We start from the raw sequence: 144,179 nt of genomic DNA on the forward strand, positions 1-144,179 counted from the left end.
TACTGGAAGGCTGCTATGAGGTCTCCACGCAGCCTTCTTGTCTCCAGGCTGAACAGCCCCAACTTTCTCAGTCTATCTTTATACGGGAGGTGCTCCAGTCCCCTGATCATTCTCGTGGCCCTCCTCTGGACTTGTTCCAACAGTTCCATGTCCTTTTTATGTTGAGGAACTATACACAATACTCCAGGTGAGGTCTCACAAGAGCAGAATAGAGGGGCAGGAATCATCTCCTTTGACCCCACGCTTCTTTTGATGCAGCCCACAGTACAGTTGGCTTTTCTGAGCCACACTGCAGCCGGCTCATGTTCAGTTTCTCATCAGCCAACACCCCCAAGTCCTCCGCAGGGCTGCTCTGAATCTCTTCTCTGCCCAACCTGTAGCTGTGCCTGGGATTGCTCCCACCCAGGTGTAGGACCTTGCACTTCTCATGGTTAAACTTCATGAGGTTGGCATCAGCCCACCTCACAAGCATGTCAAGGTCCCTCTGGAGGGCATTCCTTCCCTCCACCATATCAACTGAACTACACAGCTTGGTGTCATTGGCAAACTTGCTGAGGGCGCACTCAATCCCACTGTCCCTGTCACTGGCAAAGAAGTTGAACAAGATCGGTCCCAACACAGATCCCTGAAGGACACTACTCATTACTGGTCTCCAGCTGGACACTGAGCCATTGACCACAAATCTTTGCGTGCGGCCCTCCATCCAGTTCTTTATCTACCGAGTGGTCCATTTATCAACTTGATGTCTCTTCAATTTAGAGACAAGGGTGTCATGCAGGACATTGTCAAAAGCTTTGCACAAGTCCAGGTAGATGACATCATCTGCTCTACCCCTGTCCTTCAGTTCTGCAGCCCCATCATAGAAGGCCACCAAATAGATCAGGCAGGATTTCCCCTTAGTGAAGCCATGCTGGCTGTCACCAAGTATCTTGTTGTTTTTCATGTGCCTTAGCATGCCTTCAAGGAGAATCTACTCCAAGATTTGCCAGGCACAGAGATGAGACTGACTGTTCTGTAGTTCCCTGGGTCATGCATTTTCCCCTTCTTGAAAATGGGGGTTATATTTCCCTCTTTCCAGTCATTGGGAACTTCACCTGACTGCCATGATTTTTCAAATATGATGGCCAGTAGCTTAACAACTTCATTTGCCAGCTCCTTCAGGACCCATGGATGGATTTCATCAGGTCCCATGGACTTGTGCACATTCAGGTTCTTAAGATGGTCTCGAACCAGATCCTTTCTTACAGTAGGACTAAGGTCTTCATTCTCACAGTCCCTGTGTTTGCCTTCCAAGACTTGGGTGGTCTGCTCAGAGCATTTGCCAGTGGGGACTGAGGCAAAGAAGAAATTATCTACATTCAAGTTTATCATATAGAATACAAGCCTAAATTAAATATATTCTGTCAAGCACAAGCTATATGGGTGCTTTTTAAAACTGATCATAAATTTTGCTCTGGACATTCACATACCAGTATAAAGTAAACTGTATAACACATGAAAAAGGTCTGTATGATCCTTCTAAGACACACACAGAGCAATAGAAGTGTCACAACTTCCCCTCTTGTTTTCCCAATAAAATCACCTTTCGCATAGAATACCCAAGATACGGAAAATAACTTCACGCATTAAAAAACATTTTTTTTCAAACTTTATCCTGAATTAACCATTTTACCTTCCCAGATATGAAGTCTTCCACTGGATCTGTGGTAGCATCCTGCATATTTACCTACTAAATCTCCTGGCATGACATGTATACGACTGTGCTGGCTTGCCTTAACTGTACACTTGTTTTCATGGACCTCTAGGTTTTTCACTGTGTTCTCATGCCACGTCTGGTACAGCATGTTGAACTGATTAGCACCACTAAAATGTTGGTCATAGTGGTCCCATCACCCCTTCTGCAAATAAGGGCACATCAGTTCAAGATATACATGCTTTATTTAAATGTTTAAGTGAAAATACGTCTTCAACCTTGTAAATAAATATCATATCGATTAATATCTTACCTCATGTATCTTCTCTCCAGTGAGCACTACTAGTAAACTGGGGAGAACAGGCCTACTCAGTTTTCTAAGCAGAGCAAACATTTGAATTATAATTCCTTTAAAATATCTACACTGCATATAATTAACTTAAGAATATGGAAATGCACAACAGGAAAGGAGTAAGAGAAGCCAAACAACCACCAGCAAGAGCACTTTGAAAACTGCAGAACATTCATCTGAATGGCAATTTTCACACCTCCTTTTTAGCTGTTAAACTTGGCACAAATGACAATCTGAAATTATTTCCAATAAAAGCAACACTTTCATATCTGCTCTACAGTTCTATTAAATTGAGGCCACTTTCATTGATGGGACTGCATGATATTTTTTTATTATTTATTTTCCTTAATTCCTTAACCGATTACAGCTAAAAGACAAGCTCTTTTCTGCACACCTTGTGTGTCATGCTTCTGCAGCAAGCTGTGCATCCTGCTGCTCACACCACTGCTCTAAAAACAGTCTTGTTGCAAGAGATGGTTCTTCCCCAGAATTCTGTAGGATTCACACTGCTTTTGCATACCTTGTTGCTCCCTAATTATCTAGTTCTTGTACTGTATCAGGGAAAAGCATCTCCTTTTACTTTTAAGGATTAACTTAAACAAAACAATCAGAAATGCAAATGCGACTTTTTCACCACTGCAACAAGCTGGAAGTTGTTGATTCTGATTATGTAGACCACACATGTTCGTGGTTGTCTGGTACTGACAGCAGACAATTTTTCTCTATTAGAATTGATCAGAAAGTAAGACAGCAATGAACTGTGAATAACAATGTGTTATATACAATGCATTAATACTCAGGAGAAAGTGATATATTTGGATCTAATAAAAATGTCAGAATGTCATTTTAACAGCTATGGTTACTATTTAACCTACCTCTCTCCCAGTACACACATCTGCACCTGACCTTGAAAGATCATAAAAATATCAAGGACACAAAAATGCTCTCTGTGAGTTCACAGGTACATGTCTAAATCAACTCTACAGTTACAACTACTTCTGAATCATAAAGACTGACGTGTCTTTACATGAACTGTCACCATTTTTATTTTCTAGATCAGCTTAAATACGATTTAATATCTAGGACTCAATACTACCTGTAAGCCTGTGCAAATGTCTATGTGTCATACATTGCTCATTTCCCACAGGGATTTTCTGTTTCATTTGTGCAAAGCAGACCAAGAACGTGTTTTTGTTCCAAATGACTCTGCAGAGGAGCAGAATACAGTGAGGAGAGCTTCAGTACACGGGGAAAAAGAGCAATTCACTCCTCCATCATAAATCATAATGAAACTATGTAGATATACACAACAAGCTTGGGCAAATTCCAAAATCTCTAAGAAACTGAAAGGTATCAAAAAGAAAGTTTCCAGAGACCTGCAGTAAAAAAAAAAAATTCAAATCAACCAATGAGGACAATTACACTTTTAAAAAAAAAAATGAGTGAAATATGTGATTCTCATCAGATGGAATTGCAGAATTATTCAGGCATAATTTCATTCGAAAAGCCTAATAACACTTCTTTATTTGAATTTTATACACCATTCTGCTTTCATTTTGCAATTACTGGAAATACCATAGTAAGAAAATACTACACACCATTTCAGTATTTCAGGTTCCTGCCTGACCAATTTGGTGGCCTTTTATGAGCGGGCTACAGAATTGATGGACAGGGGTAGAGCAGTTGATGTCATCTACCTGGACTTGTGCAAAGCATTTGACACTGTCCCATACAACATCCTTGTCTGTAAACTGGAGAGACATCAATTTGATAGGTGGACCACTCAGTGGATAAAGAACCAGCTGCATTGCCGCACACAAAGAGTTGTGGTCAATGGCTCAGTGTCCGGCTGGAGACCTGTAACGAGTGGTGTCCCTCAGGGATCGGTGTTGGGATCAGTCTTGTTTAACATCTTCGCTGCTGACATGGACAGTGGAATTGAGAGCTCCCTCATCAAGTTTGCCGATGACACCAAGCTGTGTAGTTCAGTTGATACGCTGGCGGGAAAGAATGCCAACCAGAGGGACCTTGACACGCTTGTGAGGTGGGCTGATGCCAACCTCATGAAGTTTAACCATGCCAAGTGCAAGGTCCTACACCTGGGTGGGAGCAATCCCAGGCACAGCTACAGGTTGGGCAGAGAAGAGATTCAGAGCCGCCCTGAAGAGAAGGACCTGGAGATGTTGGCTGATGAGAAACTGAACATGAGCCGGCTGCAGTGTGGCTCAGAAAAGCCAACTGTACTGTGGGCTTCATCAAAAGAAGCGTGGGGTCAAAGGAGATGATTCCTGCCCCTCTACTCTGCTCTTGTGAGACCTCACCTGGAGTATTGTGTATAGTTCCTCAACATAAAAAGGACATGGAACTGTTGGAACAAGTCCAGAGGAGGGCCACGAGGATGATCAGCGGACTAGAGCACCTCCTGTATAAAGATAGACTGAGAAAGTTGGGGCTGTTCAGCCTGGAGACGAGAAGGCTGCGTGGAGACCTCATAGCAGCCTTCCAGTATCTGAAGGAGGCCTATGGGGATGCAGGGGAGGGTCTCTTCATTAGGGACTGTAGTGATAGGACAAGAGGTAATGGGTTAAAACTTAAACAGGGGAAGTTTAGATTGGATATAAGGAGGAAATTCTTTCTTGTTAGGGTGGTGAGGCACTGGAATAGGTTGCCCAAGGAGGTTGTGAAGCTCCATCCCTGGCAGTGTTCAAGGCCAGGTTGGACGAGGCCTTGGGTGACATGGTTTAGTGTGAGGTGTCCCTGCCCATGGCAGGCGGGTTGGAACTTGATGATCTTAAGATCCTTTCCAACCCTAACTATACTATGATTCTATGATTCTATATTTTTGGTTTATGGCTTCTTTATCCCAACAAATTGCCATATATGTAAAAAAAAATCAATCTGTTCAATTTCCAAACTGTTTAAGTATTTATGTTCCTCTTCTATTATAAGCATTTGTCAGATCAAAAGTCAGATAGAAAAGTTTCTAGCCTTTACAGTCAAATAAAAATATCTCTTGAGTATTTTTGACCCTGCAATATGAAAGTCTGAAAGCCCGAAATATCTCTTCACATTTTCTTTTCTGGTGCTTAATATCTTTTCTGTTGTCCATTTGTGATAAAAGTTCCTGTGGAGGAATAATGAGGAAAAACTAACATTTGTTCCACACAGATTCTTTCTTCCATTAATAACACTGCCAGGTATACAGATGTTGAAGGCAGATTCTGTGTTCGACAAAAACATTATATGAAACTGTAGATGCATTCTTAGTTCAATTTATCACCAGATGTTACATTTAGAGATTAACATGTTCATGAAGTAAAACAGAAATAAGAATCATGGCCACACCTGCAGAAAGAAAATAAAAAGCAAGATGTAAAACTATCATCTCTGGAAGCTTGACAGCTTGGCTTAACACACAGTTTTCAGGAAAATATAGGCACATGATATATATTTGATTTTTAGGTCAACTTCAGTGATTAGCTGGTTTGCTAATGTCTTGGGCTCAGCTGTATCAGTCATTTTTCTCCTTCTTATTAGTTGGGGCAGTGCTGTGTTTTCAACTTTAGCTTGATAACAACACCAATAAAACACCGATGTTCTTAGTTACTGCTAAGTAATGTTTTCTTCGATTAAGGACTTTTTTCAGTCTCATACTCTGCCAGTGAGGAGGTGCATGGGAAGCCAGGAGGAAGCAGAGGTGAGACACCTGACTCAAAGTAGCCAAAGGGGTATTCCACACCACAGCATGTCATGCCCAGTATATAAACCGGTGGGAGCTGCCTGGAAGGCCAAGATTGCTGCTGAGTTCAGGCTGGGTATCAGTCAGCAGGTGATGAGCAATTGTATTCTCTCCCCTTGTTATTTCCCTTATTATTATTGCTGATGATAGTAGTAGTTTTGTATTATACCTTAGTTACTGGACTGTTCTTATCTCAACCCATGGGATTTACATTCTTTCAATTCTCCTCCCCATCCCTCCAGGAGTGGAGGAGGAAGAAGAGAGAGGAGTGAATAAGCAGCTACATGTTACCAGCTGGACTTAATCCGTAACAGCTAAATACATAGAACTTCTGATCTTAGTGTAGGCCAGGAATCTGGAAAGATGGTGAGCCACTACCACAAAACAGCTTAGTCCACTTTTCATCCTTAAAAGTTAAGAAAATTCAAGACTGTTTGTCTGCCCTTTCAGCTTCCCTTTCAGCAATGTAACAATTTATTAAAATCTTGAGTCAAAATAATAACCAAGAAAAAAAACCACAAAAAAAAACAAACAACAAAAAAAAAACCCCAGAGTCATACTGCCAACATTTTCAAAAATGGCTCAGATTTTAATTTCATTTAGCTTGTGAACAATTCTAGGGTTTATCACCCTTTGCTCTTTCCCCCTTGGCCAACAAAAAAATATCTTTTACCCCCAGACTTTCCACTACAGAGGATTGCAACGGATGTGATCCCACTTTGAGAACAAGGTTGGAAAGTCACCTCCTATTCTTGAAAATCATTGGGAAAAGTAAATGATGCAGGCACAATTTCTAAATCTACTAGTCAGGGGGGTATTGAGGGTACTGTCTACACAATCGGGAAGGAGGACTGTCCCCCAAATGCAAGTGGATGAAAGAATATGGAAGAGTTGTTTTTCCATAAGATATTTCCCTGTTTTTTTCTATCAGCACTGAGACTCTATACAAGTTCTTGATCATCATAAATAAGAATTGGGCAGAGAAATCAGAAACTTCAGAGCAGTGCATGAGAGGAGTATTTCACCAAGATTATGTTTCAAATTGCTTTAAACTTAGTGCATTCTGGTAAGATTAAAAAATAAGATGAAGACTTGGAAAAGGACTTTGCAATCCTGGAGGATCTACTGTTTGACAGGAATAACTTCGTAATGTAGGGAAAGGAGATAAAGAAGTGGAAGAGTGAATAAGTTATACCAACACTTTGTTCTCCAGTTTTTGACAGCAGAATTCTTAAAGGACATCAGAAAAGCTGAAATCCATAGTAATTCTGAGAGTCTGCAAGTCTATGCCAACAACCAACAATTCCATTCTCCAGTATTATGGGGAAAAAATTGTCTTTTGAAGATCCATACCTTAGTAGGATTTAAAACAACTATGTTGCATCTGAACTCATGGATGAAGTGAGATACTCCCAGGTTAAAACATTCTCACTGAAAATCCTCTGTTTCTGTAAAACAATATGATTTGTAATACTTCCTCCCCCTTCACCTTGGGGACTGTATTCAACATGTGCATACCCACCCCACAATTTTTGCACATTCAAAGATTATGGCACAAATATGCTGGGGAAGGAGACAAGGACATGATTCCACCACTGAATTAGCTGGCAAGTTTTTGCTTACATGCAGGGGGAAGAATTCCAGTGGGTTCCCTTATTAACAAAACTGTGAAATCTTCATGTTTTGTTACCTGCTTTCTGTCTCTGCCGCCACTGTCCATTCATACTTTCAGCACTTACATTTAACAACCTAAATTTCAGCACTTACATTTAACTCTCAACATTTAACAACCATGATTTGATGACGATTCTAAAAAATGTCAAGATTTTAGAGGTTAAATCTAACCTAATATAAATTAAAGTAAACATACAAATAGAGCTAGGCAAAAAGTAGAGCTTGTCTCTTTATCCTACTTATATATTTCTGATATTTTCTTGTGCTGTTTCCATTACTTTTCCTTTTTAAAATGGCAAGAGAAGCCAGTCACAAGATTGTAATATAATTGCAAAATTTAAAGGTTACTCTACAAGTATATTTTCATTTATCCTGTTTAGCTCTGAAATAGACCACTAAGCTGGTAATATCTAATAATCCATTCATAGAAGATGAATGTTATCTGTAAAAAAATGTTGTTTACATTCACAACGTCATATAGTAAATATAAATGTTCATTCATTAGTTAAATGTATGTCGCTCTGCAGCACATTTACATCATTGCAAATTTTAAGGTTTTCCTCCTATTTGGCTAACCAACTCCATAGAAACCTTAGCACCATCTTTTGGTTAATTTGTTTTCTGACTATACTTACATCTTTTTCTTACAAAATCTCTTACAAACAGGATTGTTGTAAGGGGGCAGTGGGAAGCATGGAACATGCATTCCAATTCATAGTGAAGCCATAAACATTCAGCGAGAGCTGTGGAAATCTTTGGAAGCAAAGAGTTGTACGGTCGATTAACTGCTCTCTCCACAAATGGAAGATTTAAACTGGGACTGAGGTGGGGGACAGCCAACCAGCATACCTAGAAAAACCGCTTCTGATAGTTCTGTTGGGAATGTCTTCCTAGCATGAAGAGCAGCCAAAATGGGTATTGACGCTTGGGCTCTGTCTGAAAACCCAACTTGGAGAACCCTATTAGTTCCAGTTTACACTGAGGTGCCTTTGCATAGTTGCAGCCCTAAACCTAATTTTTTAAAATTACTTTGTAAACCTAGAATTACTATAAAAGTGATTGCATATAAAGGCAGATTAGGTCTATTAACTATTAATCAGCTATGGATGCTTGTTTGCATCATATCATTTTCATAAAACATCTGATGTGGGCCTACTCTAGGGATTTGCTGCTACTTTACCTTCTACTTTCTGTTCCTTGTGTAAAAAACTCTAAATTCAGACTAAGGATGATGTGTAAAAAGTATTTTTCCCTCCTTACTCTTTATGTTGCATTTTTTAAGGCGTTTATTGAAATTAGTTGAAAAGGAGGATGAAATGCTGCTTCTTATTCAGGCAGAAATCTCCACTCACTTCTGTATTAGCATTATCCTTTTGTCAAATGATATTACATGAGGGAAAAAAAATCTGACATATCCATTTACTAATGGACCCTCAACAGGATCATGTAAGAACAAGTACGGCTACTTGTGCAGTGACCAGGATGGAGGAATATATTCCAAATAAAGCATAAATCCAGGACTTAAGAAGATTGTCCAAGCTGGGGTGCTGGAATTTGCTGGAATTTTGGGAATATTCCAAAAGAGAAAAAAATCTCAAAAAAATTTCGGTTTTCTGGATCTGGATAAGCATTTATTTTTCTCATTTCAAACATTAGAACTTGTAGAGCACAAAGGACCTCACAAAAGGTAGAATTGTCTTGCTGTCACAGAAGCAGAGGGCCCTCTGGGTCCCGTCTTAGTGAAATGTCACATTCTGCGTTTACCGAGATCTCTGGAGGTCTCAGTGAAAACACACATAAGCTAACCTGAACTTGCAAGGCCACTAGGATGACTAAGGTCCTTAATTACTTAGTTTGCCTTTAATAGACGTTTGTTCTCTTACTGTGTAGATCAGAGGATATCCATCTTAGTTCACCAACACATATATGCAATACGGTTGACCACCATTTGTACAAAAGGAAGTACCATCTTAGAGCAAGATGAAAACAGCAAACTGCAAACACAGGTGATTCCTCACTAAATAAGGACAGAATTTGGCGTACCTTGCTGTTGAGTTTATGTCATCTGCAGAGTTATTAATCCCACCAGAATCCCTTCTACCTTATTTGTTAAAAAGAAAAAAAAAACAACAACAAACATTCTTACAGGGTAAAACAACATAAAGTATTGTGACTTTTTAGTATGATGCTTTATATTCCAGCTACAGCAATATGTAATCAGTTTGGCATTCTGCTTTACAAAGCAGTCATCATTCATTGCTACCCTTATCTGTGAGTGTAGATGCATCATGATTTGCCCATGGGATCGAGTATTGCAGCTTGACTAATCTATAGGAGAAATATAATTTACTGCATGACAGCAGCAAATACTAGTGCAAAACTTAACATAAAAGAGAATCAATAGCACTTAAAAAAAATAATGGGCTATGTGTATACTTAATATGAGCATATTAGAAATATGTATTTGCTAGTAACAATTCCTGGAGTGGGATCAGATTTTAGCAGCAGTACTGCTTTGCATTAGTACCTTAGGCCACAAAACTAGACTTTTTAAGATGGACTTATGTCAAATTATTGTTATGAAACTGTTCTTTATCACTACTTGCAAGTTAGGCTGTAGTCTGGTGGTCTGGTATTTATGCCATGGTTTGCAGTACTATATTTACAGTGAAGTGTCATCTTGAATAAAACTGGCTGAACCTTACCAGTCGAAAAGCACTTCTATTTTCTTCAAGTTCTTCCTTTGGAGTTGTTTAGAGATAATAAGCAAACTGGTAATAATTAGCTAAAATATAACTTATGAGTAAAGCCATGCATTTCAAAAATCTCCTTTACCCATTTGCTAGGTTTATATAGATTCTTGGAGACAGAGGTGCAAGGCAGCTGCTGTAACTGAGCACAACAGGACAGGCAAGAAGCCTATGAAAAGGGTTTGTGGTCTGAAGAAAGTAAAGTGAATTTAAATAAAGGCACTAATAAAAACTGTTAACATTGCCATACGCAGATGCTTAGTAAGATGTGAATAACAAGTACTTAGAAAGGTATTATATGTGTAATATGACATATATCTATATAATTGCATCTATATAATATTTGTATATCTATACCAAACTACATTATTTTGTCTCTGGTTGTGCAATTTGAATCTTAAGGGCTGAGAAATACAGAAATGCTGAAGTAAGAATTTATGTGTGAGCAAGAATGTTTTAAGGCCATGCAGAACCATATCTGGAAATAGAAAGGTGACGATCACGCCTTAGAGGAATATTTATATATATATGAAGAAAATTACACCAAAATTAGATAGTCAAAAGAGAAACAGGCTACTTAAGAAAAGAGACAGTGATGGATACAAATCTTATGGTCATGGTCTCTAAGGAAAAAGGAACTTTCTGTTGCAAACCAATTAACCTTGAGTAGGGAATCACATAATTCATCCATGCATAGAAGCTGACTATACAAACCACAAAGGTGGAGCTACCTCTAGACTGGGTATCTAAAGCTATAATAAAGTGCAGTTAGCTGTTTCTTCAGAACTGGAGGGGCAGAATGGGCCAAACTGCTGTCTCACATATGTACCACTACTACATAGGTAAGTACTGTCTTGCTACCATTAAATGGAAGAGTACCTTAGTATTTGGTCTACACCTGTAGAGTTTTTGATTGTTCTATTCACTTAAACTCTTCTGGGTGTGGTGATTAAATCTGGATGCAATTAGGAAACACATGGTCCCAAACCTGTTTCTTGTGCTGGTCTTCTGATATTCAAGAAGCTATCTGAATTACTGTGTTGGTGGATGTGACGTTAGAATTAAAGCAGAAAGCAGACAAAAAAAACAGGGAAGTACAATAGCTGACCTCATTGTAGCTAGCAACAGCTACATTAACCATGAATTGTACAGTACAGTAACTGGAGATTTATAGGATGAAAAAACCCATAGCTTGAAACTTCAGAAAGGCAGGGGAGAATTCTTTTCTTATTATTCAGTAATTAAGGGGAAAAGTGGTTACAGAGCTACATTGTTGTCGTGGTTTAAAACCAGTCAGGTAGCTCGTTCACTCACTCCCCCCCCCCTTCTTTCTCTCCCCCTACTCCCGGAGGGACGGAGAGGAGATTCGAAAAGAATGCAACTCCCACGGGTTGAGGTAAGAACAGTTTAGTAACTAAGGTATAAAACAAATCACTACTGCTACCACCAATAAAAATAACAAGAGAAATAACAAGGGAAGAGAATACAACACCCCACCACCTGCCAACCGATAACTCCCCCCCCCAGCCCGACCAAGCTCCACCCAATACCTTGTCCAACCCTGCAGTCCACAGCCCTTCCAGGTAACTCCCAGTTACATCCTGGGCATGATGTGCTGTGGTATGGAATACCTCTTTGTCAGTTTGGGTCAGGTGTCCTGTCTCTGCTTCCTTCTGGCTTTCCCTCCTCCCTGGCAGAGCATGAGGCTCACAAAGTCCTTAGCCAGACTAAAACATTTGAGCGGTAACTAAAAACATTGGTGTTATCAGCACTGTTCCCAGGCCGAAAGTCAAAAACACACTGCTGCACCAGCTACTAAGAAGGAGAAAAAATGACTGCTACTGCTGAACCTAGGACAATTGCTTATATGCAGTGTATTGGTCATATTTTTCCAGCAAACGAAAATCTGCAAAGAACTAGTAGGTTTCTGCTTGCTGTCTAAAAAGCCAGGATATTGTAACATTGGACCATTGACTGAAAGTACAGTATTTTAAAATGATCACCAAGAGACCTAACCTGGCTGAATTTCATTCTAGTTGCTTCCAACCACATCTAGTGGAAAAGTTGTCTCCACAACATACACAACTAGAATCTACTACAGCAAAATTTAATATAGTAAAACAGAAGAAGAAAGGACAAAAAGGAAGGAAAAGTATCATTATATGGACAAGACAGAGGCAAAAACTGGAATTCTCTAAAGAAAGTTAAAAATGCTAGAACTGAAAAACTAGAAAAACAATGTTTGTCTTTGACATTCAAAAGCCTAAAAAGTCTCATGACATTCCTATTTACACATGAGAATTTAAATTCAAGGAGAAATAAAATGAGATACCAAAACCTGCAAGTTCCTTTAAGGTAGTACCCTTACTGTTGCAATTAGTTTAAATTGATCAAGAAATAATTTAAACTACACCAGCAAGGTGTTTCAAAATGGAAATATGCTGAAATCATGGAAAGGGAGGTATTGTGAAGTTTCAGGAGGGAGGTTTTTTTCCTGTTGCACAGACTTATTGGGTATTTTTTTAAACTTCTGTAAGGCTTCTAAATCTATAGTTCATCCTTCCTAATTTTTTAAGACTGAAAGCTTTGAATTTTCAGCCAGAAGAATACAAATCATACTGGGATTTTTCACCTTCTCAGTTAACATTTGATAATTGACTATGAAAGCACTTATTTGAATAGAATCCAGACAATCTCAAGTACTTTGGGTACTTACCGTTAAAATCAGTATTGTTATGAAACTTTACAAACAGCAATTTTCCCATGCCAACCACAAATTATTTTTAATAGTCATTTGGCACAGTGTGTGTCTGCTGTATCATTATCACAGTAAATGTTTTGTTTATTGAAAACCCACTCTCTCTGAGCCAACTAACATTCGGTATTAAATAGCACTCTTCATATTGGTCCCTGAGCAAATGCTGTTGCACTAATATGTGCAACTACATTTTTTGCAAGCAGCAGAATATTAGGTACTGTTGAATACCTAAATATTCTTTTTTAAACCAGCTATGAACATCCTAAGAAAACTGGCTTGTTTGAGAGATTCCATGTCAGTGTTAGAGGAGCTGAGATGATGGCACTGGCTTTGCCTCCTTGTGCACAGTGAAGCAAGGCACAGGGAAATGTGAAGCAAAGACTGAGACTTGGGATGTCCCAGTTACCAAAGGGTCCAGAGCTGGGTCAGCTAAGAGGGACAGACCTTGCCATGATTATCCCCACCATCCTTCTAAGAAGCATCAGCAGGTGAGAAGGATGGGAAAGAGCTGTCAGGGGAAACAAGGTTTTGTCTCTCTATTCTATTTCCCTTCAAAAAAAAACCCCAAACAAATAAAACCCCACAAACAGACAAAAAGAAAGGCAAAACACTGTATCACACAAACACACACCAAAAAAAATGGGAACCATACTGGAAGATTTTTTTAAAAACAAAGGACAACAAACCACATAGGAGTTGTCATCATTGTCATCATTGTCATCTTGTCATCCATCCCCTTTTATAAACCTGAACAATGTTTCCATTTTGGCAGGAAAGGAGCATTTTAAACATCCCTAGCAGACACGCTTCACTGTTCAACACAGGTTTTCTTACAATATAAAACCATCTATCACAAGTCAGTGAAAACCCAGGAAGAGATTAAATACTAAACAGGCTGAGCTCTCCCTGGCTTTTAAAAATCAACCTAAACATGAAGAAAGATGTCAAACTTTTTGTAATCACTACATTTCACAGGATAGACCATAAATGTATTCAACCAAGTCAGCCTTTGAAACTTTTCATTTATCTGCATGATGATAAACAGTAGATCAGTATCTTCATTAAAAAGAAAAGTCATGGCTCATTCCTTTCTGTAATTGAAGAGGAAGTAGCAACATCTTTCAAAACTCAGGAGAAAAACATGCTTGCAATAAAAAATAAAATTGCAGTTGTTGTTCCATTTAATGTTTCAGTATGTGATTATAATGACTTTCTGATGGGAAAGAATCCCCATGCTAAAAACCCTATGTAATAATAGCTATAATGACTTTCTGATGGGAAAGAATCCCCATGCTAAAAACCCTATGTAATAATAGCTAAAGTGTACCAAAACAGAAATGGAAAGGCTCACAGGACTAGCCAGAGGTTGCTTCTCTAGACAAGGTGTAGGGAAGGAAATTTAAATGCTCTTCATATGTTCTTTCTTTAGTTATTATTGTGCTGCTGAAGAAACTTACATCCCACAGTTTCTGTGTTCTCTCTCTCCAACCTATATAATTTTGCAAGGACCTGGAAAAAATGACTTAAATAAGTTACAGTAGATTTTGGTTGAGGCAGATCAGAAAGTCCTTACACAGGCAGTTGTAGAGGAGGAACAATATTTAACAATTAGAACTGTCTGAGATGATGAACTCTAGCTGGCACAACAATACCGAAAGTAGGTTCTTCCCTTTGATGGCAACAACAGCCGAAGACTAGACATGAGTAAGTCATCATCCATAAAGAAAACCACTGTAATGAAAAAGGATGCAGTGTCCTTCTGTTGGGCAGACAGACCCTGCAGACTGTTCTGTAGGCCAATTGCACGTGTTTAAAGGCTGCTAACACATGGACCAAAGACAAATATAGAGCAAAGCAAAGAGAAAGATTTCTGGCAAATTGTCTTCCTTCACTGCGAATCTTTTGAGATCAGAACTTTTCACTGGAGGGAACAAGTTTCAAGGAAGGATTTGTCATGTAATATTTCTTCATGATGAAATGACTGGTGATTCGGAGAAAATTCCAGGAACAAACTTGCCAACAAAGTTTTCAAGCTGACAAGCAGGTATTCTTTATTGCGGCACCGGGAGACACGGGGGATAGCTCTGCTTAACGTGTGTCCCCGTGTTGCTATACAAGCCATCCTTATATAGACCCTGGGCATACATACATATTCATGAGGCTACGTATGGATTACATCATTTTCCAGAGAGCTCCCCGCATGCGTACAGAATTGTGGTAGTGGTCTCTGAGGGTCGTTTACTTCTTCCAACACTGGTTCAAATAAAATGCTGATGGAGAAAATGAGGGAAAAGGAAGGAGAGAGCCTCAAGAAGCAGTAGCTGACCTTCACAACATTATGAGCAGTGTATCTAGTTCTTATTGTGACCTAAAACCATAATAAATATGTAACATGAAAAGCAAGAGATACAGCAGATCTGTCATACAGGCAACACACAACTCCTCTGGAGTCCACAGCAGGATGATATTAATGGGGATGTTGCCAACATACCAGGCAAACTTATCCAGACTGGCCTCAGCCTCCCCTCAAATCTTCCAGCCTTCAGGAGTGCAACATGCATGCCATTTCCATTACTCTCTTCCCAACAAACCCCTCTGTTAGTAATCTGACAGAACTGACTATGGGAGGTGCATTCGAGCTGCAGGCTATAACGGTCGAAGTTCGTGCTTCACTTGTTTAGACTGTAGCATGGATTTGCATACCTAGGGCCACCAGGGAATCTGCACAGGAGTTTCCGCTTGTGTAGCATGTTATACCAGCAAAACTAGTCAGAAGAGCCTGAAAACGAACATAAGTATCAGGTTTGGCTTTAGATCCCTGGAAGAGGTAGAAGCAATAGAAATAGGACAAGTATTAAACCAATGACTGGAAATAAACTGCCTACATGTTAAATCCATGTTTCAGAAAGTAGGTCTTCTGGGAATTTGTGAAAACATTCAAATCATGAAGAAAATCTTACAACTGAATATCAATGATTGGATGTTCCACATGGTCAGAAGGAAGGCAAAGACCTCCAAAATCTTTTTCTTGAGAAGCAGTAAAAGACACTGATTACTCAACTAGAATTGCTGAACAATCTCAAGACAAAAATAAGTTTCCGAAGTATACAATTTTCTAAATTCTACTGAAGGCTTCTTGCCCAATTGGTGTGTAAATGCCAGTCAAGAGCAGAAAACACTAGTAATTAGAGAAAGATGAAGAATTCAAGCCCAGTGTTGCAAATTAAAGACCTGACAGAGTTTTGGATGTTTATGCAGGATTGTCCTCCAACTCATCAATACCATAATGTAGTTTACTAGTAACTTAACATAAATATGTAACTGTACATTAAAAATATGTAGAAAGACACTCAAAAAAATTCAGAAAACCTAGAAACAAGGAATTGAAAACCTGTGGTGTTGATCATTACTATTTTCTTTGTGTTAACTTTAAAATAGTAATGATTTACTTTTATCTTAAATACATGAACAATGAAGTAAGACAATGTCAAGTCAGAAGAGAAAATCCTAAGTCACTTAAAGTAAATGAGATCTGATGCATGCTGTACAGTTCTGCTTTCAACAGATTAAAGTACTCTCAGATCTATTTTTTGTACTAGTCAAAGGCAGACTCTGCATAAAACATCAGGGAGTTTTCTTTGATCAGATGCATATCTTTACATTTCTTGCTAAACAGCTATAAAAATAAAAAAAAACTTTATAAAAGGTAAACTCAGAGGATATTTTTACTTTCTAAATGAGAGCTCAACTGGGGCCTTGAGTTCAGTACCGCTTTTGAGGTGCAAAAATAATTATTTGTACAGTAAGTTTTTGAGTTGCATCTGTAAAGGAGATAAAGAAATAATCTGCAGCTCTGTGCAAAACAAGTCCCACTTTGAAAGGGCTGTTACCTTCATTTAAATAAACCTCTGCTTAATATCACTGAATTGGGATATAAAGAGTTTCTGAGAATTAATAGTGCCTTTTTGTGGCCTCTGGAAGTCCACAGGAATGATAAAACTGTCTTAGTTAAATCTAAATCTAAAGATTTTCTCAGCATAAGAAATTATCCCTCTGAGATACAGCCAGAGAAGCTCTTTGACTTCAAAAATTAGTTCAGATCTTAGGTATTGTCACAGAATCAATAAATTGAGGAAAATGAAGTTTATTGTTCAAACTCAATTAAAGCTCCACCAACATCAGCTACAGGTTCAGGATATCACATAGATTTGTCACTACACTGTTGATTAATAAAGTTTATGGTCAATGATCCGAAATGCAGTCACTCACGTAATAAAGGGAGGACTCTCAACCTCTGGAAGTTCTCTTCAGTGGGATCCTGACCCAAAAGGAGAGTGCCCAACTGCAGGCCTGCTGCTCTGAGGAGGATTGACTCTAAACAGCTGCCCAGCTGGGCTCCTTTTATACCCTGGTCATATCTGAGCTGTGGTCAAACACGGTTGTGCAGCCCCCATGGGCTCAGGACCCAGCTTCCATGCTCCTGTATCCACCAGCCACCACCATGTGGGTGGCACAAGAGCTGCACATGTGAAGAGTTTTCCTGGACTCTTGTCTGTGGTGAGAAGATTTTATGGGCTTTTGTCAGGGCAGGTGTACCTGCCACAGGTATGAATGGCAAAACCCAGAACAGGAGTTTGTAAAAATAAGGAATGGTACAAGGACAGGGTGGTGGTCAGCCTCAATCTATAGCCTCTTTCATCGTGGTTTTTTAGGTTTTTCCCAAAGTAAAATTGAATTTGAGCTATCAAGTTTTTATATTGATTTTCTTCTCTGTCATAAAAAAAGGTTAACCAACTGCAAAGAAATTGTAAAGAGATTAACCATAGAAAAGAATTTGTAATACAAAGGAAAATGGGGCTGTTAAGAAGTTCATACTTCGGGTGAGATAAGATCTACACTGGTGAAGAAGGTTGGTTTTTGTCCTTTTTTTATCTTGCAGCTCTGCAGATTTTAGCACCTAGCAAAATAAATCTAAGCACATACTGAACGGCTGCTTTTCCTTGGAGCACATTTGTTTGTCAGATCACCAAGTCACACTGAGGACCACAGATGCATGCTAACAGTTTTCCTTTCCTGTGTTACCTAGGCAACTTAGTTTTAACAGTCTGAGCAAAAGAGAAGAAATTCTTCTTAAAGTATCAAGACATAAAGAAGTTTTATCATTGTTTATCTAAACTGCTCATCAGTATACTTAAATTCAAAGAGATGAAGGTCAGCTGTTCTGTGTTTTCTTGAGTCACATCTGAAACCATGACAGGGCAACCATTTTGAACAGTGCATTCTCAGTGTCTGCTTGCCAATCCCACTCCTTGTCTCAGAAATTATACCTTGCATCATCAGAGACACTTACAGATCTTTCAGGAGGGCCCTGCATAGTGCTTTCAAAATGTTTTATTTTCTTGTAACAGCAATATGTCAAGTGCCAGGTAGCATATTTCAAGTCTTGGTCTTTCAAAAAAAAAAGACCAAGTTACTGATTATGCAAATAAAGGCCAGCTCAACAGCTTTTGTTTTGAGTTAATCAACACAGAGCAATGGGTTTCTACAATCTTTTCAGACTGTAGAAAGCAATTTCATCCTGATTTGCAAGGACATAGCTAAGATCTATGTAGCTCCATTTCTTCAGTGGTCCACCCTCTGCACATCTGTTTTACAATATATTTAAAGGAATGGTTTAAGACCTATGTAGTAGTCAAATGCCAACTCCATATGTGTGAAAAATACATACATGTACATATGCTGTATACCTGCCTCAGTATTGTTTATTCTCCTCCCAAAACATGGAATAGACTGTGAAATATTGAGTTTTAGACCAGCACCTCTATATGCACATCGCAGTATCTATGTAGTGCAATTAAAACAAGGCTGGCATTTTTTGTGTTTCCTCAAATCAAGTACAACTTCTTTAGCTAAGGTAGGTTTTCCATTAAACTGATGTAAGAGGTGAGGAATTGTTCTGAGTTAGTTATACTATAAAATTATCTTCCATTTCTTTATAGGATTTCTTTTGGACTACCAAAATTTTTGTAAATAATTTATAGTAATAAATATTTTTGTCTACAGCTTTGGTAATCTCAGATAATACTGTTAGGAAGTGTTAGTTAGAAAGATGATCAATTCATGTCAACCCTTTCAGGGTTTTTTTTTATTTCTATGAGGTTAGGATATCCACTAGGAAATACACTGAGACTTTTGATTCATCTTTCACATGCATAGTGAGCACTTAAGGATAAACAACCTCCTGGTTAACAAATAACCTTTGTTAGTACAGCTTGGGGAAAATAGCTCCATCATCACAACTTCCAATATTAGACATTCTCTTCTGTCCACATTTCTGCAAAATAAATTTGCAAATCCCAGATACAACAGGATAGCGGTGAATGATGAGAAAAACTCTTTTTTGCATTCATAGGTCTCAATGTATTCTTTTAAAGTAGTTCAACATGGCTATGTGTTAAAATGCTAATGCCAACCATTTGCATAGTCTCCTCTGAAAAATAAATTGCGGAGACTCACTGAATAAGAATCTCAAAGTGAATTCCATGTCTACACAGACACACCACTGACCTTACAGTCTCCTTTACCAGTTTCAGGACATTTTCTTGTTTCAGTTTTCTGGGAAATGTCAAGGGATATTTTGCTTTTATTTTAATATTTATAAACACTGTGATTTCTCCTTTGTTGCACTGATATCCACTGCATGTGCTTCTCCACTAGTTAGAAAATCTCTCTCCACCTTTAGTTATTTGGTTTTCACATTGTCTTTGACATTTTTGTCCCATATTTGCAATAAAATCCCATATTCCAAGTAGCAATAACTTTCCAAAGAAGCATTTTTATCTGTAGTATCAAGTGAGCTCTGGAAGGCACTGGGAAGAAACAAACCTCCATCTTACAGAACTGCATTAATCCATGGGTAACAAATGGGAGCATGTTGGCAAAGTAACATTTGCTACTGGATACAATAGCAATTTAACAAACCCTTGTCTTCATCAGCTGCTTTTTGGGGCTTTTTGTCTATGAAAAGACAAAAATACATAATGAAGAACTAAATACATATTTATTTATTATTATGTATTATTGAATACATAATTATGTATTCAATTCTTTATTACAATCATGCAAAACATCTACACAGAAAACTAAGTTTCTCTCTGACTCTAATTTTGATATAAGAGAATTTTTCCAATTCAAAAAAGTAATATGTGGCCATGGTGGAGACAGTAAAACTAACTTCATTCTGGGGAGGAAGAGGGCAATGATAAAAGAATAATCTCTAGGACAATTCAGAACCTATAGTTCTCTATCTCTTTCAAATTAACCAAATGAAGCAATACAAAACAAGCACACAATCAAAGCAGTTTACAAATCATTTTCTTTTACCTGAAGTTTCTGCTGGGACCCAGACTCCAGACCTGCACCATATACATATATTTAGCTCTGCCCATATGAGTAGCCTGGCTACTGCACGAGCATGGTGGAGGTGTTTTCTCGTAGGACAATGGCTGGAGGACACTTCATTTTGCAAGATGAAGCTCCTAAAGTTGAGAGCCAGGTTTTGTTAACATATTTAAAGTAAGTGTTAGAATATTATACCTCAGCGAGGTGCAGATTTAGGTCTGAACAGGAAGGACCTCAGAGCTGCGACCACATCACATAACCCAAAACTAATTTAATTGCACTAATTTGAGATAATTAAACAGTTCAGCTGTAAACCTCTTAGACAAATTTACACACACACAGTACCTCCAGTAAGTCTTTGCAAAAAAGCTGAAACCTGGCCATAAAGTCAACAGAATACATTTCATAAATATGAGCAAGCCAGGACATTGTCTTGGATCTTTGAGTCTTTGCATAAAAAAAACAAACAAACAAAACCCCCCAATGAACAAACAAACAAACAAAAACCTAAAATAAACACCACAAACCACCAAAAACAAAAAACAAAACAAACAAAAAAACCCTAAAATAAACAAAACATTGCAAACTAAAATCTGTGTATCTGTATTGTATGTCAATATTGTAGGAAGTGCTGCTGGTCTATAGGTTTTGTGGAGAGCTATTTTCTAAAACAGCTTATGTGCATCAGCAAAGTCAGAGGATTATATGACCTCTAACCCACAGTCATCAGCTTTCATTCCTCTAATTACTTATAGAGAGTATGAGAGAGCACAAATAAGAGCTGAACATACTTATATAGAAACATTACAGAACTAAAGAATAGGTACACTAGACTTCAGAATCACAGAATGACTGAAGTTAGCAGGGACCTCTGGAGGTTATCTGGTCTAACTCCTCTGCTCAAGCAAGCTAGCCAACTGCCCAGAACTATTTCCAGACAGCTTTTGAGTACCTTCAAGAATGGAAACTCCATAATGTCTCTGGGCAACCTGTGCCAGTGCCCACAGTAAAACCTCACAGTAAAAAAAAAAATTGTTTCCCAATGTTCAGGGGGAAATTCCAGTGTCTCTTGTGTTGTTTGCCACCGAAAAGAGGCTGGCTCTGCCTCCTCTGCACCCTCTCGTCAGGCATTTATATACACTGATGAGTTGCCCTCTGAGCCTTCTCTTGTCCAGGCTGAACAGTCCCAACTCTCTCAGCCTTTCCTCACAGGAGAGGTGCTCCAGTCCCATCATCATCTTGTCTTGCACATCTTGAGAGTATCCCTTGTCTGCACTCTTTGCAGCATGCCTATGCCTCTTTTGTACTGGATGCAGTTTCAGTTAATAAGTAGGAGGATCTTGGTTTTGACAGGGAAATAAGACTGAAAGCAAAAGTACAGAGTTTCTGTTCTCTTCCAGGCACAGACTTCCCATTCAATTCAAACAACTTAACCTTAGCTTCCTCTGCTCTGCAACTGACCTAGCAATATCCATGCACTCCATACAAGCGCTGGAAAATGCAGGTGTCTAACTGAAGTATCCATGTGTTTCCTTGTCAGAAAGTTTTAATTAAGTATAGAGGATGGTTTGATAAAAGTAGCCAGTACTACAAAAAATTCATCATGACAGCTGCTATGTAGCTACCTGGAGGCTCTTGAAATACTACTGTAAATCAGAAAGGACACAGAATAAAATAGAAATGGTTTTACTGGGATTCAACAAGGATTAATTGCTGAGTTTCGTGGGTTTATTAGTGATACGAGGAAGGAAAACTTTCCATCATTTGCTCACTAAAATTTGCGGGGACAAAAGGAATGGGGCAGTTGAAAACATGAAAGAGTAGTGTTTTCTGATGAAGACTTACATTAATCTTTAAGACCAGGTAAAGCAAGCAGCACTCCTCTAAATACAGTGAAACATAACACTGTAAGTCGGTAGGTATATGGCAAAGATAACAAGCAGCAAACCCCATCTTGTCTTGATGCACAGGGTTCAAAAAACCTACTGATAAATCAGAGATTTTGGAATTTTACCTCACATGGAGAGTCCAAGACTTCAGTCTTCCTAGTTTAAACAAAAGAGAAGTCAAAAGAAGATTTAATCATTACTTACAAACACCATCATGAGGAATTTATCTGTGGCATTGGGCTCTTTAATTTTAGCCAATAAACTTATTACAAGACTTAAAGTTACAATAACAGCCATCAAACAGATTAAGGCAGAATATTAAATTCATGTATTTTAACATCTCCAGTGGTGGCACTTTCAAATGATCCCAGAAATATTTATATCTAAATATTTTAAAAAAACTTAATGGATACATTCTATCCCCTCTTTTTATTAAAACTTAAACTAAATGCCCAGAATGTTTCCCCATAGATTTCAACATCATTTATTAAAAAAACACATAATTTTATACCAGAGTAAGGAAGAATTTTCAACGTAGGTGATCTTCTAAGCAAAACACAGTGTTCAGAAACTTTCCATTATTATCACAGAGGTTAACTGTAAGTAAACATTACATGCCATGAGGTGAACCTTGTGAGAAATTCTGTCCTTCTGTACCAAAAGTGTGGTATAGCTAACCTGAAGTGTGCTAATCTGTGGGGAGTGAAGGCAATAAGATTTGCATGAAAAAGAGTTTGGAAATGAGCTCTGAGGCCTTGGTGCTTGATAAGCCCTGGAGTTGCAACTTTGAAGGACAGCAAAGGTAAACAAGTAAGCCTTGGGAGGATGGGCCAGGATGTAGTTGTGAGGGGAACCTCAGTTGGAGGCCAGAGGATGTGAGGGTTGTGAGAGGGTCTGCAATACTGTAATTGGAATACTTACCTGGAGATTTTCACAGTGGCAAATGAGATTAAACATTGTATGCATGTGCAGGTTGGGAAAGTATCGAACAAGGGGATAGAAAGGGCTTGGTGGTCATAAACGAGGATTTGAGTCTTTGCATCAAGTCCGTGTCATGAAATGCCACACTAATCTACCACCTTTACCATCTAAAATAAACTCCAGTGAGGATCAAGACTGATGCCAGCTCCTTTACCTATAAAATCTTCAAAAAGGGTTACATAATTACTTGAACCAATTTAGTCATAAGTCAGTAATGTGATGGTTTCCTGGAAGCTTTGAGTTGCTCTACCTTACCTTAGCAATATGCAGATATGTTTCCTGTGCAAAGTCAAGGGAATTTAATTATTCTCAAACTTTCCTTTTAATTCATGAGGGAGGAGGGAACAGCAAGCTAGCTAAGACCATCAAGATACTTCATGGCCTCTAAATAATAGAGCAAAGAGTTGCTGAAATTTGCAATGAAGGTTTTAAGTTAGGATGATCTTAAGCATAGGCACCAGTAAAGCCCCATATGTTCATTTCAGGTGAAAATTGAGCTGTTATAAAAGGAAAGACAAAGAAAGAAAAGTTAATAAACTATCTGACTGATATTCAGATTGAACCTTAGTTTAAGTATATGCAGAGATATTACCTTTCAGGGAAAATAAAAGGTATTGCTGACATTGACACACCAGAGGCAAACTGCGCAAGTCCCAGAACTGATAGGATGCTTGATATCACCCAAATGAGGGAACAAGAATAGCAACTAGACAATATCTGCATTACTAATTTAGATTCTCCACTTTTAAACCTATGGGCATAATTGGAAATCTCTATTCCATTTGTACTAAACCAAAGATTTTTGACAAGGTACAATTTGTAGCAATGAAATTCTTATCTAATTCCAACTCCTGACACAAACCAAATTAAAATTATACCTGCAAAACAGCTACATGAAAGTACACAACTTCAAAATATCAGAGTTCTTACTTATTATATCATATTTACACCTTGTATAAAATGCCTTCTGGAGTGATTTCAAACTGGCACATCCAGTAAAAACTCAGTAAAAACAAAAGAACAACAATCTGAACAAGGCTCTCAGGTCTTTACCTGCAAGGCAGGTCTCCAAAATCACTCAATTTGCTCTTTTGAGGGAAATTGAGACTGTAGGGTCAGTTCAGCAACTGCAGGTGTGATAGTCTCAGTTTGTACAGACCACATGCACTGTTTAACCAGGCACAGGTGAGACAAGCAGTTAGGAGGTTAAAAGGGAATTGTTTCAGATATAAAAGAGCATCTCTGAATTACTATATTTTCTTTCTTTTATTTCATGATCTTCTGAAGGAAGTCACTGGTGATGGGAAGAGTTCCAGTAGTTTTGTATATTTGTTTCCCAACAGTATTCAGAAAAGAATTGCATTCTCAGCCAGGAAACAAAAATAGGAATTAATATCTTACAAGGGAAGAAACTGATGGGTTTTCAACACTTCATATTTTAAGCTGGGACAAGGCACACCACAAAGTGTTTCATAAACACAACATGTAAGTAGAGAAACTTGTCCACGTTCTTGTTTCACGCTTGCTGAGTTGTGGAGAGGAAGGGAAGGTGTTGTAACAGGCTCTTGAGTTCATGTCAGAGACATTGTGCATTTCTTTATTTTAGGGTGGAACCAGAAAGAGCTCTAACCAGTTGGGTCATGCTTAGCACTTCTCTCACCTCAGTAAATATTAATTCATTTTGGGCTGGTAGCCCAACAGAACTGTTTGGCATGTGTATTTTCTTCTGTCCTTTTGAAAAAAATTTAAGAAATTGAGTGCCTTTGATACCACGGTGGTGGTGACTGTCATCTAATACTGACATTAAGGTTACCCTCAAGGGAAGTTAAGTTTCCAGGCAGCACAAAAGAAAACCAACCTAGTGATGAAAGCACGTTTCTTGGATGTGTGAGTTGAAAAACTTTCAGATAGAAAAGAATGCTGCACCAAGGTGTCCTTCACCATGGGTAATAATGAGCCCTACCTGTTTTCCCTGGATGGCTTTCATGGGAGAGAGATCCCATAGACGTTTAATTTTAAAAGACACTTCACCGTGGTCCTGCTGTGACCCTTCTCTGCCAATCATAGAAAATCTCAGGCAGAGCCAGCACAGCCTGGGCTGGGGCAGGCAAGCATTCCAAGGCTGCTCTGTTTGTCCACCTCTGTCCCAGCCTCCACAGCCAAGGAACAATCTGCCAAATCACATCTGCCTGTGACTTCTGTCCTAATGCTACCAGGCATTAAATAGCTTCTTTAAGAGATATGGTTGGTTTGGTCAAGCCAATTTATGGAGCTGCTACTACAGGCAGTTGCAATTTGTGAACAACTGTGGATTAATTAGACTGCATATCAACATTTTAAAGTAGCACATACAGAAATAACTAGAATAATTAGCAACTAAAGCTGCCATGATTTACTTTGAGACATTTGCATTTTCCCTTTGAAATCATGTACATGTAAATACTATAGGCTTTACACAATACATATGTAGTCATGGCTACTGAGGGAAATATTTTTTGGCTGTTGTCTAAAGTCACTTACCAGCTTTGAAACAATCTCCATCCTTGGAGGAGCTAGATGAAGGGTTTGGTGTACATGCCTTTTCTGGCCTTTGAAAAGACCATTCAAAATTGCACGCAACCAGCTCTTCCACAGCATATCTATCATTGATTAACATTTGTGCCACACTTAGCTGAGCCTACAAGCCCTTTTCCCTGGTCACTGCACACACTGATAACAAAGGAAATACTGGCTATTAAAAACTAAGATTGGAGAGGAAAAGCAAGACTGAGGACACCTAGCAAGTGCCTGAAATAGGAGCACAATCTGTGTTTTAAACAGCTTAAGCCTGCTAAGGCCAGTATCTCTTTGCACATTGAATCCGGGAACAACCTGAAAAGCTGTTGCTGTTCCCCAATGCTTTAGCTGCAGAGATAGCTATTGATTTGTGATTTAAGAATTGCCAATGCAACATCACCTTCCTGAACCTGAAAAAATTTTGGGGGAATTTACCGGGGTATATTGATGGTTTACTCTCCCTAAACTCCCCAGTGTGATAGTAGATTGAAAGCCTACTAGGGACTTTCTGCACTAGCATATTTTACTGAAGGTGTCCTAATCAGATGGAAAGAAACAGAGTAGAAGTCAAGCTTGTAAAATAAAATACAGGAGTCTTACAATGAATTAGATCTGAGCCTATCTAGCAGGTCAACAGTGCCAAAAGCAATAGGCTCATTCCTTCCCAAAGCTGCTTCTTACTGTCCACAGCCAGTGGAGAGCAAACCCCCCAGAAAGGTGGAAGATGAAATCCTGATCCCAACTCCTAGTGTTTGTCTACCACAAAGCTCACTTCATCAGCAGAAAGGTTTTCTGGGTTTTTTTTTAGATTTGCAAGGGATTTTCTGGATTGTTGTTGTTGTTGTTATTGTTGGATTAATCACAGCATGAGTAAAGTGCTAAAGCTGGTGCAGTTGGAAGCCATGACCATGTGTGACAGGATGGAATTAAGCACATAGGCTTGCATTAGCACTCCTCATTTGGCTATATCCTAAATGAGGGGAAAGAGGGAGAACAAACATGACAGAAGAGATGCGAAACACATTTATCTTTAAAAATAAACAAATTTTCCTAAGTGCTAATGTAACAAAGTAACACAAAAATGAAAACATGAGAACTCAAAATTTAAATTCATGACAAACTTCATAATATATTGCTTTAATTTCCATGCCAATAATGGAGAACTTACTTACAGAAAAATAGAAACTTTTTGTAAGATTGAAGTCAAATTCACAGAAGAGTTAAAAAGGATAGCCTTACTTTCTGCTGGTTTGCTCTTTAAAGTGTTGCCATGCAACACGCATTTAATGTGCTTAGAAAAAGGGCAAGAGAGGTCTCCACAACTTGGAGATTTAGAAGGAAATTGTCACTTTCTACTCTTAAGTGACAATTTTGTAAATTCCAAACATGACAGTAACAATCGAAAAAGTAGGAGGTAAGGGGAAGGTTGGTCGCTGGTGATGGGTTAGGCTTTGACACAGAAAGGTGTCCACACACTCAGTTGCAAAGATTTGTTAGGGAATTTAGCATAGCTGCTATAATTCACTTCTACAGAGCAATAGTAGCACCTAGTGGATATAGGAGAAACTTCCACAGCAGGACCTTGCGGCTCTGCATTCTCCATGAAGACTGGAGAGAGACTTCAGGAGAAAATAAGGGTATGTCCTTACTCCCCTCCCCCTTTTAAAAAATATATGCATACACCAACTCAAACAGCCCTAGTCAAATCTCACTGCCATCTTGCCAAATTTAAATAGGATACTTTGCCATTTCTGCTGATGAGAGGGGCAAATTAACTACACCCACACCAAGAAACTTCCACAAACTCCCTAGGAGGTGAGGAGAGGAGGATGGATTGCTGGTAGGAAATGCTAAAATCAGCTTCCACACCAAAGTAATATAATAAGTAGCTCCCGGAATTTACAGAGTGCCAGTCGATTATTGCCCATGCTGCAAGTGTATAGGAACCTCAATGCAGCATTCTCTAAGGCAAGCACTGTGCTTTAACATTATTTACTGCTGTATTATTTGTTATGAAATAAGATTATTATAACTGACACAATGCACAGCTATGCAAGCAGAATTACCCAGCGTTTCGCTAAGCTGTTGTGGCTGTGTGATGCTAGACAAAGATCTCCCTCCTCAAAACCCATAGGAAAAGGGAATAAGCACACAGGTTGTAGAGGGAGCAGTTGCTGCAAATTGCAAAAGACTTCATAAAAGGGCTAAAAGAAATGCAGACTTCTGCCTTACTCTAACATACAGATTGGTGGAATGCTGGGCAGTTTGTGTCCCAAAGACTATGTCTACATTAGGAAAGGAGTGTGGCACATCACGAGGAGCTCCATCAAGCACGACAATCAGTGTATCTAGTCCAAGAATTATACAGTGAGTCCCATTGCAATAAGAACATTTATAATCCAAACCATCCAATTATAACAGCTCTTTTGCAATGATGATATAATTAAAATCCATACATGCGAAACTCTCACAGCTACCCCTTTTTCTGGTGTTACACCCACCCTTCACTGAATGTCTTTACATCAGCAGCAGCATCCCACACACCTCACCAGAAGGATTATAACACTGATGATGGGTTTTCTTCACTCTTGAATCTACACAGCTTATTTTTATTACTTCCCTAATGGTTTGCTTATTTACTTTCTCCTCATTGCTGCATAAATTACATGTTATATAAAGTTTTACTATATATAGTAGAATTGCTGTATGTTGAATACTTGTTCTTTTTTCCCTTTGTTATGCCTAAAATCAGCTTTATCTAGTACCCACGCTTATATCCTTTAAGCATCAGTAACGACTGGCACATGTTTACGAGTAGTTACCGTTCTGTGCCCCAGGCTCTCAAGGCCTCTAGCATCTTATGCTTGTATTTTGGGGACCCCCTGCTATAATCTTCTATTTTTGTGTGCAAATAACATATCAGCACAGGCTACATGTACATATAATCTTGATCCAGGGTCACTGAATTGCGCACCCTAAGAACAGCGATCCATTAGAAGGTAGACATACACATAGACCAGTGAAGGAACACTGCTCTGGTAACCATATCTTAATAACATAATAACTACACCAGTTTCAAGGGTATACCATCAAGACCTCTATGCGACATATTGGACTCCCACATTAGAGAGTTCATAGCAGGAAGCTTCCTTCCTACTGGCAATTCCGGGTGAAGAACTAGAAGGAAAGACACAAGCTTTAGAGGAAATACTACATTTCTCTTACTCACACGTGAAACCAAACATCTCTAATTTACTGTACGGATACCAGGAAATAAAGGGTTAACATTGTGCCTGCTTGCACTTCGCAACTCGTTAGAGTTGTAAAGTAGGTATGCTTTATTCAGCTTGAGGCACATGGGGGTTTCTCCTCCAAAAGCATGTGTGCTTCTCTTTCCCATTTAGGTTGTTTATATTATATATATAATGATTATCTAAATATGAGATTGTTTCATGCCTAATACATATGCAAAACCTATTTCCGTCTAGTATTAGAATTAGTTTTCTGGCATTCGTCCCATTGGTGCACCTGCGCAGTGACTCCTCGTGGTGGTTGTCAGGGGGTTGTGAGGATGAAGGCTTGTAGTTCCTCTTCATCACCGTGAGTATCCTCTTGTCTTCAAGCAGACTCAATAGGGTTTCAGCTCCTGTCCAAACTTCAGGTTCGGTACAAGCCGGTTTTATGTATCTTAAAGTAGAATCTTGTCAAGTTTGTAAATTTCGTTACTCTGGCTATTTTTTGTTCTTTTTCTTTCTAAAGATACTCTTTGAACAAGAACCTCTTAAATATTATTAATCTTATCTACTACAATTCTGCCTAGCAATACTACTGGTAGCTCTTGGTATTTCTGGCAGTTTAAGACATACTTTCTACTCATTTCAGATCATGCTTCACACCTCCCTGCCAACTGTAATTAATGGTTACCTGAAATTTTATTTAAAGATCTACAGAACTAAATTTAAATAACTCAGCTCACCCTCTCTGAGGTAAATTTTATAGGACCATGAGATTTGGGTTCATTTATTCTTCTTCCCAAATGTCTGTTATTCTTCACTCTGGCTTTTGCTCTAGCTCCTTCTGCAGTTTCCTGCTGTGCTAAAGGAAGCCTCCATAAGGACTGGTATCCATTCCATATGTGTTTAAACATGATTAACAGCTTCTAGCAGCTTCTCCTGAAAATTGGATTCCACCTATGTTGTCTTACGCTAACTCTTAAATACATCAGAATTGTGAGTGATTTTGCCAGGAATCAAATCAATGGTGGGATTTGTTCCTTCTTTATAGTTTTTTGTTACTGGAGAACTCAGATCCCCACAGTTCAATTTTCCCCATGATCTCATAACACATTAGGTGGCATCTCCTTCGCTCTGCTTTCTTCCTGTCATACCTAGAAATATATTAAACTGGCTTTTAATGAATTATTTTTTTTCTTTTAATTTCCCAGAGGGAAAAAATACCTTGCTAAATTTGCCACAAATAAATTAATGTCAGAAATAAATTGGAAGTAGCATTCAGAAACAACAACCATCTATGCCAGCCAGCAGGGCCCCATGAGACAGACCATCTCTCATCTCAGTATAATATATCTGCTCAAGGAGGGGTGTCTGGCAACCTGTTGCATGAACATGTTGCGCCTGGGGAATTCCTGAGGAACAAGCTACTGGAAGAAAGAGGTTGGTAACAGCACTGAAGTTAAAGACTACTAGAGACACCACGAAGAGCCTGTACATTTTTTAACTTCTAGAAAAAAGAATAAAATTGCATTCTACAGTATGCTAACGAAGCAAATTGCAAGTAAATATATTCCTGCTGAGCATTTCTTCACTACTCCATCCACTGGGAAAGCAATAAAGCTTTATATCACCTTGGAGGCAGCCTCAGGTATTTCATGCAAACCAGGGCCTGACTAATAATACAACCTTGAAAGCAAAATCCTCAAACACACCATTTTAGGACCATCCAACTTAATAGTCAGGGTTCTTCAGCTGAAATGCTTTGCAGCCCTGAGGGACAACTGTGTGTCACATTTTACTCCTCTAGCTTTAAAGGTAGATATGATACCTGGAAAAGGAAAAATTCTCTTTTACTATAAGAGCAATTTATCAACATAAATGTGCAAATGAGAATTTATCCAACAGCATCTATATCCCAGTATTCAGTGCAGGTTTGCTAGACCCCAAAGTGACACATTAGCATCATTCTCATCTTGATCTGACTCCCTCCACTCAAAGAAATGAAAATACAATTTTGATCAAGATCTTATGAGCTGACATTATCAATAAAATAAACAAATAAGACTGATTCAGTTTATTACTGCTTACTTGGACTACAGATTGCCTCTTTATATATCTTTTCTCATTTATTGTCTGTATTAAAATTATGACCCATTGTCAAAACTGAGTTCAAAATTAGAAAGGGAAATCCATAGCATTATCAGAGTGTTTTGTGCATACAAATGCATACATATTGACTTCTTGGGATACTTCTTTCAAAATTCAACTTTGCAAGATCAGATCAAAGCACTAATCAGTTAAACCACCCTTTAATCCACTTTCAGTTTTTCATGATTAACCACTTACAGAAATAACTGACTGGAATAAAATTACAGTCTGTATTTATCCCAAAATATACACTCAAACTTTCAAAATCCCACACTTGCTAATTGCCACAGCCAGGGCCTTGTCTCTCATTTGCTCAAGACAGAAATTCACTGAATTTACCTGAAATTTCTATTTCAAATGAAATTTTGGCGCTCAGGCAGCTTTTTAATCTCCATATTAAACAATTATAATTAGTGATTTTAAGTCAGCTTGTTTCCAGGTTCCTATGAAATAGAAGATGGAAATCACTTATTTTTAGCAAACAATTTCTACCTTTTTTTTTTCATTTTTTTTCTCTTGACCTTTTTCTGCACAGCTTCCCCCAGGAAAACCTGGTCATTTTTCCAGGTAATGAGAAAACTAAAGAGATTTGATGGAATAATTCCAGTTTTACTGCTTACCACGCAGAAGCTAGAGGGGGATAAAGAAAATACTCAGCAAAAAGATCCTGCAGTGTTAGAAGCCTTTTAAGCATCTGGGTAGGTAGACAGAATACCTCCGAGCATCCCAACTTTTGCGTGTACCAGCCAATCTTGGAGAACCCAGGTCCCGAAATACCATATGGAAAATTGGCTAAGCCACATGCCTAAGGCCATCCTAAGGGGTAGCCTATAGGGTAACATGGCTGAGCAGGCTGGTTCATCATGAATGTCTTACAGTTACATAAACTCTCTGCAATCCTTAGTACCCAGCTCAGATTAAAATATTACTCTACTCAAGCTGAGCAACGATCCCTGCAAGCTCTGTTCTGTTGATGAAAAGTAGTCTGCAACTCATGCCTCAAAATTCAACTCCAAGCATAATCCATTTGCCACAATTTTACTTTTCTGGAACAAAGCTGATACCTTGAATTATCAGTCATAGTAAGAGCTCTGACAGTCATCCTTATGCACTTGAAATAAAGCCCTTGATTTGGTCAGGGAAGGGACAAGGGGGAGACAGATCATCCAATTTTCATTTTAGGGGAAAAAAAAAAAACAAAAACAAAACCAAAACAAACAAACAAAAAACCTAAACCAAACCAAACAAAAATACACACAAAAAAAACCCAACCAACCAAACAAACAAAAAAAGCCCCACAAAAACAACACAAACAACAGCAACAACAAAAACTAGCATTTTTTCCTGTGTTTTGCTCCTGCTTTGCTGGTATTGCTGTCCAGGTTAATTTAAGCTGGAATGACTGTAAATGGTCACCTAGTCAGAGGTGTACTGATTTCCAGGTCCTTTCCTTCTTAATGATTGGACTGAATCTGGGCATAACTGAGCAAAATTCTGCTAAATGTCTTCCGAAAGGGGGAAAAAAACAAACACAAAAATGCTGTCACGACAAGCTGTGCCAAGAGGAAAGCATCAGCTTACCAAGTTCTTCAGAGCATTTCACTGGTGGTCTGCTGCCCGTGACCAAAACTGCCAGGACAAACACAGCCCATCTGAAAGCCTCAGCAAATGAAACCTTGGAGTTTTTGCTGCCAACCTTCAGGCCATACAGGGAGCAGTGCTTGACCTCTCATATTGCAAGGTGTAGGTACCCTATGATGAAAGACAGCCACAGCTTTTCTAGGCCTGAAAGCAATCCCACTTCTGGTTGTAAAATCCAGGGCTGTTCTCAGACATGATGGATGTTCAAGTCATACCTGTGAGAAGAATAAAAACTGTACTGGAGGTTAATGAGGGGAACATTTTCACTATACTTTAACTGGTGCAGCTTAATCCCATTACTTTTTGCTTTGCCTTCATTACCTGGACGTTCTAGCCTAAAATATATTCGTAGGCCTCTCTCCATTCCTTTAAAATTGTCTATGGCTTCTTTTAATGATTCCTTAATACCTGATCAAGATAGACCTATATGAAGGAATATCCTTGTGCTTTTCCAAACCATCCCACAGTTCTATAAATTCATGTTGTTATTAGTTGTACTCTTCTCTCTCTACCTTTTGGCAATTAATGTTGTCTCCCCCAGCTAGAGCTAAACTGCAAATAAAGAGGAACATAAAAATGTCAAAGTCCCCATCCATTACAAAACCCAGAGGTTGGCACCCCTTGTTGCTGGAATTTACAGACTGCTTTTTATTTTTATCATTCTATCTCCCTTTAATGGCAAAATAAGTTAATCCTGGGTGGCATCATAAAACTTGTGAACTATAAGGCAGACTATGAATCAGCAAGTCATTCCAAGAGCTTTGTGGCCCAAATTCCTGTTGTAAAAAGCAGCAACAGTTAACTCCTTCCATTTCTGCTCTTCTTTCAAGGACTTGAGAAAGGCTATAAAGCTGTTATTTATCTAATTAGCACCACTAATAGTGCTGCAATTCCTCCTCTTTAAATGGAGAAATTTGCTCGAAGGCGCAAGTCCCTTAATTAGTCTGTGAAGTACATTTAGTTTTAGAATAGGGAGGTAAACCTGTTTGATGAAAAGCCTCAGGGGATGATGACACTGAAAGGCTCAGATACTATGATGGCTTACATACTGCAAGCACAAGGCAGAAAGGTTCATTTTAAGCTAAAACCCACCCGGGGTTATACAGACCTCCTTCATTTGCAATTCCTCAGATAATGCCCCAAGATTCATTCAAGCACTCAACATTAAGGAACTAACGAATAAGATTTTCGTCCAAATGTTAATGCAAGATCCCAAGGGAAAGCCGTCACCATCTGCTCAGACTTCTCTCTACATGCCACCAGGGGCTCATAGACCATCATGTAAAACCCTCCAACACATGACATGCTGGAAAAGTTTGCTTTCCTGAGAACAATAACAAAAGAACTGAAATGCATTGCCTTCATCGATTCTTGAATCTTTCATCAGTTATGCAAGAGTTTGGATGAATGAGAAGAAAGGCATCAGAGGACTGCACCTGTGCTTCTGTGAGTTAATAAAAAGGATGCTGAATCTCATCCTTTGATGTTTTCACATTAGACTACTTTCTCCTTAGAGGTTATAGTGGGTTACTTTGAAAGATCTGGCACATGCTATTCTTACAGACTAAAAAACCCACAAAAAAATCAAATAATAATAATAATAATAAACTCAATAAGCAAGCAAGCAAACAAACAAAATAAACCAAACAGTAAACACACACACACACAAAAACAAACCTGAAGAAACAAAAAATGAGACTAGACAAATATCATCTGATCAAAAACATTAGAGACTATTTCTGCTCACAAATGTAGGGTTTACAGAGGCAGTTCTGGCAAGGGTTTCAGAGTTGCAGATTTTCCCCATTTACTTGGTATGATGTTACTAAACTTCTAGCTGATGCTGCAGGGATGTTTCTAATGAGCTGCTGCCACTCACATTCATGGCGTTCCTCACAAACCAGCAGAACTCCAGAGCAGAGCCCATCCATCAGCCTCATGTTCAATACCAAATGGAGGAGACCTGACCACATGCCCCAGATCTCAGCATCATATAGGGAAGCTTAAGAGCAGGTATGGGAAATGCACTGAAATCGTACAATTGTGACCTAGCTCTCAGCAGCACCTGTAAGTTTTGCTGCCAGTCCTCAGAGGAGATAACCTACTGGAGGACGACATTGTAAAGCACTGTTGCAACATTACTCTGCTTTTAACCAAGTCTTGAACCAATTCTGAGAGTCTCACTTGCATTTATTTTAATATTGTTCTATTGAAAGCCCAGCCAGAAATTAATAGATCGTGACAATAGTAAGTTTCACAAGCCCAGCGGGAGTGACCCATCCCCAGTGGGACCAGGAGGTGGCGCCCAAAAACCAGTAGATGTTGCCTGTGGAACTGATTTGAAGTGGGGCATCTGCCCAGCAGAACGCAGGTTGTGTCAGGATTATCAAGACAGGTTGTAAAGCAAATAGCAGAAGCCGGCAGGGGTGCTTTGTGCTTTGGGGTTGTTGTTTTTTTCTTTAACTGTACGAAGAGAGGAAAGGAACAGCCCTTTCCACTCTTGAATTGGCAGCTTTCCTGAATCCTAAGCTTCCAAGCACCTACATGTTGCGTTACTGCAGCCTTGAATAGCCCAAATAAGCAATCTGCTCCTTTTCCACATTTTTGATGATTGATTTACTTAAAAGAGGCTTTTGACTTCCTCTACTCACTCCAGCTTCAGTTTTATACACCTTAGAAGAGCACACAATAATTGCAAAATTCCATATTAAATATTCCTATAGGCATTTTCAGTCTCTTTTTCATTGTCATTAAGCTGAAATTTTTCAGGTTTAAAGTTAGCAGTGAATATCCAGAATATCCATGAATATTTTAAGCAGAAACTACTGAAGTTCAGAGTTTGACTATTACTGTACTCAAGCTTTGAATGCTGTGATGTCTTGATCAGACTTGCATTTCTATACCAGGGCATTGCAATATGGACATGGTTGGATAAAATATATTTACATACAGCCCACTTCAGAGACTAATAGCCAAAAAAAGCATTCAAGGGTAAAACAAACATAGATGCATAAAACACATTGGCAAAAAGACAGATCAAGGTAAATATCAGAAAATAGAGTTCAACATTAGTAATAGGGTGGAAGACTTAAATTTGTGGTCTCTGCTGCCAGACCACCATGGGGAAATCTCCATCACCAAATGTCTCAGTTTTCCTGAATAGGGGAGATAAAGGGACAGGTAACTGGCCTGACTTGCAGCTTCAGTGTATTCCCAGATGGAGAAAAATAAGCCTTTCAGTGTAGAAATTAGTAAAGTTAAACAAAGCAAATCTTTTGTTTCTTGATCTCTCATGCTATGAACACAAGCTGATTACGAACAATAGATTGAAAGAGGGGGAAAAAAAATGGGGGAAAGGTCTGGTTAAAATTTGTCTGTGAAATTCACTATCAAGACATTTCACTGAAGCCAAGACATCATAAACATTTAAAAATAGATTTATACAAATAAACAAATACTTTCAGGATTTAAAGAGACTGATAAACCAGTACTTCAGAGCTAAATCACTAATCTATAACTATTATATTTTACTATAGCTACTTGTACCAAAGGTTTTCTGAACTCAAATGAAGGACATACCAAGCTTAACACCAATTAGCAGAAAAGAAAACATCCCATAAAATCACCCCATTATTTTATCAAGAGAGAGGAGCTGAAGTTGAAGAAATCTTTTAACAGCTTTATTTATAGGGTATTTGTCTAGATTCATAGCAGTCTTCCTCTAGTTATCACTTGCCTAAAAAGAAAAATAAAAAAACCAAACAAGGTATAGGGGGATGGTGGAACTGCCAATATTTAAACATATTTTTGAGAAAACTCCAGGATTTCATTCTGCACTGAACCCAATGGACCCTGTTGTGTCTCTTGAAGAGGGAAAAATTACTCTGGAGGTTTCACACTGTAGACTTCATGCTGTATACACCTGCTTGAAAGCCATGTTCCATCTGGAGTGCTGTAAGTGCTTTAATTAAACTATTTTCATGGCATAATAGCACAACAACAGAGCATTAACGTTATGCACAGCCACGTGGTCTTCTTTTCTTTATACATAATTTCTGCAAAGCCTATGAGTTTCTTTTCATCCTGTGGCTTAGGCTTTTTCTCTGCCTGCATGGCATACAATTTCTTTTCCTATTTTTCTTTTACAATTGCTCTCCACCTAACAGCAGGATGACAACAGATTCAAAAGCCATTAACACAATAGGCAATCTTCATGCGACCACAGTAAAAACCAACACAGATGTAAGTAGCTAGTTTGCCAGCAAGGTTCTGATGTAACTGGAAATTCTGCAAATGGAAGAATATATTTATTCTCCCCATGAAGCTTAACAATACAGTTGAATTATTTCACTTAAAAAGGGAGACTTTCATGCATTTATTAATATGGCAAAAGCTTATTACATTCTTCCATTCCTTATAGAATACTTCTTTTGACTTATGTCTAAAGTCACCTCCAGCTGCTTTTGTAATTTGCTTGATCTTCTTACTAGCAAGCAATCAGTGGAGAACTACCACTTTTTGCACCTTCAGTGTTTTTCTCCTAAGCATAAATTACTTCAGAAGAGCACTCTGTCTTCACTATAAGATTTTTCAAGCACAAGGAAATTAATTTCTTATCCAACATAATGTATGCTCTGTATTTATTTACAGCATTTACTGTGAGTTACAAGCAGTGTAACAAATAAACAGATTTCTTGAAACTACTCAAAAATGACATTTGAATTTAAACACTTCACCTAACAGAATGAAAAGTCTTTACAGTGCTTGAAAAGACATATTTCCTTCCTTCTCCATATACTGGGTCTGCCTTATCTTTTTTATCATTCTGATTTATATGACAACATACAGAGGACAGCTGAATACTTTTGGAAGGGTCAACTGGACGGACCTTCAAGCCACTAAAGTAGTATGGCTGAATCATTTTGTTTAAGAGGGCAAGGAGCAAAACTTGAGCATCGCTGCAAGCATAGGATCTAACAGATTTCTTATACCTGAGGATCACAAGCTCTTGGGCTCCATGGAAAGCATCCTTAATAGCCTGCCAGCTCTGTTCTACTCCCTTGTCCCTAAAGGCAGTTTCTAAGGGGTCCTATTGACTAACTCCTTAAAGAGCGGAAGTCGGCTTTCCTAGAATTCAGGGTCCTCTTTGCCTGTCCAACCTCCCTCAGGACTGCAACTCCACAAGTGCATGATCACTGCAGCCAAGACTGACACTTATCTTGATGTCACCAATTAGCTCATTTGCATTGGTGACCATCAGGTCCAGTATCACACCCTCCAGGTAGGGCTTAAGAAGTTACCCTTAATGCACTCCAGGCATCTCTTGGATTGCCTATAGCTCTCCATGCTACTTTTACAGCAGATGTCAGGGTGATTGAAGACCCAAGCAGGACAAGAGCCTGCAAGCGCGATGCCTCCTTTAGCTGGAGTAAGAAGACTTCATCAAAAGTCCTGCCCTGGCTGGGTAGCCTGTACTAGACTCCAATCACAAGGCTTGCTTTGTTGCCTCGGTCTCTGATTCTTACCCATAAGCTTTCAACTTCCTCATGGCTACTCCTCAGAGATAACTCTTTGCACTCCGTACATCTTCTAATGTAGAAGGCAACCCCTCCATGCTTCCTTCTTTGCTTATCCCTTCTAAATAGCCTGTAGCCATCGACAGCCAGACTCCAGTCATGGGAGTCATCCCACCAAGTTTCAGTAATGGTCATGAGGTCATAGCTTTCAAGCTTCACAGTGGCTTCCAGCTTCTCCTGTTTGTTGCCCATGTTGTGTGCATCGGTGTAGAGGCATTTCAGCTGAGCTGTCGGTCTCACCACCCTCTTAGGGGAACACCTACCTGTGTTTCCCTGTTGTGTCCTATTACCTCAGGTGCCCTCCTACCAGCCAAGGGTCCTCACTAGCACTCTGGCATCTCATCCCACAGCTTGTCACAGGTAAGCTTGATACCAGCCCCCTCCCTCATGACATCTATTTTAAAGTTCTTTCAATGAGCTCCACTAGCTCATGAGCAAACAACCTTTTCCCCTGTTAAGAAACGTGAATCCCATCCAAAGCCAGAAAACCTGGTGCCGTGCAGGCCATCCCATTACCAAAAACCCTGAATTGTGGCAACAATACTAGCCACAGAGCAAAATATTAGGGACTAGGTCTGTCTATTTCTTCTAATGTCACTGCATGCAACTGGAAGGAGAGAGAAGAAAATAATCTGCACCCCTGATCCTATCACCAGCCCTACCCGGGCTCTCTTGGATTGCTCCTTGGCTACAGGTCATGGCACACACTAGTCGCTCACGCTCCCAAGGCTGCCTTTTATAGGTTCAGAGGGTGGTCTCCATTGCTCTGGCAAGGCCCAGATCTCATCAGCAGCTCTGTACTGCAAATGGCATTTCCCTGCCTCAGGAAAACCCATCAGAGCACTGGGATCTACCATACGTTCACTGCTCTAATAACAGTAGCCCATGAGGGTGAACTAGCCTCATCTTCAAGTCAAAGTACTAACTCAGGAAAAAGTTCACTAATTCCCATGGTAGAGGGAATAACATCATTTCTTCCATCGCTGTGGTTGTTTGCAGGATCTTAACCACATGGGCTTTCAGCACCAAACCTTACCCTCAACTGCCTGAGCAGTTCGAACTCTAACCAACATGAAATTAAGAAACACAATTTGAAATTAAGGTATTTGAAGTAGCAAAACATTTATCTGGACTCCTTTTTCTTTTTACATCTAACAAAAATATCCCGTATTAATACAAAACCAAGAAACTGTTGAAGTACCTGTTTAAATTTCTCACCCTTACAAAATTCATTGCCTTTGGAGACATTTCTAGCCATTTTTTCTCAATTCTGAAAGTTTCCTTAAATTCTGATACAACTCTCATTATGGACTTATTTTGTGAATTCCAAAACAAATTTAGCTATTACTTGGACAAGGATTGTTTTGGATAAAAATACAGGTCCTGGTGTGACTGTCTCTAAGCAGAAATCCAGATAAATATGAGTGACAGTTTGATACAATATTTTCCTTGTCTTCCAGCTCAGGATTTTGTAATTCTTTGATGGGAAGAGAAAATAAACCAGGTAACTATTACAAGACAAGCTGTGAAATAACCACAGCCTTTTTTGCACAGGCAAATATTAACTAAGAAGGAACTAAAAGTTTGTTTAGTTCTGGGTTGGAGGCTTAAAACAATGCTGTACATACCTGGGAAAAACAGGACAGCTAATTACTATTCCTGTTTGGTTGAATAATGGAGTAGTTTGAAAATGTTACTAGGTAGCAACTAGAAAAAAATAAAAAGCGGGAGCAGGATGACTTCCATTGTTTTTTGATGGCTGTCCAGATGTTAGAGATACCCATGGCTGGATGGGGAAGATGTGCTAAAATTTATTCTCATTTCCTTGGTTGGCCTCCATTCCTCTTGCTCTTTCTGCATCCCTGCACCTGTGTGACTCCTCCCACTTTCAAATTCTGATGAGGTATATATTTAATCGGAGATTTTCACCTACTGCTTACAAAATATAAAAAGTCCCAGAGGCTTCCAGGTGATATATTCGATTATCATAACCTTCAGAAGCAGGGAAAAATAAATACGAGAGAGAAGAGCAAGCAAGTTTAGGAAATAGTAGCAGGAATTTTTAGTACTGGTGAAAAACCAGTTGGAAATCAAACATCCCATCATATTATCAGTGCATGTAAATAATCTACCTTTGAATCAACCTCTTTTAAACAGCTGTAAACAGAAACCCCATGAGACACACCTGGCCTTCAGTGGCTCGCGTGAAGATATGGCAGGAACCTAAGACATGTGTATACTGCTGGCCCCAACAGAGAGATGTGTGAGGATCACCCGCTGTGGTTATCAACAAATGGCCAAGGCCACTTCCATACAAGAACACTGACTCCTTGGAATTCTTACTAGATAAAAGGCCAGCAGCTCTTCCTTGATTTGTTGTTGTCACAGACCATCAAAAATCTGATTTTGCCTACTTTTAGAAGTGGAAGTTTATTTTCTTTTTATTTTTACATACAGTTGTCCTTGTTATAACATGAGTCACAGGCTGGCAAGGATTTTATAGCCACAGATGGCTATGAAGCAGGTGGACTGATATGTAAGTTACTTAGCAAATAACCATACTCTAACTAACAAGACTAACAATCTTGAACAGTGGACTAGGGTAAACTCAGCAGCTCAGTGCATGGAGGCACTCACAATGTCTTCTCCATATTTTCCTTAAATTTTACAGAACCCACAAAATGCAAGGCTGTTCAACAATTTATTCATTAATGTCTTGTATCCATATGCAGAATTATACTGAAAAAAAAATAATAGACTTGTGATTGTTATAATACCACTGAAAGTAGAATATGTTTTGGGATAAGGTTGCTGAAAAAAATCTTATAACAAATTGGCAGACGTGCCCTATCATAAAGGAAGACTGAAACATGCTCATTTTTATGCTGAAATAATTCTTATTCCAAGGTTAATTAACTTTTCTGCAGCTTGATAGGCTGATTGTGTGCTGGCCTGTCCTTGAGTCACAGGAGGGACTCATCCAGTTTCAGCAGGTGATATCCTCCTCACCTGATGGGTGACCAGATTGCTCAGAGGCACTTAGTGTTAATGCTCTGCAAAAAGTGTGTTCATGCACCCAGGAGAAATCCCATGAATCATTAAATCCCCATTCATTAAGCTCATATATCACTGCATTTAGCACCTTGTTCTATCTTGAAGAAGGACTCTGCAGGATGAGCGAGGTTTGGAGCTTGCACAGGCTTTCCAAGGAGCAGAACATTGCTCTGTGGGACTGTTCTTGAAGCACTGGATTACATCAATCTGCTAAAAATCAGCCCACAGCAGTGAGGAGGGGGAATGTTGGTGGTGATGTAGACACTGAAGGAGCCAAAGTTGGCGTTAGGGACGCTCCTGAGAACTGTTTCCTCCTTCTGCTGGGAGATGAAGGCCAGGTTTAAAATTATTTATTTTTTTTTCTAAACAACTTGTGTTTACTTAGAAGCCTAAAGGCCATCACTTGGTATTACCTATAGATTCAGTATTACCTATAGATTCAGTATTACCTATAGATTCAGTATTACCTATAGATTCATAAGGCAAAGTTTTGTGTTTTACAAGAGATTTCTGCAAGAGTGCTCTGCCACAGAGGGAACTAGGAAAATATTAGCAAAAGCTGTTTTCCACTGTGATAATTTGCCATTAGAAAATTGTGATTCAGTTGCATCCGTTAAGATGCTAAGTGCATCTTAAAACATCATGGACAATTATAAAAAAAGACATTTCAATGAAGCTGAATTTTTTAATCTGACATTAATTACATTACACAACACGGGAGAAAAGTTGGCTTTCATCACACTGTAGAACATAAATATTGGAATTCTACATTGGAGTGAAATGTTAGAACTTTACCACAGTGAGCTGTTTACAAGCGGTTCAGCTACAGGACTCCAACTGCCCATTCTGCGCCAGGGCTGCAGCATCCAGAGGGTCCGGATCGGGGCAGGGGGTGACATAGCTCCAGCAGCTTATGAGGGGAGCTCGAAACAGCAAAAAAAAAAAAAAAGGAGAATGGCTGCTTCCAGGGTGGCTGCAGGGCCAGTGTTCCCGCCAGATGCTTTCCCTTTTGTTTGGAATTTTCCATGCTGAAAGCAAGTTGCAAAACATTAAAACTGTTGGTGAACCAGAAATATTTTTTTTTTTTTTTTTTTCATCTTGTTTTGTTTTGTTTTGGGTTTTTTGCCATGACCACATCCGGAGCCTGTCAGCCACCGGGCAAGCTGCCTGGTACTCCATCACACCACCCCACACCCTGCTGCTGGATCTTCTGGTCTTCTGGCTATCCGAGCTCACAGCTGTGTTACAGAGCTTTTTGCAACTAAATCAGAAAAAGGCAAAACTCCCCTGGCCCTTCTGCTGCTTTGGAGAAGAGGATCTCAGCAGACTCTAACTGCCCACTTGCTTTCACACAGGACATCTACACAGACAGTGGCAGCAGGAAGATGAGCCTGCTGAGTTCACCAGGGAAGCTGAATTTTAAGCAATTGTTCTGTGGAATGAAGAAAAATTAGCTGTGACCTTTTGCTATTTCTATTGCTCACATTTGATATTGTGACCCATGGTTTCCACTATCTCCTTTACTGCATGTTGTACGTTACACATTAGCGACTTAATGAAGCCTACCAATTACAAGCATCTCACTAATTTAGGCATTTCCATATCCTCTTTCTGAAATGTCATGGAAGAGTGACAAGGAAAAGAGAGCACAGATGCTCCTCCTGGGGAGTGAAGAACATACAACAGTGGTGAACAGCTTCTGCACCTCACTGCCGAAGGCCATGGACACACAGTCCTCACGCAACAATGTGCTGTTGGCAAGCCATCACTCCTAGGGTCACCACCCACTTGCTGGCAAACAGACATGGAGTTGCTCGGCATAGCACATCAGCCTAAGGAAGAAATGGTTGGGGCTCAAAAAGAAAATAAAAGCAGAAAAGGAAGCAACCAACAGAGACACAGTGAGGATTTCAGATGAAAAACAGTTATCTCATTTATTTTCAAGGCAAGCCCTTCCTTGTTCCACACTGCCTGAAAAATCAGAAAGACACACAGGCATGTAATAACAGAAAAAGGTCTGTAGTCCAGTGGGTTATTGAAACTTGATGTAAACCTGTTTGAAAGAAATTTCTCCACTCAAAAAGGAATGGTGGGAAGGAGAGAGGGAGGAGGCAGTGGCAGGGTATGTGGCTTTAAACAAGATGCTAAAAGAGACCTGAAGCTGAGGGAGGAAGAGCAAATGACAGTTAATCAGCACTATTAAATTCTGAAACTTCTGCAAGGTCAAAAAAAAACACCAATTCAAAACCGGAAGAGGTTACTGGAGTCTAAACTACTTAATTGGTTTTTCAGCAGCTTTATTAGGTGAAGGGGAAAATGCTAAACACTGTGCAGGCTGTCAGGCTGTTGGTTCCTCCCAGCCTTAATTGTCAGCTGCAGATGCTGCAACAGGATGGCAAAACCAAACTTTGGAGACTGCCCACAGCATGAGTCCCACTTCAGCACCAACAAGGCTTTTTGCCCACTGAGTCAGTCCTCATTTCCACCTCTGGTCTGGTCACATTTGCTCATCCTGCCCCGAGATCCACAGGTAAGCAAGGTCACAGCTCCTCTGCAGCCATCATCCTACCCATCCTGGCATCCTGGCTAAAAGCAAGAGACCTGGGGCTGTGGACAAACAGACAGACTTTCACATCTGCATTCACCAACACGCAGACACCATCATCTCAGCTGTTCAGGCTGTGTGTATTTCCATTGACAGCTAGCAAGGCTTAGTGTCATAAGCAGTGTTAGAACATAATACAAAAATCTCCTGCAGCAAATCCCTGCCGTTTAGCAAAACAGGACCAGGAGGAAGGATTTGTATTAATTCCACAGCTGCAAAGTATCAGTGTTTCTACTTCCCAATTACACTGGCAAAACACTTGCCTGAATTTCGTTGAGTATCATCACATGAATTCCATTTCATATTTTCCAGAACACACCCTAAACAATGTGTTGGCAACAAAATGTCTATAGCGTGTTCAGCACAAGCTGGATGTGGAATGTGCCTCCTACATTAACTTCCTCATTGTAATCACTTAATGATCTGCTTTACAGAAGAGGCAAGTTTCCATATCCTGTGAAGACCAAGTGCTGGCCCCAGCCATCCATCTCTGTGATCCCATTCAGAAAGTTGGGTGAGGAAGCTAAATTAGAAAATGGTAACAAAGAAATTGTATAACTTTGCCTATGTAGCTTTTTCTATAATAGCAGAAGTTATAGTTTCACACCTGAATGAGAATGGAGCTGCTTATTTTTCCCTGCTCACTTTTCACTTGCCTAAAAAATTATATCTGGCTGAGAATTAGATTGAAATACAAAGGCCAAAACCATTCCAAAGCACTCGGGTTTCTGCTTCTAGCTTGGCCACAGGTTTCAAGGAGGACATGCTGGAAAATCATTGTTCTGATTAAAGGCAAAATAAATTTAAATATAAAGTTGGGTCAATGTTAAATTCTCTATGCTTTTTCTGCAAGTCTGGAGAAGAGCCCACAAACAGGGCAGATGACTCCAGGAGCAGAGCCAAGGAGAAACCCAGAGTTATGTCAGGATGATGCCCCTCTGCAGACATCAGACATTCCTTCTACTCCAGTCCTTGCATCAGCATATACCTGGTGGCCTTGTCACTGGTTTCCCTCCCAGTGGTCCATTTGCTTCCACCCATTCCTCAGGCCTGGCTGTACTTGTGACATCCCTGGGGTCCAGGTCACTCTTCGCATACTGGGGTCTGCCCTAGCTCATGGCTGCCAGCTTTGGGTCTTCTCTTCCCATACATATATCCTCAGAAGACCTGAAGAGAACAGAAGTCTTTTGGCTTGGCCTTTGGTCCCTAATTTCTGCTGGAACCAAATTTGCATGGCTCGGCACTCAAGGGTTAAATGGTCACACAGGGAATTCCTGTTCCTATTGTATCAAATATTGTACTTTTTGGTTAGTCTAACGGTTAACAAGGCACTCTGGCAACTTCATTGCTGCACTGCCAGTTCTTTGCATGCAAAACAGTCTCATGTTTTTGTTGTCATGGGGAATTCCTTGCCTGTGAACTATGACGGTCTTTTTACCTAGCGTGAGAAGGGCCAGTATATATAACTTAATTGGCTGAGTCACATCAGTACACAAATCTAGGCCGTATGTGAAGTGCAAAAGCAGTAAGAGTGATGGGTGAATTTACAGCTTCAGGAAACATCTACATGCCTTTGCTTTGAGTGAGATCAGAGCAAAGATGTGTTATGTAAATGCATGGGGTTGCAAAACTCGCTCCCCAGTGTTACTGATCTCACATCCGTTCGTGTGTCTAGAGCAGCTGAACAGCTCTCCTCAAAACTGAACTTACTGGTGCTGTAAAAGCAGAGATCTGTGGGTGATCTGAGCTGTGTTAGAGAGGACACCACAAACCATTCACATTGACTTCTCAAGGTTCAACCCAGTGACAAAATATGCCGGGTCAAACCAAAAAGCACATTTGTTGCAGCCCTGTTTCCCTGCCAAAACGAATTTTCTTCTCACTGATGCAAATACTCTTGAGGTCAGTGCTCTCGTGCTTTCTGGGTCAATAGGATTTTATTCCGAGTATTCACTTCTGCTATTAAAGGAAACAGGCAATTAGAGTTTCAGATGCCTATCCAGCAGGACTGCCCAAATGTCTTACAGACAAAAAATGCAATCTCAGGGCCAGGTTTGGTGCCAGGTTTCCCTGGAGTGGGACAGACACATTGTCCACATCTGCTTTTCAGGAGCAGCACTTACCTGCAATGCTGAGCTCTTTGCAGTCACTTCGGGCTAGCACGATGGCACTTCCATTTCCTGAAGGCATCACCTAAAATAATTTCTGGCATCTGAAATAATTCATTCTCTAAACTCACCTTTTGCTGCCTTCTAGGTATAATACATTCAGTTGCAGGAATAAACAAGAGGAACCAGGGATTGAAGAAAGGGAAAATATGAAACAAAGGACCAACTTTTTTGATTCTGTAAGAGGTATGCTTGCCCTGACAGACAGACACTGCCTCAAAACAAGAAAGCTCATACCAGCACCTGCAGCACTGCAAGGTCCCAGCAGTGTTGGCTCAAGAGTTTGGTGCATACTGGGACACTTGTTACTTTGTCCACAGATGCTTTAGACAGCAAGCTATTGATGCTTTTAATACTTTAGTCTTAGACCTATGGGTCATAGAATCATAGATTGGTTTGGGTTGGAAGGGGCCTTAAAACTCATCCAGTTCCAACCCTCTGCCACAGGCAAGGACACCTTCCACTAGACCAGATTGCTTCAAGCCCCACCCAACCTGGCCTTGAACACTGCCAGGGATGGGGCAGCCACAGCTTCTATGGGCAACCTGTGCCAGTGTCTCACCACTCTCACAGTAAAGAATTTCTTCCTAACATCTAATGTAAATCTCCCTTCTGTCAGCTTAAAGCCATTCCCTCTTGTCCCTTTGTAAAAAGTGTCCCTGCAGAGTTCTTGTAAGTAATACTGAAACCTACTGAAGCTTTGCATCTTACAGCACCTATTCAGAAAATACGGTTTGATTAAATTAAATTGATGATGGTTTGCAATGTATTAAATTAAAAAATACATATTTTTCTGTATATTAGCAACCCTTAACCAGGAGGGGAAAAAAATCAGGACAAGATCCAAGAGACTGTCAATCCTGACTCATAGCCATATTCACCATACAGTAATGGGAGAAGAATATTTACACATTATTTATAGAGAACGATGCCTTTACATCTTGAAATACCTGCAAATGATAGACTGTTGCTATCTTTCAGCAAAGAGAAGCAACTATTTGATCCAAGTGGTTTTGGGGAAACTTCCCTTATTGATCTACTTTTTAATCTGGGCAGCAAAGACCCAACATCCATACTGTAATTTGCTGTAGTCACTCTTAACAGAACAGCACAAAATACTGGCAGAGTATTGATAACAAAATATGTCAGTTGGAATAAAAACAGCTGGAGGTGCTGTCCCCTACACAGTTGTAGCTTTAAATCAAAGTAACATGCAAAACCTTGAATTTCCTGCTTGTGAGCTGTCCTACCATGTTCCACACACCATCGAGCTGTTCTACATCTCTTCACAATAAAAGTGAAAATACCATGCAAAAGATTAAACTGTCTGAAAATAGTAAGTGCCAAATATAGTTGTTTTATTTCTTATTGTCTGATAACACTGCGATAACATAAACTGTATAAAGCATGATTAAGCACTTCCATAAGAGTAGGTACATATTATAAAATAAAAAATATAATAACAAAAGGAAAATGAAAACATAACAAATAAAATATTACAACAAAATAACAGTACCAGTTTCTTCCTGTATTCCAAAATTTATTGAAAATGTTTAAATTATGCAGCACTAAGATAAGTTACTTTTATTTTCTCTCTTGATTTTATATGTATACTAACTGAAACAGAAATAAAACCTATTGATCAACACAGAAAATGTTATTAATCATGAAACACCGCATGTAGATTTAAGGAGGGATGATGCAGTGGCTATTAAAAGGAATGCATTATAATTACTCCTCACAAGCTTACAGATTTTAGAAATTAAAAATAGCTCAATAATTCACAATAAAAGGACCAGCCACCAAATTAGCTGATAAATCAGCAGTTATTGTAAAAGTTGCCAGAAAACTAGCAACCACAAGATCAGCTACACTTCAAATAGACTGCACAAAGTGATGGCATTCCCTGATACCATGATCTTTGCACTTGCTAGGACCCTGACAGCCCTATCTGCAAGATAAGAGGGGGAAATCTTAAGCCTATTAATGTCAACAGAAATTTTGAGACCAAAATTCCAGTTCAGCGCTTGAAGAGAAATATGTATGCCTTCTGACCATAAGACTGCAAACAATCGTACTGAAAACATGCTTTGTTTCCACCATGATGATAATCCTAGTGGAAGGAGTGCTTTTCACTCTGCCTGCTGTGGAGCATGGGACAAGCAGTCCTCAGGGCAACTGTGGATGTGTTCTTCCCCTCCCACCTCTGTGCACACCTTTTTATGATTCTTTTGCATTAGAGCCAGCAATCTCACCTACAGCTGAACTATTCAGCCCCTACTAGCTTCTTCAAACTTCAGAAGAAAGCAGCTATGGAACCAGTGCTGGGACTGCCAGGCCCATTTGCTGACAGTTAATCCCACAGACTTTAAAAAACAAGCCTGCCAAGTGCTTCCAGTGACCACATCAGTTCCTTTTGCTCTTTCCCAAGTTACACAGTTGCTGATTACATTATTTCAAAGGAGTCTGGAAGTTCTCAGAGGTGCAACACCAGCGGAGTTACCTCAACACTTCTTGAGATGCTACCACAATAAAATATGTCTTTGCACAGTCTTTTGTTGTTCAGTGTACTAAAAATAGATTTTTTAAAATAGCCCTTAATACTTGAACTACCTCACATTCTTACCTAGGAACATTTTATCTATCCCCAAGTAAAAACTGTCACTGTCCCTTTGCAGAAATGTGATGGCTTTAATCATGATTAAAAGTAAAATCACTTTTAATTTATCCATCAACATTTTGGTCAGAAATACATGAATTAACAATAACACACAGGCGTTACTAGCTCAAGAATTCAAGCAGTCTAATTTTGTGGAACAAGAGAAAGAAAACGTAAGATGTTGGATTTTCTGTTGAGTGGATATATACATTCTTAAACAGTAGTAAAGTGGACTTCAATTTTTGTGAAAATACTTGAGATTAAAAGATTCAAGAGCAGATCCTTCTTAGCATCAGTTACAAAAGCTCTACTAGCATTAATAACCAACCAAGGATCCTATTTATAATATTGAAGATGTATAAACCCTACTTCTTTGATACCTGCTTGCTATCAGCAGTTTGGTAATTCTTTAAAGAGACACCATTCATGCAAGAAAAGTGAAATTTAATACATAGCTTGATAATGGAGTCTTGGTAAGGCCAATATAGACAATGGATATTAGTGAGCAAAACCCCTTCCAGTATGAGAAATCAACTTTAACAGAGCTAGTAGGCATCTAAGCAACTTCATATACTAGGGAGCTGCTGCTGCCTAGCAGCAGTCAGTAATTACTGACTTTTCAAACCAAAGTCAGAGGAAACCTCATTGATAGAAAGCAATCTGGAATCTGGGCCCAAGCTCAGGTATATATATTGCCTCTGTTACTAAAATTTTATTCTATTGTGTTTCTAATTCCATTTTATGTTTCACAATATGCCCAGTTTACATCAATTAAACATCAGACAATTGCCCCACAAGAAAGAAGTGTTTACTATTTTGTAAGAAAAAAAAACAACACTGAACCCAATAAACATAGTCAAAATAAACTAATTCCATAGTTTTAAAAATAAGGATATCAACATACTGAAATGTTTTCAATGTTTTTAGCAAAAAAAAAAAAAAAAGTACAAAATTATACTGAAACTTGAAAATCTACAAGAAAATGTTTTCAGGAGTTTTGCACAGCCCTGTTCAGCAGCAGTGATGCTTTGATAATGTCTTTTTCACTCCAATTATAAAGGTAGAACCAGTTTCTTGAAGGAGAAGGACCTATGACTTATCCTCTATGTGTGGTTGTTGTTAAGATTGTTCTTATTAAAGAATCGTCTTGCTTCAACACTGCTGAGGGACACGGAGCAGCGAGATGGATTCTCTTTCCTGTATTCAATACTTTCCACCATAGCTTGCTTGATCACCTGAAAACAGTGAACAATATGTCAGCCAGGGAAATAACTAACACTTTGATGATTTATTAACTGATAGAAAAGACTCCTTCAGATGTTAGCAACTATTTCTCCTACTTTTAACATAGCTCCATCATTGAACAAAGTGATTGCTGAGTAGTATTATGAATACTTTTTCTTGATTATACAAAACACTGATTTTAATGTAGTTAATAAAGATATAACTTCATGCCACCAAGGTCAAAGAAGTCAGAAAAGTATATACACCACCTAACCAAGTCCTAGTGAAATTCTGAAGGGTAAATCAAACTGGAGAACATCCATACTTAAAGGATATAGAAAATAATTACTATATTGAGAAAGATTAAATCACGTTTGCTTCCTTTATCCTGAAGTAACAAGATTTCTTTATTATATTAAGAAAAAAAAAGTATTTCTTTGTCTGGGCTGATCATTTACGCATGTGAATAAGGCGAGTCACTCTAGATGCTGGGATAATGGTGTTGAGTTACAGCTTGCATCCATTTAAAAAAATTATTACTCAGTTGATAAATTTCCACAGAACTTTATAGAAAATCTCCAATTGTCCTTTTTTTCTTTTTTTTTAAGTTATAAAACCATCATATATAAAAACTTAGTATAAAATCCTGAACATAATGTCTGCATCCTACAGAGTCATCCTTGCTCAGTTACCCTGCAGGGATTTCATGGTAAAATGAAAAAAAACAACACAGGAACCAAATTAGAAAAGGATGTGAATTGGAATGGATCCTCACAAGCACAGGCTCAAACACTGTGAAAAGTACACATACTATACTCCAGTAGTTTTTCCATTTGGAAGATGACCACAGTATTGTATCAATCTTAGCCCCAGAAATACTGTTTAGACTTCTTTTTTTCATTTTTTCCCCCACTGGAAAGCACCTCTGGCTTTTTCAGCAGCATATTTGCTTAGTGGTTTATTATTGACAGAGGATATACAGTAATACTTCCTTCAACACTGATATTTCAGTACTTCAGAAATAGAGGTCAAGTGAAGAGACCAAATTCTCCTCACCTGATTCTCACTGTGTATCTCATCCAGCTCTCTTCAGGTATCTCCAGCCACTATGTTACCTAGAGCGACTGGACTCTTCTTTCCTTCCAAGGCTGGAAGGATACAAGTTAACCATGCCAGAGTTTGTGCATGCTTGTACACAGCTCATAAAGAACTTACCTTGGTTATCTCTATGCCTCATTAAAATCAAGCAGGTTCCCTTCCACTTTCTACAATGGGCTTTAATCCAACCTAAACTTCAAGAATAGCAAGGGGCATAACCAAATGCAAGAAGCACTGTACAGTTTGGATTGTGAATTTAGGGCTCTACTCACATCATCTATTTCCCATTTAACAACCTAAAGCCTTTAAGCCCCTTCCACACTGTCATACATACATCTATGTTATTGAGGGTGTTGAACTCCATTAGATCGTGAAGCCTCTTGAAAGCCTCATTGGGATACTGGAAGTTGAAGGTAGAAAATGGTGTATTTGTATCATCAAAAATGTCAAAGTCTGCAAAATCCTTCTCTTCCTGTGTTTCTCTTGGAATACCTGCATAGAGAACAAATACAAAAATACAATCTACATGTTAGGTTTGAGGACTTATCATCTTATTTTTTAATGCCTCTTTTGAACTCCTAACTGCTACAGACAGACTTTAGAGTTATTTCAGAGACAAACCATTTCTAGTATGTAATCACCGTGTCATTACAAAGCTTCAAAGGAACAGCTAGATCGAGCATTAAAAACTGTGTGTTCACCTGGAGCTTTGTACTTCCGGAAATTGATGTTGGCCAAAACAAAATGGATTATAGTCGGACAATCTTTCTCCGAAGAGGTATCCTTTGGTTTGAAAACATAGCACTCCTTCATGCCCTCGCGATCAAATACATTTGGGTCTATTTTGGGAAAAGGAAGCTTGTTCATTCTGGCCCATTTTTCAGCAAGCAAAATTTCCTGAAAAGATAACAAGTGCATGTAAGCATCCACTGCAAAGGGAGATTTTATGTAGAGAGACACAGGTCAAATTGGTTACTGGAAAAAGCTTTATTAACGCACCCTTCTTTACACAGAAGGACTGATTAGGCCAATCTTTGTATAGACTACCCAGTATGGTGAACTGAGCACCTAATTCAGTCTGCCCAATTTTGAGTGCCTCAGATGATTCACAGGAAGAAAAGAGCTGGTCTGTCACATAAATCTTTGGTGAATTTACAGAGCTGACAGCTAGAAAAAACCATCTGTAATTTTACTTGCAAACTGAGTACCAGTGCTATGGAAACCAATGAGAGTTAACAAACATCAGTCCACGTGTTGTTATGTTCAGATACACATCATAGCACAAAACAGCTTCTGAAAGCATGCTAAGTGAAAAAGGAAGTCTGGAAAACAGGCTTTTTCAAACTCATGACAACTCAGTAAACAATATAATTGGTAAATAATGACTCAAAAGCATGTAATGAGGGTGTGTGAGAGGGAGGAGAGGGAAGGTCAACATCTTTAATGCTGGTTTTGAATGAAACAGGACCCTTCTTTGGGCAACTGTTTTGGATACAGAAGAGATTAAAACATAGTGGGTGTAAAATGATAAAATAAAAGCAGAGTCATAGACTTCAGCTGGCTGATTTCCCTTTATGTTGGAGTAATAAAAGTACATTAGAGTGCTACTATAGATACTGGCAAACTTTTGAACTTGCATTTACTCTTTGTAATGCAAGCAAAAGCAATGGGATTGCACAGCCAGTAAACAAAACTGGTTTCTGTCCTTCAGGATGTTAGCATACAGCCTATACTTGTGGACTGTACCTGTGTATTAGCTGCAGCTACGTCACTCTTTTTAATACACACTTTTGCATTTCAGAAATAATGAACAATTCCCTTCAACAGTGGCTTCATTAAAACCTATGGCACTATTTAATTTTCCTACCACTTTTTCATGCGCAAAAGGATTTCTCCTGTTTAAAATTACAGCTTGCAGAAAACAATTCAGGATGCCACTTGACTTCCTATCAATCTCTCCATGTTATGGTATGTTACCCAAAATGACACAGAAAATTGCAGCTGATGGTGACCGAAACTTCAATGCATAGGCTAAGAATAACAGAGATGATACACTGCCTTTTGCACAGACTTCATGTGCAGAACATTAACAAAGGGAGGAAAAAGAAAATGCTTCAGAGATGGCAATGCAGTGTCAGTAAATTTAGCTGGTGGGGAAAATATTCAGTTGTGACAAAAAAGGGCACAAATTCTTCAACAGAAATACACTGTGGGATTCAGTCAATTAAGGAAAACGAAGGATCTCAGCACGAATAATAGTTTTCTCAGTTCTGTATTCTTCAAAGTAGTTCCCAAGAGATCTAGAGATTACGGAAGTCATTTTACTCCTTTTTATTCTCCTGAACTTGTTTTAAATTGCATTCGACAACAATGATCTAGAGTTCATTTTGCTACTGCTGTTATTTTCTAATGTTGGTTGGTAGGGTTATCCCTTGATAGCAAGAGGAAGGAAAAAAAATTGTTCTAATTGAAATTTGTCTGTAAAGCAACAACGAATGCCAGCTGTTTCTCAAATAGGCAAGTTTTCTTGGTTTTCTTAAAAACAATTTTAAAAAATCCACTTGAGTTTCAAATAAATATTGCCTCTTTTTGAGAACCTCAAATAGTCTCATAGGTAGCTTTTTTTTTTGTGTCAGCTACCAAAATGATCCAGCATTAAGTCTTTCTGATCAGTTGGAGCTGTCTGGATGCAGAGGTTGTACCCATTTTAGAGACTGACAGCTGTGCTTTACACATCTGCTACTGAAAAAAACCCATGCCATTTAATTCGTATTTTCATGTTGTTGTTTTGGCCTGTCCTAAATGGATTCAGGAATCCTATTTAAACCAGTACTGGGATTATCCTAGTGAGATGTAAATGAACAGTTAGCTCCAATTCCAAAATGTTATGTATTTAGCAATACCAGAGTGACTAAGACACATTTCTGATGATGACAGAAAACCGTTCATTTACATCACAGCATCACAGAGAACAGCTGCACAGAGGTAGAGAATTAGCACAATGGTAAAAGAGTTGATGGTTTAATACTGACATAAAATAAAATTCTGCAATTCAGTGTGAATGCAAGATTTCCATAAAAACAACAGAGCAAATACTTCAAATAAGTCATATTAGCCCTTTTTGTGTCAGTCATCTCATGTGAGTCATGTAAACAGGAACTGAGGCAAAGCGCAATATTCTGCCTTGACGTAGAAACAAATTCCTCTGATGCTGTCGATAAAGTAGCACTAAGGCCTTCTGGAACCATGAAATGTGCAACCCACCTGACTGGAAGAATGCAATTGAGACAACTTAAATTTATGAACACAAAGAAAGGTATGGCTTATCTCACTTACTTTGAAAGGAGGACTGGAATCGCTTGGCCTCGCTGAAAAATCAAATGAGATGATGAGATCCACACCTCTTTGAGGTCTTAAAATAAGTGGGTACGGAAGGTTAAATGTAAGCCCGCTGTCCACTATATGAATCTTTTTGCTCTTCACATCTAGTGGCTCATATATCCTCTCAAACTCATCAGGATCTGTGCAGAACAAATGAAACCAAAACAAACCAAGAACACTTGTGTTAAGAACTTCTTGAAATTTTCATTTCAAAATGGCACAGGGCTTTCCAATGTTTCCCCAAGTACTGAAGATTCCACAGACTTTAAAAAGTACAGTATCCCAGCTAAACATACCATGAACTCATGTGTAACCTTAACACTTATCTTAACAACTAGAGAATGAGGGGAAAAAAACAGAGCTGGAAGGGACCTCAGCAGATAATGTCCCAAGGCAGAAGCAGAGGTAGCTCGAGGCAAAACCAAAAGGGACAAATGCCCAGGTTTGACCCTAACCTTCCCATCTTTACTCTGTCATCCCTAACAACCAATACACAAAAGAAAGTGTTCATGGGATGGTAAGAGACAGATTTATAGTGTACATCCCCTCAGTGTCCTACAACCCTGCCTAAATATCTTCCTTGGGTTCCCTCCCAAACCCTTGTTCCTCCCAGCTCCTCTTCCTCAAATAACTGAAATTTGCCTAAAAAGCCTTGACGTGGTTTAGCTCCTGCATGACGCTTGTCTATGTCACTCCACCTGCAATAACGCATCCAGCACTTGGGCCCCCAACACAAGAGGGACATGGATCTGCTTGAGTGAGTCTAGAGGAGAGCCATGAGGATGCTCTGAGGGCTGGATCACCTCTCCTATAAAGCCAGGCTGAGAAAGCTGGGCTTGTGTAGCTTGGAGAAGAGAAAGCTCCAGGGAAACCTTAGAGCAGCTTCCAATGCCTAAAGGAGGCCTAGAAGGAAGCAAGAGAGAGACTTTTTACAACAGCACATAGTGAGAGGACAACAGGGAATGGCTTTAGAGAGGAGGTTTAGATTACCCATTAGGAAGAAGTTCTTCCCTGTGAGGGTGGTGAAGCGCTGACACAGGTTGCCCACAGAAGCTGTGGCTGTCCTATCCCTGGCAGTGTTCAAGGCCAGGTTGGATGGGGCTTGGAGCAACCTGGTCTAGCGGGAAGTGTCCCTGCCCATGGCAGTGGGGCTGGAACTAGATGAGCTTTCAAGTCCCTTCCAACCCAAATCATTCTATGATGCTATGATTCTATATCTGCTTCTATCCATTAAAATTAGGGCTATTAAGTCTTGGTTTTCAACTTACACCAAATCTCACTACTTTATATTCGCTAATATAGTAGGAATGTAAAGAAAATATAACCCCTATCCATATGTGAAATTTAAATACTGGGCAGAATTACATGTAAGCCACTTACTGATAGCACTGTCATGGTATAATATAAAATAGCCTCCTATCTCTAACACCCAAACTGAGGGCTGAAGATGATTTTTTCCTTTTAAGCCAAATATTCCCCGGGTGCAGCTGAGCACTTAACCAAGTCTCTGGACACTACTAAATGATCCCTGCAGTACTTCAGACTTTTCTCCTGACAGTCTTTTCTTGCTCTAGAGCTTAAAAGTATTTCCAGTGTATGTTTTTGCCTTTCGAATAAAAACTAATGCTCATACCTGTAGAGGGCAGTGTAATCTAAGGAATGATGAGTAGCATGCTATGACTATTGTGTAATTAAATTTCCTAGCACCTACTTATTGGCAATAGCAATAATAATTCAAACTATAGTTCCTATAATTTCAGGATGCATGAAGAAAAATTATTGTTATGAGCAGCAAAAATAAATTCAGAAAAGGTATTTTGACTTCTTATTTCTGGCACTGTTTATTAGAGGGTGCTTTGCTAAGAAATGAGACACTAGTTTCCTAATATTTGCTTTGATTTCTAAGGGAGAAAACACTTTCAAATCATTGACTACTGCCTTTTTTAAATCATTTCCTTTAAAAAGGACATTTTAAATGTAATTTAACCCTTGCTCTCAGCAGAATTCATAAAACTTGCAGCAGCATTTTTGTTCAAGTTTTGTATTGTCTTATTATACAAAATTTGAATTTAAAAGTCAACAGTGATAATTTAAACAAATATAGTAACACCTATAACAATGTTTATGATAGGGGTGTTACTGTATATACAAACCTCCTACCAAAAAGGCACTGAAGAACAAGACAGTTCCTATTGCTTACAGACTTCATGACTCCATAACCAAATTTATCATAATAATTTTATTACATTTTCAATAATAAAATGTCAAAAATGCCATCAATAAATATATAATGATGACACAGATTGCTTTTATTAGTTGTGGTCTTCTGTGATTACAGTAGAAATTCAACTTAGAAGTTTTTCTTTTTACCATAATTAATTTTAGAAGTGCATTTCTAATTTGAACTGAGAAAAAAAGTTCCAAAATGTAACCCGTGTCCATTCTGTGGGGTCAGGATTCAAAAAGCAATTAATATAATACAGTGTTATTTTAATGACATGACTTTAAAGGCAGGCTCAGCATGAAATTTGATTTATCCAGGATCTGGAGTCAGAGGCCAGAAGCAGCATGCAATACCCTGGTGAGACAAGGCAAGCAGGCAGACTGACCTGTGGGTCAGGACACTACAGGTGAGCCTGCAATTGCTCCTGGCAGAGTTGTAATGTACAATAAGTACCCCTGGTGATAAAAGCAGCATTACATACTCTATAACCTGTGCTGTAGTTATTCTAAAGGACTGCATAAGAAGCTTTGTTCTTTTTATACTTTATAACGCATGAATCCAGGACAATCATTCTATATACTCTAACAGCTCTGGTAAGTGGATCCATCATTATTCATCAAACAGCATGGAGACTGAATGGAGTATTTATGTCTGAGAGCCTCGGACATTAATTTCCAGCCCATGCGGAATGCTTCTATGAAGTATTACAAGAAGCTTTCAGTCCATCAGACTGCAAACTGGAAGAAGCACAAGATGTTTCCAAGTACAGCTCTGTGTCAAATCAGCACAGCACACCTATCTGATCTGCAGCAATCAGATACACAAATAGAAATTAAGAATTGTTTGGAAATAAAAAAGCGAACATGTTCTAGAGACCAAACTTTGTCACAGACGGCAGCTTCAATGGAAGTACGGGAGATGAAAAGCACATTTGTTACTGACGTGTGTCTACTATAGCAGTTTCCATAAATACTGAAATAAGGAAACAGAGATTATGAGTTATTTTTTCCCTATTGTTATTCACTTGGCATTTTCTCAAGTGATTTTGCTGTGTTGTAACATCAGGGTACAGAAACTGAACAACTCTGAGTTCACAATGAAATCATTCACGGGGTATAAAATTTTAAGGCATATTTGAGACCAATTAAGAAAATGCTCAGCACAAATAGAATTGATAGTAAAGCCAAGCATATTCCTCTCAGATCTTTCTGGGATCTCTGCTGTATGCACTGCAAACCCTAAATTCAACCCTTTGTAATGACTGTAAGACTGGCCTAGGCCTGTCACAGCTCATCCTCTGCAGTGCAACTTAGTGGGTCTACAACAGGTTTGAGACAACTGCAGATGTGAAATATTTATATCCTTTTTGATCCATTTATTTCTACTTTGGAGCATTTTGCAAGAAAAAGAGAGTTAAGTTATAAAGCAATTCAGACTTCTCTCTATACTGAAGTTGATAGGTAAACTGGTGGTAGGAATAAATACGCAGTTTAAATGCATCCTGTGCCTTGGTAATATACAGTGTTTCAAATTTACACTAAAGTTTCCTTTCTATCTACTCTTCTCATCAACTAGGCTGTTACATACAGTTGCAAAATTCACAGCATTAAAATGTGGATACACTTCTAACACTACTGAATGATTAAATTTTATATTATCTACTGAAATTTCAAGGGTTTTTTTTTTTAGCTATTCTTGACCATAACACTGCAAATACACATAGCTGTTAGATTCGAATTGTTAGCTCCAGTTTATGAGTGTGGGCTTAAGCTAACATTAAAAAAAAAAATTGCAGTTATATCAAATTTTTTTCCAGACATTTTACCCAAAGAAATTTCAGGTACTCAAAAGTAATTTTCTCACAGGGACAGGCTCATTCTGTCAAACCAGCGCTTAATTTCAATTGAAATTGAACCCCAGGAAGTTGATAGTTGATTCTGGAGATTACCCACATGTCTTAATTATGCAAAATTCTCATCAACTGTCATTTTTTCCAACCATAAATTTACTCCCCGCTTTCCTGCCTCTTTTACAACTATTATAAATATTAAGATTATCCAGTTGTAAACACCTCTAAGATGATAAAAATATTTAGAAAGTGGAGTACAGATGGAAATTACTATACAACCACTCAAAGGGATTTGCTACATTAACAAACACACATTAGAGAGTGTCTGCTACCTAAGCTTTTAAATGACATCTGGTATTTACTATTGCATAATAATCAGCTAGGACAATCTCTTTCCTCTGAATAGAAAATAACAGCTGAAGTGATTACCATTACTGTGACGGGTGGTTGGCAGTGCTCTGCCATTACACAAGAACATGGAAGGAGCACAATATCCTCTTGCTGAGCTTCATGAGGTTCTTGTTATCCCACTCTTCCAGCCTATCCAGCTCATCCTGCAGGGTGGTTCTCCCTCCCAAACAGTCCAATACCCCACTCAGTTTGCTATCATTGGCAAATTTTATCAGGGTACATTTGATCCATCCAGATTACTTATGAACAGCACTGAACCCTATATTGATCCCTGGGGGACCCTGCTAATGACCAGGTCACCAGGTGGAAAAGGAGCTATACACCACCATCCTCTGGGTGCAGATGGTCAGCCAATTCCCTAACCACCACACTGACAACTTCTCAAGAGTCTAACACATCAGTTTCTCTAGGAGGAGGCTGTGGGAAACCATATTGAAAGACTTTATAGAAATCAAGGTAGACAATGTCTACTGCTCGCACTTCATCAAGTGACAAGCATGTCCTGCCTTTGGAGGAGTACATGCTGTTGTGATCCTCACTGAGAATAGCTGTATCTGGTTTTACTAATGAATATGCAGCAATGTAGACTTTCTGTGAACTAACCTGCAACAGCAGCATCTAATTCATCTTCCTCCACGGACTCCTGAGTAAGGAGGTCTGCCAGTGGAGACAGTGGGTAACAACTGTTGAGGTTCAATCCCAGCATGAAGTTGTGCACTTTCCCAGCACGCCCTTCCCTGGTATTGAAAAGGGCGCTATCGCCCACCAAAGCCATCAGCATTCGCTGCACCCAGCTTTCCTGGCTGCTGTCCTGATATTCTTGATGTGCCTCAGCATTTTCAGTGCCTGAGGAGGAAAATTAAAATAACCAATGGTAAGACAGTTAATATATAAAGTATAAACCCAAGATTTCTGGGTCTACTAAAATAAAGGACTACTAAAATAAAAGAAACTGGCTATAGCACTTTCATCTTTGCTTGTATTTTTAAAAATATAACCAATTTCTTCATGTGAAAATCACTGTTGTTCCCAAACGTACCATCAACTACAAAGCATTATTAGAATAAGACAGAAATCCTGACTAAAATCACAGAAATCCTGATGTGGCTTAGGCACCTAAAGATAATTTTCAATAGGATATTTTCTTCCCACTGCCCAGTGCTCCCCTTGTGGTTGTACCTCTTCGGAGATTTAGGCATTGTTTAAAACATTGTTCCAAACAGTAGGAATTTCCTGTATCAGATGCCATCTGTAAAGGTGCTGAAAGACATGTATGAATGCTAGAAACACAGATTAAACTATTCTCAGGAAAATATTTCCTCAAGGAACCCTTGAAAACAATGGATAGCATTAGTTTACTTGGCTGGTAATTTGAACATGCCCCTGAGCTCAGCAGTTTGATGGGAACAGACTTCTGGATATCACTGGCTCAGCAAGACTCATTTGGGGGTGTATGTGATATTGCAGACCTCTGTGAAGCCCTGCTGGGCTGACACCAAGACTGAAGATATGTGAGAGAATCATTTGATCATCACCTTGAGTGGGAGTCATGAAGTCAAGCCAAAGGACCTCCTGAGGTCTCTTTTTCAAGGCTTCTCTCTTTTGCTGAGCCACTGGCTCCTTTAGAATCCTTGCGCTAGGCAATTAAGTTTACCATTGATATAAATGAAAGCAGATTCTCAGTTATAAGAGACTCAGGAAAACTGGCTACAGCTGATTTCCAGCATCCACAAACTTGACCATAATACACGAAAGCTGATGAAAAAAGTAAATTATGAAATAAAGTGTGAAGATTTCCTTACCTTTTGGGTGCTGTGATTCATCCTCACTGTCTGAACTGTCATTACTTACAAGGTGCTTTAGCCTAATATTTTCTGTTGAAAGAAATAGAAAATTACTTTAAACTGCTAGGGTTTAATTGCCAGAACAGCTAAGAATTTCAAAACAATTTGAGTCATAAAATTATCATAGTCTTCATAAAAGAAAATAGAGCTGAATAAATTTGATTTGCTGTGGACATCTCTATATTCAGTATCTGATCAGAATGTATTTGCTTTAGCTTGCAATTATTGCAAAGCTTCTGCCCTAAGCAGATTAGTGAAAGAGCTGAGAAAACAAAACGTAACACTAAAGCAGTACCTACCACTCACCTCTGCACCACATATCTGACACATTTCATTCACCTTGATTAAAATTTAGATACATAGCTTCTGTCTTCTCAGTAACTCCTAGTAAACTATGAAGACTACTACGTTAATTTCTGTTAATTACCTGCTAATTTTTCTCTTTTTTTTAAATAGGAGCTCTTTACTTCATTCATACATTTATGAGTGGGTACCCTTAAAAATAGTGTGGGGAAAAAAAAGCCAAGATAGTTATGAAAGTTCTACTGGAGTATGTGTGAAAAATAAAGGCCAATACAGTTACATGGGTAGAAAAGACAATGGTTTTCATCTCATAACACTGAATGAGAGAAATAAAACCAGAAATGAGTGAACTTCTCTGTCAAAAACCTGCATTTTGTTAGGGTAACTGCTTTGTTTCCAAAACAATCACTAAATCATTGTCAGTCAATCATTACTAACTTAAAACATTTCAAAGTCGACATGAATACTGAAAAAGCAACATATTCCACTCCTAAGTTAAGGTTTGTAGTGGAGGTAAAATCATGTGAGAATGGATTACATGCTAACTATATTATTTTTGCTAATTATGGGGGGAAGCTTTTCTTGAAATACTGTGGATTTCCAGTGTTTTATGAGCAGTCTCATCTTGGAAGCTTATATCCTACAAAGACTAGAGATGGGCACTGAATTTCAGTGATGCAAATGTACCCGAGAGACTTTTGAAAACTAAACGCCTTTATTCCCTAGTAAAATGTATGCTAAGAATCATCTCTAATTAAAATTTGAAGCCAGTTAAAATAAACTGAATGAGGAGTTTTCCTAGTGAACTTGGACATATTATCAACTAACTTTTTTTATCATTAACAAAATGAAAATAAAATAACATCTTCTTTTTCTAATAGAATGATAATGTAGCTGTTGGTCCCTGGTGGCACACCCTGCATTGGACTGTGATTTTCAACAAATGCTGTAATTTCTATACATGCAGTATCAAAACAACAGCAATTACACTTCACACTTTTTTGTTTAAGTCGAAATTTAATTCCTGTAAGCAGGCCTGGCTGAATAAGAAGATTGAAGAGATTCACCATGGTGTAAAGTGACATAGGACACAGGTCAAAATCAAAATTAGTGACCAAAAAGGAGATAGAGGCAGCTAAGGAGCTTGGTTTTTGTTTATTGTGGGGGTTTTTTTGTGTGCGCGGGGGGGGGGGAGGGGGGGTGTGTGTTTTAAATCAACTCAATCTGCATTTTCCATCTATCCTCTTCAGAAAAATTTGGTGTCTAGTACAACGTATTTGTTGGTTATCTATTTCCCTGAAATGCTGTCTTCTGAATTCATAGGAATTATGAAGTATCTGTCAACTTCTGATCTCTGGAAACTAGCATAATGACATAAAAAAGGGAGTTGGATTCTACTAACTTCATGAAAGTAGTTGGATATATGCATGTGACTTTCAGTACTTCTGATACTGATCAGAAACAAAAGTGAAAGAAAATTACTAACTCTCTTTCTCTGACCTCAACAGCATCTAGCAGTGTCAGCAATTACAGTTGCTTGAATTCCAACTTCTTAAAATGACTATTAGCAGAGTGTCATCCTTCCACAGATGGAGTATGCACTGATTCTTGCTAGTAACTCTCTTGCATAGTAGAAGGATTATTTACTAATATTACCTAATTCTTCTTCCATGGTGGGACCTTTATTCTGAGAATTGGAGACACCAAGCACTCTGTTAAATAATATAGAAAATGCACTGCCCCAGACACCTGAAAAGGAAAAAGTAAACAATGAATGGAGGCTGGTAGAAGGAAAACAAGCCCCCTAAAATGCACTATTTAAGCAGTTGCTTGCTTTCTGAACACACCCCTGATTTTGGAACACATTAACCTGTAAGCTCAGAGGTACATACCAGAAACCAAAAAATAGGGAACGCCAGTCCATGTCTGAAATCTTACAAATGGATGTCTTCCAACAGACTGAGAACTCTACTTCTCATCTCATTCTTTCTGTGACTGCATTTAAAAACCCTTGTCCATGAGCTACTGAAATTTGGTGTATTTTAAAATAAACCACATACTCTGCCACATACTCACCCATCAAGAAATGCAAAGGATTTTCACTATACTTCTTCACCACTGTCCCCATAAAAAATTTGCTTCCAAACAAATCAGGAGACATGAAAGTGCCATACTTTGCCATACCAATCTCATATGGACTGAATTCCACCCAGTCTGCAAAATAAGAAACAAAATTGTACTTGGTGAGCAATCTCAACCTGAATAGAAACAGAGGGTGAAAATACATAAATTAATGAAATCTCTGTCCAAGCAAAAATATTCTAGGTAAATGGGAAGTTAAATACTCAACAGAAATATCTCTTAGGTTAGTCAAAATTTTGGTGTCAAATGAAGGACAGCCTAATGTCTCAGCAGAGAAGAATTCTCATTCTCTCTTATAAACTTTGCTGAAAAAATACGAGGTTGTAAAACCAGAAGTATAAAATTAGCGATCACAAGTGAGAAAAACAAAATGACATCTGGTTTTCATCTCATGCTTTAATATGATTCCCTGTCATGTGAAATGCAACATGGGTCAGAAAGTTCTGAGTTTCTTTTCTTTCACAATGATCCTACCAAAATGTAAAGGGCAGTGGGAGAAGTGGCAGAAAACTTATTTAATATCACAAAATGAAATATTCTACAAGAGGCATTTGGATTGCACCAAAACCTAAAGTTTCTAATGAAATCCCAGATGAAAAAGGTAAAGCTGAGAGTCAGCTGAGAGACTTATCAATATCAAACAATGCCAAACATATTTTTTTAAGTATATGCCATTTCGCTGAATAGAGAGCTCAATAAAATATTTAAATACATTTTCTAATCTTAGCAGAAAAATTTCAGAAGTGATTTACACTCTATGATGCATATGTTTTTAGAAATTGAATTTTAGCTGATTTTGAAATATTTTCTTTGATACTTGTGGAGCTGCTTACATCAGAGAATTCATTTCAGAAAGGGAGCAACAGCAAACAAAAAAAAACCCCTATGTTTATAGTATTTCACCCATTCATGTATTTTATCTTCTGTATTTTATTGGCGATATATTTGACTACTTCTTTAAACAAATTAGAAATAATTCTGAAATAGAATGGCAAAAGAAACATAACTGAAAAATCCCCACAAGTCACAGGATGCTGTCTGCTACTCAAGATGTTGTGTTTCTGTTGAAATGTTAAGCATAGGGTTATTATTTGTCCCGAAAGGAAAGTTTTAACCATGACTGCTGAGAGTTTTATTTCATGGGGCAATGCTTATCTATGCTAAGTCAAATGCAACATCTTATCTTCCAAACACTTCCCATTTATTGGAGAAGCATATTCCTTTGAAAACCCAGTCCAGGAATTTAATGGTATTTCCATTGAGATATATAAACAGGAACTGGCAGACAACTGTTCAGAACCATGTTGACAGAAAAACTGAATTTAGAATTAGAATTAATTTAATCTGTAACAGTCCACTTTCATTTTATATTTGCGCTGAAGAGGATGATTTCTCAAATCACATATCCTGCTTAGGGAAATAAGGTCTCTGCCTTAAAATTAAAGGGCTTCAGCATTATTTTCTGCCATTCCAGAAGCTCCTTGAGACAGTGGCCGTTTAAATGAGCAGGACTTGAACGTCCCAAGAGACAAGAACTCTATACCAACAGAAATACTTAAGTGTTTATATCACAGCAAACCAGGCTATTTTCCTGGGTCTGGCTTAATCCAAGATATACTAAAGTAACACCTCTCATATGTGTTCACTGCATTTTTGGACGTGGACCTGATTTAACTTAGATCACAACTCTACACTGCTTCATACCAGCTAAAGGTGCAACAGATTTTTCCCATTCTCAGGAGGGAAGACAGAGATGCAATCTTTTGCTAACATTAAGCATTTGGTAGGTTCAGGATTGAGCATATAAATGCATAGCCTGTACTCACAGACTGAGACCAAATTCCAGCCTTGCTGCATGCAGGCAGATTAAAACCACATGCGTGATCTGGTATGTGTGATGATCATGGCTAGCCAAGCACTAATTGAGGGATCCCAGTGCTATGAATCCATATTTCAAGGCAGCTCTCCTTCCAAATAAATTCTGCAGAACTTATTGGTACAAAGCAAGACACACACTCACCCTCTTGCAGACATAAGCTTATTATAGTGACTTTCAAGAGCAAAACTGCCAAATCTAAATTTTTACTGGTATGTCATTGCAACAGCAACAAAGATGGTGAACGAGGCTGTTAAGAGATGGGAGCACGAAATACCAAAGCTAAACATTAAATTCCACTCCCCTCCTTAACACTGCATATCCGTATCTTCAGGTAATTTCTTAACATTAAAGAAGCTATCATAATAAAAAAAATAAATCTGTCTTTAAATCACAGTAATTATGCTCAGGCAAAATGATTACTGCAGGTTTGGGTATGCTGGCACCACCTGGGTCGCAAATGCTATTGGTAGGAAACACATGCAGAGCCTGGGGCATTAAAACTATTAGCAGCTGCATGAAATCTTGCACCATCGCAGAAGGAATGTTATCTGATATAATTAATATATTTCAACTTGAAACAACATGAAAGTGCTCACCTGTATCTATAACCCTTTAAATAAGAAAGTATAAATATTTCTATTCAAAATCTGCTAAATATTTCAGATCAAGAATAGCTGTTCAGCTCTAAAAGAAAAAAAAACAAAAACAAAACCCAACAAAAACTTACAATAAAAATTATCAAGATCTAGCACCCTATATAATGATACAGGTGATACTCTTCAAAAAGCAAAACCAAGATCCCTTGGTAGAGTCAATACCTTTTTTTAGGCCTACTGCTAAAGCTACAGAAATTAGACCAGCCTTCTGCTCTTGCTTACAGAAGGCTAGTATTAACTAAAGATAATTTTGCCTTTAAAATGGTAAATAAGTAACCCAAATAAAATTTATCAGTGAACAGAAGCCCATCAAAGAACAAAATACTTCTCAAACAAAAAGGTTTCAGTTTCCTAAGGCAGAAAGTTTCATATTCTCCTGTGAAAAAAAATAACATTTTTCTACCTCATTTTTCATTACATACAAAGTTTTGACAACAAATTCTCCAAATAATCTTTTTAGGAAATGTGGATACATCTGACTTACAAACCGTGGGCAAGCCACTTGGTGTTTCTGTTCTCAGTCTTATACGTAACTATGTACATTACATATCCTTTGTACAGCATTTAGCACAGCTAGACCAACTCTCAACTGATGCTACTAGATGGGATTAAAACCTATGGAATAAATAAAAGCAAAAGCCCACAGGACTTCACACTGTGTGAGAAGTAAAAAAGAAATAATACATTCAATTTGTTTGTTCATTTCTCATTTCACTCAGAGTAATTATCCTGTACGGCTGAAGACATATCCCTTTACCTATTTGATATACTAGTGTTAAGCAGCTTTCTGTTGTTGAAGAGACACCTTGACTCTTACAGAATACTAAGATACTTCAAGAATAAGCAATATTCTTGTCAATTGGTAGGAAATAATTTGTTTTGCAACATATAGGGAATAAAACTTGGCTATCACAGAAACCTAAAAAGGCTGCTATGGTGTTAGACTTAATTTCAAATTAAAAAATAAATAAATATAAATTTAATAAATATACATTTAAAATAGATATTTATAATATAAATATAAATTTAAGCTTCAAAATGGTCTGAGAATAAGTCTCCAAACCCAGGAATGACGGAGAAACAAAAGACATTGACTTAAAATACAGTCTGTCTGCCTTTCCATGGAGAGGAAAAAATGCATCTTAAAAGCCAGTAAATGTCTCAGTTCCATGATATGCCATGAGGAATACAACCATTTGATGCTGCTCTCCACAGCCCTGTAATCTTGGTGCAAATACTGTACTGATTGAATAAGTATCCACCTACTTAAGTATGTGATCACTTATCCCTGAGTCAGTTCTTATTAACAGACTCTACTGTCAGAAGCCACTGAACACAAATGCATCCATTTTCCAATCATCTTTTAAAACCCACCAGAACAGTCCTTATGATGTGCCTGTCAGTATATCCTTCAACATCACAACTTACTATTCTTTTTGCAAATTAAAATCTTCCTGTACTTAATTTACAACAATGTAAATTTTGTTAAGCCCTGAAGAATGTTCTATATCATGGCAAATTCCTTCCTTCCTAAACCTTGCCACAAGACTAATAATTTCTAAGTGTACCAAGTTGCAGGATACAATTATTCTCAGAAGTATTAAAAAAATAGGCTGTTCTGTTAGTCACACACTTCACTCTTCACAAGTGACTCAATACACAGATTGAAAACATACCTGCAAACATTAGCTCCGAGACATCTGGTTTGACATGGAGACATGTAAAGAGTGGGAGAGCACATTGCGCATTATTGACTTTCTCTTTCATATTGCTCAAAGTGGTGTCCATTCTCTGAATAAAAAGAAAGACACTGTGTCTAAATGGATCCTATGAAGTCCTGCTGATATTTGGGAGACAACTACTTTTCTGAAAAGGCAGCAAAGATAACTATGAAAAGCAAACGGACTCTTAAGAGGCTTACACTTGTTAAACAAGGATCTGCATTTCCCTGCAGAAAATATTCTGGAGTCTGCAATCAAGAAAGACTGAGAGTCATCATGACATTACAGTACTAAGATGTCTTATCAGTGAGTATCCAAGAGCCTTATTTCCATTTTCCACCCATTGTTCAGGTATAAGCTAAACATCCGTGCATTTGTTTAACCTCTTAGTAACTGGGACTTCTAACCAACCTCACACAATCATTAATATCCCTTCATTGTCAGAAACTTACTCGATATACCAGTTACTAAAAGCTGTGCTGCCCTTTTAGAATGTTTAAAACCAATGGCAATGTATGCTCATGGAAGATACAAATGTATAAAACATCTGTGAATCTGTTAATACATTTCAATCTTACCATCAGATCAAATACAAATTCTGCTCTCCTAATGCATTTGAACTTGCAGTCTTTGTGCTTGATTCAGTCAATGCAATTATTCAATAATAAAACACAACAGTACGAAGCTCTCCTATGGTCTTGTTTCTCAAAAACAAGTAATAATAGAGATGTGGATCTTTCACCTTGAAATTAGTATTTTGTTAAGCAAATGCTGCCTCTCTTACAGCAAAATGTGCATAAAGAAGTTGCATCACTGTCATGGTTTAACCCAAGAATGGCAACTAACCAACATGCAGCTGCTTGATCCCTCCCTCCCCTGCAGTGGGATGGGGAGGAGAATCAGAAAAAAGACAAAACCCATGGGTTGAGATAAGAACAGTTTAATAATTAAAATAAAGTACAATATAATGTTACTGCTACTACTACTAATAATAATAATAATGAAAAGGGAAATTACAAAGAGAGAAAACTATAAAAAAACCCCAACAAACATCCGTGACGCACAATACAATTGCTCACCAGTCACTGACTGATACCCAGCCTGACCTGAGCAGTGATAAGTCCCTTTCAAGTGACCCCTAAATTTATACACTGGGCATGACGTGCTGAGGTATGGAATACCCCTTTGGCTAGTTTGGGTCAGGTGTCTTGCCTCTGCTCCCTCCCAGCTTCTTGTGCCCCTCCTCACTGGGAGAGAATGACTGGAAAGTCCTTGATCAGGGTAAGTGCTACTGAGCAACAATTAAAACACTGGTGTGTTATCAGCATTATTCTCAGACTAAATCCAAAACACAGCATTGCGCCAGCTACAAGTAAGAAAATTAACTCTATCTCAGCCAAAATCAGGACAACCACTTTGTAATCTTTTGTTGAAATTGCTTGAGCAGTAGTTTTACTGGCTGATACACAATGTTAAGGGCTTGCTGCAAGTACCCACTAACTGAGCTCATTTCTGTTGCATGAAACATGCATGATGTTTTCCTAGGGCTTAAAGAAATAAGAACCATTCAAAAACATGCCCCAGAGCAAGGAAAGCATTTTACAAGTTTTTTATCCAGTATCTGCTCACTTGTAACTTCAGGTATTCCTACTACTGAACATGGTTTGTTAAATGTTACCAAGGTTATTTAAAAAAGATAGTGGTTTGGTGTGCAATAGTTTCACAATTGTCATAATCATAAAAAATAAACTTACATTATGGATAAGTGTTTCACCTATTAGCATTCCAAAGATATCTGTGAAGGTGACAGGCTGCCCTGAGCTTTTCTTATTCCACAGTGCTTCAATGTAGCGTTTGACTTTCTGAGGAGTGAGCAGCAGAAGTGGGTTGTGACTGACAGAGTTCATCAATTCTTGATTAATCTCCTTTGGCCCTTTTTCTGGAAAATCCGGATGTGAATACAAAGTTGACATGTACCTGCAATGGAAAATAGGATCTGTAAGTATCAAAGCCTGGTTCAATGTCAGCTGCCTGAAATGTACAATAAGCTCATAAATAATTTGATACAATTACTGACTAAATCAGACTAATTTACTCAACATTCATATCGTAAACTGCCGTTTCCTTTTTCTCAAGGCATAGAAAGCTAAACAATTTGTTCTAAATGTAAGCATACAATCAAACACTCAACATAAATTTCCAGAATGTGTATGATGCTCCTCATTTATCTGTTTAAGGGATAATGGACAGAATCATCATAAGCTGAAAAAAGAGACTCTCAACTTTGTCAGAGAGTACCTAGACTGAGCAGACTGGAGGTCCTATAAGCATACATGCAGTTATTTCACTCTAGAATGGACCTCTGTCACTCTCCAGTTCATTATCACTATTCAAAAATTCCTAAGTACATCAGTATCCGGTATGCTTTCCAGGATCTAGGTGCTTTCATAATAAGTTGAAGCACTATAATTAAAACCCATGCAGAGATTTAATTGACTGTGAGGATTCAGAAGAGGCCTATCAGGCAAATCTTGTTTTTGTCACTCAGTAGTAACTCTGGAAACTGAAGCTTTGTTTACCCAAAACAAAAGTTAGACACACATCCAGACAAATGTGGTCTGCACTTGACCTGGCTTATTCACTATTGGTGAAGACTCAAGATAGGCTGTCCTAATCTACTAGATGCCCATTTAACTATTATTTATTCATTCAATTAACTGGCTCACGTATACATTCCATACTGCAGGTATAACTTTGCACAGCAGTGAGATATACACTCTGTAAGCTTGGCCCTGAGATCACTGCCTGGCAATTTACTTGACAGCGTGATGAACCTTATCACATGCATGGTGTAAGAACTTGAATCATTAGTCCTTGTGCAGTCTCTAAAGCTTAGCATGCCCGTCAGCTCGTGGATGGAACAAACACAGCAGCAAGCTTCCATGTGAGCAGAGAAAGGGAAATGCAGGATGAGGAATTCAGTACAAGGTTGAAGCAAGATGACAAAGGCAATCGAGGTAAATGCATTGCTCCAAGGTTAGACATGCATCTGGGGGAACAAGTCAAAACCTGCCTCTCCCACCAGGAAAGGAATTCTCCACCCTTCAGGAAAAGAAAAAAAAAAAGGCATTATTCCCAAGTAATAGACTGCATGGAAAAAAACGGAGAAGAAAAGGAGTGCCAAAGTGTCAATTTATTTATTCATCAGGCAAGGAAAGTCTGAATAGGTGACATCACCAAAGCAGCAAACCCAAATTTGTTTAAATACAGTTGTTCCCAATATGTTTCTGACTGACCCAGTTCAGATAATCTTGCTCTTTTAATACAGATTTTATAGGTTTACATTAGATCAGCTATGTATTCACACTTCGGTTTTCCGAAAAAAGGACTCATGGCCAGCTGTTTTCAGAATGTAGTCTACATGTCATTCACTAGAAACACAGTGAAAATTTTTCACACTACATTACACTATCCAATTGCTCTTCATCCAGACAAATGACATCTACTTTTCACAAATTTGACATAATTACACCCATGTCTCTCAACAGACAGTGATAAATCTGCCCCCCCAACTACTAGTGATAGAAAACCAAGGTTCCAGAAATGCCAGTGTTCTGTAGTCCATTCTGAATGAGGAACTTACTCTGTATCATAGATACCTTCTGGCATTTCAAAACCTTCTAGCGTTTTGAAAGCTTTCTGCCTAGTCTGCAAGGGGAGAAGCAAGCTTCACACAAGTGAAAAATAACTGAAAAAAAAAAAAACCCACAAGGAATAGAACAGTACATTATCTGTTCAGAAGAGGCAACAGCTTTAGAGTTAGAGTATTTCCTTAGAAACATAGAACCAACATTCATGTGGCTCCTTAGAGCTAAACCAGGGGATAAAACTCATCCTAGGCATATTCCCTGCTCATTTATATTTAGCTATTCGAACAAAAGTCTTTTTCCCTTACTCTTGAAGAAATAAGACATTCATATAATCTTATAATTTAGACTTAAAGGAACCTCAAGATTTCTATTCCAACCTCCTGCTCAATGCAGATCCAAATTAAAAGTCAGATCAGGTTGCTCAGGGCTTTGTTCAGTCAAGTTCTGCTTTCACATGAAGTATTCACTGAGTCAGATAGACAGAGGATGACTTTACCCAGCCTAGTCAAGTAAGGATGGGGCAATACATTCCACTGCTTGACCACTCTCACTGCAAAATAACTTTCCTAATAGCTAATTACATTTCTTTTGCTGCAACTTATGGTCATTGCATGTTGTCCTTTCTCTCTTTTTAAAGAGTTTTCTTTACATCCACTCGGTAGCTAAAGATAACATGGAGACCTCCCCTACCACTATCTCTGCCTATTCCTCAAGGCTAAACAAATACAGCTACCTCACTTTCTCATGTGCTCTAATTTCCTAATTGCCTAGGCGGTACTCTGATAGAATTAAAACAGTTTGTCAACACTTTTATTGTACTAGGTGGCCCTAAACTGGATTCAGATCCTCTGATATTCAAACTGGTACAGTTATGATAAAATCGTGTTTTGTAACATTTGAGATACTCCCTTGAAAAGTTCAATATTTTCTTAAGATGTAACATCCCTGACTGAAACCCTATCCCCCTGACATGAAAATCAAGTTTTAAAGTTAGACACAAAAAAGCCTGTAATTTTTCACTTAATGAAAAAAATGTAGTGTTAAGGAGTCCAAACAGTTAAGAAATTCAAACTGAATTTGTCAGATGTCTTTGGCTGATGAAAATTATACAGCTTTTAAATATGTTACATCATTTCATTTAAGAAACATCAAAACTAATAGTTGCAACATTTGTAATAAGTGTCATCTAGGACAATATTTGTAAAAGCCAGTCAGGTGAACTTCCCCACGACTGGAAAAAGGGACATATAACCCCCATTTTCAAGAAGGGGAAAATGCATGACCCGGGGAATTACAGACCAGTCAGTCTCACCTCTGTGCCTGGCAAAATCTTGGAGCAGATTCTCCTGGAAGGCATGCTAAGGCACATGAAAAACAACAAGGTGCTTGGTGACAGCCAGCATGACTCCACTAAGGGGAAATCCTGCCTGACCAATTTGGTGGCCTTCTATGATGGGGCTACAGAACTGATGGACGGGGTAAAGCAGTTGATGTCATCTACCTGGACTTGTGCAAAGCGTTTGACACTGTCCCACACAACATCCTTGTCTCTAAATTGGAGAGACATCAATTTGATAGGTGGACCACTCAGTGAATAAAGAACTGGCTGCACAGCTGCATGCAAAGAGTTGGGGTCAATGGCTCAGTGTCCAGCTGGAGACCAGTAATGAGAGGTGTCCCTCAGGGATCGGTGTTGGGACCGGTCTTGTTTAACATCTTTGTCGCTGACATGGGCAGTGGGATTGAGTGCGCCCTCAGCAAGTTTGCCGATGACACCAAGCTGTGCGGTTCGGTTGATACGCTGGAGGGAAGGAATGCCACCCAGAGGGACCTTGACATGCTTGTGAGGTGGGCTGATGCCAACCCCATGAAGTTTAACCATGCCAAGTGCAAGGTCCTGCACCTGGGTTGGAGCAATCCCAGGCACAGCTACAGGCTGGGCAGAGAAGAGATTCAGAGCAGCCCGGCAGAGAAGGACTTGGAGGTGCTGGTCGATGAGAAACTGAACATGAGCCAGCAGTGTGCACTCAGAAAAGCCAACCATATCCTGGGCTGCATCAAAAGGAGCATGAGCAGCAGGTCGAAGGAGGTGATCCTGCCCCTCTACTCTGCTCTCGTGAGACCTCACTTGGAATACTGTGTGTAGTTCTGGTGTCCTCAACACAAAAAGGACATGGAACTGTTGGAACAAGTCCAGAGGAGGGCCACAAGGATGGTCAGGGGACTCAAGCACCTCCCATATGAAGACAGGCTGAGGAAGTTTGGGCTGTTCAGCCTGGAGAAGAGAAGGCTGCGGGGAGACCTCATAGCAGCCTTCTAGTATCTGAAGGAGGCCTATAATGATGCTGGGGAAGGATTCTTCATTAGGGACTGTAGTGACAGGACAAGGGGTAATGAGTTAAACCTTAAACAGGGGAAGTTTTGATTGGATATAAGGAGAAAGTTCTTTACTGTGGGGGTGGTGAGGCAGTGGAATAGGTTGCCCAAGGAAGTTGTGAATGCTCCATGCGGTGTTGAAGGCCAGGTTGGACAGAGCCTTGGGTGACATGGTTTAGTGTGAGGTGTCCCTGCCCATGGCAGGGGGGTTGCAACTAGATGATCTTAAGGTCCTTTCTAACCCTAACTATTCTATGAGTCTGTGATTCTAAGACAAAAGGATGCAGGTTCATAGCACTGGGGAGGGGGAAGAGAAACCTCCCCAGTCAGAAACCCTGTGTTTGAGCCAGATGTAATACTGGGGTTCAAAGAGTTCTAAAAAATCCTACGCTCATAACACCCAGAGAGATCCTTTCATACAGTGACATCACTGATTTCCTGCTGTTGATGTTCCTGTTAATGGCCTGAGGTATTCACTGAGTCAGAAAGAAGGATAGGGCATTCTAATTGAGACATCTTTGAAGATCTTTGCTCCCATTTGACTTACAAACTACTTTAAAAAAAAAAGATGTAATTTACAAATTAAACAGTGACAGTAGGATTCGTATAAGGCAATCCACAGCAGGATGCCCTGCAGCATGGCAGGCAGTCAGTATTTTTTCCTAAAAGCTGGACTGCATCTGCTCAAATCTCCTTACATTAGGAAAGATCAATGACCAGGTTCAGGACATCCCCAGTAAATCTATTGAGAAAAGGACTAGAGCGTCTATGACAAAAGATTTTTCAGTGATTTTGAGAATCTCTGAAAAGTTGCCCAAGAGTATAAAATTTTCAGCTGAATGAGTCATCATCTTCAAATAGCAAAGACTTCTTTTTTTTCCTTTTTTTTTTTTTTTTTTTAGGAAAATAACACAAGAAAGTATTTTGGATTTGTATCAACAGCTTGAATACTTAATTTTTGGTTACCAAGATGAAAAAATCAGTTACACAATCCTAATAAATACAGTACTGGCGGTTGATACAGAAATGTTGGCTCGTACATGTAACACCTCTTTTCATCCATTCCTGCTCTCCAAGATCCTAGGAATATCACCTGGAGATACAGCTGCTCTCCCACTTTGAAACATTCCAAAACACCTCCACCAGCATACTTGCTCCAGTGACCTGCTATGCTGCAAGATAGCTGCCTCCTTCCGTCTTCCTCATACTAAGAGTGTATGCCTAAAATTTGCTGTGAATTATAACCTTAGAAATAAGCCAAGTCTAATGAAAATTCATTCTTGAACCTACCGAAAAAAAACTGTAGAAAAACAAAAGAAAATCCCTTACCATGTGGATCCTGACAGACCAGCAATGTAAGTTGCACAGTCTAAAATTCCTGATTCATAAAGTGCTTTCATCACTCCAGCAAACCCTACCATGGCACGAAATCCACCTCCTGAACCCAATATCGCTATCACTGGTACCTGCATAAATGAGAAGAACAGCATATCACCACATCAATTTTGATAAAAACTTAAAAGTAGTAAGTGAACATTATTCATCCATCACTGGCCAAACGTACCTGCCTTGAGCAATTAATAGGTCACCATCCAGAGATCCTCACCACAGTGAAAAAAACTGTGCTTTTCTAAACCTCTGCACAAGAGTTCTAACAAGCCAAGAAGAAGCTATTCTGCACATTTTCAGCAGTATGTGTGTAAAAGAATGACAAAATACTTTAATAAAACACTTTTGAGATATGACTTTTAAACACTGTACATAGAACAGAACAGTATTGTAATCCTACCCATGAGGTTACCAGTCCCCCCAGGTTGTCTAGGCCCAAGAGTGATGTACAATATTTGTATGCCATACTCAGTACCCTTCTGCCATCCAGAGGTGGATGGCAGGAGTACTTCTGGACTGTGGCAAGGGAGGAGAGCACTGCTGAATACAGTTAACAGAAGCCTGAAACCAGCCAGCACCATGAGAGGTTTTGCCAAGGTGGAACACTCACAGAAGGGCAGAGCAGACTTTCTTCCAGCTTTCTATTTATCCTGTAGCCTGGGACCATTAGCAACCAGGAGGTGCAGATGGCATATAACAAAGCACCTGGCATACGTGGATATAAAGGGAATTTTAATGAATTTAAATTCATACAGGCAAGAAGGAAGATATGACTGAGGCAACACAAGGGCAGGAAGACAGCATGAATTCCCAGGAGAGGGAGAGCTGAAAGCTTGCTACAGCTTACAGGCAGTAAAAGAAGTCTTCCCTTTCACCTACAGCTTTTAGCCTCAGTTCAGAGCCCTGGTGACAGAGAAGGAACAAATGCTGTCAGGGAGCATTTTGAAGAAGCCTTGCTTGCTGATGAAGATGGTCCATGGGAAAACAAGGAATCCACCTGACAAACAGAGTGGGAAACACCTTCATGGATGGACTTGCTAACCTAATAGGGAAGACTTGAGACTCATCTGCAGGTTCCTGCTCAGAAAGAAGAGTGTTCAAGACTTATGTCAAATATCTCAATATTAATGCACAGAGACATCAAAGAAGAAAAACTGGAAGTTCAAGTGCAGTCACAGGTCTGTGACATAATCAGAATGCCACAACTTGGTGGGAGAGCACACATCTAGCACACTGCCATGGAGGGGTGCAGGCTGGGAAGACAGGCAAGAGAAAAGGGTGTAAGGGGGTTCTGCTCTACAGGAAAGCATGCCCTTGATTGCACAGAATATCAGGATGCAACCAGAGACATGTCTTTTGGGAGCTCCTGGAACATGATCAGAAAGAAAGCAATGCTAGGGATGTTGTGGCAGTCAGATTCAGACTGCTGACCAATGGAATGATGTGGGTAAGGCTTTCTCTAAAAAAAAACACCAGAAGTCTCCTAATCTGGCTGTGGTCTTCACGGGGGAATTTTAATCCCCTTCTGAAAGGTCAGCATTGTGCAAGCCATCCAGGAAGTTTGTAGGCAGCCTTGGTGACAATTTCCTTATGTTGGAGGGGCTGACTAATGCTGCACCTCACCTGCTGCTCACAAATAGTAAAACAACAGGGGCAAATGCGGCCACTGGGAGCTGCTTGGCCTGCAGTCCTCACAAAGTGACTGAGTTCAGGATCAGGCCAAGATTGGGAAATGAGCATCGGAGTTACAACTCTGGAATTCACTCAACTCTGGATTGTTCTGGGACTTGCTAAGCAGAATCCCAACAGTTTTCTCTGTCAGCCTTGAACTGAGTGTTGTCAATAGAGAAGTGGGAGTAGCTGACCTCCAGAGATCCCTTCTAAACAGTACTTCTACAACTTTGCTATATCATACTCTTTATTCACTACTACTTGCTAATAGAGCACAATCACTGCACATAATCCTCCACTTCAGGTTCCTTACGGGAACAGAAAGTTAATGCCTGATATTTTTTTAATTCTTTAGGTTAAGTAGTAAAAAAAATATATATAGTGAAAGTAAAATACTACCATTATGCCCCTCCCTAACTTCCTGTCTACTGAAGTAATGTATAGAATTTCAAGTTCAGTTCATTTGCACAGATATCTGGCACTGCTTCAGACCTTAAAATGCAACCAATAGGTCTACAAATTGTGTGAATAAACCATCAGATCTCAGCATTAGTAAGTTGTTGCCCCCATGACAACCTGTTACTTAAAACACTAATTGCCTGGTATTTGAAGAATTAGTATTTATTTAAAGAAGTCACCACTTGTAGCAAGCTATATAAGTAAAAATATACTAAGAATTTCCTTAGAATGTCTGTCCTTCTTATCCACAACCCAAAATAGAGAAGATATTAAATTTAGTTATTAAAGAAACTATTCAGTTACAAGACCACAGAAATTTTAAAAGCAATCCAAACACCAGCTTTAATCCAAACTGTATCTTTGTGACAGAGCCAAAAGCAGTAAAAGTTACTAATCAGAAACAGAAGAGAGAAAAATAATATTTTGATTAGGAGTTTAAAGACACATTTTATAATAAAACCATCTGATACTACTACGTAGCATGAAAACAGTCTTAAATTTACAACTAGCTTGCAAAACCTACAGGAGAGATAAGGAGAATGTATGTGTACCTGCACACCTATTCAGCTACCAAGAGACAGTAAAGTCAGCAAAACCAAACCTAGTTACATACTGAAAATGTATCTACAGGGGTTTTATTTTAGACTTATTTCCTTCTTACTTCCCAGCCCTGACTTCAAAGCTGTTCCTTTCCTCTGCATATTTTCCCCAAGTATCTAGAAATAAAATCAGTGAAATAAAATGAAACAAAAATTCACTTTCTACCATCCTCAAGTGTTTTAAACTAAGCAAAGTACCATCTGGTTCCTTTTCCAAAACCTAGAAGAATGTTCCACTGTTCAGTGGTGATAAGGTAACAACTCCTTGGTTGTTACTAAGTATAAAAAGAATTACACAGTTGTGCAGAAAGCCCCTATCTGATCAAACTGGTAATCAATCAGTCAAAATTTTCACTAAAAGGCAATTTAAGGTGCCAATGGATTGCATTAGTTACAAGAAAAGAAACCATGTTACTACTGAGTTCAGTTTCTTCAGATTCCACACTCCAAGCCATGAAACATCCTTGTGGACTGAAAACACAATCACATGGAAATAAACATGCACAATGACGAGTTAAGTTGAGACATTTCTTGAGGCTTCCAGTTCACAAAAACTGCTGATTCTTGATGCAGTAAGATTATTTTATTATCTTCTTCATAAATGTTAAGCTTTAGTAATAGAAACCACAGGTATTTACTGGCATTAGTATTCGTCAGGCACATCCAGAGATAGCTATCTATCAAAAAAATGACAAAACAAAGGTAAAGATTTAGCACATGCCTGTTTTGTTAAGCCAACACCCCAGTAACGGAGCAGTTGCTTTGAACAGAAGAGCCATATTACTAATCACAAATTTAATAATGTACGTTAGGCTTTGAAAGCTCTTTACAAACACCACCTAATTAACCTACACAGACAAATCCCAACAGGATGAAGACGGTGGTTTACAAGCCTGGAAAAAGTATGTGAAAACACTTCCAAAGCACCACTATTCAACAAATCTATTCATCAGTGAAGTGGCATGAGCACAAGGGGAAAATCTGAGTTTTCTTCAGGATGCAGAAAAATCCATGCGAAGGATCAACAAAGAATGTCGAGGAGTCACTAGCATCCTTACTACAAATGCTTCCTGTATACTTAATCCACAGCCGTTTTAGAAATCATAGATTCCTATACTGGGGAAGCATGAGTATACGGAGAGTTAGGTGGATATACAGTACTTCTTCATTTCCACTACATACCAAAGCTAAGTACAAAGAGCTGCAATCACTGCTTTCAGTTCCAGAAATTAATTCAACTAAAGAGCTCTAAAGCAGAGGCTGCAGCTTAAGTAAGCTACCCATGGTAAATAAAGCTGTTAAGTTGTGAAAAAATAACTCAAGAGAAGCATCTCTTGCACATTTATATTCATTTATTTCAGTCAACTGAATACAAGTTGTCAGGGGGTGAAGTTTAAGAGCCCTTTCCAGCTTTGTAGAGGAAGGTAGAGCGCATTTCCAAGCAGGTAGGTTGTTAAACTAGCTTTCCATCTGCAATTCAGTTTCCAAATTTTCTTGTCATATTTAAGGGCAAGAAATAGTAAAATCTGAAGCTACACACACCCATCTGACAGGTTCCCAAGAGGATGAATAGGGCAGAGACAGAGGGGAAACAGCTGCAGATAGAGTAGATAGGGAAAAGAACCAAGAAGCGATCTCACGATTGAGAAGCAATGGAGAAAAGACAGGATACCAAGGTGTGCACACTTCTCCATGTACACATGCTGGGGCTAACACATTCCACTCTTTGAGGTACTCTGAACCCCAAGTCCTCTGAATCCCAGTAAAAGTGGGGTAGAGGTACTAAACCCATTCAAGCAGATTTACAAACTTAGAACAAAGGGTAAGTGACTCACAAGAAAGTGATGCAGTGAGTCAATCGCAAAAATGTGAATTGAACTCAAAAGTCTTGGAGACAAAAGCCCAGTGCTCTAATCCCTGTCCAAGCTGCCACACTCAGTTCTGTATGGTTGTGCCCAATTCTGAACAGTCAAAAGGCTGTGTTAGCATGACTTCCTTCTTCCTATGGTTTGTCTGCACATCATAATACTGAGGGACTCAGCTTAGATATCATATGAACAAACTCCATTGAACAGGATTTAACAATGAAGTGTTTTGCCAAAAAAACTGTACTGTTTCTACAATCCATGGGGCAGTGTACAAGCTTGGCTCCACACAGTTGCACTTCAATCAATGAACTCCTCATCTCAGCAAGGGCTGATTGCTTCATCATCAAACTAGGCATGCAAATGAAAAGGATTTGGGAAACAAGACATGTTTCAAGAAAAGCTAGCTCTGAAAAATGCATCAGTCATATTTTCCAGTAATCTGGGGAAAAAAATAAAAAAGCTAAAATATATTAAATCTTGGTTTGGAAATGAGTGGTACAGATGGTTCTATCCAAATGCCCTGGAAACAGTGCATAAAATCTGGGCAAAAGTACCTGTGGTAGAAAAAAATGTTGCCACAGGGTACACAGATGATTATTTGAAAATTGTTCTTCAAATCCAGCCTTATAGAATTGTATGTTTTCTTTCACTGATGACAATATTTTTAGAAAATTGTTTAAAGCAACAGAAATTAGAAAAATAAACTGAGCAATGACACAGGTACAAGAAATCTCATCCCGTGTTTTCAGAATATATCTTGACAGTAAGCATGAAAATCTGGAAGCACTCACTTCCCCTTCCAGGGACGTATAATTATTTCACAGGCATTAAAGTCTCATAGCATCCCTGCAAGGCATGCATGTTGCTGTTCACAGATGAAGAAACTTAGATGAACTTTGAGTAAGTGACTTGTTTAAGATTAAACAATGACTCATAGCCAGCTAAGAATACTCATAATCTCTCCTGACTTCTGATGCCATGTTAAGAATAAAAACATCCTATAAATCCTCCTGCTATCTTCCATCTGCAGCAATAAAAGTAAAAATTACAGGCTAGAAAGACTAAACTATATTTTAATTTGAACAAAAAGTGTTTTTTTTTTTCGTCCCTAGAAGCAGCTAAAAATTCTGACAAGTCAGCTTAGAAATACACACCTGACATGAAAAACAAGAGAATCACATTACCTCAGTCCTTCCTAGGGTTGGTAAGCTTACAATTAGACATTACTGTCTGGTCTTGAAAGATTCATTTTAACTAATAATATTTCAGTACTTGAGACAGTGAGGGATAGCAAGGGAAGATTATGGCAAAAAGAATACGACATTTTACCTAGTATTTACAATAATTCATGCACACATGCCACCTGCATAGAACTGATATTTCAGGCACCAAGTGCACTCCAGTTCTAACTGGATCTTGGCAGAATACCTGCATTCTTTCAGTGAAAGATATTATTCTGCTGTAGAAGATCAAACCAGTGTCATATTCACAGATATCTACTCTGAGAGATTTGCATTTGCTAAGATTAGAACATCCAAATTGAAAATTAAAAAAACCTTAAAAACTTTCCTTTACAATGTGTACAATTTTTAACAGTACAAATAAACCAGGTATTATCAAATTCTTTCATCTTCCTCAGAAAGCTCACACAAGCACATCTTACTAGGCAAGAGTTCAAAAGCATACAACAATAACACAACTTTTTCAAGGGCATGTAGGGATAGGACAAGGGGCAATGGCTTTAAACTGAGAAAGGGGAGATTTAGATTAGCCATTAGGAAGAAGTTACTTACTGTGAGGGTGGTAAGGCACTGCCACAGCTTGGCCAGAGAAGCTGTGGCTGCCCCATCCCTGGCAGTGTTCAAGACAAGGTTGGATGGGGCTTTGAGCAACCTTGTCTAGTGGAAGGTGTCCTGGCCCATGACAAGGGGCTTGAAATGAAAAGATCATTAAGGTCCCTTCCAACTTAAAGCACTCTATGAACACATCTACCACCTGCTCAAAACTTCATAGAAATTTAAAAGAAATTCCTTCAGTATTGGTTCCACCTTCTGCAAAAGTCTGTCACATGCTGCTTATATTAAAGATGTACAAAACAAATCAATATCCATGAATTAATCAACCCAGATTAATTCACTGACTCTGTTCATTGCTCGACACCCCTGACATTACACACAAGTCTTCCTGTCACAATTTTGGGAGCAGAACAAGAAACGGAACAAGCAGGGAAGAAAGAGGATGGAAAAGCTACTACAAAACAAGCGATCTGTACCAAGTGTATCCTTAATAAACTCATAATAATGCAGCGTTTTATGAACTCATTGAAAAGACCAGCAGGGTTTGACACCCTTCCTCACTTTGATGTGACCCAAACCACCATCAGTACATCTGGATCTGTTGTCTTAACTTTCTGTTGGCTTGGTACAGAGCATGAGCAACTTAATGAAAGCTGCAGTTTCTCACATTCACTAAGAAATAAACTTCATCATCCTAATCATGTAAAATGGGATAAAGGGAAACAAAAAAAGAATTAAAAAAATTACTTAACATTGAAACAGCTCATTTCCTGAATAATCTTTTAGACACAAAGGCCATACAGCAGGGCCATCTTAAAAGGCCAGGCTGGATATCAAACATGCAAGGGCAGATTCTGCTGCTGGGGATGTGCCCAGAGCCACCACATGCTTCTTGTGCAGCAGGTATTTTGCACACCCTTTAGGCATTTTTCAGATGACAATCTCAGCTCAGAACAACACCTTAACAAAGTATGGAACACAGAGCAAAATGAAAACCATGGACTAATCTCCTTTGCCCAATTTTAACCTAGACGCAGCCTGACAGTAGATAAACAATAAAGAACCAGAGAAAAGATACAGCAGTTTATTTAAGATGCCAGTGCAAATGAAAAACTGTGATTTTGATCTTACGATGGCATTTACACATACTGTCCTTTTGTCCATAATGGGCATATCTTATTATATAAGTGCAGCTTCATTTTGGCACAGGATTTTGTCTCCGTAAATTTTAAGCTATAAATTTACAGCCCAAGAAAAATTATTCTCCAGCCCAAAATGTTGTATGCACTAAAGAAAAAAGAAATTTTTGGGTTCTGCCATCTGTGTTTACAATGAACCTTTTTACCTAATGTGTCTTACTCATCCCTTTAAGAGACAAATGCAGGACTCCAAAGTTTCCTGACGGGAATTCTCCAGACTTACATCACGGGAAGTGGTCAAGTTCTTGCTTTTTTCCTCTCCTAGAAATGATTTCATACTGTGCATGATATTATCTTTTCGCTGGTGCCGAAATTTCTTCTCTTCATCACACAGAGCCATGCTGAACCGGAGATCAGTTGAAGAGCTATTTTGCAAAAAAGACAAGCTTTAACAAAAGGCATAATTAAAAAGAGAATTCAAAATATCACCTAGGGAAATAAGTGGAAGTAAGAGTAAATCCTAATAAACTTACATAAGCTGAAACAGATAAAAATAAAAAATACAATAAAATGAAATAAAAGAAATGAAATAAAATAAAATAATGGTTATTGATTTGACACAATTGTATCAGCTAATTCTATAGAGTGATGGACATGAACAATGGCACACTGCATCTTTACATCTTTAAGATATTTTATACATTTATCAGACATTTTATGCATTTTATATAGAAAACGCATTGCTCTCATACTAGTGAAAACCAAATGCAAGATATGCAGCTTCTAGTGCTATATAATGTGGTCTTTACTAAAGTTAACTAAATTAAAATGTAGCAAATGAGTTCACCACTCATCCAATTATGAATCTGCAGTGTAGAAATTTGAATACCCTGCACAGAACTATAACAAAAAATTTTCATACATTCCTACTAAAATATACTCTTTGTAAGTTTGAGGCTCATGTTTAGGGAGGAGAGCACAATTTTAACTCTGTATTCATTCAGTCCTACAATCAAAAACTATGGATCTCAACTGGCTGACCACAGGAAAAACTAAGGATTTTTATCTAGCTTTCTCTCCATATTGTGTGATCAAAAATGTACATAGGGCTGTATAAAGACCTCAATACTGTACTTAGAAGCTACAACTTCAGTTCCCATTTCTTATTTCAGGCATCATGGCAGGATAAATACTTTGAATTGCCACCTCATTTAGACTCACTGAGCCTCTATGCCATTCGAAGGGTTGGAACTAAAACAGCTCCCAGCAGCACTGCCTCCAGAAGACCACAGTGAGGAGTGTACAAATTCACCCTGCTATCCATCCACCTCATTGACATTCCCATATTCACAAAGAGGGGGTAAAAATGTTTGTGGATACTTTGACATGTTAGTTACAAGGCAGCAGTTTTAAGAGTCCTTTATGAAAACAGTGAAATGGATCTATTTAGGCACAGAAAATAACTCTTCAGATTAAAAAAATAAATAAATAAAATTATGTAATGAAATAATAGGATTAAGAAAAGGGAGGGAAAAAACTGCCTAGAAGCAATGTTCCATAAATGTGCATATGATAACTCTATATAAGAGGTCCATTCAGATTCCAAAATCTGTGCAGCCATCCAAGAGTAATAGAGCAGAACTTGATCAGACCCTTTAGTTTAACATATTTCAAAGCCTACTGCCTAAGAACAGCAAAACATAGCCAAGCATCTTCTGTTTATTTAATGTCAGAGATATGAAATACCTGTAATATACAAACCCAGCAAGGTTTAGGGGTGGTCTCAAGGACCACCCACATATGCATCTTTGCTAGCACGAAATAATGAGGAGAAATTACCCCTGAGGGATGTTTGTCAGTCACCAGAATCATTATGAAAGACTTCTACATATACAGTTACAGTGCTCAGCACTGCTATTTACAGTTACAGACAATAAAAGGACTCTTTAAATGCCTTGTTCTCAGCAATTTTTAGACTTTAAGTCTAAAGTTATTTTTTTTATTATGCCTCAAGGTGATTTTGGTCTTTCACCTAGATAGGCTAAGAAAGAGGGAGAAAGACAGCTAGAGAGGAAAAAAAAAGGTAGGCATCTGCTTAGCTTTACACAGGGTGAAATCCTGCTCCTACTGAGATCTTCACCATTGACTTCAGTACTGAATGGTCTTAACGTTCAAATACATTTCAGGGGCAGCTTTATAATGAGTATCCGTATGTGCTAAAAGTTAATGTGAGATGCAAAGTTACCACAGAAGGTAAAACAATGAGGATAACAGCTAAACCATGACTTTATTAGAGAAAAGGCCCTTGAAAGGCCCCCACGGGTCCTGAAGGAGATGGCGAATGAAATTGCTAAGCCGCTGGCCGTCATATTTGAAAAATCATGGCAGTCAGGTGAAGCTCCCGATGACTGGAAAAAGGGAAATATAACCCCCATTTTCAAGAAGGGGAAAATGGATGACCCGGGGAATTACAGACCAGTCAGTCTCACCTCTGTGACTGGCAAAATCTTGGAGCACATTCTCCTGGAAGGCATGCTAAGGCACATGAAAAACATCAACGTGCTTGGTGACAGCCAGCATGGCTTCACTAAGGGGAGATGCTGCCGAACCAATCTGGTGGCCTTTTATGATGGGGCTACAGAACTGATGGACAGCGGTAAAGCAGTTGATGTCATCTACCTGGACTTGTGTAAAGCATTCGACACTGTCCCACATGACATTCTTGTCTCTAAATTGGAGAGACATCAATTTGATGAATGGACCACTCGGTGGATAAAGAACTGGCTGGAGGGCCGCACACAAAGAGTTGTGGTCAATGGCTTAATGTCCAGCTGGAGACCAATAACGAACGAGTGGTGTCCCTCAGGGATTGGTGTTGGGACCGGTCTTGTTTAACAAATTTGTCGCTGACATGGACAGTGGGATTGAGTGCGCCCTCAGCAAGTTTGCCGATGACACCAAGCTGTCTGGTTCAGTTGATACGTTGGAGGGAAGGAATGCCATCGAGAGGGACCTTGACACACTTGTGAGGTGGGCTGATGCCAACCTCATGAAGTTTAACCATGCCAAGTGCAAGGTCCTACACCTGGGTGGGAGCAGTCCGAGGCAAAGCTAAAGGCTGAGCAGAGAAGAGATTCAGAGCAGCCCTGTGGAGATGGACTTGGGGGTGCTGGTCGATGAGAAAATGAACATGAGCCGGCAGTGTGCGCTTGCAGCCCAGAAAGCCAACCATATCCTGGGCTGCATCAAAAGGAGCGTGACCAGCAGGTCAAAGGAGGTGATCCTGCCCCTTTTATTCTGCTCTCATGAGACCTCACTTGGAGTACTGTGTACAGTTCTGGTGTCCTCAACATAAAAAGGACATGGATCTGTTGGAGCAAGTCCAGAGGAGTGCCACAAGAATGATCAGGGGACTGGAGCACCTCCCGTATGAAGATCGGCTGAGAAAGTTTGGGCTGTTCGGCCTGGAGAAGAGAAGGCTGCATGGAGACCTCATAGCAGCCTTCCAGTATCTGAAGGGGGCCTATAGGGATGCTGGGGAGGGAGTCTTCATTAGGGACTGTAGTGGTAGGATAAGGGGTAATGGGTTAAAACTTAAACAGGGGAAGTTTAGATTGGATATAAGGAGGAAATTCTTTCCTGTTAGTGTGGTGAGACACTCGAATAGGTTGTCCAGGGAGGTTGTGAATGCTTCATCCCTGGCAATGTTCAAGGCTAGGGTGGACGAGGCCTTGGGTAATATGGTTTAGAGCGAAGTGTCCCTGCCCATGGCAGGGGGGTTGGAACTTGATGATCTTAAGGTCCTTTCCAACCCTAACTATTCTATGATTCTAAAATGAAAGCACTTAACAAACCAGGACAAGAAATTCATATATGATGGCCTTGTTCCTGCAAGTATTTGGAAAGGACACAGTTGTTAGTACAAGTAATGGTATTTAAGTCAACGATAGAATTAAAATGTGAAAACAACCTTCAATTTTAAAATCTCCTGATTACAGTACATGGTATTTCTGTGTTAAAACAAGAAGCTTTGTAGTCTACCTGACACAATTTTAAGAAAATTCTAATGGAGTAAAATAAGAAAATACTTCTGCTGCTAACATATTTTTCGCCCCCTCTTTTGTTTTTAATTAATGAGACACTTACCATACTTCAAGAGACAATTCCAAAGTCATTTCTGTGACCTAAACAAGAAATATTTAAATATGGTTACACCACTTACAGAAGGAATAACACCAACGCACCAGGAATAGAAACTACTAATGTTAGGATTTTTATTTAGACCATTTTTCCAAAAAGGAGGACATTTCTGAAATAGGTAAATAAATTTCTATTTATCTATTTTTTTTTACAGCACACAATGTGATTCCAAAATCCACCACTAACACTGAATACAGTCGAAAACGCTGCTAGGTCCTGACTTTCATTCATCAAATCCCATTGTTTTGGCTTTCTTCCACTGACAGTCAGTTTTTGACAGTGCTATTCATCTTTGGCCTGAAGGGATCTAATTGTCTTCACACACTTACGATCCTTTGCTTCTACCACCAGCCACAGTCTTTCTGCTACTTGCTTCCCAGTTCATTGGGTAAACTTCATATTCAACTTCTATCCGACACAAAGTCTTGTAAGGGAATGAATTCACTGTGTTCCATATGAGCCACCAAGTGTCTTTCCACAGTTTAATATAATAAATTATCAATCAGGAAGAGTGATTTCTGTCAGGTTTCTGAAAGATGCAAGTAAACTAATAAATGCCACTACAAAATGATTTCACTTGCAGACCACGCAGATCCACCTAACCCATAAGCTATGGGTTGATCTCCTCTGCCTTTCATAGAGCATTTTAAGGGGCTGCCTGCAGGCAAAGGTTAAAAAAAATATGGTTAAACCACCAAGTACATCTAGGAAAAACCCAAGAGTAGGAGGCTGCTAGACATTTTCATCTCCCAAAGCTCTCTCACATGCAATGGCCATCTACACATTGGTACAGCCTTCTGGGAGCGTAACAGACTCACACACAGTGTCTTGTTTTACTGCCTGTAGCTATAAGCAGAATATCCTCCTTGTTTGTGGTATGTGATCACTAGGAATGGAGCTAGAACACCTCAGGCTGAACGTTTGCTTGACACAAACAGAATAGTTAAGGACATAGAATTACAAAGCTGCCTCTGGCCTCCCACATCTCACAAACCTGTCAACAGGCCAGGTAAACCTGGCACTCTGCTACTGCTCTCTGGAATGGAAATGGTAAATGAGGTAGTGAATTAACAGGGTGGTGGAAAAAGGAAAAGGCAGAGAAATAACAAAAGGAAAACATGAAGAAACAGAGTGAAGAGTCATTTATGGGAATACTTCAAAGACAGGGTGGCAATTACATTATTCTAGCATCTGATATTACTAATTTAGAAAGCACTTCAGAAATCATCCAGTGATCCAATGGTTGAAAAAAAAATGTACACACAGAGTATTAAATAAGCCCTTCAAGTGAAACATTCCAATAGGGAACCAGCATGCTATTTTCTACACTTTATACAGACTGCCACAGAAATCTCAGGAATACATGTTGTGTATACAAATTGCCTACATTGGGCTCAACCTGACTTAGTGTTCCCTCACTATTTGCTTATAAATTTCAGTGTATTTGGCTTTTTTTACTGAATTTTTATCCCATTCTACATTCTCTACCAAGCTTTGCTTAGTGTTGATGCGAAGTTAAAGCATATCTGTAATGTGGCAATGCCTCATGTTATTGGCATGAGCTTTGTAAACTGAGCTCTCAAAATGTATTCCTCAGCTCTATCTCTCTACCTCACCCTGTCCCTGGCAGAACCAGGCAACTGCAGTCAGCCTATACTGTGGCAAAATTCCAACTTCCCTAATTAATTGTTATATCTTACATATCACAGAATCAAGGAATGGTTGAGGTTGGAAGGGACCACTAGGTGTCATCTAGTCAAATCTCCCTGCTCAAGCAGGGTCATTGAAAAGAGCACACTGCTCAGGATTGTGTCAGACAGCTCTTGAATATCTCCAGGGAAGGTGACCTACTCTAAGGCTCAGTCAGGAAACAATGTGATTTCCAATAAAAAGGTCTTATCCAGTTATTTGCTGTAACCACACTTTTAAAGTTATATCACACGGAAAACAGCAGAGCAGTCACAAGTCACAACTTCTGATCATATAACAAACTATATCCCATAACAGAAATGCAGACAGTATTCATACACAGTTCTGGTGTCCCCAACATAAGAAGGATATGAAGCTGTTGGAGTAAGTCCACAGGAGGGCCACGAGGATGATCAGGGGACTGGAGCACCTCCCATATGAAGACAGGCTAAGAAAATTGGGGCTGTTCAGCCTGGAGAAGAGAAGGCTGCGGGGAGACCTCATAGCAGCCTTCCAGTGTCTGAAGGGGGCCTATAGGGATGCTGGGAAGGGACTCTTCATTAGGGACTGTAGTGGTAGGAGAAGGGGTAACGGGTTAAAACTTAAACAGGGGAAGTTTAGATTGGATATAAGGAAGTTCTTTACTGTGGGGGTGGTGAGGCAGTGGAATGGGTTGCCCAGAGAAGTAGTAAATGCTCCATGCCTGGAGGTGTCCAAGGCCAGGTTGGACAGAGCCTTGGCTGACATGGTTTAGTGTGAGGTGTCCCTGCCAAGGCAAGGGGGCTGGAACTAGATGATCTTAAGATCCTTTCCAAACCAAATCGTTCCACAATTCTACATATTATGTACATACAATACATATACGTGTATCACAGAATTATAGATTGGTTTGCGTTGGAAGTGACCTTAAGATCATCTAGTCCCCAACACCCCTGCCACGGGCAGGAACACCTTCCATCAGACAAGGTGTGAGGGGTATGTTCAGAATGGCCTGTGATATGTTACTCCAATAAATGATGATATGCTAATATGAGCAGAACAAGCTCAATTACACATAGCTTTAACAACAATTTCCAGGAGTCACATGCAGGCAAACAAATACCATTAAACTGAGTCCATCTGTTTTGTATACATGTTAAAAAAGAATAATCCAATAAATGTATTATTGCATCTTAACTAGGGCTGTGTTACAACAAACCATTTATTGAAAGGGAAACGTGTAATAATAAAATAATTTCTGCTAGGTTTCCAACCAACAGACATCAGTAGTACAGGCAACATACTGACCAGCAAACCTGTGTAACTCCTCAAAGGTCAGTCAAAGACTGTTAAACTAAATTGAATCAAATAGTGCAGAAACTGGTTTAACAAGCAAAAGTCTGAAACTAGACTTTTCTAGAGGATTCTCTCAACAGGGACACTAAGGCATTCAGTGACACTTTTTTTTCTTAATTCTCCTCTCAGCAGGACCATAAGAACATAAATACAGTAAAGCTTCAGAACAGGGTGTGCAGAGAACAATCCTCACCTGAGATACTCCCTCCCGTGCCCCCAGATATTCAGCTATTTCCTGACTGAAAGGCCACCAACCTTATCCCTGCTATGATATCCTCCAATCCCTTCCTGAATTCAAAACTCAGCTCTATATTAAGAAAATAGGTAGTCTGATGGGATCAGAAATAGTCTTGGATTTCCTTTTATCTAGGAACATGTACTTCTGACAAGCATCAAGAGTAGGCCAAATGCTTTTCTTATGATTCAACAAAATGACAACAGGAATACTTGAGCAAGATCAGACAGTGAGAGTCATGAGGACGCATCACTATGACTTTATAAGCACCATCCTCTAGTGATTTGTGAACAGGCTTTACCTAACAAGAATGTGGCACAGATAAAATGCAGACACCCGATAAAAGACTAAAATGTGACACATCCTGTGGTACATCCTGGTTTACACAACAGTTTAGGTCTCTCAGTTCAGGTGTTTTTTCAAGATATGTCCATCATGTTCAAAACTGCACCAATACAGGCAAATCTATGAATGTTGCAACTTACATCATTGAAAGTTAACTGGACCTGCTTCTTCTCTCCCAGTTTCAAGGAAGATATAGGAAATGTGGATGTGCCAAGAGTCTCATCCATAACATAGTTGGCATCCATTAAAGTAACCTAGAAAAGATACATGGGTATTCAATTTTACTTTGATAAATTCCTTTTAAGTTCCATAGTCTATGTTGAAAGTAATACGAAAAAAAATATGGAAAGGAACAGGCCTAACCCAACCCAGTCAACACCCAGTGCCAATCGATGTGTTCTTTTAAAACGGGATATGCTCATGTATACTGTAGGTAGCACCTTCAAGGCATTCAATTGCATGAGTATGACAATACCATCTATGAAAGGTTTTTTATTTGAGCATCTTCCTGTCAGTAAATCTCACTATCTTTCTAAGCAGACATAATAACTTCAAAACTGACATATAAAATATACAATTACCTCAAATTTCCACTTATCAGAACTTCTCTATGGAGAAAATTACAGTTTTAACTGTGACATGCCAAAAAACATACAGCAACTTTTCTGTGGAGATGGAATCCATACATCTTAGACTTAGATCTTTTTAGCAATGATTTGGAAAAATTCACAGCATTCCAAATTACACAAAGATTTTCTCTGTATCCAGCCAGATCTTCAAGTCTCTTCTCATATTCCCCATGTCAGAGCATATACCTTTTCAAAACGCAATACTATCCAAAGATGTATGTGGATACCGCAGAACATTGTTCACTGCTTTTCTTTAAATTCATGTGGATCTACATATAGCAGGTTTTTTCTCAGTGACATCCTTCCAAGTTTTCAAGTAAAATATTCAGAAAGAATTTCAAGTTACTGTTTAGATGGTTTGTGTCAAGTAAGTTCTGCAAACTCATTTGGCTTACAATTTATATTTCACTTGGTAGAACTGTGTCTTCTAAAATACCACATTTGTGGTGTGGGCCATATCTTTTGCAGAAAACAAATAGAATAAAGATACAATCATTTGAATAACTAATTCCTACATCTGGGTTCAGCCTCTTCTCAGCTGTAAAGAATCTTCTTCATCCTGTGCCACAAGCAATCCTTTGAAACAATGAACTGTATTTTAGCACAGAACTCATTATTTTCATAGGATCATAAAATAGTTTGGGTTGGAAGGTGCCTTCCACTAGAGCAAGTTACTCAAAGCCCCATTCAACCTGGCCTCGAACACTTCCAGGGACAGGGCAGCCACAACTTTTCTGGACAATGTTAATAGCATCTTCATTCTTATTTTTCTTTGTAGAACCTTATGCCCATGCTGCAGTCTATAAGCACTGTCTTTTAAAACCAATAGCAAAAACTTCTTAATGGGATTTTGAGGAGCATCTGACAGTTCAGAGTTAAAACTGTACTTAGGATGGAGTTAAAGATTTAGATTAAAATAATCTGAGGAGTTGAGGATTGTGGACTCTGTCTGAGCTTGGGAATTCGCAAAGAGATTTTGGGTGGGGACGTGAGCCTTGCAGAACCTGGCAGCATGCTGTGGCCATACTGCACTGGAAATCAGTAGCATGCCAGCTCATAAAAGTTTCATAATGACTGCATAAAACCATGATAAAACCTGAGAAATACTTCACAAAATGTTAGCTAAATTACAAGAGATGTTTTAGTAGCTGGGGTTTCTCATCCTGGTGGGAAATGAGCTAGTCACATTGTTACCACAGAAGGAACCAAATGAGTCAGGTCTCCACGTGGTCAAAAATATCTGAGATCACGTAGCAGTAAGAAATTGATGGCTTGCCAGCACCTTGGCTTCTTCACATCAGAATACATAGAGATAAGAGTATAAGAGGTAGTAGTGTTCCCAAGAAGGCACCAGATAAGCCAGTGGCCACTGCTGTTTGTGATTTTAATAATTTATCCTTTAAAAATCCTTGAACCAAAATTTGTTGAGTACAAATTCATCCATTACTAGTGAAGCTGCTAAATTGTAACTGCAAGCAGACTCAGACCCAGTATATATAGTGCCAGGAAACCCAAGGGACTGTATTTTAAGTATTATTTGCTATTCCTCAGTTCACCATTCTGCTCATCTTTTGAGGTTCATGAGAGCTACCATAGATCACATCAACTGTTTAGCCAGCTGCTCCTGCAGATCTTCCAAAGAAGCACAAGATCTGCAAATAGGTAAAACAGTCTTCCCCAGGACTTCTGTTAGAATTCACAAAGGTTTTGATCAGACAAAGTTGAAACAATTTAAGTAAGAGTACATAAAACATCACTGGGTAAGCTACTCAGCCCTTGGCTCCAGGCATAGAGGAGGCAGCAGAACCATCCTTCTGCTTTCTGTCTCCTTAGGGAGAAGCAGGGAATGAGCAGAGACTTGACTTTACCCCCACCTATTTGCTGTCCTTAATAGTTGAATCAGTGTAGGAAGCAGGGAGAAAATAATTTATGGCTGATGTAAAGAATACTAAACCACTAGCCCTCAGGAGCTGTCCAAGAGATGACTCAGAGGCACATCTTATAAGGACTCTCAAGGCTACTCCTTGAATAATGTATACAACACCTCTTTCTTACACCATGCCTAAAGGCAAAAATCAGCCTTTAATGTTTTAAAAAGGTTGTAATCTTGAGACAACAAATGCCATGCACTACAAGCTACCGTTATGTTGATCTTCCAGACTTTGTTCAATTTCCATTTTCAAACATGCAGCTCAGCCATGTCATTTACCTCAAGAACATTCTCTTGGTTAGGATCCAAAATGAACTCAAAGGTCTCATTCCACATGGGATTCACATCATTATTGAAATGTTTTGTTCTCTTCCTGCAATCAGGGGCGGATGGGATGAACAGTTCCACATAAGGATCTGGAGTGTCAACTACAGAGCAAACACATGTTCAAGTTAGGTATAACTCAAGTTTGGGTTGCAACAATGAATGCAACCATGCAAAACTATAGATCACCTCATGGTCTATGACATAAAATATTCAACTATAAATATAACAAATACAATGACATGAATGATAAAATTACATTAACAATCTCCCCAAAAGAAAGAGACATCATGGCTCTAAAGGGCAGGAAAAAAGCCCTTAACAAACAGAATGGCACTGGACCAATTCAAGTTTATTGAAATATATATGCTTCTACCCATTAGTGGATATTATTTTTAATAACTCGTTTCAGCTGGGAGAAAGAGCAAAAGAGCAAACCAAAAAAGTCTGACCTTTCAAATAGGAATCAACTGTATTTTGGAAAAGAAACAACAAAAATGGAGGTTTGAAACCACTCAGGAGGTTCTGCATGTGTATCAGGGCAGAATGGAAGCAAAATTTGGCCTCCCAGAAATTCTAGTGGGGAACATCAGACAGACCTAATGTGCCTTCTGATGCCATCACCAAGCATAAAAGATACTGAACTTGCTCACAAGGTACTTCAAATATCTCTGGAGATGCAGAATAACAAGCAAGGGCTTTGAATTAAGTATTCTTTTAGCTAGGGAAGCTTTAGGGACATTAAACAAGTCTCCTAGACTTGGGCTCCCTCAATTAAAATTTTGTATTTATGACTTTATGATTCAAAGATTTCAGTGTGTGAGAATTTCCTTGCACTGCTATAACACTCCACAGAATTTCTTAGGGAGTTCTAGACTTTGCTCCATTATCTGTGGGGCTTAGGTAACTGCTACAATTTGGCAGGTCACACTGTTACCTGCATAATTAACAAGTAGGTATTTGAAGTTGGGAATCAGTGTGGAAAGCCTTTAAAAAGCAATCTTTATTAGCTACTAAGAATTTATGTCTGATCTTGTCTCTTATTTAAAGCCAGTGGAATAGGGAGATCAACCCCCAAGTGCTGTTTAAATCTGTTTCCCACTTGCAGATATAACTAATTGCCAATTTTTTACCGAATACATTAACTCCCTTGAATTACTACACAAAATTGTGCCAGAATGAAGGGAATCAAGCCCCTTGAAACTAAACAGAATATCTTCTGAAATCAGAATTGACAAGATCTCATCTGTTAAGTCTGGATATTGAGCGCTACTTTGGCAAACAGCACTACAGACTTGCTCCACCAACAGACTGAACATGCCTACAAAAGCTTGGGTTTTACCCAAAATACTGGTGCTGAACAGTGCTCTGGTCAAAACGTCACGACTTCCCTTTCCATTCAATTGTTTATGTGATTATGTGATCAACCCTAAATATAAGTTACAAAACTCTTTTTTTTTTTTCCCTTTTAAACACAAAAAGCAAATGGTTTCCTATCTGTACTCAAAATCCTGAAGCACATGGAAACCCCGTACCACTGCACAGCTGGCATACAGATGCCATTACTAACTTCCTATCTGACAGACTCCAAGTAAGTGTTCAAACAGAAATTAAACCCAAGGCATGGAATAACTAAACTTAGAAAAATCACTCTTCGTAACTTCCTATTGCCAAGCTGCCCACTCCCTTTCTGCATTCATTATGTTTTTAACCTGAGGCAAAGAATTAATCTGTCTTTTCACGTTTGAAAGTTTATTTTGTGCCATTTTCAATTATGAAAGTGAAAAATCTATTCGTTTAAAACTTCCTTCTTCAGCTGAAGAGGAAAAATACTGGAAGACTGTGCTTTGATTAAGATATTGCTATAAGCTATATTAATCAAAATTTTTTTCATTATTATTGGTTAGGGACCAAAAGCTGGCTACCAGCAATCTGACAAGTGATACAAAAGTGTTCACTTAACGTACTTGAAAATATTAAAGTTCTCAAAGGCAGATAAAACAGGCAGAGTATGTATCCTTTTGCATGAATGCATTTATTCCTGTTTGGACTTTTGCTAGTTGATTTGCCAGGTACGTTTTTCAAAAGAATTTATCTGAAAATGTAAGAGAAAAGCAGCTTAATCACTGCTGTTATCTGTATTTTGATTTTAAAAGGAAGCATCTTTATGAAATGTTTTTGTGGTTGTGGAACTGCTCTTTTATTTTAGCAGCCTACTTGAAATACCAACCACAGACTCAAAAAGAAGCAGCTTATAAGATTTGGTACTTCTTCCTCAGGACACTTCTGAAGTAAATGGAGTTTTGATACAGCTCAGCTAGGCTCTGGATTATTCTTTGCACAAGCATTCTTGCATTACTCCTCCATAATTTGTGGGCTAGCTATCTGCAGGGCATCTCAACTTTATAACATAGGTAAAATCTGGAAGGTTTGCAAGCGGAAAACTTGGAAGATTTAAAAATGAACACATGCACTACCATAAGACAATGACTGTATGATATGATTCCATATTCCTGTCTTCAGAGCATTCTTTGACTGTTTAAAGTGCCTCAATATGTGCATGCAACTGAAATGTTACACTTCTACTATCAAAGAGCTTCCTACATAAGGTCATAGATAATGTGGAATAGAGGGGTCAGACTCCATAAGTGTTTCTCAAGAAAAAAATTAATATGAACAAGTGCATCTGAAACCTCACCATTACAGTAAAAAATAAAATTAAGAATTTTGACATTGATGCCAATGGAAGTAAGAGTCCTGTAATTAGCACTATATACCTCAATGAATTATAAAGGTCATTAACAAGATGTTCATAATAACCCTTTTATAAGATTTATAGCATCCACAAGATCTCCAGGGGTTGAACACAGGTATCCAATAACAAAAGCAGAGTCAGCTTCGAAACTGTTATTTTTAAACACACTGGATTAAGAAATGGCTGAGAGGTAGGAAGTAAGTATTCAGTGACTTTTCCTTAACGTATCTCCTGGTTAAGTAATTATTACAGAAATATATCTCTAAATTACATTATGAATCATTAAGTGAAACAAAGAGTGGACAATAATAAGAATAAATAATTTTCACATTAAAAATAATGCTTTAAGCAATCTCTATATTAAAGAAACATGTAAAATTTTCTGTAATGGAAACCATTTGATCTTATGTTACTAATTTGTTGAGATGAATGTCGTTAGGCCCCCATAGTAATGTAATTAATATTTCAGACACATAATTTATATTTCCGTCATTTCAATTTCAAGTACTTCAATAGCATAAAAGACATAAAGAAACAACAGAAAGCATATTCAAATATAAAATACCAAGGATGAAGCTGCTATCATCATACATTAAAATTTACCTCATTTGTCCATCAAGATTTGAAAGAAATACAAAGTTCTTGAAGTATTCGAAAATCTGGTTTGCTGCAAAAAAAAATCTGTACCATAAGACTTTTTCTTCCTTTTTTTTTTTATGAGCACGCCATAAACACTTGAGATCATAATAGATATTAAAGAAAACTTTATTTACTTTAAATTCAGTTAATATACACATCACCATTATAGAAAGTAAATCTGGATCCAGATTTTCTGGATTTATGATCTCCAGGTACCATGCTTATACAATTAAATCTATATTCCAGCAAATACATGGCAGAACTTCCTTAAAGAGCTATGTTACTTTTATTCATTGGAGTTTTTTGCTTTCTGGTTAACCAACATCCTCCACCATGAAGTACAACCCCATTCATAAAAGCTTCCTAGATCCCAAACAACCACCTTTACCTACTTTCCACCATTTTTCTTTAGCTTACTGTCCTGGGTTCAGCAGTGCCAATCATTTTTCTCCTCCTTAGTAGCTGGTGCAGTGCTGTGGTTTTGACTTTCGGCCTGGGAACAGAGCTGATAGCACTGATGTTTTTAGTTACTGCTCAAATATTTGGTCTGACCAAGGACTTTCTGAGCCTCATGCTCTGCCAGGGAGGAGGGGAAGCTGGGAGGAAGCAGAGACAGGACATCTGACCCGAACTGACCAAAGAGGTATTCCATACCATGGCACATCATGCCCAGGATGTAAACTGGGAGTTACCCAGAAGGACTAGTTCTCTGCAGGGCTGCATGAGGTATCGGTCAGTGCTCCGTCGGGGTGGGGGCGAGTTATCAGTCAGCGGGTGGTGTTGTGTTGTATTCTCTTCCCTTTTTATTTATCTTATTATTATTATTGGTGGTAGCAGTAGTGATTTGTGTTATACCTTAGTTACTAAACTGTTCTTATTTCAACCCATGGGAGTTGCATTCTTTTTGATTCTCCTCTCCATCCCTCTGGGAGTGGGGGGGAAAAAAGAGCGGGGAGAGAGTGAGAGAGAGACTGCATGGTTCTGTTTTACAGCCTGGGCTTAAACCATGACACTTACTGCACTACACACTTACTACACAGTTACACTACTTACTGTATAACTGGTTTAGCACAAGGTTACATGCAGCTGAGAGGCTTGACTGAGGCTAAGCTAATAACGGGAACTGCTGAACTACCACACTCTCCTCTGAGGGGAAGGAAGCTAAAGAATGCCAGCTATGCTTTACTCAGAAGCAGTTCTGGCTGGGGAAGGGGACTCAAGCTGGCTGTGCAGCACAGGGCTCCTCTGTATTTTAAAGAGGTTATCAAACCTACTGTTTCTCTACAGAAACCCAAAGCAGGGAACACAAAGGCGTTTCCAGTGGGTTGAACATTAACCAGTATCAATCCCAGGAAACCAGTATAGCACAAGCCATGTGAATCTCTTCCTAGGCAAGAAATGTAGTTCTGATGTGTTTTTAAAAATAATAAATAATTCTTGTTAGTTAAATAATAAATTTTATTCAAATAGTGAATTTTATAGGACTCACTGGACAATATGCTTCACAGCATGGCATGGAAATATAGTCTCTCTGCCATAGCTAGGTGAAAAAGTAATAGATTTTAAAATCATGGGTTTTCCCAGATCAATGTAATTTTCAATTTTTTAAAAAAGGAATTATTATAAACAGTACTTACAGATAATTTTATTTCAATTATTAAACTGTTCTTATCTCAAGCCACTGGATTTTACTTTTTTTTCGATTCTCCTCCCCATCCCACTAGGGAGTAGTGGCTGTGAGGTGCATAGTTTCTGTCTAGGCTTAAACCACAACATAAATCAAGGGCCTAAAAAATGCTGTCCCCTATGTTCAGGGGAAAATACAGGTACCAGTAATTGATTAATTAATTCAGTATCAGACGAGCAAGGATGAATGGAAAAAAAGGCAGAGCTGCAAGGTTCTCCATACAGCAGCCAGCAGTGCTACCTGGCTATAAGATGGGATGGTAAAAGTTCAATTAGGCTTCTCAGCATAGGACATCAGCTTGGCGTACCCTCCCTGCCAATTCACAGACAACAAACAAGTATATAGAGTCTTTGCTGCGGAGGCTGGTGGTGTGATTTTGGACACTAAGCTGCTCTCCAGCCTGAAGAGGCGGAGCCTGGGAATGTCAGGAGCAGAACTGGCTGTGTCAGGCTGCCACATACAAAAGCATCCCGTCACACCCTTAGATAATTTTTACATTAAAAACTGACGCAGCTGCACAATCACAAGCCCTCAATTCAATACCATAAGACACTGCAGCAACACGGCCAAACTTTCAGTCTGTCTTTTTAGATTTGTTCTGAATTTCCATTTTCACAGAGGTGAGTCCAATATCAATTCTGGCCTCCCATGCCAGAAAGCCACAGGGAACCTAATATACCCAGGAGTACACACAAAGATCACCGGTAGGGGGTCCTAAGGGAGAAGTGACAGGTTATTTGTTGCCTGTGGTTAACATACTACAGGGAATGCCAGGGCTTTTGGCCTTCAAGAGGGATTTTGCAAATAGGATGATGCAATGTGAGATATCAAGAGTGGAAGGCGATTACAAGTAAAGTAAGGCAGCTCCCAAAGCAGCAGCTATGCTATGAGAAATCCTGTGATTACATAATATATTTATTTGAGGTTATTAGTGCCTTTTGTTATGCTGCTTTTCATCTCCTGTGTTACTTAAGCAAAGGAAAAAAAATGACCTCCCAGCAATGGCACTGCAACCCTCCTGCTTACTGGGGTGGGACACTACTAGCAGTTTCACTGATCCAGACTTGAAAGGAAATAAAAACCCAAACAAATAAGTCAGCTGAACCCTTCATTAGTTCCAAATAAATCTGTAGAAGTGCCAAGATGAAAAAAATTATTCATTTCTGTAGGTTATCTATACAGTCCCTTTCCAGACAGACAGCAGTGAAAAGTGACTGAAACATTAGTTTGCAATAGCCCAGAGAAAAATCTGCTTTTTCTAGTAGCATGCCAGAATCTTAGGGGTTTGGATTTTGGACTGGTTTTGTTTGGTTGGTTTTAATTAATTTAAATGCCGAGTTCTTAAAAGTTTTGGTATTTTACTTGTGAAATGTCTCACTGCACCAACAAAGACACAAGCAGGAGAGAAGGAAGAAGTGGAGTGGCTGCTCAGTTCAGCTATGACTGTGGGTCCACAGTAACGCCCAGATCTGGGCAGTGCTAAATTGATCTAGAGTAGGTTTAGGTGTATCATCACATTTCTGGTAAATTAGTCAAAACCCACAATATGACTTTTATTCCAGATTTATGGTATTTGATGGAGTATGAAACTGATGTGGCCTATTGTGTACAGGGGGGGTCTATTCCGCTATCAGAGTATAGACTATTCCTAGTCTGGCATAAAGTCTGCTAATACAAATTTAAACTGGCAATGTTTCCTGAAGCCACAGAACAAGTTTATACTGGAGCTGTTTGGTATCATGAGGTTTCAGAGGTTTTAGTCCTCTAGCAGCAGCCCTAGAGCTTCATTTACTATTCTGCTGAAATAGAGCTTACAAGCCTTTGAGTGAGAAGAGGTCCTTCCCTTGACTTTTTAATTCAGGCAATCATCAGAAACATTTTTAAAACCTGAAGCTGTCCTAACTGGGCAGAACAGCAGATAAGTACAGGCTTAGGTTCACTATGTAAACATCACATCTTATTAAAACTATCATCATTGCTACTGCAAGCAATTACAGGAAACCAAACCATAAAGTGACACCTGGGAATTATTTCTATCCCAGCCTCACTGCTCAGTCAGGTTATTACAGGTATTTCATTTACAGGCCTGAAGAATGGATTGTGAAGCACTGAGTCAGAACAGCGTATTGATATCAGTGTTCATAAAGGGAAAGGGATGGTTATGCATGTGAGTTAATCTGTCCTAATAAGCACAGCACAACCTAGCATTAAGCAGACATTCTCTGTATTTCAACTGTCCTGTAACACTGTCAGCTGGGCGATTTGATAGAGCATAGTTTTCTACTACCAGACTTCACAAAAAGTGTTCCTTTCTACAGTAAGGATGAAGAAGACTGATGCTTTTTCTTTTCCTCTTCACTTTCAGAACACATTCAGGTAGAAATACATAAATGAAAGCATTTATTTATTTGTAAGAATTTTCCTTTGATACAGACTAATATGTGGGACTGTTAGCATCCTGCAAATGCAAGGCAGTAACCAGAAGATGCTTCAAATCACACTTAAAGAAAAACAAAACAATTTCAAAACAAATTTAAGAAGTCATCTCCATGCAGTAGACAGCAATCTGCATAACTTCTTGTTGTCAAAGGAGAAGATTTATGTGGATTCATGTAAAAGCAGTGAAGTTAATGCAAGAAAACCTCAGTGAGGGCTACTAGTTACATCACAAGCACATCCAGCTCAGGGAGTTCCTTACTGAAGACAGATGAGTGCTTGGAGACTATCAGAGGAAAATATCACATGCTCCCAATAGTTTTTCTTTGCATCTGACTACCTATGACTGATGTTGCTCCTGATTCTCCCTTATGACCAGGCACTGGCCCAACCCTATGACAACTTCAAAGCCTTCCCTGGGAAGGGGGATGAGAGGGAAAAGAAACAGGATGAAATCAAACTGTTACAGAGGACAAATGGAATAAAAGGAGGGAGGCCCATCCTAAATGGAGGCAGAGAAAGGCTCAAACTAGAGAAACTGGTGTCCATAACTCTCTGGAGAAGAGCCCTACCACAAAGTTCTACCTGGAGACATGACAGCACATGAAACAAAACCAGATTCCAGTCACCATCAAGCACCATTCTCCTGAGGCTACAGTTGGTCACTGCGTGGCAAAAGTCTCAAGCAGAGAGACAAGAAGGTCCTTCAGAGTATCGGGCAACACGGATCCTTGGTCTAAGCCTGTACAATTGATTTAATGTTATTGCAGTGTAACAGAATAACAGGAGAGCCTTCCTCTAGGATGAAAACAAGTTTGCACTAATGTTTTACAGACAGCCCCTGCCTCAATAACTCCATAGTAAGTATTCAGAGACAGAATTTTGTTCTTATTGAAAAGATATTTTTACAACTGGAAAGAGCAGCATTTTCTGGACCAGTTGTTTCACTGTGGAATGCATAAGTTAGTTTCCCACAAAACTTTCACCTCCCAGCACTGCTTCATTACAAGCCTATGGCTCTACAGCCATAGCCAGCTGCTATGTTTGGTGATGGACCACTACAGGACATGACCAACAGCAGGGCTGGTACAAGGGCTGTCAGGCAGAGTCAAATCAAAATGGGTTGCTGAGGCCCACAGAGCTTGGCCAACCTGGGACTCTGATGCCCATCCAGGCCGCCCTAGCACAGACTGGATCAGCATGGGTCCAAATGGGAACATTTCTCTGTGAAGCGTACAGTACATCTTGCAGCTCCTGGCCACATGAAGATCTGCATGTGCAGCCTGCAGGACTTGAAAGATTGGCTACCTCTGACCTACTTTTTTCCAGCCTGTTAAACTGGCAAAGGGGAGGAGTGTGGCTTGCTTTCATCCAGGGCCTTGCAGGAAGAGCATTATCTGATAACACATCAACAGTTCAGTTCAGTACAGTTCAGGTATACTGTAGCTAAGTCAGGGTACAAGACTGGCCAGCTGTGGTACAGAGAACAGCTGGATTAATCCTGAATGAGCTGTTATAACACAAACTTGTATCCCTGCTCCAGTAGAAACAGGCAAATCTCCAATTCCTTCCCTTTCAGCTACCTCATATGTATGCCTAAACTGCACTTAGGCTACTGCGAGTATGCCTTAAAATAAGCCAGCACCAACATTAAGACCTATGGCTCATGATGAACACAACTCCAGGGCAAAGGCCAATGGAGGGACTGGAATTGCACTGGACATCACCTCCTCCCTTCCTCCACAATGCTAAAGCAGATCCTACAGCCAGGGCCAAGCTGGCGCTGCAGGCAGGGAAGCATGCATACCTGTCCTATGCAATGCCACAATTCCTAGTTTCCTTTGGATAAGGCAGAAGGCAAACAGGAAGCATGTCAGCAACACTGCCCCAGCAGAAGGATGACTTCCTTGACTTTGGAGGGGACATCTATTGCTGGTTGCAGCAGTAAGGGCTAAATGTGCCAAAAGCCACTTACAGGAGCTGTTTTCCATCTCTGTTAGCAATTTTTGCAGTCTGGGTTGAGCTTTGTTGACTGTACTGCTCCCAGTACTGTAACTTGTTTATCTGAGCAGCCTAACTAAGGAAACGTATCCTTAATTCCAACTGGGTGGAAAGAAACTGGGATAGCAGCTGGGTACTAGTGCCATTAGCTATCCAAAGTTTAAAAGTTTTTATTTTTAAGAAAATACTTTTTTCCTTAAAGTGCCCAGACTGTTTATCATTGTAGCATCAAAAGTAGATGAAGCAAATGAAAGCTGCAAGTCCAAAGCAGGATTAAACAAGATTAGCAATCACTAAGAGTAGAGTCATACAACTGGTTTCCTTTGTAGATGTCAGCAATTGCTTTGAAAGCCAGTATACTGGGAGAAAAATAGATCTTTAAAGATCTATGACAAATATTAGGATGCTTCCTTTGGCCTCATTTTCCAACAAGCCCCCTCAAAATGCAGGGAAAGAGAGGCTTCAGGGGAAAAAAAAAAAAAGAAAAACAAACAAAAAAAAAACCTCAAAAAACCCCCCACAGCCTGCAAGTCTTTCTCTTCCAGAATGTTGCAGTTTGGGATTCTGGTCTTTTCCTATATGTTCTTATACTGATATGCAACTACGGAAATGCTCTACAGTATGGCATGGTATTGGAGTAGATCCAAAACTAAACATCCACTATACAAGAAGTCACTGGACTGGAAGCAGTAAGAGTGTGAGGAGTCCCTGCCCATGGCAGGGGGTTGGAACTAGATGATCTTAAGATCCTTTCCAACCCTAACTATTCTAATAATGAAGTCTAGATTATTATTCTAATAAGTAAGTTCTTTTCCAAAACCTCCAGTCAGAGAAGTGATTTTAAAATATCTATTGACCCCTGCAGCCACAGGAAAGCTAATCAATGAGATAATTAAATCCTCACCAAAATCATACAAATTTTGAGATGTTCCACCCTGTATTGCATTTATGTGGTAGGTTTTCAGCAGCAGCAGGGCTACAAGCGTGGCTGCTGTAAGAAAATGCCAGAAGCTGCCCCGTGTCATATCAAGCCGGCTTTAGCTGTCTCCAAGACAGACCAACTGCTAGCCAAGGCTGAGCACAGCAGCAGCAAGAAAGCATTAAAAAACACCAAAAAAGCCACACATCACAGCAGATGTGAGGAAAAAGTAGAAAATGTGAAAGAAACAACTATGTAGATCACAAGTCAGTAAAGAAGGAGGGAGAAGAGATGCTCCAAGTGCCAGCACAGAAATTCCCCCATAGTGACACAGCTTGTCTCCCTGCAAGCCCATGGAGCACCACGGGTGGAGTGGAGATTCACACTGAAGCCTGTGGAAGATCCCACATGAGAGCAGTTAGATGAGCTCTGAGGGAAGTCACAGCCTGTGTACAGCCCATGCAGCAGCACACTCCCTTTAGGAGCTGCAGCCAATGGAGAGGATTTTCTGGAGGAACTCTGGCATATGGTGGACCCATGCTGGAGCTGTCTGGTCCTGAAGGACTGTAACCCATGGAAAGGCCCCACGCTGGAACAGCTCTTGAAGGACAACAGCCCATGGGAGGAACCCATGCTGGAGAAGGTCATGAAGGACGTTCTCCTGTGGGAGGCACTGCATGCTGGAGCAGGGGAAAAACGTGAGGAAGGAGTGGCAGAGACATGTTAAGAAATTACCTCAACCCTCACTCCCCATGCCCCTCCATCACTTGGGGAGGGATACAAGTCAGGAGTGAAACTGAGTCTGGGAAGAAGGGAGGTATAATGGGGAAGGTGGTTTTAGTTTAATTTTTAACTATTCTACTTTGCTACAATTTGTTAGTAATAAATTTCCTCAAGTTGAGTCTGTTTTGCCTGTGATGGTGAATGGTAAAGTGATCTCCCTGTCCTCATCTTGACTCGTGCAACCTTATCATGTTTTCCCCCCCACTCCTGCTGATGGAAGGGAAGTGATAAGAGCCGGTTGGTGGGTGCCTGGCAGCCAGCCAAGGTCAACCCACCATACATCTGCTGCAATTCCTCATCTCAAATCTTCCAGCCTGTAAAAGAAGTTACTGTTAGGACAGTACGTAGAGTGTAAGAGTCACCTTGAAAGGGACAGCATAAAACTAAAACAAGTGAAATCAGTAAAGGAAGTACTCCTACGCAAAGGCAACAGTAATTGGGCAGATCCTTGAAATAAGAAGGGATTTGAATGAAATACTGACAAAGAGGGAGTCTGCTCTCAAAAATTCCCCTTTCCGCTCCCCCACTAAACATCCTGGATTATGCATTCTTACGGTAATTCTCATTTATCATCCCCACATTCACAGAATGAGAAACTGGCGTAAGTACCTAACTTCCTTCATATATGAAAAGCATTTGCAGGGAAACTTTCTGTGATGCAATTATTGCCATTTTAGTTTATTCTGATGTGTTTTATCAGCGAGAAACAAAAGCAGCTACTGTAGCTTAGCTACTCAGATCCTGGTATGACCCAGATTCAGATTTGATTGCTTGTCTTTGTCAGATCACTTTACAAAAATTTTAAAGCTTACAGAGACAATGGGAAATCTCAGCCAAATAAAATAAAAAGGGAGGGTGGGAAGCTATCCTGGCTCCAGCTTTCTCTATTGTTCCAGTCATCCAGATCAGCAAGGCCTAAAAATATGTCTTGAATCAGCAGTGTTCTGTATGAACTGTCTATCACTTGAGGAAAAACACTGCCTGTGGAAGTTACTGTGTATTACTGTGGAAGTTACAGTGTAGTGGGCATCTACTACCTAGTTTTAAGGATGATGTAACCATTTATATTCTTCATTAATGAAGAGCTCAAAAAATCTTGAAAAACTTGCTGAAAATACTGCACATGTCCCAAGCCTAGGCGTGAGGAGACAGAGGTGTGGATAACTATGCCATTTAGGCCCTCTGTGCCCACCTACAGTTGGGGCATCATGCATACTAGATCTCTAAAACTCCTTGAACAGAGGTAGATCTGAAATACTTAAAATGCAAAATGCCACACACAAACAGCAAAATAATAAGCACTTCCACATATTTAATACTTCGATTTACTCAGGTCTTTCACAGCTGTTCCAGAAAGACCTGGAAAGATTGATATGGAAAAATGAAAAGCAAAACATTATACAAAATCTCTCATGTTCCCCAGGACCTCCATCACCACCACAATGTAAAATTATCTCTCTTGCCCACAGAGCAGTCACTGTCTACACAAACTTGAGCAACAACAACAGAACAAATTAGGAGAAACTCATCAAAAGAGTCAATAGCTTGGTAGTGTCCATCATGGGAGAGCTACACTCAGGTACCCACCCTGCCCAAGGCACCTGATTATGTATTACAGCCACCCTCCCTGGTAATGAATCCTACCCTTGAGGTCAAAAATCTAATGTAAACTTCAGAAATTCCTTTAACAGGTTACAGTTTTGGCAAAGCAAATGAAAAAAGAAAAAAAATATTAGCTGGAACCACCAAATGTAAAGACCCTCAACCACTCACAGCTTTATACATCTTTAATTAGTATGAATTAACATGATTACCGATTTTATCAAATAAGACTCCAGGCTTCAACACATCAAACTTCTTGTTTCCTATGTGTATACGCATTTTTCATTTTCCCAAAAGAAAACCAGAAGCAATGTTTTAGTTGTTTTTTTAAATTCAGGGGATTTGCCAGTACTCCATGAACAAGCCCCAGAAACTAAGAAAATCATTCAGAGAAGCCTCAGGCTGCAGGTGCCTCACGCTATGGAGCACTCCTAGCTGCCTCAGACAGGAAACTAAGTAAGGGGCCCTTGAGCATAGTTTTGTCAGGTTTTATCAAAATAACAAGTTCTTCCTGAGTAGCTTTTTTGGTTTTGACAATTTGGTAAGGCAAGAATTTTATCTGGAAAAACTATCCAATTGTATCGATAGACAATATTTGGGATTTACACTGGACCATACTTTTCCTGTGAGGTTGGAGGTAAAGCCATGGTCTTCCAGCTTGCTTCACTCTTTCCATGCTCCCTTTAACATCATACCATGTCACCCCATTTCAGCCCCTTTATTTCTCCTTCCCATGTTCCCCACACTGTCTCATGACAGAGACCTCTGTGTCTGAGAACCTGTGTTTTTCCCATTTAACCCATCTTCTTACACATGCACACCTGTGGGGCCCTTATTCTCGTCTTCACAGTCCTTTTCCTGAGATCATCTTACGTAAAGACCCTCTCAGAGACCACCAGAATAGCACCCCATGCATCTTGTCTGAGTGCTCCTTTCCTTCAACCTACATTAGAAGCTTCCTTCTCCCCTCCTGCCAGGGCTCCCTTTGCTTCTCCTTATAATTTTGGTTTTTCAACATTCCCCTTCCAACTGTCCCTCCTGCTTACACCCCCCCCCTCCCCCCAAGTTTATTCTCAACAGTAGACACTAACTATGGAGAAAAAAAACAACCACCAAACCAAACAAAACCCCCCAAAACCAAAACTGTTAACGCACTGAAGCAAAGCTGTGTGTCAGAGAAGTTGCTGTAGCTTGAACTAAAAGCAGTTACCAGGATCATGCTAGGAGAGAAACACTTGCATGTCAAACGAGCCTGAGGAGAGATCGGCAATGTGGCACCACATTCACGCTCCCAACTCTAGCCTGCATATTTTGGGCTACGCAACACTTAGCATAAAGCACCAGCAAAAGGAAGAGATGACCTGACATCAAAACAGTCATAATCTAGGAAGCAGGAATATTCTCTTTGCAGATTCAGCTGGTGTCTTATACAGCTCTCTACCATAAGATCTGCTTATCCTTAGCCATTTGGGACTTTTCTTTTTTCTTCTTGCTCTGCATTGACTCAGCAGAGCACTGGGCTTTTATTTTTTTCTTTTGTGTTCCCACCACCAAACCACAGTCCTTTGAAGATACAGCAATTGCCAGTTTCACTATAGTTAAAATAGCACTTCCAACTGAGCCAAAAGACTAAATGTAGGTGGTTGCTTGCTTGTAGGCAAATTGTTTACAACTTGCTGAGCTTTTTGGATCAATGGAAAGAAGGAGTGGCAAATCTGCTTTCTGAGTTAGAGTGAGCAAAGAAATGGGTACATTGCCCTAGATTTAACAAGCAAAAAAAAAAAAAAAAAGAAAAAAAGAAAGCAAACACCAGCCCACTAACAATCATTTAATGTATGACAAGCTTGATGTGTCATCTCCCCCTGCCTATAGCAACAGTCTGCTAAGAAGAAAGAGACAAAACAGAAATACTCACGCATGTCACCAATCGCTCCTTTTGTGACATTTGTGGCTTTCCTTACTGTCACAGTGAATATGTGTGAATACTGGTGTTCTACCTGGAAGTCAGAGAGTTAGAAAAGGTTAAGCTCCAGAACAAAAAACAAACTATCAAAATAGGCTTCATTTTGTCCAAAAACTCTGAGAGAAATCACCCAGTCAAAACGTAAGTGAAACTCATACTGGATAGAGCATCTTAAAGCTGAACTGCACCCTGTAGCTTTACTGAAAGGTCAGTGCTTGTTTTTCCTGCAGCCACACCTACTAATCTTAATGAATAACACTCCTCCTCTCTACAGAGCCTGCTTTAAGGCATTTACTCAGCCAGGGACAATGTGGTATAGTAAGAAAAAAAAAATTAAAAGGGGGCTTTTTTTACAGTGTACTTGGTTTTGTAATTACCTTGCCCGAGTATAAAGAATGGGTGCAATTATTTCAAAGTATATGTTCTGGAAAAGATATATGCATACTGCACACACAAGGGATATAGTTAGTAATGCACAGAATATACCTTTCTGAACACACCAATATTCAAAGTGTAAGTGTCCTTAAGACAATGGAGGCAAAGTGAAAAATCAGGCTGTTAAAACATTCACAAGCAAATTGCAAGCAGCTTCTAGAGCCTCCTGTTTCCTGCAAAGCCTAAGCACATAGCAGGAGCTGCCTTTCTAACTGCAGATCTGACCTGAATGAACTAGGGAAGTAAAAAAGACATGAAACTAAAAAACACATGTTAAAACTTTAATGAAGAGATCAGTCACTCACATCTTTTTCACTTTACCTACATAGCCGTAAGTTGGATCCACCTACTGAATACCACTACCAGAATGGCATATTGCAAGGGAGACAACATTGGCCTTTATAGGGACACAGTACAGAGGTTGCAGGTAAGTTTTATGTTATTGAACAAGGATCAGGTCTCACACAATTGCCTCTCAACACTTACATCTACACTGCTATCTTCAAGCCAGTCCTACGACACTCAAGCTGTCCAACTGCCCACAGTGCCTAGATGTTGACTCACAAGCTGGTTCAACCTGGAGCGTGACCAGCTTGGTCTTCTGCAACAGAAACTCAGGCACCGGGAGGGGCCACCTCATACCTGAGCTGTGCTTCTACAAAGACTGTCAAAGAATGGTTGAGGTTGGAAGGGACCACCAGGGGTAATATAGTCTACCTAGTTCAACCCGTATGTCTTTGTTTTCAACAGTGGCACATGCCTCCACTTAAGCTACTGCTGTTGCAACTGCTAGACATTATAAGGGCCTCCAGGTGTTTCAGATGGTTCTCACAGCAATTTCAGAACTGGTTGTTGCAGCCAAGCCCCATTATTTCACATCTACAACTTGCCTACACCCAGAAACAAGAACCAAATTTGACATCTCTAATACAAGTTAAAAAAAAAATAAATAAAAAAAAAGTAGTCTAGAGGTCTTCAAAGGCACAGCCTCATCACCATGGCAAAAAATAACTAGGAGAAAATGCCCACAGTGATACCAAGAGTATGACTTCATCACGGGCACTGGCTAACCCAAACACTGAACTGTTGCATCTTTATTACGGCTGTAATCACCCACATGCTGTGATGACTGTTGGAGGCTCATTTCATGACAGTCTGTCCAGCAGTAAATTTCAACTCCTTTTCCCCTGTAAGCTGTAGGAGTTGTCTGGTTCAAAGAACAAGTAAGCCAGCAGAGGGGAAACTGTGGCAATGAAACTATTACAAGTGGTATACTGAAGTCGTCATTGCACAGCAAGTGGTTCATCAACCGCAGTACAGCTGGAACTCAGACACTTCTTGAAAGTGCTCAAAGCTTTTTTATCAGTGTGCACCACCTCCACAAGCATGTCAAACCGCTGAAGTGCCAGTTTCACAATGTAGCACTCCCCTCAGTTTGTTCACACAGACTGATGTAGTTACTTTGTCATATACGACCTTATAATTAAAAGAAATAGCCCAAAGTACTAACACACCACCCTTCTCATTCTTTGCTGTTAAGAAAGAACCTGTCCTCACTAGAGGCCACAAATCAGAGATCACTGAACATTTAGCAACAAGAAGGAGGATAGAGTTACAACTAAGTTACAAGTATGGGAGATCGGCGTGCTGGATTTACTTCTTAGCTCTTAAGTGGAATTCATGCAATTCTGGTGTAGTCTCCCCATTTTACAGTCCTGACTATAAAATGAGGATACAAGATGCTCACTGACAAAAAGCACTTCTTGCATCTCCTAGTCCTACTTAGGAAACTCACATGACTTATGAAAATGCCTACAATCTCTACCTTCTATTACAGGTCAATAACAGCTTTGCTAATGCTATGGTGAGAACTGCTTTTTATTCACTTAAGCAGCAAACCCCATCATTCTAGCTGTTGTTTTGCCAAAAAAGTTAAGTCTAGTTTAAGATCTGGTATCCTCCAATCCGAATGCGAGTACACAGAGGTCTGGCAAAACAAAACCAGTATCTTCTTTCCCAATGCCTCACCTAAAATAACACATTAAGGTTTATAATTAGAGATATTAATATTTGGCCATAATCGCACACTTGGAAGAAATCTGCCACTACTAAAATAAACGATCTCCTTCTTAGTAAAACAACAACAAAAAAAAGCCCTATATACACAGAGACATACAGGGAGCTCAGAGTCTAGATCTTTTCTTACACCAAAATAAACATTTTTCATGAAATTTAAGTGCAGTTGGAAATTAAGGCAATTTTCCACTTAGGATCCAGTTTCTGAAAGTATCTCAAGGCCCAAATTAACAGCTAGCACAACTTTCAAAAGCTTTTTTTTGTTTGTTTTTAGTTTTTTGGAAAGACTGAGTTCTAAAGAAGTCAGATGCCCCCTGGAAATACCTCAAGAAATGTACTGACTATGAATACCTTTAGAAATCCAGCCCTTGCTAGTTTAGATGACAAAGCTGCATTTTGTAAAGAGACTTCACCTTAAGCCTTGATAAAAATCTGTACATTGGCAACTCTACAATTATCCTGAAAAATAGATGATAGCACATAAATCACTTAAATGTTGCAACACTGAGTGGAGCAACATCTGCATACCTTTAAAAATCTAAACCAGATTAAAAATTTCAGAAGCTCACAATATAATCAAAAACTTAACTCCTAACACCCAAAGTAATCTAGCTTTCCATATGTGTTTCATTTCAATTCCTGTGGAAAAAAGTAAAAATATGCCCTCTCTGAACATGGATTTTCTGAATTATGGAAACTCCTACAGACAGTATTCACCCTTTACTGGTTCAATTTCCTAGTATCCTGCATAGCCATGGTTCAGTATCTCCTGTTCTTGTACCACACCTCTACGTCTCTTCTTACTCCTCCCTCTGCCTTACTTGCTCCTTTCCCACCTTTGCCTGCTTTTTTTTCCTCCCAGTAGAATTTCCCTAACTATCTGGTTTCCTCTATTTTACATTTCAGTTTATTTGTATGTACACAAATTCCATCACCTTCCCCACAACAGGACTGGGAAACAGAACAATGCACTAAGATCTCTTGTAACACAATCCGGTTTTACCTATGAACCTTCCGTGCTTACTGAGAAAGCAAGGGATTTGCATGCATTAATGTAATATTTTTCATACCCCAGAAGGCTGAGTCACAAAATGTAACCCAATCAGGAGATATACTTGCACACAAAATACCAGTCAGGAAGGTCTGGTAGAGATAAGATTGTGTAATAAGTATTTATTGCTTAGACTTAACATTAAGGACACTTGAGCTGACAACTGCCTTGCTTTCTTAAGTAAGAAATTGTCATGAATTCCATGGTCTTCTTTCACAAGGTAAGACAATTAAGACAAACATTCGTGCATGCACACACAAATTTTATCTTCAAGTGATTTTTCCCATTGCTAATATATTTATCTCCCATATCAATGTTACTAAAAGCATATTACACATCTTAATTCTTTATACTCTGAATCTAAAAACATTTTTGATACAGTCAGTTCTGTCTGTACCTGCAGTAACTTTATGAATGCTTTATTTTATTCCTCCAAGTCTTTCATAAGCAATTTCAATTTTCAAATGAAGAAACCTCAGAAATTTCCATTCACTTTTCAAGCAATTACAGGATCAACTCTTGCATTAGCAGTGTTCTGGCACCAGCAACGTTCCCACAGCAAGTTCAACATTTCCAGAGGATATGGCAGTGTATATGTTCCATTTTGTTCATTATTGTACATATATATATATATAGGTATCAAAAAAAGATTTTTCATGTGAATGATTCAATGAAATATAAGTGCCTCAGAGCACCCATAGAAGTACAGATCAAATGAAGCATTCCATCCACGAGAGGGCACTGCTGCAGAAAGGAGTAAGAGTAGCGTTATAACGCTTAACTACAGACATCAACCTGAAACTGGTCTTTACAGCAGCATCCACAGAACTATGGAGTGAGTAAAACAACAGTTTGACATCTGCTGGCTGCAAATTCATGCAAAGGATATGACTGTGTGGGGTAGAAACCACATAATTGATAAGGGATCAGTTCAAGGAAGTATACATTGTATTTTTAGCAGTGTAAAAGTTCAACATTACAACAAATGTATGGTAACTATCTTTGCGTACGTATCACTTTTCCTGATGTGAAATTATGTGACTGTTAGGAAAAGTGCTTCAAAGGAACACACCCAGCTTGTTTCAAGATTTCAGTTTGAGTAGGAATTGAATTTCACTGTTTACTTTGGAAAGCCACTCAAGCAAAGATATGTGTGAATATTACAGCCAGAAGCCAACATTCAACTAGCTGCTGAGCCACTGCACTGGCTTGCCACACAAAGGGCAGTTCTGTTCCCACTTCTTTCCTTGCCCCTACTTCTCTATTTATGCAGATTGTTCTCACATGGATGTATTCTTTCCTCAAGCCAGTTCTGACAGCAGAGAATGAAACTTGGCCAACTTTTTCCACAAATTCAGCAAGGTCAGTTGGCTCACCCAAATAACATGTATTTGATAGCTGGTATAAGGGATGCAGCAGGAACACCAAAATAAAGCAGGAAGTGGGAAGCAGGAGTTTTTGGGAACAGTATGATGTTGAGTGGCACAGGTCATTCCACTGATACTTAGAGATTGCAGGCTATAGTTTGAAGATTCTCTTTGAATCAACATCACTGATAAACACTAGTTTAAAATTTAAATATCAAAAATTTCTAACTTATCTCTTTATCCATGCTGATGAAAAGAGAAAAATAGTTATTTGGTAATTAGAATTATACAAAAAAATTGTAATGTAAGGGAGAAAAACACATGATGTTACTTTTGTAGATCACATTTGAGTTTGACAATCAGTAAATTAGCATGTGCAAAAACTTGAATGAAATAGTCAACTGCAGGACCTTTGATGAAACACTTTGAACAGGCATGTCCTTTAGAAAAATATCCTACCACATCATATCCATGAGGTGGTTGCGAGGAGCCAGTATTCCATTTTGACTTACACATGAGCAATGATACTCAAAGCCATGGCATGCTTTCAAAAAGCTAACTTGAATCTTTCTAATTTCAATCAAATTCCTGAAGAAATTTGCTCTAACCACGCTTCCGTTATACTCTAACCTCACTTACCATTTCTCTAAGGAATTAATAACTCTAAAGCTGCATGCATTTTTCAAGCAAGTTCTTATATGGTACATTATACCCAACAGTATATACACGACAGAATACAGGTAAGATTCAAAGCTACTCACCACTATATGTTGATAAGGATCTATGACAGCCATTTTTGCTTTAGCTTTTATTCAGAACTGACAAATGTCTATTTCAATCCCACACAGAAGAAACTTCCTAGTTTGTCAAAGCAGACTTCAGTATGACAGATCCTTTAACTGTTAAATAAAGGGGGAAAAAAAATCAAAATTCTTACGTTCTTTTTAAGCCATATTTTGTAACAAAATACTTTGTAACAAAATATTTTGTACATATTTTGTAACAAAGTAGTTCTCTGATATTAAGAAGGTTCCACAATTCACTTGTTTACCAAGAACTTAATTTCATGTAAGCTACACAGGTATAGATACTTACTTGCCTGAACTTGAGAAATTTCCTGTGCTTATTTCCTGTACCTTGGTGTAAGACCATGAACCAATTCTCTTGAATTCCAGTCATTCAAGTGTTTTTAGCAGCTCTACAGATAAACAAAAGAATAGGGCAATTATATTTATTACATACTTTCAAATGTATATGCTTTCATGCACTACAATCCTTGGGGGGGGGGGGGGGAATTAAAAAATAAATAAAAATAATGACCGTTTAGTTAAATAGCCCATTCACAGTAGTGACAAATTCCTCGTTCCCATGCTTTGCTCATGTATAAAGCGCTCACACAGTTAGGACAAAGACAAAGGTCCTCTTTTTATCCTCCTTTCTGTACAAGGTGAGGTACAAGGCTATGTCCTGCACTCACCTCAAGAGACATGAATTTTAGAGCTAAAAAGCCAGTTAGACAGCATAAGCACAATGGCTAGCAACTTGCACCAGACAACTGCAACCCTCCATAGTAAGGGTCTGTTTAGCCATTTTAACACAGCTTTTCATATCACGTTCACTTTGAAAGCTTTTTCCACAAAGAGGAAATTCCCAAAGTCATACCCAACTGCACCTAAGAAAATAACAGAAAACAAATTCCAGCATCTAATCCACAGCAACAGCACGGGAGAGTTCATTTGGCAGCTGCCCATTTAACTACAAACAGGCAGCAATGGTGCCCTCTGCAAACCTGGGAAGGGAATTCAACAGAAGCTGTGTATAACCTCACTGGACACCCCAGCTGTCAAGAGATTCATAAGAGACTTTAATGGGCAAACTGCAAACCAGCTGGCAGGAGTTAAACAGGTTCTTCCAAGGCCACTGTTTTCCCAACACTTTGTAAAGATTTCTACTGAAATCAAGGGATACCAGAGGCCTTAAACTTCAGAACTATTTCCAAGCATCGAAGTAAAACATACTAAGAAGCATATTGAGAGGTTATTGCTTTCTGCATCTCTCAAAAAAAAAAAAAAAAAAACAAAAAAAAAAAACACAACTAACTAAACCATGGAAACTGTTGGACAGAAACAGCTCTCAGATTCAGCTGGACCACAGTCAGACCTGAACAGTGAGCAAAAGCACCATATGGGGCTTGGTCTTACAGAAACAATTCCTTATCCTCAATTTCGAAAGGGCAGAATAAGCCCTAAACAATGATGATTTATGTCACTCCAAGACCCTTACTCTTAAGCAATTGCATGCAGGCATTTCCATAAAAACTTTGTTTGTTATGATCACTAGAACAATACAATATCCTTTCTTTAATCCTGTCAGCTCTAACAATAGCTTGAGGCTAGAAAACCCTGGGTTTCTTTCTTTCTTTTTTTTTTTTTTTTTTGTCTGAGGAAGTCTGATTAAGAAAGATTTTAACATACATTCAGTTCATGGTTTTCATTCAAGGCAGCTCAGTGCCAGGGCAACAGGAATAAGCCATCTTTATCATAAAAAGTGAGTAGTTTTTCAGGCTTAGAGGAAAAATCTGTAACACAAAAAGCCACCATTATTTCTCCTACTGCGCTAATAATTGCAAAGGTTTGTTTTTATTACAAATCTACACAGTAAATTCATCAGTGGTGCAAACAGGCAGATTAGAGAGAAGTAACATTGTGTTTGTAGACATATCGCATAGCTGGTTTGTTATATTCAAGTTTATTTTACCATGGGTCCTACTTAAAGCATGACATTGGAGAACCTTGGTAAATAAGCCCTGCTGTATCAGTTTTTGAGGAACTGCTGCAAAGCTGCAATCAAGAAAAGGGCAATCAAAAAAGGGGAAGAGTGAGGACTATCCAAGCACTGTAATGAAGACAAAGCTTGCAAGTCATAAAGCAGAAAATATACCATTTCCCCTAACTGCAGTCAACTACCAACACGTTACCATGCTTGTTTTTAGAGGATGCAGGAAAGCAAGCTGAGGAGACTGCTCTATATGCAGAAATAAGAAAATGGGTCAGGCCTAGGATGTGAAGCCTGGTTCAAGTTATTTGTCTAGCATCCCAAAGGCAGAGTTCCAGTTCTCCAGATCATCACTCAATTGGTCAACTGGCTGCGACATGATATCATCCTCTCTTTTCTTATAACCCCCTGCCTCATTTATTTCAACATCTGCAGGAAAAGCATTTGTGATCTTTCAAAACAACAGTGTCTGACTACAGAGACTTAATAAATCCCCAAGCACTGTCCATCATCCTCCATGTTGAATGAAGCAAGGATCGCACAGACAGACAAATATGCAATCACACCATTAACAACTGTATCACAAACACACATCCACAAACAGCAAGCTAAAGATATATAGCCAGAGTCTCTGAAAAGGGTGAGGAAGCAAGTAGATCATGATGTGGTACATAAAGCTTGATATCTTGGGTTTCCATACAGCTCTAACCAACAGCATAACAGATGCCAGCCGTAGACATGCTGGTATTTTTCCAAATCTGAGCTCTTGGTTTGCTGTCTTAATTACAGTCTTTCACATGTGATATACAGAGGCAAAGACATGCATCCAGTGCTATTTCAGAAATGGTGTCACTGAGGCACCCCGAGGCTGGCAAATGGACAGGCATCCATGCTCTGCCAGAATCAAGCAGGACATTTGAAGCAGAAGCAGACATCTATGTTTAAGTGACCCGAATACTTATGTCCATTACAGTGGATTTAACGAAAATCAGAATTACATGACCCTAATATAATCACACCACACCTTTTACAAGCTTGCACTTCATTATCAACAGAATTTCAGTGAAGCACCCTAATGATGTCTGCATCTAAAAATCTTAGTGTGGCAGAGGAGCGAAAATGCTTACACTCATCAAGAACCACAAAGAAAGTCTTGAGGAATGTTTACTTCAAAGGTCTGCAGTAAGAAGAGCTCTGACCTCAAAGTTATCTCACCTAACACTACTACTACACACTGTGCATTCCACAAAGCCTAACAGAAAAATCATCAACTAATTAAGGACTATATCACAAGCACAAAGAGGTGAAATCCAGCTGAAGCTGGTGGCAGACCAGCCCTTGACAGATTGCAGGTGAAGTAGCACTTCTAAGCAAGTCTCCAAAGACATTTTAACATTATTAACATGCATTGTTTTGTTTCTCAGATATCTGGTAATATTGCAGCATCTGTGAACTATGATGTTGCCAGGTCTGACAGAATTCTTTCCTAAAGCACTAACCAAAGTACCTTGCAGTAACAGAAGCATAACTTCTGTCAATTAATGCAGTATCACCAAAATTAACTAAGCTGGACAGACTGATTGAGGATCAATTTCTTGATTTTTTTTTACAAATGTCAAAGCTTACAAAATACCATGAAAAACACACCTCTTGAAGGGTCATAATTTAGCTTGGCATGTAATACAGAGACAACTTTCTGTTAAATTTCTACATCTCCCTTTCATCCAAATGTGACCTCTACTTTTATCAACCCAAGAGCATTTAATTTCAGTTTCAGACATCAACAGTAACAAGCTATTAGTGGATAGGTGAATTGCTGTTCGAAATCAAGACAATTCTGTGACCTTGGTTCATTTTTACTTGAGATGACAGACTGAAATGAATAAGAGATTGTCTCTGAAGACCAACAAATAACAGCAGTTCCACGAAGAGTTACACACAGAGAGAGATTGAAGCCTTTTCATCCTTTGTGTTGATTCAGTAAGTTCCTGCAGATACTTCAGTTTTACAGGATATGCCCAGGAAAAAGGACAAGAAGAATAATGAGATTTTCCCATTTCATGGTGAGCATGAGCTTACTCCACAGTTAGTCTCACCAAGGGGAAGAGCTCCCAAAATGGGTAAAGCACATTACGATATAAATATCACCAGAGGGTAAGTCCTCAATATTGTAAGAGGAAAAATCATAAGGAGATTGTTTAGATCAAGCTGGCCAATTCTTAAAAATCAAAAGACCTGGATAATTAAAAAAAAAAAAAAAAAAAAAAAAAGGATAAGTGTGACTCACTCATACAGTCATTAATGCTTAATCAAATATGATAGGAATAAGGGGTACAGGATAAACTAAGTATTGACTCAGGCTTTTGGTATGAATGTCACCATCCATTTTTATCATATCAGATAACAATTTTATTTGGTTAGATTGATCCTGTGATTGTTTAACGGAAATCATAAATAATCTGTTTCTACATGATTTTACCCAGCATCCTGGAAAATCACTGTAATGATATTTCTTAATTTAGGTCTTTCCACACAAAAAACAAGGTTCACCTCTTACTCTGTGTAGAGCTCCTATTGCTCCATTTTCATCACAAATTAAAAAGTATACGCTTCGATGATGTGCAGTGATTGCTCTTCCCATGCCTTGCTAAGAGAGCATGGGTGTCAGGAAGGATTCTAAGCACATTCTGGGGTGAAGTTTGGCAAGGAAGTTGGTACAACATAAATAGCGAGACAGGAGATTTTAAGATTGGGAAACCACATTTGACTTCCTGCTAAAGAGGATGTAGTAGATGAAAGGTTGCGAACCTCTTCTTGAAAGATGACCTGTTAGCCTGTAACCAATTACTGAAACTACAGGTGATACAGAGTAACTAAGATTTCCTTTCAGTAAAGAGAGAGTGCTATAAAATACCCTAGCAGGGCTGAAAGTCTGGAATCATCGCAGAAGCCAGGAACAAGACAAATTTCAAACCTATCTAGTGCTGGAGGCTACTTTAGAGGCCAAAAATGAGGAAGACAAAGGCAGCAAAAAATCCCAACCAACCAACCAAAACCCCAAACAAACAAAAAAAAAAACAAACAAACAAAAAAAAAAAAAACAACAACCCACAATCAGGCTAGTTCTCTATATACAGCTGTTCACCACCTCCTGGAGAACACATTAGAGTAACCTCCTGTAACAGACGGCAAGACTGGCGAGTCAGAGGAAGTCAGACGCACTCCTGTAATACACTTCATTAAGCTGGATTTCGCCTAAAAGAAGAGAAATAAATAAAAATCTCTATCTTACATTCTTGAAGGAATGACTTTACCAAGAGGAATATTAACATTTGGGATCAGGCCCAGTCACCATAGGCTCATGAAGGGCAGGTTCTTTCTGATCAACCTGATCACCTTCTACAAAAAGATGACCCACCTGGTTGATGAGGGAAGGGCTGTGAACTTTGGCTATTTGGACTTAAGTAAAGCATTTGACACGGTCTCCCACAGTGTTCACCTGGACAAATTGGCTGCTTATGGCCTGTATAGGTGTATTATGCACTGGGTTGGAAACTGGCTAGATGGCAGAGCACAGAGTGGTGGTAAATGGTAGCACATCTAGTTGGCGATGAGTCACTAGTGATACCCCTCAGCATTCGATGCTAGGTCCAGTGTTAACATCTTCACTGATGATTTGGATGAGGGAATTGAGTGATTCGGCGAAAGTGGATCTGAATAAATTCAAGGTAAGGACTTAACTTGAAAATGAAAGAGTTGCTTGAGTTAACACAGTCAAATTAGCTTTTCTCCAACATCTTATATTTGTCTTGAAATAGAATTAGAAATAAAAAAAATTAAAAAAAAAAAAACCCAGCTTTGAATATTAAAAACAAACAAACAAAAACAAACAAACAAACAAAAAGTTCATCTGAGGGACTCCAAGAGTATTCTTTAGAAGTAGCAAAGATCACTGTCTTTTGCTACAGAAATCCAAGCCACAAGACAGATCGTTCAGATAGCAGAGCCTCAAAGTTCATTAAAAAACCTCAAGCAGCTGATCAGTAAATCCCCACTGTGTGGGTCCAACTCCCTGTACAGTACGTGGGAAGCAGCTAGCTTGTTTTTCCATCAAGAAAGCCAAAACAGAAAGAAGAATGTGAAAAATCTGATGGAATTTCCATGAAAAAGAAGAATTATTAGGATATATTCCCTGTCAAAACAATTACAGTACACCAGTCAAGTCCACCTATTATTGAAACCATTTCAAGAAGACCATCCATGCAGGCTATTTGTTATATGCACTCTGCTATTAAGCAAAAGGAAGACTGAAAAGTATCCAGCATTTATGCATATTAGGGTTTCAGAATTTAGTTATTCCACAAAAAATTTCATGTATGACAGGTACCCATTTAAAGGCATTCTTACTTTTGGAAGCCAAACATAAGGCAGTAGAGAAGAAAACCTCACCTTTAAAGATAATAGGTGCCCCAAGTACCTAGCACATTTGAGAGTTCAAGCTAGGCTCTCAGGAACAGAAAAGCCTGATACCAGTGGGAGCTTTAAAAGCATTGCAAAAAATGCAAACACTTACATAACAACTTCTAAAATTAAATCATATACCTCTCCAGTGTAACACCTAACTGGACAGAGTTGCTTGTTGAATATATTCCTTTAACACTTAAGTGAATTGAAGAAAAACCTCCAATGCATTTAACTCTTACCTGGACCTTTGGCAAAACTTTCCACTTTCTCTACTGTGCTGGTCAACAACTGTTGCCAAGAACCCCCTTTAAGAAGCCTTATTGGTACTGTGTAAAAAACTGTTGCTGAATGTCTTAGGGCACTAGATTTAGACTCCAAAGATCTCAATTCAAACCCCTCACTCTTCCTTGGTGACAACAGGGAGGTCATCCAACTTCTAATATCTCTGGGTTAATGCCTTTAAAAGACTTCTTGCTTCTTACATATCTTGAACTTAGCTATGCCTTCATTTCTTTCATTGCTTCCCTGTTGTAAAATAGGGAGGGCATAAAATAAATTAAAAACAAACAAACAAACAAACAAACAAAAAACCCCAAAGCTTTAGGGAAAATACTAGAATAAATTTTAATATAAGTATTTATGTTTGACTTCTAGGGGAAGAGACAAGCATGCAGAGCTGCCCAGTGCTCTCAAGCTTCAACTGAAGATGACAATCTGTCTGCATTACAGTTATGCTGTGGTTATACACAGAAAAACAACTTCAATAATAGCTAAAAATTGCAAGGAGCTGGTGAAATCAACAGCTGGCTTCTGTTCAGGTAATACATGTCTACAATAAAACAAATGTTTGCCTAACTTTCAGCTACATTTTCTTTAAATAGCTTTTAAAAGGTCTTCTTTAACTTAACCAGATCCAGAGCAAGTTATCCAAACTGTTCTTTTCTTCTGAGCTTCCTGACATTCCAGTGCCAACTGTAACACCAGCCAGCACACACAAGCTACTGCCTTGCTGGCTCTGCAGGGATGCATAAAGGACTGCACACAGAAGGTGCATTTCACCGTCTCACACTCATCGTGTCTGTACAACATGAGTCACCAACTTTCATGTTCTGGTTTTGAACCATTTACTCAAAATATGAGGTCTGGTCACTGTCTGCAATAAAGAGGATAATTGTGCTGCACTTCCTTTGGTCTATATGGTCATAACATTATAAAGCATGACAAAGTAGAGTGACTCAAGGAAATTTGTCAGGACTTTCTAGTAAAAGCAGTCATGAACAAACTCCTGACGCTGAGATTTTTCAGCCTTTTAAATTATGTGGGTAAATTTATATGGAAATACTTTATGGCTACTGCCAGCTGGAGTTTGAGCAATATAAATGTATGTTTCACACACAAGCACAGACACAAAGGCAACTCTAGGCATCCTTCCTCCATATATTATACTCTTGAGGGGAGAGACTACGTGGTAAACTTATACTATGAGATTATACTTTGCATTTTTCATCTACAAGTAATTTTATAATCAGCTGATTTAATAAATAAATACTAGACCTAGCAGGATAGCCCAACTGTTCTAACTGTTTTAAGAAGTCTGTGGCTGGACACTTCTGCAATAGAAAGTGCATCAATACCAGTGGTCTTCATCTAACTCCCACTCTCCATACAAAGTCAAACATCCTGGGGCAAAGCCTGCCTGACCCCACACAGCCGACTCTCTAGCCAGAGAGACCTTCAGTCCAGAATTTGAGGCAGTTACAAAAAAGCTTTGGAGTTACTAGCTTGTGTTTGAAGCCAACATACACCACCAAAGCCTTTGCTCAGGGATTTTGATTTTGTCCAAGAATTCAAGTGAGACTTCGTTGCAGCTCCTCCACAGCCCTCCTCTACCAGCTTTAGAGGGTAAGTAGCAGGTTATCTTTCTGCTCTGAGACTGCACAAGGGAGCGGCACATTATTCTCGCCCTTCTTGAGCTTCCTCTTGCCCTCACTACTTCTCTGAGGCTCTCAGTTCCCTGGTCACCTCTGCCATCTGTGCTCCAGCCAACAAGTGCTTGTACCTGTTCTCCTCACAGGACTATAGTGGCAGTGTTGAAAGGACTTGAGTTTTCTGCTCCACCATTTTGGTTGAGTTCATAATAACAACAGCAAAAACACGAAGCTGCTGCAAGAGCTCTTTTGCAGTCTCTCATCCGATTTAGCTTTGAATTGGGTGATGTTTCATTTTTAGAAAACTCTCTCCAGCGCTAATGTTACCAACACAAGTCAAGCCCTGAGGGGACAAGGGGAAGGGTCTAAGCTACTATTAACATTACCAACTATGGCTTTGGACATGGGTTAAAACTGAAAATAACATTTTGATTTAATACAATTATTGGAAACTTTTCAATTTATCATAAACAAGAAGCTATAACAAACCTTACTGTAATCTGATTCTACCAGTAGTAAGGGATTAGCTACACCAGTGGTTATATACAGCAATCAAAACCCATAAAACTAAAAAAAAAAAAAAGCAATAACTGCTAGCTACCCAGACCTTAAATGTGGTCTTGGAATGCAATACAAACAATCTAATTCAATAAGGAGTCACAAACAATGATTCAAGAAGCAAATGGACAGCAATCAAAGTCAAGAAGAAACCCTACATTTACATATCCCCTTGTTAAAATAGCTTTGCAAAATTAGGGAGGCAAGGGGGACTTTCATGCTGTTCTCTGACACATAGAGGATTGGTCAGCCAGAGAAAGTTCAGCAAAACTTAGATGAACAATGACTACTCTCTTACCAAAGTTGTAATTTATTTATTTCTTAAGACACTGAGGATTTACTACCTTCCCTGCCAACTCAAAATCCTTCTCAGCATATTAGAATGACAGCAGATGTGTCCACTCTGTGCTGAAAGGAAATGACTGCCACGTATTAAAGGACAAAGGAATGCACAGTAAAGATGTTCAAGAACTTTTCAACAAGAGTTTTTGTTCCAAAAAATGGCATTTTGTCAAGGCAAAAAGCTGTCAGAAGATTACATCAGTTTTATTAAAACTCTTTTGGGGAGAGTTTAATCAAATTTATGCTCAAAACTGAAGTTTATTCAAAATAGCCAATCTGTATGTGGCCAGGTCACGCTTAGGGGTGACTAAAGTTCACCTTTCCACATTATTCATTTCAAAGCACACGTATTAATTTTAGTCTCCCTCATCCCTGATGCTTATTCTTTTGCTGGCCCTTCATTGATGTAATACCAAGTAGCAGGGCTGACCCACAGTCAACTACATATTCTACTCTAATATGCATAAAATTCAGGGACAAATTAATCTGAAATATACAGAAAACAGGTTGAACACTCCTTTCCTCCTCCCCACACCAATGTGTTTGCCAGCACTCACCTGCTCTGCTCTACTTAGCTCCATCATCATCCATCAGAAACATTTATACATTATAGCTGATCATAGACAGGCCTATGTAAAGCAGTGATTTTAAAAAGGAGATGGAACTGGAGAGAGAAGCTAGAGTGGGTTCATATGATCCTTCTTACTCTGCACTCACTGGCAAAAAAGTTTTACAAGCAACAAAACCTGGTTTTCTTCAGCTTTAGCATACCAAACATCTTCATATTTGCATTATCTTAGTTCCTAAATTACAAGAGATAATCCTCAGAGGCATGTAAAAGATAAGCCAAGAAAAGAAAAAAAAAAAAAAAAAAACCCACATTTTATTTTTTTCCAGACACCACCACCTAATAAAATTCATTATAATCATAGTGGCTATTTTTTCACAACAGTGTGAATTCTGGGAGGGGAGAATGCATAAGAGAAGACTATGAAAAGTGGTTTCAGTGTTTTATACATAATTTTTTATTTATTTTTTTATTTAATGACTAGGAAGAAGCTATTTAATTTCTCTATATCAAAAACACCCTTATAAAAATTAAACCCATATTTACTAGGCCACAAGAAAGTTGAAGAGCTCATTAAATGAATAAATTTGGGATTCTTTGAAAAAGCAATTTAAGTATAAGAAGCCAAGTAATAATGGAAGTATGTCATAGTTAAATGCAACCAGTCATTTACCAGGAAGGTATGTGCTATTCAAAGCGGAAAATGCCAGAGAAATGCAAGATGTTGGAAGATTTTGCAATTAGTAAAGAACTGGCTATTATTAACGTCGGCACAGATATCATGCCAACATCCTACAAGAACCTTAAACTGCCTGGTGAAAAAAAAAAAAGTCTGCCAGTATCATCACTGAACACACACAGTGTTTTCACAGGGTCCTTGATTTGTAACTGCAGGGTTTTGGTTACATGAAGAAGTATTTTGCCACATAAGACAACAGCCAAAAACACCATGGTTGCGAAATCTTAGCAGAATCATGCCTTTACCAAAAGAAAGGGGTGTTGCAGTTAGTGCTATGATTAAAAACTCATTATCAATTCTCTTTGGATTAGGAGGAACAAAAAAGCAGCATAAGACTGGCTAGTCCCATATTTTACAGAATTGCCTAGGTTGAGATAGGACACAGATGTTCATTTAAGCAGGCATCCATATTTATGAATCTTTAAATAGAAGTGCCTCTAAAACCACATTATCTTTTACAATTATCCATTATGGGTTATTCTTAAAAGATATTATATAACAGTAACAATCAGAAAGTTTCAAATTAGTTATATTCCACAGGTCTAGACAGTCACCTACTCTTCAAAATTATTTGTATCTCTGTGGGTTCTTTTTCCCCTAATAGGACTACAACATTAGGCAGCAGCTGCTGATTTTGCATAAAGTTATACTTTTCCATGCTCAGTACAAAGGCACAATTTCTCTGATGGAGTATGCAAAGCAATGGTTTAGGCAACAGGGAAAGCTTCTTTGTGTTTGGTACAACTGCCCACAGGTGTTGTTTTCCCACTGTTGCTAATGAAGTTTGGAATAGGCCAAAATGAATCCTGTACTTTGGAGCATTTCTTTTTAGCATCCAGTAAGTTAAATGCATTAAAAATACAGTTCTAGTAGTTAAGACCCATATATAATCCATAACCTTGAGACACGCACAGGGAGGAGAAAATAGAAATATTAAAAAATAAATATATATATTATTTATAAAAATATAAATATATCATAAATATTTTTATATACATATGTATACACACATATATAAAATTCAAAAAGAAACCAAAATCACACACTTAATCTACAAGTCTTTCCAAAACCCAGATTTTTCTATTTCTATTTTCAATGCAATGGACTAGACAGAATAACATAGGCTATACATTCACTGTGCTGCTTACTCCATAATCTCCATCTACCCCAGCATTCCACTTATCAGTGTTATTCATCATGCATGTCTTCAGAAATGCAATCACTTGGGGGCTGCAACTGTCACTTATGACAGGAAATACATATTTGTATGGATGATCTGACAATCTCTGTGTATACAAATATATTGCTTTATAATCATTGTAAACACGAAAGGATAATTTATTATAAAAGTACACATTCCTACAGATCTTGGCTAAATATATAAGCATTCTTATAACTGACTGATAATACTAGTAGAAAAAGGAATAAAAGTTTTATTGATTTATGCTGAGATCATTTTAAGGAAAATATTAGATAAATATCAAAGATGAGTCAGTTCAGTGGTTTTCCTATCAGATAACCACAAAAAACACAAATGTGACTGAGTCAAACTATGTATAGCTCTGAACTTGTCTATATGGAAGCTTTTGACCTTGTATTTTCTATATCCTTCCTAAATCTGCATATTTAGGGATGGAAGCTGCAACGATGGAGAGACAATGATTCATGTTTGCAAACAGCCTGCTTTATATTTTGAAAAACATGTTTTCAGCATCCTAAAGTGGTGAAAATAAATAATAAGCAATATTTAACTTAGTAATCCAGCCTATAAGCATCTGCCAAAGTAATTTTGTTATCAGCAGACAAAAAGAAGCTCTGTATTCTTCGCTTTAAGTTCTAGGATGCACCACTGCCAACAGTAACACTCTTTTGAGAGGAGCTTGCATATCAGAATTTTAAAAGAGCTTGGGAAGAGACGTGTAAAGCACACTGACAGACACCCAAGGTAGGATTCACCTCACTTAACCTCAAATGCATACCATCTGTGCCTAGCTAGCTGCAAAAGAAGCATTCCTAGCACATAATTTATGTGACCTCTTAGATATCTGCTTTAAGTATCACACTAATTTCATCCTGGAAGCCCCTGTTTTTCCTCTAGGGATTACTTGGGCAACTCACACGTCAACTTCTACAACGTCTGTATTTGTCAATCCAGATCCCAAAAGCTTCCATCACTACACGTGCTGACAGTTTGGAAAGCCCCAGCACACAGCAGAAGCATGAGCTGAGATGGGAGGTGTCATCTCAGCAATGATCTTTCCAGGAAAGGAAAACATACTGGAAGAAAGCCTTCAGTGTCTGTGTACCCCACCACACCCACCAGCTGATACAGGACTAACACAAGCTTCAAAGTTACCACTGGTGACAGCCCATGGATTTCATTATGAACATCAAAAATAAGGAATAAAATTTGTACAGTGATGGCCCCATCATCTATAAATATGTACTGATATTTTTCCCCCTCACCAACAGGGTGGTCTTTCTTATAGAAATCATCTCATTCTACACAATACTTTCATGCTAAAGAATTAACTGATATTCGTACAGGAAGTCCACCAATTCTCACAAGCAGTACTGCCACAATATATTCCATTTCGAAAAAGTTAGCCTAAGGTTTAAATGTTCATTAGTTACTTTTACTTTCTCAAAACCTGCTTAAAAAAGAAAGAAAAATAAAATCATTCCTTCTAGGTTTTTGGTGCTTTGTTTGCTCTCACTTTGTGGGCCACTTTCATATGTCCTAGAGACCACCTCCCATTCCTGCACCATGGGCTGAGTAACCCTGCTCCAGACATTGACACACAGGCTACTGGAAATTGGTACAGTCAGGAAATTCATACAAATTCTCTGAAGTAAACAGCAGATGAAAGCCCTCAGGAAAGTCTGAATACTAGGGTGGGTTGAGGTGGTTTTTCTTGGTTTGTTGATTTTGTTGGCCTTTTTTTAAAAAAAGAAACAAAAGAGAGTTCTTTTGAAAGTATGCTGTTACTACATCACATTATTATAACCTAGGGCAGTGATGAGATCATTTCCATTACTAAGACAGGTTCTAGGATTTGTTTTTCAAACTAGTGAGAAAGATGCAGTTATATCACTGAGGCATAGCAAACACACACAAGAGTTCATCACCACTCAGGAAGATGATAGCCAATTCTGCTGCCACTGACCATGAACTCAAAGCAAAATTCTTTCACAGATTACATGGAGCTTCTGTTTAGAAAGAGGTAAATGAAACAAAAACAGATCAGTTATAAACTCAGTTTAAAAGCATGTCTTGTGACCAGTCCCCCAGGCTTTATCTGGAAGCTGAAACACCAGCTGAACCAGAGCTGCAGGAAAGTACTTGATTTTATTGCTTAAATCATCTCCAGACTGTAAGTCACATATTTTTGACATGTACTTGTCTTTAAAGCAACCACTGAAACATGGGGTTCCCCAACAATGTCAAGTAAGGAATTAGTCAAGCATTCAGTTTTACTGCCTCAAGGTCACTACCCTTCCTAGCATACTGCCCTTAGGATAAAGAGACTTTGATCCACACTAATATTTTGTACCATGTAAAGAATGAAGTTGTATTTAACCTCCAGTCTCTCAACTCCACACACTAACCACACTGCACACAGTACTCTGCGCTTCTATCTGTTGTGCTAGAAAGTTTCCACAGAAAACTAAGTTTTTTCTCGCATTTTGTACTGTTTTCATATGCTTGAACTTCAGGGTACAAGCAGGAGACACCTCCTTCTCTCACCGCTATATGAGTCTCTCCCTGTTTTCCAGCCCAAGCTATTCAATTTACTTAATTCAATTTGAATTCACAGTTCCCAAGTTTCTAGAACAGTGTCAGTTCTACTGCAAATGCTGCCTTTTCCAACCTATGGGGAAGTCACCAAAGTTGTCACATACCCAAATATGGCATGTCAATTAAAACAGACTCAAACAGAGCCATTCCTATCGCTCCTGAAGTAATGTGCACCTGCAAAGTCATTGCTACATTGCATTGGATTGAGTCCTTTGGTATTGTCAGGAATACATGCCAGGGAAGAGTAGAAGTTATCCAAAAATGTCAATGAAGCTTGCTCAATGGCTCTGCAGGAATAGCTCTGAAGGAAACAGTGCTCAGCCACACTGATTATTTTTCCCCTACGTATGACTAAAAGGTGTGAACTAAAGTATACCAAGGCAAAGCCAGACTGGGAAATGTTTCACCCATTCTAGGTATTTTAAGCCAGCTGACAAAAGTAATTAGTCAAAGTATCATGAAAATACAAGAAGGGCACCTTATGATAACTATGCTCAATAAAACACATTCAGGTTAAGATGAAATCAAGTATGTAATCAATTTCTATTTTCTTTTTCCTCTAATTCTTCTAAGAGGAAGAAGTCATAAGCAGCAATTGGTGCCAAGAGTCACACTGGTATTTTTCCAGTGCAGTTTAACTGGCCAGGCAGGAGAAGATTAAATTACGTGATTCAAGAATAAATATTTCCATTTCTCTTTTGTTATGTATCCCTGCCATAGCAGAACAAGAGAGTGCAAAAAGGTTGTCATAAAGGGACAATGTGGAGATTTTGAGAAACAACAATGGCAGAGGAACACTTAAGTCTATACCATACTATATACAGTACTGTATTCAAAAACTCCCACTAACAGAAAGAAAAAAAATAAATGCATCAGGTTTAGGTTCACATTTTCGCTCTGAAATTCTCAGTAGGCTGAATAACTGTTGGTAACCATGAAGAAGCTGATCCTATCAATCGTCTCTTACAGTAAGTATCTGAGCATACTGAAGTGCAGAAAACCATCTTTCTGCCAGGAACATCCACTGCCATTAGAAGTCCTACCTGCACCATGTCTCCTCACTTGGGATTAGATCTTTATCTATTTTCATAGTCTGCATTCCTTCATCTGCAAGAAGGCTCCAAATTGAAAGTTTCACACTCTGCAGCGCAGGTAGACAAAGTAATTTTCTTCAAAGTTATGACACAAGGTGCCAACAGACCAGCTCTTCCCCAGCTCTGCAGGAGTCATACAGCCAGCAGCTGCTGGAGCCTCAGCAGCTCCATTTCACAGTAGTTCAAACTCCCTGTCAGTGGCTGCTCAAGGGAAGCTGATAGACTTCACACCAATACAAACCCCTAAGCTACTGGAGAGGAAAAATACAACCACCAGCAGAGGGAATGGTCATACCACTGAGACAGCAGCTTCTCCAATTGATGCAGCAGGACTGACCACAGGTCGATCAGGACAATAAATTAACCTCTACCAGCAACTGTGCAAGTTTGGTTCCAAAGAGAAAGATGTAACCCCATGAAAACAAGGGATTACAGCATGTGATCATACTTCCAATATGCGATGATAACAGGGACCTGTCTATAAGTCATGTACAGGAGCTTATGCACTTTTTGTTTTCATTTCAGACTCAAATGAAAATCTGCTATTGCAGGCATTTTATGAATTCTTTTCCTCAACAGATGTATTGTTTTACTTCCCTATACATTTCAAAATTGATTGCTTCATCATGCATACTATGCAAGGGCAAGTAAAATACAGAGAGTTGGCAGTACTTATTACCAAAATCAGTCCCAGTGACACTGGACCAAAGCAAGCATGAACATACCACCTCAAGAGGGACTCATCATGAGTAATGCAGTTTACGCAACTTTGGCAGTCTCTCCATTTGCTGCACGATCACCAAGAGCATGCCCTCGTACCTCTCGCTGCACACGTTTGCACTGCTCTGGCACCCATCCTGAGCGTTGCAAACGCTTTTTTACCCCTTGCTCCGTTTCTTTCATCTTATGAAAGCTTCGTTTTAAATGCGTACGTTATTGGGCAGGGCGCACGCCGTACAGCGACTGCGCTTCTGATAGGGAAGCGAGCGGGCAGCGCGCCTTCCTCAGCAGCCACAGCCTCCCTGCCCGGAGCTGCCGGATGGGCAACGCGACTGCGGCAGGTGCTGGACGCGGAGTCCCGATGTCCCCCGGCCCCAGCCGCCCTTCCCGGCGCCCCTCACTGAAGGGGGCTCACCAGCCGTCCGCCCTGCGCGAGGAAGGGCGAACGGCATCCCTCCTCACCACCGAGCTCTGGCCCTCCCCTGCAACTGCTCCAACCGCCTCAGCCCGGGCCATCCCCACCCTGCCTGCCGCGGGGCCAGGCGCAGCAGCCGCACGCCCCCCGCCCTCCCCTCTCGCTCCGCGGAGGAGCCGCTGTTGGGCGCATAGGAAAACGACACCGCGCTTACAGTTGCCTGGGGTCCGGCGGGCTCGGGCAGCCCTCTCAGCTAGGGCACGGTGGCGGTCCTCATTGCAGGCATTCGGCACTTTTCAGCGCGCGGGGAGGGCGGTGCCAGCCGTCAGCTGACCACCGCCTCTTAAGGAGGCGCGAAGCACCGGCCGGCTGGTCGGGATGGCTGCGAGGCGGGTTTGAGTTCGGCTCCGTGCCTGGGACGGGTGGGGCGCACGCTTGGACCATGGCGGGGCGGCGGCGGCTGCGGTCACTGCCCCGGGGATGGGAAGGCAGCCCCGAGGGCAGCCAGGTAGCCTTAAGGGCGAGCTGCCTGCCCAAAGGCCGCGCTCCCGTGAGAAGAGGGGCAGCAGCAAGGGTGATGCTTGGCCCTCCGGCAGGACATTACTGGCTTCTCCGCGGGGCTTTTCACGAGCAGTGCGAAAGTGAAGCCGTAGAAAGCCACCAGGTACCGAGTGTGGCCAACAACAAGAAAAAAAAAAAGGAACAAACCAAACCCCCCCCCCCCCCCAAAAAAAAAAAAAAAAAAAAACAAACGAATATCGAAGAGGTGGCTGAATGGAAGTTTGCATTGAAATAACTTTAAAAAAAAATAAAAGTCCACGACTTTCGTTGTTCTTGTGGCTATTCCTGTGGAAATAAATAGGTGTTAATTCAATGCTGCATTTGTTTGCTTCCCCAACCACCTGCAGCAGCACTGCATTGGCTGCTGTGAGAACGGGAACTGCAAGCCCCTGCTGGGCAGCCAGTCCCAGTGCATTAGGACAGAGGTGCCTGCCTCAGCAGTGCCCCAGAGGCTGGAGTGCCCATGTCCTGGTGGTCACCAGTGTAAATCTTCTAGCGCCTCAGCCTGTGACTGCTTCACAATGCAGGTGGAGGAGGATCACAAGCCCTCTTGTCCATGAGCCAGCAATATGTTTCAGGCCTTACACTAGGGATTTATCAGGGTTCAAAAAGCATCCAAAATCCTCAGAGGCATGGACAGGAATGACATTTCTGTCCATCAAATACAACATAGAATCATAGAATGGTTAGGGTTGGAAAAGATTTTAAGATATCTAGTTCAACCCCACTTCCATGAGCAGGGACACTTCACACTAGGCCATGTCACCCACAGCTGTCCAACCTGGCCTTGAACACTGACAGGGATGGAGCATTTACCATGTCCTTGGGCAAACTGCTACAGGGCCTCATCACAATCTCCTTTTAAAACTGTCAGGTGATGCTTCCTTTCCCTTCCACAGACCTAACTACAAAAGGCATCAGAAGTGGGAGACCAACAGAATGAAATTATGCCCACTTCCATGCAGAGGTACCTAAACTGGTAAATCAGCAAGCAGGGAGTTTGAATGCAGAAGCTCTATACTGATTCGGAGAAAACTCCAGGAACAGAGTTTTTATCAAGAGTGTATGCTAGCAACCAGAGGCATGGTGTATTATTTTGATATCAGTGCCCCATACTCAGGGCTATACTTCCCAGCCTAATGTACCTGCATGGCTCTGCACTGAGCCGTGCACATGGGCTTGCTGGCTACTGGCAAGGTCTCTGTGTTTTGGTCCACATAGAAATCCTTCAGTTCAGTGATAAGAAAGCCTCTGCAGTGCAAAATCTGACTTTCAAGGTAGTATTTTACCACCCTAAGGTTTACCAGCGCAAAGTAGCTGAGCTCGTACACATGGAAGTCATTCCTTGTCACTGTAAGTCTTTTCACTGTCAGGTTACTGCTTCCCTTCACACTTCAGCATTATTAAAGATTTCAGTCTGAACAACACCCCCATCACACCTGATTCAAATTATGCCACTGCTTCCCACCTGGTACATGCAAAATTAAAAGATGAACATTTTGGCTGTGTGCAACGGTTTTTCCTGGAGGAATGGGAATTGCAAAGGAGGAGATTAGGGAAAGCAGCTGTCTGGTTTTGGTTGGTTTTACTACAACACATTAATATTTATTAGTTCTATCACTTTTTGCCCTTTGTGAACAATTGAGATGACCTTAAAGTTTCTGTCCGCATTTTCTGTTTTCCTTAAAGAATTTAAAATTGGAGTATTTTGACCTATACTGAAGTATATTTACAAATTGAAGTATTGTATTATTTGCTGCATCATTAACACCCAAAAAACTGTTTCCCACCTGGGTGTGTGGACTTCACAGTGCACAATTAGAGAACCTGGCAGGCTGGAACCTGCTTGCCTATATCTAGCAATCTCAACTTAGAATCATAGAATTCTAGAATAGTTAGGGCTGGAAAGGACCTTCAAATCATCTAGTTCCAACCCCCCTGCCATGGGCAGGGACATTTCACACTAAACCATGTCACCCAAAGCTCTGTCCAACCTGGCCTTCAACACCGCCAGGGAAGGAGCATTCACAACTTCCTTGGGCAACCTATTCCACTGCCTCACGACCCTCACAGTAAAGAACTTCCTCCTTATATCCAATCAAATCTTCCCCTGTTTAAGTTTTAACCCATTACCCCCTGTCCTATCACTACAGTCCCCAAAAAGAATCCCTCCCCAGGATTCTTATAGGCCCCCTTCAGATACTGGAAGGCTGCTATGAGGTCTCCCCACAGCCTTCTCTTCTCCAGGCTGAACAGCCCCAACTTTCTCAGTCTATCTTCATATGGGAGGTGCTCCAGTCCCCTGATCATCCTCATGACCCTCCTCTGGACTTGTTCCAACAGTTCCATGACCTTTTTATGTTGAGGACACCAGAAATACACAATACTCCAAGTGAGGATTCACGAGAGCAGAGTAGAGGGGCAGGATCACCTCCTTCGACCTGCTGGTCACACTCCTTTTGATGCAGCCCAGGATACGGTTGGCTTTCTGGGCTGCAAACACACACTGCAGCCAGCTCATGTTAAGTTTCTCATCAACCAACATCCCCAAGTACTTCCTTGCAGGGCTGCTCTGAATCTCTTCTCTGCCCAACCTGTAGCTGTGCCTGGGATTGCTCCAACCCAGGTGTAGGACCTTGCACTTGTCATGGTTAAACTTCATGAGGTTGGCATCAGCCCACCTCACAAGCATGTCAAGGTCCCTTGGATGGCATTCCTTCCCTCCAGGGAATTGATGGCATTCCTTCCCTCCAGCATGTCAATCAAACCACACAGATTGGTGTCATCAACAAACTTGCTGAGAGCACACTCAGTCCCACTGCCAATGTCACCGACAAAGATGATGAACATGACTGGTCTCAACACAGATCCCTGAGGGACACCACTCGTTACCGATCTCCAGATGGAAATTGGGCCATTGACCACAACACTTTGTGTACTCAAAGTACCTAGTTCTCTAGATGCACCAAAAGACAAGACTGAGTTTCACTTTCATATTGACATCTTGCTCTTTTGAAATTGCTGGGAATTTGCTGGGGCTTTGCACATAGTTATTATCTAAATAGGAGCTAACTTAATTGAAAAATGTGGCCATAAAAAAGCGAAGATAAAGGAAAAATAAAGGAAATTGTTTAAATGACTCAACTAGGACCTCCTCAAAGCAAAGAAAAACAAAGGGCACATCTCCACAAGTGGGAGATAAGTAAGTGGCAATTCACATTCTTTTAACAAGGTTCCTTAATGTGCACTAAACTGTAGCCACAATTTGAAGACAGCAAGCCACTCCTCCATGCAAACCAATGCAAGCCAGAAACCTCATTTTCTCCACCATCTTATTGGTCTCCTGCTATGATGCACTGCAAGAGCTGAGCAACTCTGGCCATTACTTTTAACCTACTTTTCCATCTAATCTTGTAAGGAAAAAAGGCATGGTAAGAAAGTGCTGTCCTGTAAGTACTGACACAAAGAAGGGCAAGTTTACGTTTAGAAAACAAAAGTAGGACTGCCAGCTCAGAAAGCACTTATTTGATGTGGGCAACCTCTTCACCCACTTCCTCATCATGCCTATTTGAAGGAACATCAACCAGAAAAATGCAGCAAAACCACTGTGGTGTCATTATTCAGGCCTTTTTGACTTCCACGTAAACTACTGTCTGAAGAACACTGTCAACTCATCTTCTGGTAGGAAAGTACTCTTTAACACGTGTCAGAAGAGCTCAGCAATGGTCTTGAGACATGTAGAAATGACAAGAGGCATGGGTATGATTGCTTCTTAGGAAGTTAGTTACTTTCTTCCCTTTGATTGGTGATTGATTGGCAAGGTAGAGGGTATGACCACCTTTCCTGTGCTCTAAATCCCCCAAATTTTTTTATTGTGAAGTGTCCAAGACATGTACTACATACTGCTGAGTGCTGGAAAGGCAGAGTTCCCAGAAACTGCTTTTGTCCCAGAGCTGACCTTAAGCACCCACCACTCCAGCACAGATATGAGCTGTGTTCCTAGGGGTCTTGTTGCTCAACTTTGTCCCCAGCATCTCCACTCTGGCACAGTCCTGCTCCAGCCACACACAAACTTCCATGGAGCTACATCTTGCTCACAGGCGCATTTATCTGTCCCTGAACTGTGCCAAGGAGGGGTTGTCTGTAAACCAAAGCTAATCTCCAACTCTCTTGGCATTTTAAATTTATGTAAAACATAATCCCCAGGGTATGGCTCTGCTTATATTCTTTGTAGTTTTACAGATAGCAAATACAAAAATAAACACAAACCCCAACAAATAGGGGAACTCCAGTATTTCTATTAAAACTCCCTATCTGAAGTTCTGAGTAGCCAAACTATAATTTTTCCCTGTCCAAAGAAATAACACAGACTCCTGATAAGAAGCTGACTAACTAGTGAGCAAAAATTCTTCCTTTTTGACGCAAGAAGAAATAAAAAGCTTTCTTTTACATTATGACTGTTCCTGTTGTTTCATATAATATTATGAAAGTTATTTTTGGTGTTAATACTATGTCTTCAAGATAATTACGGGTAGAGTTTTATGATATCTTTTTTCCTATGACAAAACAAGTTTAGCGGCTGCCTTTCACCATCTCTCATTCTTCCCAGCACACTGCAGGTCCTTACTTAACTCATTGTGCCTGTGTAAGATTCTGTGGGGTGCTTCAACAACTAATCTGTGAAGGATAAGGGTTCAGAATCCTCCTTCCATTCTCTTTTGTGTGAAGTTTTGTTTTTTTATTTCAGACAGTTTCAACCCACTAAAGACCTTCTCCCATGGTGTGAGATGTCATTTCTTCCCTCCACTGATCAAGATGTGCTCCTTATATTCTGATCTGCCAGAAGCCGCAGACCATGAGTTGCCTCCCCAGACAATGAGCTGCCTCCCTGACAGTGACTGGTCCACTATGGAAACAAGCCATGAACTGCAGTGAGGAAACTGCAGATTAGAGGGGGTGGAAAATGACATTGAGAAGTACAAAGCAGACAAAGGCCTTTTCTGAAGCAGATTTGTAAGGGAAGATATGAGAAACTACAGAGGCTGTTTTACTGTGCTGCTCAAGAGCATCAAAGCTCAGACGCAACTTCAGCAAACCATAGAGTAGTGAGATTGGGCATACCAGGACAAAGAAGCAACTAAGTAAACAGAGGTATTTTGTCAGATGCTTAACACAAATCCAGTATTTTCTTCAAGTCATTTTTAAGCACAGACATTTCACACTGTATCAGAAAAAAAATCACTCTGATCTCTAGCTTACAAACTCCACAGGGGGAATTGTAAATCTTACTATTGAGATTGTTTCTAGTGAAAAATAGCCATTTGCTTATCAATTGCATAACTTCAAATGGTGCTGCTAGGGCCCTGCCCAAAGCTGGATTTTCAGCCTGCAGCAGCTCTCCAGTACCTCCTACCATTGACATTTTGGCAGAATAAATGCACTCTTGATTTCCATTTTTTTTTCCTCTAAGATGATTTATCAGACATATTGGTACAGCAGAAAAGTGAAATTTCCTTTAAGTGAGCTTACCTCTGCATTTACTCCTTTGCATCCACACACAAACATTTTTCCTATTGCTTAAAAAAAATAATTAAACATTCTGGAGGATTTTCCACTGTGAATGAGGTGAATTTGAATTCTAAGGGAATTCTGCTCAGGTATCTGATTCCTTGGCAAGCCCCTGCTTTCTGTCTCTCCTTCCACCTACATGGTGGTTTTCTGGGGTTGTGGCCAAGTCACCCATGGCAGTTATGGAAACAAACATGAAGGGCTAAAATAACACAACTTTCAGACACAATCCTACAATCCTGAAATATCTTCTGAGAGCCTGAAGTACAGCACGTCAGGTGAAACCTTCATATTAAGGAAGAAGTTAGTCCCTGTAATTGTCTGCTATTATATCTGTAACTTCTGACCTCATAAAATGATGGGATTGTAGGATAACTCTGTCTGGAAGGGACTTCAGGTCCAACCTCCTGCTCAAAGCAGGGGCACCTCTGGAGTCAGACAAAGTTGGTTGGGGTTGACAACCTCTTTGGGCAAACTGTGCCATATCTGTAACATCTCTGGAGAAAAAGTTTCTCTTCAAATCCATTACATGCCCCTCTTGTTTCTGCTCACACCCACTGTCTAAGGTCTCCCCATCATGTATCTGTGAAGGACCCAGCTCCACCCAGGACCTGGCTCCATCTTCCCGATCACCTTCCAGCAGGCAGAACTATTCTACTTCACATCAGATCCTGAGCTGGTGAACAGCTGTGTCTATCACAAAGTGACACATCACTTGGATTCCCCTAAATCAGTGGAACCCAAAGGGCCAGCTGAATGGGACACATAGCCAGTTTGTGAGTTACCAGGTCAGTTTAAGTAATCTCAAAGCAGTTGATATTTCAAGGTAGTTTTATATGATTTAAAATTCATACATGGTTTTTTGCCACATGCTTGACAGGAAAATCATGTGACTTTCCAAAAAATTAGAATAATTATACACTAAGGCTGATTTTTTTTATACTAGGACTGTTCACTTTAAAGGAGAGAAGAACACCACCACATATTTTATTAAATTATACCATAGAGTACCATTTATGTCATAGAAGTAAATAAAGTTACCTCCATCTAAACAAAAATCAGTCACAAAAAGAAGCAATAGACAAAAAAAAATTTTAATAACATGAGTGGTATGGAGTTAATTATTCTGAAGATCTGCTGTCCTTATTATAATTTCCAACCTTCCTTCTTCTCCAGTACCTTGTCTTCAACTGTGACCAGTTGTGGGACTTAAAGAAAAACTGTAGGAATGAGAAAAGGTGTAATGTTCTCCTTTCCCTGGCAGTGACAGTGCAGCCTAAGGACTTATTCCCCTTTGGGTTGCACCAGGACCCTGATTTTTAAATATCTGTCTGTGGACATTACTCTTATCATACCCATCTAATCTTTTTGATGGAATACCTTCAATCTCTATACCTTCTTATGTCTAGAAATTCCACAATTTGAGTTGATAGAAAGCTTACTTTCTTTTCCTTGTTTGTGTACAGGTCTATTAGTGGAAGCTAAGTTGTCATGCTGCAATTAACAGCAAGTAATTTTATACACTTTTTCCAAACCACCAAACACTTACAGACTTATGTCTGTTACCTCTTTTCCATCTGAAGAATCCATGTTTTGTTTTGTTTTGTTTTTTTCTTGAGGTGTGTAAATCACTGGTCCTTAATTTACATTTTCTGTCTTCTATATTCTTTGTAAAACAGTGGAGTAGAATGACATGTCATTCCAAACATGGGCTAGTTGTGAGTTCATACAGTAACAACGGCTTTGCTTGTTTTCAGTTCCCTTGCTATTTTTAAGTTCCTACTTGCCTTTTGCTGACTGCTGAGGTAGCCACACTGATTACCAGCTCTCCTTCCTAAATAATCATACTGAATTTGAATATTCATCTGTGTATATGTGCTGCAGTTCTAGCTGCAGAGAATAATTCTGGTTGCTATGAAGCTGGCTCCTTCACTATTAAACCTTTTATTTTTCCCTGAATGAATACAGTAAATAGCACAGGCTCCAGCAAGAGATTCCACTGGTTATTGCTCTGTTACAAAAAGTCAACACTCCTTCCTATACTTTTTCCCTTCTTTTAACCAGTTATTAACCCATAAGAGGACTGTGACTATTCTACCTTCTTTTCAAAAAGCCCAGTTTATCAAATTGGATCATCTAAGAGGTGGTTGACATCTTCAAAGTGTATTTGTAAGGCATGATTTCCCCTTGAAATCTTGTGGTTCTACCCTACAACCATTGTTAAAAAAAAATGAGCAGTACACCAGCTACTGGCCTCATGGTGAAACTGAATCGAGTGACAAGGTGCACACGTCCAAATTAACAGTTTGAAATTTTGCTACATGAGCTACACTTATAGTTCTGGTATCGATCTGTTCCAAAATTCATCTACTAAAATTTTCCTTCTAACCCCATCCCACGAATAATGACTCCACTGTGGGAATCTCATTGACTTCTGCTGTATGGTGGACGGAGCTTTAAATTTAGTTAGATTTCCTACAATTTGCCATCACCCTTGAGTGCTCCTATTACAATTTGTATGCATCTAAAAGAATAAAAAAAGACAGTGCAAGCAGAAAACTATATGAAATGCATAAAAAATCAGTAACTAAGGAAGACTTTGTGATCTGAAAAAAACCTGCATCAACACAGAAATCAAAAGGAGTTAAGTCAACCTCACTACTAAACAGCAGAGTGGTTCAAAATATTCAAAGAAATATATCCAGGAGTGTGGAAGGCCACATCAGTAAAAAGCAGAGAAGTACACGTAGGGACTGTACTCTCTTTATCACAGCAGTAACAAGAATACAAATCATCTTCATCATGTCCTGTCCTTTACAGTCATGTTCTTCATCACAAACCTTTGCTCATGAAATTCATTCAAATAAAGAAAATGCTGCTACTCCTGGCAATAGGTATTTGCAGAATGTATTTGCTTATTCTACTTTTTTAAGTGTTTTCTGTGAAAAGAGGATTTCTGGAAAAAATGTATGATTTAAAAAAAAAAAAAAAAAGGCAGTTTTAGAAATAAGTTTCTGACTTTGAAAGAATGGACCAGGTTGAACACTTCCTGTGCTTGAGCAGAGAGTACTGGAGATGGCTAAGTCTTCAATCAAGCAAATTATGATTTCTCTAAAGAACTCACATAAGTATCACAAAAAACTGAGAGAAATCCATAGTTTATATTTGAGAAACACTTTTCAGGAGATAAAATATTTCTGCTAAAGAGTTGAAAGCAGTGTTTGGACAACCTTGTTTGCCCTTTTGAGAATTATTGCATAATAAACATTCTCTTGACACACTATTATTAACATCACAGGTCACTGGTTTTCTGCATATTTCATTCAGGGTCTTCAAAGGAACACTCCAGTTAAAGGGTAACTTGCACATTTCCTCTTCTAAATGAGTGCATTTCTATTATAATGGCCTTTTTCCTTTTTTCCTTTCTGCTTTTTTTTTTTTTTTTTGTGATGGCAAAGATTCTCAACATGTTATTTACAGCAAAATTTCCACTACTATAACTTTGCACTGTAAGAAAATATCCAATGTCTCATTTTGGCATTAATTTTTCTTCTGACTTATTTTATATTTTTTTAAGTGTTTCTTATTCTGCAATAGTCTGTTTCATTTAAATATTTTAAATACTCCAGAAGTTTATTTCTTATTCAGATTAATAAAAGGAGTGTGACCAGCAGGTCAAAGGAGGTGATCCTGCCTGTTTATTCTGCTCTCATGAGACCTCACTAGGAGTATTGTGTGCAGTTCTGGTGTCCTCAACATAAAAAGGACATTGAACTGTTGGAACAAGTCTAGAGGAGGGCCATGAGGATGATCAGGGGACTGGAGCACCTCCCATATGAAGATAGACTGAGAAAGTTGGGACTGTTCAGCCTGGAGAAGAGAAGGCTGGGTGGAGACCTCATAGCAGCCTTCCAGTATCTGAAGGGGGCCTATAGGGATGCTGGGGAGGGAGTCTTCATTAGGGACTGTAGTGGTAGGACAAGGGGTAATGGGTTAAAACTTAAACAGGGGAAGTTTAGATTGGATATAAGGAGAAAATTCTTTCCTGTTAGGGTGGTGAGGCACTGGAATAGGTTGTCCAAGGAGGTTGTGAATGCTCCATCCCTGGCAGTGTTCAAGGCCAGGCTGGATGAGGCCTTGGGTGACATGGTTTAGAGCCAGGTGTCCCTGCCCATGGCAGGGGGGTTGGAACTTGTTGATCTTAAGGTCCTTTCCAACCCTAACTATTCTATGATTCTATGATTCTATGATTAATACAATTATGGGTTTAGTGGAATTATTTGCTCAGGCAGTTAAGAAAGTTATTTTTAGGGGGTTCCTCCTGCCCCCTACCCCCAAATGTCTGTTACTCTTCTGCTGCTTCTTTGACTAAAACCAGTCTGAGTTTTAGTGTGACCACAAGAAGACACTCTGCAGCTATATCAGAATTTATAGTCGTAACACATGAGTAGTGAAAACCTCAGGTGCTACTTCCAAAATATGCTTTCTGCTGCTAAAGAGCAGAGACATCTCCAAGGACTGCTCGCCGCCCAGGAATCCAGGTATGCAAGATCAGTTAAGAAGCTCTTGAGAAACATGTTTGCTAAGTATGGAATCTTCAGCTGATACATTCTGCTTTAATCTCTTTGAGCTAGTTTGCATTCATTCTCATGAGTATTACTTTGTCTTATGTCCATAAAGTAAGTTAGATATAAAAAACCTGCACCAAAGACCAATACGAGAAACTGCACAAGGCAGAGTGATGTCTTTATTTTTGAATATGTTCTAATATCCAGTAAAGTTTCCAGATACCATCAAAGAATCTTCAGCTATCAGAAAACCTTATGCCCTAAATTTATTATACTCTTATGGCAACAGCAAAGCACATAAAAAATATTCTCTAACCACGTGAAGAAGCAGTCTAGAAAAGAAGATATACTCAAATAGGAGATTGTTCTACCTGTAAGAATTATGGACCTGCACTACTTTTCCATTACAAGGAAACCAAGCATTTTGGTGTACTGAGGCTGAATGTGAATTTTCAAAATACTTCTAGGACATCTGAACTTCAATGTACAAATGCTATCTGGTATCAGGCATCAAATAATAAGTCTTGTATGGAGCAATCTCTCAACCTGCAATTTTTAAAGCTTGGGAAGAATTGAGTCCAAATTTGCAGAATACACTCAGATGTAATCGATTTTTACATTTGCAGAATGAGAAAATTGTATCTTTTTCTGGCTTTGTTTCTGTTTTGCACCACTAGGAATAGATCATTTGTAAGTTAAACATGTCTCGAATGTTTGTCTTAATATATAAATAGAACTAAGAACTTCAGGAGCCAACTGTTTCTCAGAGATTATATAGACTTGCACATCTCCCTCTGAGAACCGAAGAAACCCTGTATTTATAAATGGTCAAAGGCACTCCAGAATAAGAGTAAACCCAAAGACTTCTTACTGTTTGAAAGCTAAATTTTTGAGTTGCTGTTACTTACCAAAATTATCCTGGCAATTAATTATATGTACTGTTATGAATACTTATGTTACTCATTTCTGAAGCAAAGTATCCTAATAATTAAAGATATCTTCTCCCATAAATGGCTGGAAAACATTAAAACTAAACAAACATCACCAACATCACCCCAGTGGCAATCTGTCACTCTCCTCAAAATAACAAAGTAGAAGTTAAGAAATGAAAGTAAAACCTGGAAATATCCAAAGCAACAGAGACCAACACAGAAGAGCTGATAAACACATGATATAGTCAGAAATATTTTTTTACAATCCTACAGAGAAACCTGGGCAACCCAGTATAGGAAGAAAAAGGCTGCACTGCATGGCTTAGAAGCTGGGGCTTGGGAATATCTTGATTTGCTGTTTTGCACAGCTGAGTTACAAATACATTCTGGGTAATTTTCCTATAGTTCTCCTCATTCTCTTAAACTTCTATTTATTTTTTTAATTCTAGAGACAATCTCTAAAGCATGAACCTATACAGCAGAGGCTATTTCAATCTGCAGGCAGACTGACACAACATGCGCATTGTGCCATTGATGCAATACTAGAGCAGACTGAAAGTTTCTGGAGTCAAATTAATTTATATATATATACATATATATATATTTCCTCTAAAAAGTTGTGATTTCTATTATTATCTTCTTGTTATTTGAGTTGTTAGGCTTCCACTGAGCGTAAGGCCCCAGTGTGACTGACCTCCAAAAGCACAGCTAGCAGATGTGTTTCCTCAAATAATTTAGTCTAAGGAGGCAAGAACAGGGAGGAGTGCTGTGCAGTGCGGAGTGCGGACTGATCTCAGACTATAACAATACACCAGTAACAGCAAAAAGTGGGTAGCCACACCCCAGTTTTGCATCCCTAATGCTGCAGCTCATGTCTGCATAACACAAGACAAGACATTCAGCCCTACAAACCTTGTTCTGCAGCTCTAAAGATGCATGCTCTGCACTGGGATAAAGTGATCAGGCAGAATCTATTGTAGCTAAATTAATACAGAATTAAAATCTCTGAGATGGATGATTCCTAAATAAACACTGGTTGTGCTTTTCACTTACTACATTTTATACTAATGAACTGTATCCTCCTAGAATCAGGTAGTTTTTTGTCACATAAGAAAATTTTGGAGATCCCTAACAGAAGATACTGCAAAGGTCCAAATACTAAGCAAACTCAGAGTTTAGAGAAGTACATGAAAGATATATCCATGTGCAGACACTAAATGCTTTGTCACAGGAATTACCTCAGCCTCAGTAAGTTCTTAAAACATTGCGTGCTGAATGCTGGACACGATATTTTACCTTTTCTTACTTTCTTTTCTCTGGCGTATATTACTGACCAATCCAATGAGGTGGCAGTAAATGAAGGCACCATGACCTCATAGAATACAGTGGCTTCCTGACCCCACCAGGTAGTGTCTCTCACTCTTCTGGGAGGGCCTCCCACCATAATTTTGTTTAAACTGCAAGTCTCACTGTCTGGGGGGAGAACCAAAACTCACAATGCAGAAGACCAGAGAAACAGCTTTCTTGCCTGGAAAAGAACAAGACTGCAAACCTCCAATTCAGTAAATACAGACTGAATGTAACAGAGGATAGGGCTGCAATTTTTGAAACACATTTTAGCTTCCTGTTTAATGTACTTGACCCTTACAAGTATCACTATGTAGTGGAAAAGAATATACAGTACTATACAGTACTTTGCCAAATAAAACAAACCTTATACATGAATTAATAGAGGATGTTGTTATTTGATAGAGCATAATCCTATATGGGTGCAAAAGGTTAGTCCTCAATGATTATAATTCTTTACATCCCTGATATGCCCATGTTGTGGTTTAAGCTCAGCCATAAATCACGCAGTCGCTCTCTCACTCCCCTCTTTTTCTTTCCCCTGCTCCCGGAGGGATGGGAAGGAGAATTAAAAGAATTTAACTCCCATGGTTTGGGATAAGAACAGTTTAATAACTAAGGTATAACACAAATCACTGCTGCTACTACCAATAATAATAATAAAGATAAAGGAAATAACAAGTAAAGAGACTACAACACCTCACTACCCGCCGACTGATAAAACCCAGCACCACCGGGCACCGACCGATACCTCGTCCCGCCCCAGCAGTGAACTAGCCCTTCTGGGTAACTCTCAGTTACCTCCTGGGCATGACGTGATGTAGTATGGAATACCTCTTTGGTC

At 39.3% G+C, this 144,179-nt stretch overlaps 1 protein-coding gene across 1 annotated transcript; it reads right to left on the reverse strand.

The window, feature by feature from the left end:
- Positions 1-49,810: 49,810 nt before the first annotated feature.
- PLA2G4A (phospholipase A2 group IVA) lies at positions 49,811-113,853 on the reverse strand. Its single transcript, XM_061345348.1, has 17 exons — positions 113,715-113,853; positions 107,981-108,058; positions 93,199-93,347; positions 90,501-90,614; positions 86,703-86,740; positions 82,840-82,981; positions 74,965-75,101; positions 69,364-69,586; positions 67,565-67,679; positions 63,288-63,425; positions 62,868-62,960; positions 60,867-60,938; positions 59,668-59,910; positions 54,536-54,720; positions 51,901-52,096; positions 51,534-51,691; positions 49,811-50,112 (listed from the first exon to the last, which is right to left on the reverse strand). Exons 1-17 carry the CDS (start codon positions 113,749-113,751, stop codon positions 49,981-49,983), a joined length of 2,250 nt encoding a protein of 749 aa, XP_061201332.1. The 5' UTR covers positions 113,752-113,853; the 3' UTR covers positions 49,811-49,980.
- Positions 113,854-144,179: the final 30,326 nt, after the last annotated feature.

This window comes from Neopsephotus bourkii, unplaced genomic scaffold, assembly GCF_033783945.1.
Source record: "Neopsephotus bourkii isolate Nb327-2 ecotype Australia unplaced genomic scaffold, CSIRO-AGI_Nbou_v1 NB_234, whole genome shotgun sequence".
Taxonomy (NCBI): Eukaryota; Metazoa; Chordata; class Aves; order Psittaciformes; family Psittacidae; genus Neopsephotus; species Neopsephotus bourkii.

Excerpts from the sequence above, each read along its gene's own strand:
- PLA2G4A (XM_061345348.1), bottom strand. The coding sequence starts at position 113,751 with ATGGCTGTCATAGATCCTTATCAACATATAGTGGTGA. Across the intron at positions 52,097-54,535 it reads ATTCCAGTCCTCCTTTCAAA|GAAATTTTGCTTGCTGAAAA; the intron begins GTAAGTGAGATA and ends TTATCTTTTCAG. Across the intron at positions 50,113-51,533 it reads ACACCCTCAATAACATAGAT|GTGATCAAGCAAGCTATGGT; the intron begins GTATGTATGACA and ends CACTGTTTTCAG.